This window comes from Astatotilapia calliptera, chromosome 2 (genome assembly GCF_900246225.1).
Source record: "Astatotilapia calliptera chromosome 2, fAstCal1.2, whole genome shotgun sequence".
Taxonomy (NCBI): Eukaryota; Metazoa; Chordata; class Actinopteri; order Cichliformes; family Cichlidae; genus Astatotilapia; species Astatotilapia calliptera.
Genome location: NC_039303.1, coordinates 29,163,662 through 29,307,840, shown reverse-complemented (window position 1 = coordinate 29,307,840; position 144,179 = coordinate 29,163,662). Strand labels below are relative to the sequence as shown.

The 144,179-nt window shown below is 38.8% G+C and overlaps 1 protein-coding gene across 2 annotated transcripts; it reads left to right on the top strand.

Moving 5' to 3' along the window:
* The first annotated feature begins 34,589 nt into the window (after nucleotides 1-34,589).
* On the top strand, nucleotides 34,590-143,918 carry spock1 (SPARC (osteonectin), cwcv and kazal like domains proteoglycan 1). 2 transcript variants are annotated; one of them, XM_026193125.1, is made up of 13 exons: nucleotides 34,590-34,646; nucleotides 35,147-35,281; nucleotides 90,522-90,530; nucleotides 92,616-92,661; nucleotides 102,153-102,233; nucleotides 111,066-111,180; nucleotides 116,753-116,885; nucleotides 120,660-120,780; nucleotides 137,384-137,503; nucleotides 139,164-139,385; nucleotides 139,819-139,881; nucleotides 140,465-140,602; nucleotides 142,479-143,918. In XM_026193125.1, exons 2-13 carry the CDS (start codon nucleotides 35,150-35,152, stop codon nucleotides 142,673-142,675), a joined length of 1,377 nt encoding a protein of 458 aa, XP_026048910.1. In that variant the 5' UTR covers nucleotides 34,590-34,646; nucleotides 35,147-35,149; the 3' UTR covers nucleotides 142,676-143,918. The 2 variants fall into 2 exon arrangements, with proteins under 2 accessions (XP_026048910.1, XP_026048918.1); XM_026193133.1 differs by having other exon boundaries at nucleotides 34,592-34,646; nucleotides 35,150-35,281.
* The last annotated feature ends 261 nt before the right edge of the window (nucleotides 143,919-144,179 follow it).

The window sequence follows — 144,179 nt, the reverse complement described above, 5'->3', positions numbered from 1 at the left end:
CGTCGCATGGAGTCTATCAGATTGTCAATTGTGGCCTGTGGAATGTTGGTCCACTCCACTTCAATGGCTGTGCGAGGTTGTTGGATATTCGTGGGAACTGGTACACGCTGTCGTATACGCCGGTCAAGCACATCCCGAACATGCTCAATGGGTGACATGTCCGGTGAGTGTGCTGGCCATGCAAGAACTGGGACATTCTCAGCTGCCATCTGCCCTGAACAATGTGAACCATGATTCATCCGTGAAGCGCACACCTCTCCAACGTGCCAGACGCCATCGAATGTGAGCATTTGCCCACACAAGTCTGTTACGGCGACGAGCTGGAGTCAGGTCAAGACCCCGATGAGGACGACGGGCATGCAGTTGAGCATCCCTGAGATGGTTTCTGACAGTTTGTGCAGAAATTGTTTGGTTGTGCAAACCAATTGTTCCAGCAGCTGTCTGGGTGGCTGGTCTCAGACGATCTTGGAGGTGAACCTGCTGGATGTGGAGGTCCTGGGCTGGTGTGGTTACACGAGGTCTGCGGTTGTGAGGCCGGTTGGATGTGCTGCCATATTCTCGGAAACGCCTGTGGAGACGGCTTATGGTTGAGAAATGAACATTCAATGCACGGGCGACAGATCTGGTTGACATTCCTGCTGTCAGCATGCCAATTGCACGCTCCCTCATTGCTTGTGGCATCTGTGGCATTTTGCTGTGAGACAAAACTGCACATTCCAGGGTGGCCTTTTGTTGTGGGCAGTCTGAGGTACACCTGTGCACTACTCATGATGTCAGATCAGCATCCTGATGTGGCACACCTGTGAGGTGGGATGGATTATCTCAATATAGCAGATGTGCCCACTACCACACATTTGGACTGATTTGTGACCACTGTTTGGGAGGGATGGTTATATTGTGTATCTGGAATGAATTTTAGGTCTCTACATCCATCCCATGGGGAATGGGAGCAAAAACAAAAGTGTTGCGTTTATATTTTTGTTCAGTGTATATTACATCTTGCTCCAATGATCCAACAACAATTCTAGTTCAAGTGTTTGCCCTCTTACCTCTTACGCGCAGCTTGGTTTTGACATTTAACGTTCACCTAGTACCAATCTATTCCCGTGCAATTCAATGAATTTCATGTATTCAATACATGCAGCTTTTAGCTGTCTTATGCGATACACCCTGTCATATATTTTTTAACCTCTAGCTTTTTTAAACAGGCTAACAGGCAGAGACAGATAATCTTTTACCGCCACACCAACAGCCACTTTAGAACAGCCACCAATTTCCCGACCCCAAGGTGCAGGGAACAAACCCTCTTATCCACTGGTAAAAACCCCAACAGGCAGCAAGCCGAGGGGATAATAAGAAGGGCAACTCCAGCCCCTCGCAAGGAGACTGGTTCCAGAGCCCAAGCCGTGCAGTGAGGTGAGTCAGACTGTATCTAGCCAGTACCGCACACACCAAGGCTCCTTCTCCACCAGACAGGTGACATTCCATGTCCCAATCACTAGTCTCAGTCGCCTGAGATCCCAGCACACATTGCACACAACCCCCATGGCGCCTGAGTGTACCTGCCCGTGGACTCAGGTCCGGCCACCAGATGCCCACCTTTGGGCACCCTGCTCAGGCCTGGCTCCAGGACATGTCCCCAGTAACCCCATCTCAGGCAGGGTGAACTATTCCCTGGATCTTCTGCTCATGGGGATTTTTGAATTGCTCATTGTCTGGTCACTCAACCAGGACAAATTTACCATGGGAGACCCTACCAGGAGACAAAAAGTCCCCAACAACATAGCCTCTGTGGTCCCTGGGACACACAAACCCCGCCACCTGACCAATTATTGACTTTGCCTAAACTTAACTGAATAGCAAGTGAAAATAAACAGTGAGTGAAACATGCACTTAAATACGAGTAATGTAATTTCTTGGTAAAAAGTGATCTTATCACACATGCTTACTTATGCAGACTTTAATTCCTTATGTATGTCTTTTAAGCAGCATGGCAAATCCTCTACATAATGAGGTGTTAACAGCAAATTAAGCCTATTAGATGACACTGATGTACACCCACTTGCACTGTCTATAAGAGTGGGAGATCCTAACATGAGATTTTCAGTCGTGAGCTATGGCTGTCTGTGTTTTGGGATCTTATGTGTTCATAGAAATATGCCAGGAGCTGAAGGAGACCTGAATAGTTATGAATTTCAAAGACAATGAATTCGATTCTTGAATGTCATTTATAAGGTGTCAAATTAAGTTAAATGCTGCAAAAAAAACAAAAAAAAAAAAAAAAAAAAAAAAAAAAAACACCATCCCAGTTATTATTTAAAAAAAATAGAACTGCACTTCTTATGGTAGAAAGATTCAACACCTCTTTTTACCAACAATCCTCTATCTTAGTGCCATCAAGACGGTGAATTAACATCAATTTCTAACTATGTAAATACATGTTTTTTTCTTCAATGTAGCGACATCTTGGCTGGGAAAAATGTTCTTTATTTATTAAATTTTTACTTGATAAAGTGAGAAGCTGACAGATTGACATAAAATATATCTGAGGCATGTGCACATGCGCACGCACGCACACACACACACACACAGCTTTGAATGTTCTATGTCTGACATTTGCTCTCAGAAAGTCAGAAAGAAAAAAAAGAGTGGTGGATTGAACAGAAGCTTTAATGAGCAGATCGGCCAGAAATTGAAAGATTTAAAAAAAAAAAAAAAAAAAAAAAAAAAAAAAAAGGGCAACGTGTCAAGGGAAAGAAGATCTATCTATCGATCTATCTAGTTTTACTAACTTTGGCAGCCAATGATGCAAAATCAGCAGCTCATTTACATTTTAGTCCCAGCATGGGTGCAGACTAGTTCAACTATTTAATTCTTTTTAAAACTCCGCTTGTAAATTGGTTTAAAAACAAACTCAAACAAGGATGATCGTTGTGATACATCACTGCAGTCCACCAATCAGTTAAATCAACTAAATGTGGCTTCATAAAGGGAACTCAGTTAAAATCAATTCAATTCAATTCCATTTTATCTATAGTGCCAAATCACAACAACAGTCACATCAAGGTGCTTTATATTGTAAGGTAGATCCTATAATACCCCAACAATTATATGGCCCCCTATGATCAAGCACTTTCTCGACAATGGGAAGGAAAAACTCCCTTATAACAGGAAGAAACCTTGGACAGAACCAGGCTCAGGGAGTGGCGGCCATCTGCCACCACAAGTTGGGTTGAAGGGGAAAAGACAAAACAAAAGACATGCTGTGGAAGAGAGGCAGAGATTAATAATAAGTAAAGATTCAATCCAGAGAGGTCTATTAACACATAGTGAGTGAAAAAGGTGAGTGAAGAAGAAACACTCAATGCATCATGGGAATCCCCCAACAGCCTACACCTATTGCAGCATAATTAAGGGAGAATTCAGGGTCACCTGATCCAGCCTTAACTATATTCTTTAGCAAAATAGAAAGTTTTAAACCTAATTTTAAAAGTGGAGACAACATCTGTCTGCTGACAGGCCTTAAAACAGAATGCTCTGCCTCCCATTCCTCTTTCAAATACTCTAGGAACAACAAGTAACCAACCACAGGAATCACTCTTCCACAAACTGGATGGCAGTGTTGGAAAGGTTACTTTTAAAATGTATTCCATTACAGAATACATGCCCCAAAATGTATTCTGTAACGTATTCCGTTACTCAATGACAGTAACGTATTCTGAATACTTTGAATTACTTAATATATTATCATGCTTTTTACAACAACGTGAATGTACTATTGCTGTGTGATTTATTACTATTACTGAAGGTCCGCGACTCCGAACTGTAGTAAAGGGACCTCTGACTAATACGGCGGGGTCCCTGTCGGCTCGTAGCCGAAAAATAGCTTTACTTTGTTGTGTGGGTCAACTTTTCTTGCGAGAGACAGAGAGAGCCCCAACGGAACTTATTGTTTTCGGAGGAAAACACGAACACGGTGTACAGTCGAGTCTTAATAACTTACTTACAACTGGGCTCGTCAGGCACTCTTCTTGGCTGAAGTGGTTATTATTATATTTACATGCTTCCAGCTCCCGTTTTTCCTCGATGACAACTCGTACCTTTCCACTCCCCTTTTTCTCCCTCCTTGTCAGGCTCAGGAGGGACTCGGAGGCAGACCGTCACTTAAGTTCGTGATTTATTTACACACACAGACACCAGGTGCGAACATATACGGGTGAGGGGGCACAGGAAGAGGGTCTCCGGGGAACACAGGCACGGGAAGAAGAGGGCTAGGTACAAAATCCACTGAAGCTCAGGTAGCTCAGACTCCGGCTTTAGCTCACCAACGGCGGTCCTCAGGCTGGCGAGAATTCTGGCACAGAGAGGAAAGGCAGGTAAGTAGTGGCACGACAGAAACTCGAAAAACGGCTCAGATAGGTGATGACACTGACGAGTGTTACACAATAATCCAGCGAGGAAGCACTCTCAGCAGCCGCCTTAAGAAGTGGGTGAGATGATTGCTTGCAGGTGTCCGAGCCAGGGGCTGGAGCCGTCACGACTCCGCCCCGGTAGAGCGCAGTGCGCGGGAGGGGAGAGAGAGAGATGCAGCACAACAAAAACACTTGTAGCCATACAGGGTCAGCCGAGAAGGCACAGGGTCATGACACTCCTCGGGCTCACAGACACATAACGTGTATGGCAGTCCATTCTCCCTGCAACACGGACTACACTGCCCATGATGCTACATTCTTTAGAGCAGGGCTGCCCAATCCCAGTCCTCGAGAGCTACTATCCTGCAGCTTTTAGATGCATCCCTAATCCAACACAGCTGAATCAAATGGTTTGATTACCTCTTCAGCATGCCATCATGTTTGGCAAAGGCCTGATAACAAGCCATTCATTTGATTCGGGTGTGTGGGAACAAGGATGCATCTAAAAGCTGCAGGACGGTAGCTCTCGAGGACCGGGATTGGGCACCCCTGCTTTAGAGCTATGCTTGTAGCATTCTGCCTGTTAGCTTAGCACAACAACAACAACAACAACAACAACAACAACGAAAAGGCGCTCTCTCACCCAGGAAACACACAGTCGCAGAGAGAGAGAGAGAGAGAGAGCGTCGCCCTGTAACCATGGCAACCGTAACGCTGCCGCCTGGAACAACAGAACGTAGCTGTCAAACAAAACCCAAACAGTCCTGACCCGCGACAATATGAAACAGGAAAGTACCGCAGTGTAATCCATTTATTTCAACAAAGTGACTGTATTCTGAATACCACCTTTTTAAACGGTAACTGTAACGGAATACAGTTACTCATATTTTGTATTTTAAATACGTAACGGCGGTACATGTATTCCGTTACTCCCCAACACTGCTGGATGGCAACGCATTCATTTATCTCTATATTCTGAAATTTTCATTAGTGCTACCAGGCTAATAAATGCAAATGTATGGATTCAATTACCAGTTCATTTATTATTGGACAGCCCCATCCCACTATTAACACCACAAACCGAATAAGTAATTGCTGTTGAATGACAGCAGAGGTAAAGCCCACCCTGTCAACTTAGCTGTCCATGCTTTCTTTCAGGTGATCAAGGAAAGCAGAGAGTGTAAAAAGCAGAGTTGATGAATATATAAATATGTATATATATATAATTTTATATTTATTCAAGAGTGTGTGAGGGGTTTTTTTTGGGGGGGGGGGGGGGGGGGGGGGTGAATGGAAGATCAAATGTTTAATCTGTTTTTGTTCAAAACTGTATTTCTGCCCTTAAAGAGAGTGGTGCTTTTGGTGATTTCCTGTGTTGCAGCGTATAGCTTGTGATCAGTACTGATGCTCCTTGGAAAAGTGGGCTAAACACATCCAGTTGTTCTGCTATTCCAAACAGTAAGAAATGAGCTACAATGTATCACATGCTGACTGGAAAGAATGACTTCACAAGGCCTGTCCAGCATTTGGAGCTCAGCTTTGCAAGGTGATTAACTACTAAAGACGGTCTACAAGATTACTGATGAAGAAGAACTTTCACTCAAGAAACTTGGTCAGTTGTGCAACTCCAAACTTTTACTGCTTCTGCTTTCAGTCTGTCTTTTTTTTTTTTTTTTTGTTAATCCCTTTTACTGTTCCCCTTGTTTTTTGCTGCCTCCCTCAAAGTTTATAGTCAGCTATTCTGACTGAAGTCAACTTTTTGAGCAGACTAGTACAGATGCTGATTTTCAGATTTTAGTGAAGCATTTTTGAGAAAAAAAAACAGGGCAGAAGCTGAGAAGAGAGGAAGTCAATTAAAAAGAGACAGATACAGTAAAGACGGAGTATAAAAAGGGTGTAAAGGCAGAGCTGTATTGAAAAATGTGAAAACACATCTTAATTTGACTGGCACTATGCAGTTCATAGCCGACTCAAGATTTTAAAGGCTAATGACTTTGAACGAGGAGAGAGATTGAAGTCAGAAAAGTGAAACAAGACAGAATAAGTCAAAGAGAGGGGAAGAAGACAGGAAACGTGATGAATCTCGGGTTGTTTGGCTAAGAACCACATTGTTTGGTATCCAGATTAACTGTGATTTATTCTTCTGTTTAGCTTGATTTGTACCTGCCCAGAAATGTGATTACCTTTCACACCTCGACACCCATAATATGTCCACTTGATAGCAATATGCCCTGTTTGCACATAGATAATGGTTCTGTAATTGCATCTGGCTTAATGCAAACACAGTAGTAAATATTCTTTCAATGTAATCCTGTGCCATTTTCTCATTTTTATGGCTCCAGCTGTGTATTGGCGCCATTGGTTCCGGCATTCCTCAAGTCTATGTTGCAGTCATTTCAATAATAGTACCTACTGTTAAATATTTATTAGCTTCAACTGTAATGTGCTCAGTTTTGGTCCCCACTGTTTAAAGTACACGAAGATGCACATGTACTCTCCCAGCACAGTGGAGTGAAACCCACTATTTGTGTAATTACCAGTATAAATATAGTATAAATGTAGTAGCACTGTATGCAGTACTGAAGTTTTGTTAGGAAAAAACTGGCCAGGTGTCGTTTACAGTTGGTGTTACAGATGGGACTGGTCTTACTTTCACATTCAGGATCTCTTTGTGTTACATGTAAACACATTGTGTTCATCAACTGTCATTTGTGCAAGGTAAAATGATATACTTCTAAAGTAGCACAAAGAGTTTTTGTGTCTAAAACCTGAAGGGAAACTTAAGGAAACCATGAGTAAATGCAACATTAAAAGCATGTTAATGTCATTTATGCAAAAGCTACCCCTCCTGACTCCTAATGCAGTGTTGTTCTTTCTTCCAGCACCTTTACCTCGCAGCATACAATATTGCTTCTCTCGGTTGTATAATCTTTAGCAGAATCAGAAGTGAAAGGCCACAAATAGGCAAGGACTCAGATATTAAAAGATTTAGACTTTAAGGATTTATTTACTTTAGATCTTTGTAGGTGGCAATTTTCTTAATTTATTTAAATTTAGCAGTCAGCACAGAACAGTCACATAAATATTGGGTTATGCTGTGACACATATCGGCTTTGGTAATTCTGTTAGAGCATGTGTACTGGTTTGCAAAGGCAGTAGCTGAGGTTTATCACTTCCTTTTAATGTAACATCCAAGGTCTAACCCTTGGACATTTTTAGAGTTCTGTTTTGAAATTGCATCCTTTCCAGGTTTCTGCACCTGTCACCAACCAAAACTATAAAGGGTTTGTTGGATTTTGGTTTTTTGAATCATATGATTTAATTATAACAAAGATTTTTTTTAAAAATGGATATTGGAAGAGGTATGAACAAATTCTGTACTCAACTTGCATCCTTATTTTGTCTTTTTTTTCTTCATTTTTACTTGCACTTCTACATTTGAAACACAATACACAGTAGAATCATACTTTCTGTGTTGACTTTTACTAATCCTTTTAATTTTTATCCTGATTCTCTATCACTCCATTACCTTTAATTATTTTGCTTTTAATGCTCTGATCTTTTATCAACCACTCAGTTATCATGTATTTTATTTCCTCCACTGAAACTTTTAATATTTTAACAAAGATTGGAGGAAAAGTGTTAAAAAATAAGAAAAGTCACATGATGCAGTGGCTAAGATTATCTTATTGAGCATATATTATCCTGCATCATTTAACTAGTTTGAGAGGGCTTACAATAAAATTATACAGTGCTGAATTCACTTCAATTCAATGCAGTGATATTTATATAGAACCAAATTGCAAGAACAGTCGTCTCAAGGTGCTTTACATTGTAAGGTTGGCTCTATAATAATACAACAGAGAAAACCCCAACAATCACATGACTTCCTTTGAGCAAGTGCTTGGTAACAGTGTCAAAGAAAAACTCCCTTTTAATGGAAGAAACCTCGGGAAGAACCAGGCTCAGGGCGGCTGCTATGACAGGTTGGGGTGCTTAACAAAGGTATTAGACCACAATGTCATTAAAAAAGAAAAAGAAAAAAGATATTTTAAAAATCTACCAAGAGCTTGTTTAAAACTGACACACTGGACTTCTCTGACAAATTAAACATTAATCAAAATTCATTAGCCACTGAAATGATTTTTTCTGTTCAGTAATGCAAGTAAATAACTGTAATCTGGCATCTTAATGAAAAGGTAATAATGTGCTTCACTATTTTTCTGCTTTTTTGTAAAAGAGCAAATTTAAAAATTCATTTAAAACTCAAATTATATTTTAACATTAAAAATCTCACTTTGACTAAAGAGCATAAAAAACATTAGAGAAGCATTACAGAAGTTTAAAAAGGTTGGAAGGCATCAGAGTTAGTACTGAGAATCAGTGGTAATAGAAAGAACAACAAATTTCTGGTATTTAGGCACAACCTGCTCTAGCCAGCCCCTCCAAGTAACTGCTTTTCATTTCTCTCTTTTTAAAAAAAGAAATTAAAAAAATAAGTTGTATGTTGTCCCCAGTTCGTGCCATTACTGTCTGCTACTGCCATTGTGTTAAGGTGAGAAATGAATATCAGTTTGGCTATTAAAAATAAATCCTTTATACACAGATCCAAACACATGACCTCATTCATTCTGTAAAGTGAAAGGAAAGGCAAACCACGGAAGTATTAAGGACCATTATGGTTTTAAAAAAAGCAAGGCGCAGGACTGAATCATGGTGATATTAAACTTCCTCCATAGAGGGATTAGGAAAGAAAAAGGAGAATAAATATCAAGGCAAGGTCAGAAAGTCTTCCAGTGGAATCAGTGATGACAGTCCACATCAATGATTGGCCAAACGAGTCCCCCTGGTCCTAGATAAAATCACTAGTGGGCTCACTAGCGAGCTGTTCTTCATGAAGAAGACACAGACAGATTTAGATTTATTTTGTCAGTTTGATTATGTAGACCTGCAAGCTTGACCCTTCATACCCAGATCCTGTTAATAAGAAAATGCTTTAATCTCAAGAGTGTTCACACACCCAGTCCAATGAATTCCTTCTCCTCGTTACACATCATTCTTCTCCTCTTCTCATGCCTTTTCCCCCCCAATAGTTCTTTTTTATTTCAAGTCATGGCTCTTTTTCCAAACCATTTACCCCCAAGTCTTTCCCTGGCACTGTCCCCTAAACTTCATGCCTCGCTCTCCCCTTTTTGTGGTTGCTATCACTCACATCCTCCCCTCATATTTCATTCTGATTCTGCCACTCATTAGCTCCTATATCTCTCTTATCCCTCCAACTGTCTTTGTTTTCCTTTAGCCTACCTTTCTTACTCTTCCCTGCTCCTCATCCTCTGCTTTTTTCCATTCTTCATCTACCGCTTATCCACAGTGCAATTCTTTTCCTTAATCTTCCCCCACATTCTTTCTCTTCCTTCTCTTTTTTTCCACTCCTATTTTTATGCTACATTAAGTCAGTGAGGAGTGTATTGAAGCCATTTAACCTGATGGTGGGGGAGGCAGGGGATTCTCCTGCATTCTCTGTGTGCTAACAGTGACTGGGGGGATCATCTATCTCCTGGGTTTTTTCTCTCAGCTCCTCTGACTCAAGACAGCGGCGCTGAATGCAGGACAGAGCGTAGTTCCTTTGTCAACATATTTCATTAGGCAACATTAGCAGCACTATCAAAGAACTGACACGGAGGAAATGATGGATTCAAATGAAAATATGGAAAGTGTTGGAAAAGCAAAATGGCTAATGTATGTGTGGGTGAGTGCACAATCTCTTGCTTGCCACACTTGTCCCCTGCTACTTAACAGTCAAAATTTACATAACCCATTTGAATTTTCATTATTTCTCTAGGAAGGATTCTGTAATTGGATTTTTTTCCCCGCAAAATTTCTTGGACCACATTTATCAGAAAATAAAAGGAATCTTTCTGTCTTTTAAAGTAAAGCTGGGTGTGGTTTGCAAATTTTCTGTCCTGATAATGTTATTACTAAAAAAGGGAGACATTTTGGTATTACTTTCCATTCTCACATATTTGTGTGTGTAATTTGCTGTAACATTTGCCAAATTATCACTTGGTGAGATTACAGAGCAATGCTAAAATATAGTTCTTATTCCATTAAATAGACTGTGGCTGAAGGAAAACAGTGGGACAGATAGCATGTTGAACAGTGCTGAAGTCCATTACTATAAACTAACCTGTATTTTATTTTATAAAATGCACCCTAAAATGCATCCACCTCAAGTCACTTTGTAGGCGATTGAAGCTTTTAACCAGGAGAAGATGTCATCAGGTGGTGTCCAACTATCATTGGGCATTTTCAGCGCTGAATCACAACACCCTCATGTTGGCGGGTTGGAAATGATGGCCAGTCACTGCCCATCTTCTCCTCATCCCCAGCTACTCTGCTCCCTCCTACTCCAAAGCTAGATGCATAGCATTGGTCTTCCTCAAACTTGATGTCTTCTCTGCCTCTTCTGCTTCAAAATGTCGGTCAGTACCCTAAGGACCTTATCTTGGCACCTGTAATTTCCCTGGCTGAGAGTAGTCTTGCATCCTGCTAGAATGTGCACCATTGTCCCTGTCTCCCCACATAACCTGTATATCCTCACTCATTCCCCACCTATACAAGTTTGTTTGTGATGGAAGTGTGTCATAACCTGAGCAGAGCAAGAATGAGATGCAGAAAGGCTCCGATCTCCAAAGTAAGGCAAAGTAATCGTTTGCTCCCGCAGGTCCCATTTTGTCCAAGTTCTTTGTGAACCCAGTTCCGTGGCTCTGAACACTCTACCTTCCTCCTCAAACTCCTGGACTTCAGCTTGGACCATTTCTCTCCTCTGTCTTGGATAAGCTTTTTCCAATTGTCAAAAGTGGGTGGATCCATATCCCTGACGCTCCATGCAAGGATTGCCAATAATGTCTCGCAACTTGAGCATGCTTTCTGCTTGCGTCACTGATGCGTCTGCAGCCCATTTGCTTCCAGCTCTTGTGGTGACTCCTGCATCTCTCACCTTTTTGTCATTGGAGCCTCTAAAGAGCATTACAATCCTGCACGTTGAATTTGCCTGGTAGGCCTGAGCCATCGATCTTGGTAAACCTGTATGGGTCGTTGATCAACTGAGTTCGCTGAGCCTCCTCCTTTTTTAGCCTTTGAGACCTCTGAGCCCTCAGTCTGCACAGTTGTCCCCATAGTTTAGTCGTCGGGTCTTTTATCCCCTCCTTCTTATTGGTGCCACCCTGTTTGCACTTCTTGTTGAGGGTCCTGATTTCCATTCTTAGCTGCAAGATCTGTTTTACTCTCCTGTTGGGCAGTTGACAGTTTCTTAACACCCAAGTGGTATGGTTCCACTATAATTGTGTGTGTGTGTGTGTGTGTGTCTGTCCCTCTCTTTCTTGTAGGTTGGGTGTCTGGGGTAGTGCTGTGGGTACCGCATAGCTGAGGGGTGGAGCAATTGCTAGGGGTCTCCGATACTGAGGGGTGCTTCCTGACAAGAATCTTCGAGCATTTTACTGCATGTTTCCACCATGCGCGCCAACTGTTTCTCGCTTCTTTTACAGGTGATCTTGGATTGATGTATCTTATCTTTCCGCAGTGGTGCTTAACATCCAGCAGTCCCCTGGTTAGTGTGGTTTGGGTCAGTGTACTTCCTGTAGCTGTTACTGTTATAATGTTACCATTGTAGTTTTCCCATTGAGTCTCTCACCTCCCCCCAGTCAGGAGACTCGGGGGGCATTGCTCATTGTTCTGTTATGCAACAATGGTCGGTACTGTGAGTGAAGCCTTACCCACCTTTATTTAACAGTGGCTTGGGTTTCAGTCATGGTTCAGTTGTGGGATTTGCATTTTATTTTCCTTTTGTTTTTTTTGTTTTTTTAGTCAATTGGCAAATATAATCAGAAGAGGGAGGAGAAAAGATAACTTTAGAAAACTTAGCTTTTTGCACACTCTCTTCAACACTGATATCATGCTGCAAATTTTTCTGAAAGTGAAAAGAGATAAATAATAAACTTTGTTATGTCTGAAAGAGAAATAGCCCAGACTAAAGTCCCTTTCCATTCCAAAATGTGATTTGGTAACAGTTTACTTATTCACATCCTTGGTCCTTTTATATTTTGCTAGGACAATAGACATAGAAGAAGTAAGTGCAGCAATTTATTGAAACATGCAAACTTCAGTGGAAACACTGTGTAATACAAAAAGTGTCAAGGACAGCTGTCTAGCAGGCAGGGTTGGACTCAAATACAGGACTTAGAAAACCAAACATAAAACTCAAAAGTGGCGTTATTGCTGACAGAATTTAAAATATTTTAAAGATGTTCAGACATGCCAAGTTTTAGGCTAATAGCTCTTTGAGAATCATCTTGTTGGTGCAAACATATTGTTTTATGGCCTTCCTAGATTTAACTAAAGAGATGGAAACAAATGATGTGTTTGCGACAACCTGCCAGTAATAAAATGCCTAAAGACAGAATTATATATTGATTCTTTGCTAAGTAGACATAACACTATTCACCCTTTGAGTGAGCGGCCTTTTTATGCTTGAATGAGTCTTAGATTGGTGCCAAGCAGATTATTAAAAAGAAAAAAAAACGACTTCCTCTGAAAATGGTTAGGTACAAGGCTTGGACTGAAAATAGGGAAAAAAGCAGCCAATGTCCAAAGATCAGCTTTGAAAAACCTCCAAAAAGCCTTAAGAACTAGTTTCCAAGGCCAAACATGGCTCCTTGCAAGCAAAATATGAAGAAATTAGGAGTGACTCAAGACTTTTGCACAGCACTGTACATATAACACCAAATAACACACAAAGCCAAACTTTTCGCTGCGTAATAATTTGACTGAATGCATTATCTTGTCTTGTATTGCGTAATAATCACTACAACAAAGTGGGAGTTTACAAAATAGACTGTATAAACACATTACACTACACATTCACGCAACATCTGATACACTAATAATGATTGGAAGCCCCCAGCTGTTTTTAACACTTCACATCTGTCCACTTGAAGCTCAATGTGTCATTTACAGATACAGGCATAAAAAGACAGAGAGAGTTGATATTGCATGCGAGGACATTCTGGTAACTGTGCCTCATTATTCCTATTGTTCTATCTATGGATAAGCAAAAATAGTGACAACAGTTCCTTTCACATTATTATCAATATTCATCTTTAATGTTTTCATTTGGCCATTTGTAAGTGTAAAGCTATGGACCTGCAAAGATATTGTAACTAGCTATTTTCCTTCCCAAGTACAAGCTGCCATCTTCATTATGCAGTGGATGATCTGTGATCAGGTTTTATTTCTGACTGTTGCAGTTTACTGAAGTGGTTTAGATTCTCTTCATGCAGATGTAATGGGAGTTGGCTGCATAATAGTTAAATGTATCGCCAGGCTTGTTTTTAAAAATAAAAAATCTGAATAGGCCTGGATGAAGGAATTATTAGCACCTTACCTTCTGTACTCTTTTTTAATTGCACCATCAATATCACCCTTTTTCATGACTGTCATTCACTGAACGCTGAGTGGCATGTTCAACACCTATATATTTCATGCCTAAAGACTGGAAAGCAGGATACACAATACCAAACATAATTGCAGATTCTGGTAACCGTTCAAATTCTAATGGTTTCCATCCTTTTTGTCACATCCCCCACCCTGTGCCTTTCTCTTCCTCCCCTCTCCTCCTCCTCCATCTGGCTCTCTGGCACTAGTGATGGAGTGAGTCTGCGTGTCTTATTGTTTGTCATGAAAATCAGGTTTCGGCAGATTAATGGAGAGATTCTGGAAAAGAAATACAATCTCAAAGAAAGTATACACAGAAAGAAAGAATGATTATGGTTATGGTTTCTCAAACATGGTGGGGGGTTAACAGACTTGAATGTTCTTTTGTCAGTCTTTGTCTGCGTGTGTGTATACATGAGTGTATGACCCAGCACTTGTATGGTATCTGTGATATGTGCTGGCATGTATCCTAATATTATTTGAATTCTTGTGTGTGTTTGACATTTGGCTCATGTGGGAGGAAAATGGCGAAAGCAGATATTTTCTACAAAAGAAAGGAACACCCTGTAGATATAGATAGAAAAGGAAATGAGCCTCAACATGATATTTGCAATCACAAGTAAATATTGCTACCTACACACTGACAGGGATAGATTATCTTATTTGGTGGATGCATAACTGATTACTTTTGATAAAGTGGAAAGCAGAGGATGAAAGGATACATATTTCCCAGCGCTGCTCTCCTTTGCCTCCCTCTGAGATGCTGGGTGAGGCAGAGATGATGAGCAAATTTTCCCAAGGGGTTTATAAACTATTCATGTTGTTTGATCCATATTAATATCATTTCATCTTTTTAGATTTTCATCGTATTAGTCCATGAACAGGGATTCTCTTTAGATAGGATGTTCTCTACATTTTAAGAATGACAAAAATGATTTTCCACAAATGTATCAATGTTCACTGGTCCATCTATGTATTGTTTTGTGGTGGTTTTGGTGAGACTTCACTAATTCAAGGAATGGACGTATTTTATTCTATGTATTAAATGATTTGTCATTTGGTCATTTCATTTCAAAAAGTCAATTACAATCTGCTAATGCATCTATCCTCCTTTTTTGTATGGAATAGTCTAGATTTAGTTTTAATTTGATTAATTTTACAATGCAAATATAAAAACAACTCATAGCTTTAATTAGTTATGTCTGCTGTTTTGCTCTCTCAGACCTTCGCTGTTGCTTTTAATCTGGTATAATGCAGGTTAACTGGGACTGGACTAAGATCAGGTCATTGACTCAAGCCACTAATGGTTATATTACATTTTGTTGCAGTAAAGCTCATTGGTAGCTGTTATCTTGCTAAATGATGAAATCTTGCCCAGTGAGTTGTGATGCATTTTGAACACACTGTCTCCTCCTGTGCATTCTCCTGTTTCTGCTTTCAGCACTGCAGCGCTCACTGAATGCCAGGGTGACTATTCTACTGAGAGTCCAGGTCATAACAGCAGCTCCACCATTGTTGGCAGATGAGAAGGTTTCCTTTGGGTCATAAGCTGTTCTGTATTTCTCCACACTGTCCACTTGTCATCATTTTTGATGGATTTTGAGTGGTTTTTCATTACTCTGTTCTTCCCCAACTCAGTTTCTTTTTTTTGGATATGTCTCATGAACCGCATACTCAAGAGAGTTCTTGACTTCCTGTGCAGTTACAAAGGGACTTCTCTTGACCACATAGTCATCCACGAGTCCTGTGCTTCTCAAACACGTGGGGCCAGATGTGTTCATGGTATATATGACTTTTGCCAGACATTAACTAGTACTGGGATCATTTGTTCTGACTATATTTTCACACTTTTTAAACCAAGCCTGTGAGAGAATTTAGCATAAAGCATGCCAGTTTCAAGGTTCTTTATCATTCAAACCTATATTAATAGTTTACAAACTTGTGTATGACGATTTACTAAATTTTCTTGAGTGTCTGGAAATTAATTTGATTGATTCATTAATTCTTTGTTGTCAGTGTGCATTTTTTACAATAAAAACAGCAAAACTCTTTAACAGCAGCCTTTTTCACAAAGGCAAGTATAATAAATAAAAAAGAGAGCATAAAAGCTACTAAATTGGCTATTGCTGAATTACTGAAAACTATTACTTTTATAGAAAACTAGAACTTACTGATTACATGAGCAAACTGGGCGCCCATGCTTGCAAAATGGGTACAGCAATGACAAGACAAAGAATCAGGGGAAAAGACACAGCTGGGGAACATAAGGCACAGGTGAACAGAATCAATTAACAAGCAAGAGGGAAGAAAAACTGAACACAACACACACAGGATGAGAGACTGTCAAAATAAAACTGGAAACTAACACTGAGACTGCTGCTAAAACACATTAACTTGAAAATCCAAAGTAAACAAAAACAAAACTGACTAAACACGGAAGATATAACAGAAACACAGACTAGGTATGGGTAACATAGAACAAAGAAAACAATGAATACAAAATCAGAATGAAAACCTAACGTAAGCAACGGGAATATTTAAACTGAAAACTAAAACAAAGTCAAATAGAAAAGTCTCAAACAGAAAACGCTGGGTACGAAACCCAGGATCATGACATACTGAGCCGTAACATTTTTTTTCTAGTCATTCTCTAATAAGAAAGAATTAATACACACACTTATTACAAAAAAAAAAAAAAATCTGCCAATTAATGATGGCTTTCTCTTTATGCAATCCTCTCGTTCATTAGTTTAGGGCTAAATGATGCACAGAAGTATTTTGGAAACTTGACTGCTGCCTAATTAATTCCACCCCTTATTTGTGCAGTAGAAAAGATAATTATGTGTTTGTTTTGCTGAAACCTTGGCTATGGGAGTTAAGGGAGTGGAAGAGTCTGAATGTAGAGTAACAAAATCTATTGTCATATATTGGACTGCATTTGCGGCATTACACTGATTTACAGTGTTAGCCTTTGTTTCTCTCTTTATTTTTCAGATTCTATTGTATGTAAATCGATTTTTCTTAGCTGAACTGAGTCTGATGAATAAGTCATTGTTTTCCATTCATCCTCCCACTTTTAAAAACTTTTTTTTGCATAAATTATTGGTGCTGCTGATTAGAAGAAGATAAAACTGTTTGTAACATTCTGTGCTACTTTTCAGAGTTGAAGCAGTGCCTACAAAACAGCCTTATCGCTCTTCCTTATTCAGAGAGCTATCTTCTTTTCATCTCTCATCTCATTCACTGCAGGGGAATAATGATATGTTGATAATGAAAAGATGGACAGTGTACAGATGATGATTTATGCTACGGAAATAATTTTGGGATCATGACTTCTTCAGAATTTGACTTTTGAAATGAAACACTGATAGAAAGATGGCAAGTATACAGAAGATGAGGGACAGATTAGGGCGACTGAAAAAAAAAGAATCTCAAAAGACAAAAGATTTTTAAAAAATAGAAGCACTGTTTGGTATGGAAGCCCGTTTCCGCCACTAAAAAAAAAAAAAAGCTAGTATCCATAACTCGAAATTTCGAGTTATTTTCTCGAAATTTCGAGTTACTTTTCTCAAAATTTCGAGTTAGCTCTGCCAATCAAAAATATACGTGAATGAGGTCGCTTTCTTGTTACCCGGAAGCATATGGCGCAGGACCGCGCACTCAAAAACGGATCCCAACAAATTAAAGTATGTTTGCTGATAGTAACACCATGTGATTCAGCTAATAACACAGGGATTTCATCATTTGTGAAGCCAGGCTGAAAACATTCACGACTGGATGTAATACCGGTAGCTTAGCTGTAGCATTTGTAGCTGAGGGCTTCAGCTTCCGGGTAACATGGAAATGACGTCATTCACGTAGATTACTGATTGGCAGCGCTAACTCGAAATTTCGAGTTGCTTTTCTCAAAATTTTGAGTTAATATGTCGAAATTTCGAGATAATAACTCGAAATTTCGAGAAAATAACTCGAAATTTTGAGTTATGGATCCTTTTTTTTTTTTTTAGTGGCGGAAACAGGCTTCCATAGTTTGGTATCCAAAAAATGTACTTTTGTTTTGTATATTTGTTTGGTTGGATGTTTTTATTTGGGGGTTGTTGTTTTTTTTTGGTTGGTTGATTTGTTTGTCACTTGCTTGCTTTCGAATTCTGAGAAAATGTTCAGAATCAGAAAATTTTGAACTCAGTAAAAAAAGATTTTTAAAAAGTTAGAACTCTGAGGTTTTTTTCCTCAGAATTCTGAATTTAATCTCATAATTTTGCCTTTTTCCCCTTAGAAGTCTAAATTCTGACTCCTTTTTCTTTTATCAAGACTGAAGAGAAATAAACAATCAGTGGGGGGAAAAGCCAAATTCCAGAATTTTGAATTCTGTCACTTTTTTTTTTTTTTTTGCAGAACCATAAAAAAGATTCTCAGCTTAAAATCATAATCCTGAGTTTTTTGTCTTAGAATTCAGAATTTATTCTCAAAATTCTGACTTTGTCCCAAAATTCAGAATTTTGACCTTTTTCCTCAGAATTATGGAAAACTTCAGAATTCTGTGATTACTGTCAAAATTCTTCCAGTTTTCTCAGAATTCTAACTTTAAATTACATAGTTCAGACATGTTTTTTCCCCTCTGACTTTTGACTTCTTTTTTTTTAAAGCATATAATTTCTGGCAGACGTCTGGGGACAAATATCACATTTGGGGGGAAACTCAGCTGTAATCCTCTTTTATTGAGTCCAGATTGAAAATGTTATATTTAGGTGACCACAGGATGAAGGATACATACAAGCCAATATGTCTTGCTGGAATGTTATAACCTTGTTTTAATTTCACTTAGAAAATGTATTTTTTTTAATGCTCTTGATGTTGTGGCTATTTATACTTTTATTGAAAATATATATTAAACTTCAGGTTAAAAATCAAAATATTTCGACCAGGCTAATGTCTATAGAACAAGCTTTGCATGCTGCACGAGGTTCTCTCAGGGGAGAGTTGACGCTGTCAAATTGCATGCATATTCTTGCCTCATGCTTGCTGGAAACACCCACTGTGTGTGGACGTGTTAGTCAGTCAAATTTCCCAGACTTGTGTTTCAGACTCCTCTCTCTATCTCATCCTTTCATTTGCTGTCAGCAGCTTCTGCCATTTTTTTCTGCTACCTTTTAATGACCGATCAGGGGAATGTTCCAAAGAAAATACACCAAATGTATGATTTTACATACTTGTAGCACAGTTCTGGTTACATTTCAGCTAGCTTTGTAGTGCAGCAAAGTTTGTTTGTTAACTTGATCCCTGAAGAACCCATCCCTAGCCCCAACTCTAACTCTAAGATTTTTTTTCTCCAGTTATGAGGACTAAGTAAATCCAAAATTGTGAATTTCGTACTGTAAGTTTTAGTTAAGACACATGATACCATGCTAACATTAGACTGTGATATGAGTGCTTTATTTTGAATGAATTATATGCTGTGATGTTTAAGAAATAAAAACAGAAAGGCAAGCACTGCTACTATAGTTTTTAATACTTTTAGTCTTTAGGCAAAACATTAAAGAAATCAAGATAGTAAAATATCTCTGCTCCCTTTATAACAGCAAAAACCACTGGAAAGAAAAAAGGTTACCAGGTCAACAACTCAGTGCTCATAAGCCCTGCTGCTACTTTTTTCTCTACAAACAAGACATTTTGGCTGAATTCCAGTGAAACACTTGTTTAAAATTTTAAATGTAGCATTAAGTAACAGGTAAAACTATAAACATAGATGATTGAATTTGGAACAAATTAAATTCATGTAAGGCAGTATTGACTGTGGTGTCCAAAACATATAAATCCAAATACTGGGAGCCAGAGACTACAGAAGGGGCTCGATAGCACATCCAGGGCACTCTAACAGGCTAATCTAGCATTGGCTGTTGGAACTCCCAGGCACACCAACTCCAGTCCAGAGTGTCTGAGAAAAAAAATGGATTGCTTGTTTGTTTGTATTTCACATTTGATCTGAGTTTAATTTAATCCAGTATTTGAGATTTGACCTTTGGCTCAGATCAATAGATTCTCGTGACCCACTCCTTCTTGCTACACTTGACAAAAGAGAGCAAATACATCAACTCTTAAGATTCAACATTGCCTTTTCATGTGTAGACTACCAGGGGCCGCATTAAGGGAGAGAAAAGTGATGACGATTCTAAGGGAACATGACTGACAGCGGCCCCAGAAAGCAGTAGAACAGTCGTTTTTGTTTTTTTGTTTTTTTATGAAAATTATTAACCTATCACCTTAAAATAATGTTTGCTTTCACATGGTTCTCATAAACGTGTTTGTTTGTTTTTGGCAACAAAGAATAAAATCCACCCAGCCTCTACTCTGCCCCCCTTCCTCCCCCTCCTTATATCGCGATTTGGTTTGGCCCAGTGCGTGCACTCCTAGCTGATGCTGAACGCTAGTGCGGTAAGACAGTTGGATAGCCCCATTAAAAGTCCATGTTTCAAAAGACAGATGAGCAACAGCTGTAAATTAAAGTCATAGCAAAGTCCACATGAAAAAAAGAAACTCCTTGTCTTTCCTAGACTTACCTGTCCCATAACCATCTCCTCATACTGAAACACCTAACACTGGACCAGCCTGGCTGATATCTGAAGAAGTATGGGGGGTGTTTTTGTGTCAAAAATTGGGTCTAAATGAAGGAGAAGGTTATAATGATAATACATTATCATTATAGCTCACATAAACAGAGCATTTGTGAGGAAGTGTGTATTGCTCTGGATACATTTTTCACAATGCCTTTGACTGTTCAGGTGGTGAAAGCTAAAACAGATTAAAGCCTATCTGAGTTCCACTGGGTCTAAGGACAGAGACATATTTTAGTTAGCTATACTTTCTTTTAAAAATGTATATCCAAAGGATTATTTAAGTTATATTTGCCAATGCCAATACTTAATATTAAAAAAATTAAGCAGTAGAAAACACTTTTACACCATTTTATAGATGAGAATTTAATTATTATTATTATTATTTGATGTGTGTGTCTTCTGCACTGCTGCTGTTCCTGTGTTCCATGCTTGTGTACTGGCAGGTATGTGTGGGTGTGTGCGTGTGTGTGTGGATGCAGGTGTATCTGGGAGCACCTGTTTACAGGCATCTTCAGGCCTGGTGGGTGTGCCCTGCCAGGTGGCTGGCCACACCTAAGGAAATGATCACACACCTGCAGCTGATCAAGCATCGTTGGGGAGCTACAAAACAGTGTGGCTAAGAGCTCCTCAACTCTGGATTGTTGAGTGACTTTCTATCAGTTCTCAGTATAAATGTGCGAAGTAAGTGCCAGTCTGCCGTTATGTAAAGGTACTCACGGCTGACTTTGTATGTGTGTTTCCCCAGGAGGATTTGTGGAAACAAGGAAGCAGCAGACAGACTGTACACAAGGAACGGAGACAGAGCACAGAGCACGGGAGAAAGGAGAAGACACGGAACAGGAGTCGGGATCGCATTGGGGATTTATTGTTGTTTGGATTGTTACATCACTGTAAATAAACGCACTGCCTTCATCAATGAGTCCTGCGTTTTGGGTCCTCCATATTCCTCCACATCCCCACAGTCTGCCACGCGGACCGTGACAGAAAATAAAATCTAATAATGTTATCATTAAAAACATCACTCAGGGGGGTTTGTTTTTTTTGGGGGGGGGGGGGTCACGTGGCCCCAAATCCCTGGTGGCACCCCTGCAGACTACCACACGATGGAAGCATGAATTCAGGATTTAATCTCCAAATCTAATTATACAGACTTTTTGTATACCAAACAACAGATTTGTTAAGAGTTTTGCAAAGAACACATTGGTCAGAGATAATTTTTCAAGCTTTAATCCACATCAACGGCCCTGAGTTTCCCACCAGCTGTTATAGACAAACCTGTCAAAAAGTTTCGAGGTTTCTGCAGCACCTTCCCCTGATATTACGGTGGACAGATATAACTTGACCCTCCTCCCCTTACATCCTCATAAGAGTAGCAGCAACCTCCGAGTCTGAAGCTTGGGGGATTTTTTTCTTTGCCCTTCATGCAACTTGCTGTTTATTACTTGCTGTTACAGCCAGTCCCTTTATAGACAGAGTCATTATTTCATTTGAGTCACAGAAGCAATCTTTTCTTCTTTTTTTTTTCAAAAGCAAGAGAGAGGCTGGTAACTGAAGCTGGATTACTGCTTTAGCCTTTATAATTTTCGATGCTTTATTGTAGCTTCATTTGCTTCAGTTAAAGTGTAAATCTCTTAAGAGGTGTGCTGTGGTCTGATTTATACCATCTTGACCTTTATTAAAATCCTTCACTTGAATAAAAGCACCAGTACAGCAATGTGAAAATACTTTGGTTCAACTTAATTCCCCACATTGAAATACCACTTTAGTAAAATAACTTTCAACACATTTAATTGCTATTTTAGTGTTTTAGCTGTTTGTGGAACTTGTTTTAGTTCATTTATACACTTAACGCTTTTGGTTAGTGTAGTATAGAGGTCCTCAGCTTTAGGGTCAGCCTCTATCAAAGGTTCACAAAATAATCTGCCAGATTATTAAATGTTGCAGAGAAGTAGTGTGAAAATAACACAAAAAGGATGTAAAGAACAGTGTGTATAGTATTTGAGTTTCACGTTCTGCTGTGGCCTTATGTGAACTACTGCTACACTGTTAAAAAGTCAGTTGTTTATTGTTGTTTTAACAGTTGCTTTACTGTCCTAGGTATTATCTTGTGTCTTTTTCAGGCCTCGTGCGTTGTTTTGAAGTTACTACATGCTGATAAGCTGCCAACCTGGCACCCCTGGCTGTGTTTCATTTGTTTTCCGTGTTTTTCTCCTTTTCTCTCTTCTACCCTCACCTGGGATTCATTTGTTTTTCTGTAGAAAGCAATGAGGGCAAGAGGAAGCCATCACAGGTGGCTGCTGTGGTAACAGAAGGCTGGGATTAGACTTCACACCCCATGTGTATGTTTGTGCGTGTACAGAAAGTTATTTCTTAGTGTGATAAGAGAATAGAGAACATCCAAGTGAGTGCCTCGGGTAGAGTTTATTGCTTCCCCTAAATCTGAATAAAACATAGGTTATTCATAGTGTATAGTGGAGTCCACTTCTCATCTGGTCATGTCTTTTTTTCCTTCTCTCTCTCCATGGAGCAATTGGCATTGTGTTGTTTAAGAGGAGATATCATGTTTAACGTTCTCATGAGACTAGTCTGTTGCAAATTTCCAAATAATCTTCTAAAGAGTTCAACTTTTTGTCAACAGTGATGCTGTCTCTGCTGAGCAGCTGTAATTTCTGCTGTGACTGTATAATCGCTCCTCTAGCTTGGAAAGGATTTGATGATGCTCACAAGGCCAACAATTGACTCACCCTGCTATGGAGCACAAAAAAGGCTGTGTTGTCTCTCTGACTATTTGTGTGTGTTTCAGTGCATGAATGTTTACAGCTTTCTGAATCATTGCCCAACAAAAGGACCTCTGGCACCAGTAGCCATGTCGTGCCTCTCCAAAACAATTTGGGTCACACCCAGAGAAACAGATACGAGGGAGTTCTGAGAATTATTGGGAGCCATTATCCTCTATTTGATGTCTACAGAGAATTAGGTGGAAGAGATTGAAATGTGGGGATGTAATGTAAAGTTAGAGGGTGGAAAGTACATGAAATAAACTTGAGATATTGTTATGTGTTTACACAGGTGAAAGGGGTGAAAGGCGGACAGGAAAAGGAAAAAAATTAAATACTCTGACAGAGACAAAGAATGGGCCAAAGAGGGTAATTAAAGCAAAAGATGAGTAAGAGGGAAGATGACATGGTTGTGTGATCGCCCACTTGAAAGAAGTGCAGGAATATAACTGAAGTGGGAGAAAAGCTCAAGTGAATCCAAGGCTATCGACAAAAAGTGAGAATATACTGTAAAGTAAAATCACTGCAGTCAAAGGAGGAAGGAAACATAAAAAAGAGAGAGGAAAAAGAAAAAATAAGTTTATTATAACATGATTCATAAAGTGAGAAAGGTAGCTGACTTATTTTAGATACAGTGTTGTCACGGGGCAGCAGCATCACCAAGGGTGTGCTCTAATATACAGTAAGACATGAAGTCATTTAAAATACCCAAAGGGCTGTGTATTTCATTCATTCATTTTTCATTTTCCACAAATGAGATGAGACTGCGCAAAAACAAGACTATAAGCTGATTTTATGTGCCCTGTGGGCCCATTTTCTGATAACACAGATTTACAAGTCAAACCATTATAGAAACGTAAACCAAACGTTAACATGGCTCCACATAAATGCTCCACTTGCACTGGAGTAAAATCTGATTCCTCTTCCATAGTGATTACTGCAAGTTTTAATGCAAGATCCACAGGTTTTTTTTTCTGGATTTCCCATGTAGTTCAGCTGCAAAAAAGCAAAAGACAAACAAAAGATCCACGCCCCTGTGCAACAAGCATCGTCACACAACTAAGGTAGGAGTTACAAGTGCAGCTACTTTAGAAATACTGCAAATATAGCATTAGGATGAGATAAGAGACATGGTTTCTCTACTTACTTTTTCTGTTAAATAGTTTTATTTCAAAAATCGAATGATCTTTTTTTATGCATATCTACAATTTTATCACTTGTCTCGCATAAGTGATCAGTGTGTCAGGCTGCACTTGAACTTTGCCGGTCGGTTCTCAGATGCCTCCTTTTGGAATATTAATACGTTTTCCATCAGGCGTGACAAAATGTTGTCTTTTAGATTGACTGCAAAATGCTAAGAGTGCTCTGCTGGAATTATTTTGACCTGAACAAAAGGAAAATGAAGGGAAATACATGTAGAGATGTACTGAAAGACAGAGAAAGAGAAAAGTCTTTTTAATTGGTAGTCAATCATTGTCAATGTCAAACGTTTGAAGGAATGACTGATTTATTCAGTGGTGAAAGAGACAGCTTAGAGCAAGTTCACACATATTAGACAGATTTGAACGTGTCAGGAGAACTGTTTCTGAAAATTAATTGGATGATAATTAACTAGTTCTCTGCAGGGATGGTGTGTGGACAAAAGACTAAAGATCACGTGGGTCTGAAAAGTAAATCCAGTGTGCAAGTACCTCTAAGCTGCATTGCTTCTACTGGCTGGAAGAGTCCCCTGGATCCCTACCCACCTCCTGATGGATACAAAAAACAAAAAAAGATGGTTAAAATCTTCAACTTTCATTACTATTATACTGGAACCTTGGTAAACCATTTTCCAATAAGTTTATAATCTCAATTTCTAATTTCACATCATGTGTAGAAAAAAAATTACATTCATTTTCAAATTTATGGTCAATTGGGGTTAAATAGATGAAAAAGCGAGCTACACTGTAACTAACAGTTCGCTACCGCGTACGACTTCAGCATCCACATCATGAACGCAAGGTTTCAAAACATTAGTCAGCAATGTATAGATGGCTGCATCCAGATTTTATATACAGTCTCTGGTTCAGATAAACTTTTTGCTCATGTCTTCCTTGTGGACCATCCTTCTTCCCTACAATCTCTATTTCCTTTCTTTTCTTCTTTGTTTTGTTTATCTCTTTTAAATATTGGCAGCAGCCCAGTAGATCCATAATAAGGACGCCAAATCCTGTGCCTGCAGTGAAGATTTGCAGTGAAAGCACACTGCACATGCTATCACACATAAAGTAATGTAACTACATATGAAATATGACCATGAGTAGCACTTTGTGCACATAATCCTGTCAGCAAAGCTTAGAGATAATAAAATGTAGGAAATCAGTAGATCCTGTAGTTGTTCCCTGTGGAGCCACAGTGTAATTAGCTTTCATGGCTGCAACTTTCCTTTGAGAAAACTTTGATAAGGGTAATCTATTTCCTCCCACTCTGAGGCAGCTCTGAGCCCACCACTATAGCCAGCTGCAGAATTTCCTCTATCACTGTAGGTAGAGGAAGCAGTGGCCACTTTCATGAGTAAATCATATAAGCCTTATATGATTCACTATATGAAGTAGGCCACATCTTATGCAAGTCTTTTATAAGTTTTTACTATTTCTTTTCCATATGGGATCCCCCATAACAGAAACTTACAAATTTCCCACGTGTGGGACTAATAAAGATTATCTTATCTTACGCATCTCATGTTGTCTTGTTATAAAAGTTTTAATGCAATAAGCCTGAACACATTAATAACTGAAGTCTGTCATCCTTCATCAGAAGTAGCACCAATTTTATTTTATTTTATTTTTTGAAAGAGTATTTTTGTGAAATGTACTCAAGAACATTTACACATCTAACTTTTTAAGCACAGTTGGAAGAAAGAAAACGAGACATTAAAAGTATCTTGTTAACAGTAAGGATGAATCTTTACCAACATTACCTGGCAAGTCTGACACATAGTTTAGTTTATCTCTTAAGTCTATATCACACCATATTTTATACTTTTGCGAGCGCTCGCAATACTTTTGCGAGATCTCGCAATACTTTTGCGAGCGCTCGCAATACTTTTGCGAGATCTCGCAAAAGTCCGTCTTAATTTTTTTTTTCCTCCCTAATTTTTTTTTTTCCCATGTCCCCTGGGGGGCTCCGTAGCATAGCAATAAACTAAAAGTATAACTTTTCTATTACCTGAACTCAAACTCGTGATGAGAGGAAACTTCTCTAAAAGTTGTGTGAAGAGGGATAGAAAATGCACTGCTTTCATCCAGTGCAGTGAATGGTGTCAAAGATGCCTCTCTAGGGTGCTGCTGTTTCTCTGGAGAGTAACCCCTCCTGAGAAAGACTCTTCTAACTGCCCGAGTCAAGAAACCTTGGTCACCTTGTGTGTTGCCTCTTCACAGCTACCCTGGAGGGAGGCCCAGTAGTTTTCGATGCTGTGCTGCATTGCAGTGCATCTCTCTTTTTGTTGTGTCCGAACAGAGGGCTGCAGTGGGAAGATAACTTCTCTCTTCCATGACTTATTGGTAACACTATACTGTTTTCTCCTTTGTTGTGTCCTCCTCGTGGAATATCAGCTCAACCATTTGGGGATCTTTGAACCCTGAATAGCAGACAGACTGCAGTGCTATTAAAGCTTGTTAAGTATTTTCTGTATTTTTACTGAATGCCATTAAGGTGGCTCTTTACCTATTCACTACTAGCCTTCTTGTCCTTGACCAGCCATGCTGTCTGCCTTACTGTCTGTGGCTCGTCTTGCTTGCTAGTGTTCTATATTATGCCGTACTTAGGTTAAAATTGAGCAAAAGTGTATTTCTGTTTACTTATCAGAATCAGAATCAGAATCAGAATCAGAATCAGAATACTTTATTGATCCCTGGGGGAAATTATTTTTTGTTACAGTGCTCCATTTTAAACCTCCATTTTATCCTTTTTGTTTTGCTTTTCTCTCATACCTGATTTGTTTTCTTATCATCTACATTTGTCACTGCCAGACTTAGTATAATATGTCAAGCTAGAAATGTAAGACAGTAATGATGATGACATGCCTTTTTCAGGAATCCAAGTTTCTTTTTAATAGTAAGCCATCAGTAATCTGGTGTCACGTTGTGAGCTCCTTTGCTGGGCTCCCACACAGGTCTACAATATCTTTTCAGATAGTGTCGCTGGATAAATAGTACCGACAAATTTTGAAATGTAGTTCAATATTTCAGGTCATCATTGTTCTTCCACTGAATGTCAATCAATAGTCCTCTGATTCACTGGCCTGCAGCACCATGGAAAGCAGTCCTCTGCCTGCAGTTCCCTGCTCACTGAGAAAGTTAAACATGCAGCTACCTCTAGCAGCAAATGAACTTAAATTAGCACAAAGTGTGGAAGATCAGAGAGCCAACTTAGCTCTGTGCAAAGGTAAATAAAATCCACCTCCCAGCATCTCTAAAACTGAATGATCAATGTGTAATCCTTGTTTAATTGTTTAGTTTAAGTAGATGATTGGGGAGCTGCCTTACATGCAGCGTTTACCTGTCACACAGTTCTTCTGTGAGGTTGTGATTTAAATATTGTGAAAGTAACATAACAGATGTCTTCATCTAGAAATGTAAAACCAGTTCAATCAAAACCGGTTGGTTAAAATCCAATAACTTGGTTTCTAAAATCCAATAACTTGGTTTTTTTTTTCCACAGTTGCCTTGACAATCCAACATCTGTATTGTTTGCTGGGACCAAACAAAGTTCACAACTCTTTTCCCTTAATTTCTTAAATTTTCCCTTATTATTTCTGAGGCCAAAACTACTTTTCATCTCCACAAAGAAATGTGCTTTTCTAATGTTTGTTTGTCAAGGCGTTTTCAAGCCTTGACAAACCTACTTTTCCACTCAGATTCTGAGGGAAGTGACAACAAGAGACATCCATAATTTTGCTTTGAAAAAGATAACATGCAATTGCAATAGTGCCTGCATGACAGAGAAAAATATGAGAGCTGACTGGAGGTTGTTTCTAAAAGAGTCTATGGTAATTTCATGTACTTACATGCTGAACATTATCTCATTATTATTTGGATGCTAAATTACTTGTGTTCTCATTGGGCATGTCAACAGCATGCACATTGTACTGGCGCTGAAGTCTTGATGAGGAACTGATTAGGATATCTATATAGCATATAAAAATATCTATTGGGATGCTGAGACATTTATACTCTCATCCAATTTGCTGGTATGTTTCATGCTCTGAGTTTTCTCTTTTCATCCTATGTGGAACGTCAGAGGTGTAATTGGATTTATAAATGCCCCCAAGAGCCCCGAGCAGAGATGTGAATTGTTGTGTGATGGAAATGCCATATTTGCTAACATTTTTCACCTCGCACAGTGGGACAACCCAGGCAGGTAGGATCTCAGAAGCTGATAGGGTTTATGATTACGGTCTGTGCTCAGGCAGACTGACAGAGCCTTTCTCTGGAGTCATTCGAGTGAAACTGAGTTTCCCTGCCAATGTTACAGACACGAAGCTCATTAAGAAACACACCACACTGCCTACTTTTAAACATCTTCTGCACGCCTCCCCTTCTCATCTCTTTCCCACTTGCCTCTAACATACCTATGCGCACACACGCACGTACACACAGAAGCTTAATTTTGTTTCATCATTCTTGTTTTCCTTTTCTACACCATCTTTCTTTTTCTTTCACCATCTGCAACTACTGTGTGGGAGCTGCGTGACTATAAACTTACTGCTGGGACACCCTGCTTCCCTTTGCTTTGTTTCATATTTTTTGATCTTTATTATTCAAAATTGGCTCTCCTACTGCCACACTTGTACTTTATCTCCCAGCTGCTCCTGCCTCTCGCACAATGGGGTTTGGGTCAGAATATCTGACTCAAGTGAGCCTGGACTGTATCTTTTAAAAACAGAGAGGGGTGACATGACTAATCTGGTATAACAACTCAATAACAATGAACAACTGTCAAAACAGTGAATATGTCACCATGGCTTTTATTTCCAAGCATGTGTTTGAGCAAAGGGTTGGTAAAAGCCTTTTCACATCTCTTGCCCATTCATCCATTCAACCATGTTTCTTTTGCATCATTCAGATATTCTTTTAGTATTTTTTAACATACCTACAATGTGCAATCATTGACATCAGTATTTTTAATGAAAAATGTTACAATGTATTGCAAAATCCAACCTTAATGTAAACAATTAACTTTGGTGAAAATGTATCTTTATTGGTGTTTATTGTTGTGTACCTTGTAGAGTCTCTCTCAGTGTACGTTACAAGGCTAAAGAAATGGCATTTGGCAGCTGAAGGACAAATGCTTAATCTAATTTCCAAGTCTTGCTCCAACTTTACCCGGTATTACTATAAATGTCAGAGTACCATTTAACACAAGCTACATAACTATTAATTTATATTGCATATAAATGTCTTGTATGAGCTCCTAAATGTCAAACTCAAGTGTTTCATAATCATTTAGCTCATAAGCTGCTTATTGGACTTTTCAATTCAGCTTTCACAGTACACAATACAAGAGTAAGAAATATGTTTTGAAAGAAGATCCTATTATTAATAAAGTTAACTAAAACTTAAGACTTCAAGTTACACCAGAAAAATGAGCCATCGTTTTTTCCATTTTCTAATCTGGGTCTGGGTTGTAAAGCCACTAATCTAAGCAGAGACACCAAGAACCAAGCCAGCTGAGAGACTAAATCTCTCCTGCGTGTCCTGGATCTGTTTCAGGCCCTCATCGCAGTGGGACATCCCCAGAAAATCTCACCTAGAAGATTAGCAGGCATCCTTGTCAGATACCTGAACCGCCTTAATTTGCTCCTTTCAGTGTGGAGGAATAGCAGCTCCACAACGAGCCAATTCAAAACTCTAAGCCAGCCACTCTGTAGAGAAAGCTCATTTTCACCATTTGTATCCCTGGTCACATTCTTTTGGTCACTACTCAGAGTTTGTGACCAAGGTGAAGGCAAGAGATTAAATCAACCAGTAAACTGCCAGCTTTGCTTTGACCTCCTCTCTTCATCGGGGGTAGTAACTCATTCCCAATCTGAAGTGGGCACTAAACCCTTTTGCAACTGAGGACCATGGTGTCAAACTTTGAGGTGCTACTTTCCTCCCAGCCCTTTCACACTTGGCTGAAAGCTGCCCCAGTGTATTGGAGATTATTCTTTAATGAAGCCAGAAAACCACATCATTCTTTAAAAGCAGAGACGAGATCTTAAGACCAATTAACCAGATACCATCTGCCCATCACTGTCACGGTTCTGGGTCATTTTGACCCAGAATTTTCAGTTTCTTGTATTTTGGTATTTTTCTGTATTATGGTTTATTTTCTGATTCTTTAGTTTTCCTGTTTTGAATATTTTAATCCTAAATTTCAGCGTTATTCTGGTTAAAAGTTTGTTCTTAGGTTAGTTCAGTGTCTAGTCTGTGCCTGTCATGTTTCCTGTTTTACTTTGATGGTCCCTGTCTCATGTTAGTGTGTCGAGTGTTACTCGCCCCTGTGTTTCATTATGTTCATTCAACTCAGCTGTGTCCTCATGTGTCGCCAGTTCTCCTGATCACCTCATGTGTGTATTTAAGTCCTCGGTCTTCCTGTGTTCATAGTTCCTCGGTATCGTCTCTGTTGGCGCAGTTATCTTAGTTTTCCCAGTGTAGGTTTTCAGTTAGCTCTCACCCATGTTTGTCTTCGTTTGAGTTGTATTGATGTTTTCAGCCACAATAAAGGCTCGCTTTTGGTTTGCAACTCAAGTTCCGCCTCCTCACTTCTGTCTGCTCCACTTGGTCCACCCCATGCACCGTGGCAATCACTGTGCCTAGAAATCCTGTCTATGAAAATTATGAACAGAATTAGTGACCAATAGCTGCACTGGCAGAGTCCAACACCCACCAAAGAATGAATATCACTTGTGGAGTAATGCAGACCAAGCTCTTTATGTTATTGTACAGGGTTCAGATAGCCATATTGTACAACAGAACAGGACATGGATACAGACATGGCTGTGCCTTCACCAAGTCAACAAAACTGGGTGGGCAAGCTCCCAGACACCTTTGAGTATCCTTGAACAGATAAAGAATTGGTCCAGCTTTCCACAACTGCATTGTTCCTCCAGAATCTGAGGTTGGACCAACAGATATACTCTATTCTCCAGTAAAGAGCAAAGATATTTCCAACAAAGGCTGAAGAGCATGATTCACGTTTTCTGGAAACTACTTAAAGAAATTACCAGCATACCTGTCAAGGAGAGTTCAGGATGTGTTGAAAAATAAAATCGCATAACAAATACTGCTTGTTAGAATTTACAAATTCATTTTTTACTTTAAATATAGTATTTCCATTTTTGTATGTGTTTAAATAAATTGCTGCACCGTATTTCCTTTTTCTTTTCTTTTCTTTTTTTAGCAAACTATAAAGAAATGTGGAGTGGCTTGAGACTTTTGAAAATGCACTATATATAAAAAATGTGAATCCACAAGAGAATGTACTGATGACTATGTTTTTTTTTTCACAAAGTTCTTGTATTGTTTGAACAAGTCTAAAGTTTTATATATCACATCTGACAAAACTAAAATAATATAATAAAGAACCAGTGTTACATATATCTTCACCTTTGTCCTGTCATACACAGAGACAATTTTGAATATTTATAACGTTCCCAAACAAAAAGATCTTAGACACAAGTATTCAAAATGTATGTCTCTTGAACCTCCATAAGAGGTCATATGATGCAGAATGGCATGCTTGGATTTTCGAGAGGGGCTTGCTTTTCATAATAAAGAACAGAAAAACTCAAACTTAAATGTCAGCAGCTTTACATATAAAAAAGCAATATTTTTTGGATTCTAATATGATTCTTCTGCTCCTACTTTTTGCATTCTTTGTTTTGATTGTTTATGCTTTACAATGACTTCATTTTGGAAAATATTTGCAATGATCCCCAAAACATAGCTGGGTCTTCTAAGAAAATATATTTCCTTAGTTTAGTTTAATTATGACTGGATAATAGAGGTGGGCAGTTCAGTCCGAGTACCAGTAGTATCAGTATCAACGCTGATATTGATATTGGATCGATACTAGCATAATAAGATTGATGCTTTGGTTTGTTTGCCTCTTCTAAGTTTAGTCATTCATTACACAGGAGATATGTCTGTGCAAATAAAGCTCCTCTCATGCAAGCACACTTTGCTCCACCCCCTGCTCCCTTCACTACTGTTTAGATGTCCTGCAGTCATGTAACTCAGTAGCACTGAGCAGCAACATGTTGGTTACAGTGACTGAGAAAGTGGAGCATCGTGTAGAGGCACTTTACAACAGTAAATGAAAATCCTTTAAAAAAGTGGTGCGTGTTGGAAGAAAATTCTTTACTGTGGCAACAACCCTGACTTATATAAATAAATGAAAGACCAAAACGAGGGCTTTGTCCTGGAATAAGCAGCAAAAGAAATGAAGAGAGGAGGAAGGAAATCCTTCAGACAGACCCAGACACCCAGCACAGAGACAGAGGTCACTGTCACTGTCCTTTCAGAGAGGCAAAGACTATCCAGGTAGCTCAGACAGTGGTGAAAGTCATGTTTCACTCAGGAGTGTTAAAGTGTCACTGGTCTTCGTAATTGTTACTTTAGCAGACTGATTGCCTATAGACTATATTCAGGTATTCAAATAAAATATTCAGTCTATGAAACTGTGTGAAATAAATGTTTTTATTCATATTTTACTAATTAACACAAATGTGAAAAATGCCTTAATCTAATAAACATGTGTTTTTATCAAGTCTGTTTTATTCATGTAACACACTTAAACAACAGAGCTTGCCCCAAAGTGCTTTCAAGACGGGCACATTTACATTCCAGGTCTAAAAAAAAAGGTTTCAAAATACATGAAAAGCTGAGAGATGTTTTTTTCTGTGTTACTTAATTATTGTACTGTCAGTTATTAAATGGTCCTGAAAATGGATTCAGAATGTGACACAGAATATGATTCTTCCCTACATGATCTGCCTTTAGAGCTTAAAAGTTTCAGTGTTGGTATTGGTATCAGAACTACTGGTTCTGTATTTACTTTACTTATCAGATTGATACCGATATTTACAGTATTAAACACCACTGAGATGGTGAACTAATTTTGGGGTGGGGTGTGCTATAGTAAACCAATGATATCTCCCCTATATAAGCTGCCTTTATTAGTTAAAAGTATCGGTATTGGTATCGTCAATCCTGTCTCTGTATTTACTTGGTAACAGATCATAACAAAATTTACAGCATGGCACATTGCTACTGGATAACTGCCTTTAAAAATATAGCATATGTAACATATGTAATGATATAACATTTCTTCTAAATTCCACATTTTTAACACTAGTAAGTGAAATACAGGAATCTCCGACTTTATTAGCTTTGGGGGGGGAGGGAGCACCTGAAACACCTAACCCAAACAGACTGTTCGAGAAAGAACTGCAAAATAAAGGAACAGTTTCTCTACTGACTACTGCTTGACAACCTTATTAATCCTCGTAGCAGCCTATTTCGTGAAAACGACTGCAGCATCAGCAAGAGTACACGAATTTGCGGAGATAAAAGATATGTTCTAAACCTTTCATTGGTTTTATCTGCGCCAAAACAGAACAGAACACACAGAGAGGAGTGTATTTCTGTTACTCACATCAGCATAGGTACAGAACCCGACAGTAACTTTTCACTGAACCAAACACATTCACACAGACACCAGAGGCCTACAAAGAGAGGCACAACAGAGTAGTCGATTAATAATTTACAGATACACTGTCACATACCCGGGAAAATAAAGCCCTGGTTATGCGCCCTATTTATGAAGTGTACTTTCATTTAAAAAGAGGGCCCTGCGTCTGTCCGTCTGTGCGCATCCTCCATAGGAAATGAAGCCGTTAAACGCTCAGACACACATAGCACTGCTCAGTTGTGGCTTATGTAATATAATTGTATTAACTACGGGGACACGAGTTCGAATTCCACAACAAATGCGCGCGACTGACAAGAAATTTGTGTTTGTAATGTACACCCAAACAGCGCTTTGACGTGCCTCCCAAATCCTGCCTGCGCTCTACTGTGAACACAGAAAAAAATCCCCTGATGAAAATCAATGACACGGTTAGTGGGAGAGAGGGAGAGGGAGAGAGAGAGAGAGGAGGCGGTGTCTCCTGACAGAGGAGGAGGAGAAAGCGCCCGGTCCTCTAGTCCTCGCTGCTCGCTTTTGCCGTCAATCCCACAAGCAGTCGGGTTCTACCGGAGTGTGCCCGGGGCTGTGGACTTATTTTACCCCGGGAATCAGAAGTGGACACCAACGAACTATTCCAGGTGGGCAGTTCACTGCGTCGCGTCGCTGGTGTGAATTTGAAAAGAAATCTAAATTTGAAGTGATATTGAGAGAAAGCAGCTGAAAGCCAAGACAAAGGTCCGTGAGGGCAGCAATTGTGTTGACGCCGATAATTGCTTTTTTTTTTTCCTTTTCTGTTTTTTAATTAGCGGATGGGAAGCTCGCGAGCTAATGTTACGCTGTGCCCAATCTGCCGCGGTAACAACTCTCCAGTGTTTATAATCCGATTAGATGGAGCCTCAGCAGTTTGATGAAATGATCACTCTGCACCCCGTGCAGTCTTTTAGTGGGGGTCCGTTTGTTGCTTCATTGTGACATTCTGACCCATGATGCGTCACAGCGTGAGAGTTGTGTGTTCTCTAAAGTGCTCCATCTCACTTCATCTACACTTTGCAGCATCCTCCGCTCCCCATGTGTTTTCTCACTCTTTTCTTACCCCCGCCTCTCTCCTCTCTCTCTTCTCTTCTGTGTTTCCTTTCAGAAGATGTTCTTCTTTCTGCTACCTGTCGTGGCTCTCTTGCTGAGCAGAGAAACGGTGGTCTCCGCTAACAATAATGAGAAATGGCTGGGAACCGTGGCTCAGTATAAGGACAGATCCTGGAACAGATTCAGAGATGTGAGTTGCTCTGAGAAACACAACATCTAGCCAAAAGCGGCGTTTTAATTAGCTTCAATGCGAATCTTTTCATGTGTTTGTGTTTATCTGTTTGGATTTGTGTGTGTGTGAGAGAGAGAGAGCACACTGCACCCTTGATACACCCTGTGAGTACTTGAGCACTTGCCAGCAGGCATAATCCACCTTGTAGAAACTCAGCAGGTTCAAACCCCGGCTGAAAGCCAATCAGACTTATCGACAGACATTGCACTTCTGTACATGACGGGGAAGAATTCTTGCCAGCTTTTGCTTTGATTGATTGAACGATATTGCTACTGAACTGCCTTTTTTCTTCTTCTGGTAATGCTGTCACAAACTCATAGGGTGTCATTCTGTTATATAGGGCTTTCATTAACAATAATTAATCTCAGTTTTCATTGGGATCAGAAGACATGGGCGTGTGCTATGTGATTTTAACATACAAAACACCTTTGCAGTTAATGTTTATTTATTTATTTTTTATCCATAAGCCTTTTCTGTTTAACCTAAAACAATATTAATGTTTAATGCAAACTTTATGTAGCAGCTATTATATGCAGAGGTATGTGTGTTCTTAAGCTGTGCACATAAACGGTGAACCGAAGGGGCATGTTTCCTGAAGGGTAAGGTGAAAATCCTGGATAGTATTCTCATTTCATGGAAGACAAAGCCATAAAAATGTGCAGTCTTTGGTTCGAATCACATCTTCAACACAGACCTGAAAATAAATGTTTGCAGTGTTTTCTGACAGCATGAATTTACCAGCTTTAAAGCTGCTAAAACAGATATTAAAGTGTATCCAATGCACCTTAACTATAACCTGCCGTGTTCCTACTGTATTGGGACTCTGTCTTGATCTTCTATCAACTCTGCATGATCAAACAGTTCTAAAGCGTCCTATTATTGGAAAATGCTTGGCCTCCATCTCTATGTGTGTAACACAGCTGTCTGCTGGGGGAGCCCTAAATGGGTTAAGATACCTCTCAAGCAATCTTTAATAATTTAAGTGAGAATAAATCTGGATACCCAGACGTCTTGATGCATGACACGTGTTCTTCAAATAATTAGGAAAAGCCTGTGCTCTTCTTTAAGTATTTTGAGATGCAAACTCTTCCACCAATGTTTTAGGTTTGGCCTAATGTGAACTAACACACATCACCAGACCAATAGTAACAGCAGTGTTGCCATACTCTTAACATCATGATGCGCTTTTCTGCAATCCCCAGAGATTTCAGCAGACAGAGGGGTAACTTTGGCCTTATTAGAGCTGGCCTTCCCCACATAGTACTGTTACCGTGATGTGAGAGGTGGTCATTGCAGTATACATTCAGTTTGAGCTCTACTACCTGCAGTGTGTGTGTGTGTGTCCACTTTATTCCACTCTCTGGTCTCCTGTGCAAATGAGAGTCATTAACAGGAAACTGTCAGTGGAGAGCTGAGGACAGGAGACGAAAAGGAGGAAAAGGAGGGGAAATGAGGAGCAAATATATAGGGGGGAAAGGCTGCGACATTTACTGTACGTTTAATATTTCAAGCAGTGCAACTAACCAAATGAGGGAGCTGCTGTAGTGTTTACATGTGTCTTTGTGTCCCTGTGTGTGAGTGTACTGTCACACCTATCATGTTGGGAAACCTGCTGGTTGCGATTTGTCCAACTGTGTCTTCTTTCCTTCACAATTTATTCCTAGTGATTTCTCTCCTCCTGTGTCTGGCACCAAACTCTTTAATATCACAGCCAGTAAGAAGACTGCTCTGTATGAATCAGTTTCAAACTATAAAACAACTGTCTAAATTTGATGACTGCGGAAATTGTGATCTTCAGGGACAGTACTAGGGTTGGGCAATAAATCAGATTTTATTTTCAGCTATATGTTTGAGCTTCAATAGGTCCTAGCAACTATGAAAACAAAATAACATAGATGACATTGTGCCACAATCCATTTTGCTATGATGCTCTAGTTTTGTCTTGTGTTATAAATGAGCACATCACTCTTTTTACAGCAGTGGCTTTTACAGCGCCTTTACAGCATAACGTTCCCAGTCAGGCTCAAATGTTTTATCTAGCTTTTATTTTTCTAGTTATTTTATACTGTTACCAGCAACTTTATTAGGTACACGTGTTTAGCTAATATTTCAAATATCTAATCACCCAATTATATTGCAGCAACTCAGTTCATTTAGGGATGTAAGCATTGTTAAGATAACTTTTTGAAGCTCAAACCAAGCATCAAAATGGGGAAGAAAAGTGATTTAAGTGGCTTTGAATGTGACATGGTTGTTGAAGCCAGATGGGTTGGTCTGAGTATTTCAAAAACTGCTAATCTGCTGGGATTTTCCCATGCAAACATTATTAGGGTTCACAGAGAAAGGTCCAAAAAAGAGAAAATATTGAGTGAGAGGTAGTTCTCTGAGCAAAAATGCCTTGTTGATGTTAGAGGCCAGAAGAGCATGGCCAGATGCTTTTAGGCTCATGGGAAGGCAAGAGTACCTCAAATAACCACTCATTACAACCGAGGCATATGCAGAAGACTATGCAGAGTAGTCTGTAGTATTACTGAGCTACAGCAGCAGTCAGCTAAGAACTGGAAACCCAGGCTGCAATTCTTCCGGCCGTACCACCTGGAGTAGGGCTGCTCAATTAATCGAATTTTAATCACGATTACGATCTGGGCTTTCAACGATCATTAAAAATGACTGAGCCGATTATTAGCCCCTCCCTCATTTATCTGCGACACCTTAAAGGCCGGTCCGTGAAAATATTGTCGGGCATAAACCGGTCCGTTGCGCAAAAAAGGTTGGAGACCGCTGATTAAGAGGACCCGAGGGAAGCTCGGAAAGCTAAGCAGAAGTTATTTGGAGAGGAGAGTGACTGCTGTTGGTTGAAAAGAGAGGTAAAAAAAACTTCAGTGGTGTTGCACACTATTTTATATTATTTTTTAAAGTCATTATTCAATACATTGTTATTGTTAACCCTTTAAAGCCGGTCAGAGCAGCACGCTCCGTTTTGTGTAACTATTTTTAAATCCCTGTAGAACCTGAACCGTGTAAGCTAGCGCAATAATTTATTTTGCATATGAAACCGGAGGAGTTGTACTTACATCTTATGCCATCAGCTTGTCCTCGGTCACGGTTTTCTTCCACATATAGCTTTGCAAAAATTGCATAAAAAGCGCTTGCAGGAACAAAAACATAATATTCCAGAAACACGCTTTGCCGATCCGATCAGCTGTTCGTAACACTTCCCACAGTGAAACAGACGTCAGCGCGAACTATCGCATGTCTGCCGTTTCCTGCCCGAAACCGGAAGTGACGTCATTTTCGCGGAAAATGTAGTTTTTTTTACTTGTAGGCCTTAAAAGCCTATACTGGTCATGTTTGACTTTTCTGAATAGTTTCTGGGATGCTTAGAACTCGAATTGCACAGCTGGAAATAGTTTATTTTGATGCACCAGCTGTTTTCTTTGCAAATTTGCATCATAGGATTGTTTTTTCGTTTTTCCTGCAGTACATAAAAATTGGTGTATCTCCAAAATAAAACTATGAAGACACTCAAAATAAATTTCCTGTTGTTGTAAACTATTTTTTGCAACTTTTTTGTATTTAAAGTTTTGAGGGATAAACCTCTTAAATTTCTCCAAGTAGAAATATATGTAAAAAACAAAACAAAAACGATTTTCAATTTTTTTGTAGTTTATTGCACTTTTTTGCAATTAATGTAGTTACTATGGACTTAATGCATACATATTATTAAAATATGGGCTATAACAGTTGTATAGCAACTTGAAATGCTCCCACAAATGGCACTACAAGATGTAAAAAAATAATATAAGCTCTGGTGGACTTGGTTCTATAGTAGGTCTTAAAGGGTTAAATAAATATCGTCAAATAATCGAGATCTCAATTTCAGTGAAAATAATCGTGATTATCATTTTTGCCATAATCGAGCAGTCCTAACCTGGAGTATGCCTGATCTCATCTGATCTCGGAAGTTTAATAGGGTCAGTCCTAGTTAGTGCTTGAATGAGAGACTGCCTGGGAATACCAGGTGTTCTAAGCTTGTGGTGGCTCAGGAGGCAGAGCAGTTCAAATACTAATCAGAAGGTTGGTAGTTTAACTGAGTATTGTTGCTGACCATGGTCACCCCTTCATGACCACAGTGCACCACCATCTTCTGATGGCTGCTCAAAGCTCAAATCATCTGAAACTTTACCCAAAATGGCCCCGACAGTCACTAGAACTTTGGGATGTGGTGGAGTGGGAGATTCACATCATGGGCGGACATCTGACAAATCTGCAGCAACTGTGTAATGCCAGAAAGTCAATATGGACCAGAATCTCTGATGAATGCTTCCAGCATCTTGTTGAATCAATTCAAAGACATTTTTTTTAAAGTTTGAAAAATTCACATTTTTCCCAAATCAATGAACAATCACGTTGCACAATCTTAATTTCATCAGAGTAATTGTGATTGTGATTAATTTTACCATAACTACTTGGTCCTAGACAACAATTAAGTGATCTAAGGAGACTTAACACTGTGAAAAAATGTTTGGCATAATCATCAGTCTTAAATGATAGTCTTAAATTAAACTGTGTGTCATGTATGTAATTATTTTATTTAAGTCTTTAGTAAGAACAAGGACCCCAGCCATAGCACTGCAATCCCACAGTGTGACTGCTGCTATGAATCATGTTTACAACCCAGGTAATTAAAACACAGATTGATATGATTCCAGTTCACTTCCCCCCCCCCCCCCCCCCCTCCTTTTCTTCTCAACCATGACTCCATGGTTTCTCCATTTTCCCCTCATGGTTTTTTTAATTTGGGGTGGGGTGGACGCAGTATGTCAACAACATGTTGAATGTTAAGCTGATGATCTGGCGCTGTCTTAATCATCTGACATTCCTCAGAGCTGATATAGTGTGGAAGGAAGATGATGTGCAGATTGTAACATGAAAAAAAAACCCTGCCTGTCCTTGTAGTGAGTAATATAACAAATATTTTACATTATTTAAAAACATAATTATTAAAAACAAAAGATGATTATTCTCTACAGGATGGCACTTGGAAAATTATCATATCACAGTGAAAGCAGATGGTAAGCGAAGTATATAAAGAATAATTACTTTATTGTGAACAGTAGAACCCAACAGTACTGGATTTTGGGGAGTTGATGCTCATACTGAAAATATATTGCTATAATGACCAATATTCTTCTACTGTTCGTCTGACATACACTCTGGTACATTTGCTGCAGTCATTAATGACAGTATTGGAGTCGCTCTGCAGGGAAAACTATGATGATGGTGATGGTGACACCGTTTATAATTTAACCCAAGCACCTTTTCTGTAAAACATCTCTACCAGACAGCATAGCTGCCAATACCAATATATCTCTAATAGGCTGATATCAGCTAACAGATGTATTAGCTGCACTCTGAAAATATATCTCAAGGTTTAATAGCCTTGCTGGAAAAAGTTTAGTGTATAACAATGAGTATCAGCTATAAATTATCCCGATCCTTATATTTTCCAATTTAATTTTATCACCACTTATTAATCTTGTGAACAATTTCTTTTTATAGCAGTACGTCAGTCTCTCTATCAGTTCTTTGCTCTTTCATCAATTCTTATTGAGTGATGAAGTCAACATTTTTCTTCCAAGCTTCTCCATTTCTGTCATTTTCTCCCTCTGTCTGCAGAGCAGCGAATGACCCTGTGCTTCCTCAACCATAGCCCTTCCTATCTCCCCCTTTCTCTTCCCCTGGCCTTACCCATGACTCCTCCTCTCTTCTGTTCTCCTCTGCCTGCCATGTTTCACTCTGCATCCCTGTTGATGAGCCACTTGCTCCTTCTGCATAATGCATGAGTGTCCATTTCTTGGCAGAGCTGGTGCAATAGTTAAATAGTCAATGTCCAGGTGGCTTATCTTAAAAAAAAAAAAAAGGAACATGGGATTTGATTTATTCAATTGCTTAGTCACATTACTAACTGAGGTCTAACGTGTAGGGAGATAAGTGTGCTGCAGATTAATCTAGTCCTCCTTTTGTTAAATGACATGCGGTAGAAAAATAATTGTGTTTCTTACCAGCACAGTTTGACATTTTAATAGCATTTTTCTCAATCAATAGTAGCTCCAGTGTCTTTGTTCCTTAGTTGCATTCATGATGCAAACGTTAATTTATGCTGTTTATGCAGACAACAGAACATGTTTGTGGAATAAATGGCATGCAATGTTCAGAATGAAGTCTGTAGAAAGACTTGCTGCCAGAGCTAGTTCAAATACTCACAATATTGTGATTAGCTGTCTTGTGAAAAATTGCTTTAATTTGTTGAAGATGTGGTTCAGCTTGCTAGAGGACACCTAAATGTTCTCGACCAATTAAATTGTTTATTAATCCTTAAATTTGCTAAACCTCCTTTGTTGCACTTTTGCCAAACGACTTGTTGTTGTTGTTTATGCCAACAGTAGCCTTTTTGAGTTGTCCTGAGGTTGCAATCACCATTTTAATTTTCATAAGCTCTTATGCAAATAAACTATAGCTGCAGAGAATATACACACATTTGTATGCAGCACAGGGTTCAACTGTGTTTCTGTTTCAGACAGGGTCAACTTTGTTGTAAGCCTGCAGCTGCCTTCTGTTGTTGGCTACATCAAAGTATTCTGGTCAGGACAAAAGTGAATATGAGAGGTCCAGCTGGAGCAGTGGTAGAATTAGTAGCAGCAAAAACTGCAAACCTTACTAACCAATCCAAACCTAGTGACAGAGATGATGCCACAGAGCATCAAAGAGCAACCCCGCTGATTTCCTGGAGCGGAGGCACCAATATTCACACTTCCATCACACTGGTGGCACATATTCATCCACTCTATCTCTCCTCAGACGCTTATCTCAAGTGTTGTCAATAGACACATTTTTAGCAGATAATTATGGTCCTTCATTTTTTTCTAAATCATTTGGCTAATTACAGCAGCGTTCACCTTGTTGACCACAATCTTAGATGCCCTCTGCAGGGAATAGAGGTAATAATGTAGGATAATCTATTTATAACATTTCATAAAATAGTGCAATTGGAGATATACAATGCAACTGAAAAGATCCTTTTATAATCAAATTTTATAGAATATTGAAAGCTATCAACAAACAGTGTGTACATTGTTGGGCTGGCTGGTTTGGGTCAGTTCTGCTATTCTGGATTAAGACAGTCTATCACAGGTGGATTTTATTGGTTATTGGTTAGTTTATATTGAAATAAATGTACTCTAAGCATTACAGCTGAAGAGCCTTTTTATATTGTGAGCATGAGCTTAGTTGATCTGAAATGAAACATCAGTGCATGAGCGTAGAGATCCCCAGATGGCAGAATGAGAGATTGTTGAAAGAACTGGAAAAAATAAGGCATTCTGCAGCAAAAACTCAACAGCTGCTTAGTTTACTCATATGTCATCTTCTGCTGATGGGTGACTTGCAAGACCTTATGGCTTATTAGCAGAAAGCATTAAGTTGAGTGCAACAAAAAAATGGTTAGATGGCTGTGTTGACGTCACAGTTTACGTGAGCAAAGACTATCATGGCAAGCATACCTGTGGCATTAGTCATCTCTGACAGCACACCACAGACTTTTCTGCACTGTCACTAGCAAACAAAGACACCAACTGCAACTGTGTCCTCCAAGCAGACTAGAAAATAACATCTGAAAGAACACATGTTCAGAGTGCCTATAGTTGCCTGCATTCATGGCCACAAGTCACTATAGACACTTATAGTGGAAAGTAAAAAAGCCCCTTAGCTTTCAATACAACCCCTGCTAGCATGCTATAGGTAATGTACAACAACTGTTTGACTGACAAAAAGTTCTGGTTATAGATTTAAAAATGCCATCTTGTACAGGAAGTATGTTGACATAGACTTCTTAACTTTTAGACTTGTGGGACAAACCTGGGGAATGCATACTGATCTGAAAATTTGGTTCATGCATGAATATACTTGGAGTTACATCTCAACCGTGTCATCTTCGCTCACCATTTCTTCTGGCTTTTTTTCCTGACAGAATAAAAGCTGTCATTTCTATTCTGGAATCTTTTATACTAAAGAGGTAAAAAGAAAAAAGTTTTCAATTTTCTGAGCCTGTTGTTTGTTTCTTTTCTAAAGGAGGCTTTTTTACTAGCTGTCCACTTCCACTATTTTCATTCCTTTCAGAGTGAGATCCTGTCTACCACCCTGCAGGGTGTGCTGTCAGGTTTACAGAAATCCAATAAGTCGAATTTATGAGGGACATTGGATGTCTGCTGTGTATTACCTCATGTATTTGTGTAAATGCATTCCGTCTTCAGACTGTCTATTCATTAGTCGGTGTATGGAGAGACATGATGAACACCTGTGTATGTGCTTGTGTAGGTGCCCTGTAATTTAAACATGAGAGCCACCTGTCTCAGCTCATTCTCACAATGAGAATTAAATGCCATCCATATTCTGTTTTCCAAGATGCCAGCATTTTCGGGACTGTCAGTCAAAGATCCCGCCTGTGGCGTAGTTTTGTCTGCAACAGAAGCACCTGAAGAGTTATTATCATTTATTAAATTCACAAATGGTTTGTTTGGTAGCTTGTTTTACATGTTTTGTCCTTTGGCATTTATGGAGGAAAGGATTTTGCTGAGCATGCATTTTTTTTTTGTTCCACACACTGCTTCACAGTCAACACATTTATACCTGGATGCACCCCTCTGAATCCAAATTAAATGGTATTGGTCGGTGTGTCTGGGTTTGTGCAGGCCTGTATATGCATGTGCTCTGATTGGTCGGTTGCACAGCCAAGGGGGAGGGGTAGGGAGGTTTAGAGAGGTAGCTTAGAAAAGACGAACCCCTGGAGTCACCTTCACCTTCCCCCCCTCTCTCTCTCTCTGACACACACACACACACACACACACACACACACACACACACACACACACACACACACACACACACACACACACACACACACAGACAGACATACATAAATCCTGAGTGTATTCTCCCCAGCAGACATACAGTATTTCTGTCAATTAAGCAAAGACTTGCCTGAACACCTGTCATTCTTTCTTATCTCCCCCTCTGCTCTGCCCTCCATTTCTCTTTCTCCTACTCAGCTGCTTCTATACCTTCTCTTCATGCATTTCATTATCCTCTCTTCTCTCTCTCTCTCCTGGCTCATCCCATTTTCTTTTTTACATTCCACTAATTCCCGATGAAACAGTGCCCTTCAAAATAAACCCCCGCTGTCTCTCATGCTTTCTGCTCCTTTCAACCCATGATTTTTTTTCCATGCTCTACTTCTGTGTGAATATTTTTCACTTTGAGCCATTGATGTCAAATGAGAACATTCTGATTCTAATCTCTGTTCTAAAGGACTGTGGTTGTGTGCATTTCTTTATGTGTTCTAGTACCTCTTCAAACTAAAGTTTCCATGTGTCTGTCTTTCTGATGTTTCTGCCTGTGTGTACTGACACACAAACACATGATCCCATCCACCCCGAGGCTTTTGGTGAGATCAATTATTCAATTCACAGGGCAGGGTAACCTGGATTGGAGCCTTGATCTAATCAATAAGAGTGAAAAATACAGGAACACACAAACACACACACACACACACCATGCATACATAGTCAGCTGAGGGCAGTTCGGTCACAGGAAAGACAAAGGTCACTGTCCCTTATGACCAGGACACACTGATTGTGAAGTGTGGGTGTGTGCACACATGTGTGTACACTCAATACTGGAGTGTACAACAGAGAGATAGACAAAGCAGGGGAGATAAAGGACTGGCCGTAATTTTGGCTACAGACCAGAGAGGGGAAATAGAAAAAAGAGAGAGAGATGCTAGGAGAAGAGAGGAAGAGGAGGAGCTTTAATGTGAAGCCTATGAGCACCGGCAGAACAGATGGACAAACATGGAAGGATAGGAGAAATGTGGAATCGATCATCTATGTGTGTGTGTGTGTGTGTGTGTGTGTGCACGTGTGCGTGTGTTTCAGTCAGCTTTGTTACGGCAGCCCCTCCAAGCTCCATTCTTTCTCTGTGGGGATTGTCTTTCTGTTGGTCTATTTGGTGCAGATATGAAGGTCTCCTGCTAAGCTGTTGATTCTTTTGAAGAGATGCTGTCTGGTTAGTCTGCGTCTCTCTAAAGATTTACCTAGACAGACTACTGCTAGACCATGGAAAAAACACAACAAAAAACTGTAATGCCACCAGATCTACATTTAGATCTATTCCTTTAAGCAATATATTAGAAAACTTGCATTTAGAACCCTTGTCCTTGGTACCATTGTAATAGATGAGGTAATAATGAGTTATTACATTGCCACAACCGTTAAATGTGTCTAGTTATATATGCAAAGAGATTGTAGAACTTTTCCACTAAGTGCCAAAAATGTAATGAAATTTCCTTCACAAGCATTAGCTAGCAATATAATCATTTAAAAAAAATCTCACAGGCTGGAGACTGAAATGTGAATTTACCATTCTCTGAATGTTAGGTAAAAGCATTAGCAGTAATTATATCGCTGCATAAACAAACTAATTGAATGCCATCAAACCCTCCCTTAATGCAACAACGTGATGGAATTTGGGTGGATTCCCTCTTCAGTCCTTTTTTTTTCTGAACATTATTTTGAGTGTTACATCTGAAAAATAAAATTCGGGATCATTATCATTAAAAATGGGTCACAATAGTAATTTTAGCAACCACACAAGCATTATTGCCTATTAAAAGAGATTCTTGTATCAGCAGTGGAGCTTTCTCTGCTTTCATTTGCCGCTTCTTCACATATAGTTTTGATTGGCTATTTGATTCACAGTCTTACCAATTCAATAATGCTTTGGGCTATGGGTATTGAGCAGGATTCCATCTAATTAATAATTCAACTAATCATTTGAGCACTACAACAGATTCAATCTACGTTCTAAATCTCTAGTGTTAACATGTGATTACAATGCATGCAGGACGTATGCATACACCTTTGAGCTGTTCCCTCCCCTCCCTTCATTTTCTTTTACCATATTTCATTTTCATTGATTTATGCCATTGTTGTTTGTTTGTTTGTTTTTATATATTAATGGTCAAGTATAAATGTCACAGTTGTTCTTGCTGAATCTGTTGCCACTGCCATTGATGAAGCTGTCATCCTCACTGTGCACCTGTTTTTAGAGTGTGATCAGATGTCTTTTCCTCTGGGGTTTTTTTTCTCTCTCTGCATCTCTCCATACGGCAGTGTGTAAAGTGTAAAGTAAAAGTAAAGTAAAGTGTAAAGTGTGCGTGTTAGTCCCCATAGGGAAAAAGTTCCTCTGCATTTAACCCGTTCACCTAGTGAAGCAGTGGGCAGCCACCAGTGCAGCGCCCGGGGAGCAGTGTGTAGGGACGGCACCTTGCTCAGGGGTACCTCAGGGTAGCCGTTCAGTGGAGTCGAACCCCCGACCTTCCGATCATGGGGCCACCACTCTACCTACTGAGCTATCCCTGTTAATCTGCTTTATATATCTCTGTATTACTGTAGGGTCCTTACCATACAATTTAAAGCACATTGAGGTGACTGTTGTTGTGATTTGGTGCTATATAAATAAAATTGAATTGAATTTTGGTTATTTAATTGGTTATTTAATAGCCTTGGAATAACACACCTTTTCACCTATTAATTTGGTGTCTCTTACTTTGAGTCTAATGCAATAGTATTGTAAGAATGTATAGCTGTGCGAGGGGTGGTGCTAGACTGTATTGTTCTATTAAATACTTAGCATCTCAACATGTTGACAGTGACTGAGCTGAGCAGGTATAATGTTCATCCTCAGGGGTAGTTCAAATCTGCCCACCATAGTTAATACCCTCACTCAGTAGCTGTTGAGCTTTTTCATTCTTAAACCAAAAGTTGACAGTGTAGAACATTCAGGTAACACATAGTTTGCATGATTCATTCCTCTGGAATATTGAAAACTTCAGAACTTTTTCTGGCAGTCAAGTTGTCAAGATTTGTCTGCCTGGCTCTTGACAGACAGAAAAACTTTGAGCAGTTCTGTAGAAGGCGTCAAAAGAAAACATAATATTATAAAAATTATGCAGCATGAAATCTATGTGACTGAAAAAAAGCTGCTGGACATCTGAAGAAGTAAGGGTTAATTAGAAGAAATGTGAGCATGAGGCAGAGAAAGATAATACTCACTGTTCAACTGTTTCTCCGTTATAATAATCACTTTTTGTATTGTGCAATTTTTTGCTGCCACACAATGGACCAACATTTTCTTCTCTCCACCGTCATGTAGTGAGGTATATCTTGTGATTTATAAGCCAGCTTCTTGCCATGACTGATTATAAGTGTCTTCCTTTGCTTGTTCCCCGTAATCACAGGGGTTGTTACTAAGATGATGAACGCATCGCTTTTCTCATCGTGATAACTGATGCAGATTATCATACAAACAGCACTCAAATTACACATCAGCCTCTGGAATGAATTGTTTGGCTACATATTGTGTTTTGGTAGCAGTATAATCACTTATTGTAATTCATTAGATTTTATATGCAAGTTGGCTTACCACATTTGAAAAACAAAAATAAGCCTTTCCAAACCTGAGAATCAAAATGTTGAATAAATTGTGAGAAGTCTGTTTCCGTTTTTTTTTCCTCACACCTTCGCAGTTTAGTTTTAGATCAGTGTCAGCATCTCTTCCCCACCTCTTTCACTCTTTCTCTTCTTCTCTCACTCTGATGTTTACAGTCTCTAAAACCATGTCAGATTGAATTGGTCATTATCTCGTTTTTCCCCTGAGGAAAGGGATACAGTTACTGTTTGTGTGTTAGAGCGCGTGTGTGAGTTTGAAAGATGTCTTGTCTCCTTCAATAATTCATCAGGTTTCTGCTATTGCGGCTCATGTGATGCTCGAGGGGGAGGGAGTAAAGGGGAGATACCAAGAGAGGCAGAGAGAGGAAGACGCACCGAGATCTGACAGATTTTATTTTGTGTAGCTGTAATTGATTTTCCATATCCCTTACTGTATCACTTTCTACAGCATGTTTTAAAAACTCATCATTTCCACTCAAGGTTTAGAAAACAGTATCAATTTGGTTTTCCTCCAGAAAGCAAATGTTTATTAAATTAACAGACAATATACTAAATAGAGACTTGAGATAGACTGGTGACCTATCCAGATTGTCCATTTGACAGCTTAGATAGACTTGCATCATTTCATGCTGCTTTTCTATTGATTGGCTTGTATTTGTATCAGAATTGTGGTCTCAGGGCGTGTCTGGTCACAAGAAAACAGATAAGTTTTTACTTTTGATTTATGACTGCTCATTTGGAGCCATGATTTAAGATATCACATTTCTTACACAATGGTAATCCTTTGTCTTGGTTAGCCAAAAATTGCTCGATGTGTGGTTTAAAACCAAGACTGCTTATAAACTTATCAAGTAGAAAAAGTTGAGAAATAAAGAATTCCCCCAAAATGGGCCGTAACAGAAATCATAATAAATTTGCAGTAAAACTATTATGTTATCCCAATTTTTAGATTTGGTTTACTGTAAATAGGTTGCATTTTGTGCACGTTTTTACATGTATTTTTTCCTCAAACGTGTTTCCTTGTTGAACATGTGGTTTTACTACTATCCTTGTTATCTAGCCTAAGCTTAGGCTAGACGTGCTTAATTATGTGACAATGTTGGATTCTATTTTATATTCATATACTGATGAAGTTTAAAAAAATAAAATAAGTCCCTGCAACACTTTCATTTATGATATGCAAACTCTGGGTAAATCAAAGCAATAGCGACAATTCTCTGAATTTTGAGAGGGTTATTATAGCAGATTGCTAAGTGTCTGAGAATGTTTTGATGTTACAGTTTGTTTTATTCTTACAATGTTATGCATGCAGTGATGCAGCTGAGTTTGACCCTTTTGACTCGTAGTGGTCATCTTTCATAAAACTGACACTGCATGCACTGATATGCAAGGACCAGCATACAGAGTAGAGTGTTTTAATCCAATACAGGAAAATTAGGCACATTTTCAGCATGTCCCTATCTCTAAAGGTAGTCTATTAAACATTTACAAACTATTGCATAGTTTGTGGTCACAATTTGGAACCAGAAACCATGTACCTTTATGAGTTTATTAACCTTTACCTCAGTAAGTTAAACTTTCTATTTTGTTTTCTGTATTTGTACTTTAATTACACTCTTCCATGAATATGTTTCCTTAACTGTCACTCAAATAGCACAATACCATCAACAGCACACTTTCCCTCAAGATTAGTGATGGCTGTGGTTCAGGACGTAGAGTTGGAAAGTTAGTGGTTCAAACCCTTGCTTTTGTGAAACTTCCTTGGGCAAGAAATTGAAATGCCAGGTCCCCTTGATCATCTGGATGTTAAGCTATAAGCATTTAGGTGTAGAAAAAGGCACCCTGTATGTATTTGTTAATGAGGCTTATGGTGAAAAAGAGCTTTGAGCACTTAAATTGAGTACAAAAGCACATAATAGTTCAGGCTTTTTCTTCAATAAGACTTTGTTATGTTTCCAAACATTTTTGTATTTAGTGAAACCCAGAAGGCTCTGAAAATAAGATCAAGGTTTAGAAAGACTGTAATTTTGCTTTCCGGAGTCACCAAAGTTATTACAACAGACAAAAAACATCCCATTTTGAAGCTGTGGTCATGCTGTTTTATCCAACAGTTGTAGAGATATTTCACACAAAACCACAAGAGTGGACCTCCTGGTGGCATATGGAGAAAAGTCAGCGGGATTTGTCCTCTGGGGACCGCAGGAGTCCGAAACAATTTCCCACAGCTTGTTGAGATATTGCCTGTCTTGACCAAAGCATAGGGCAAACCAATCTAGAGACGGACATGGCCATTGCCATTTCATACTATAAAGGCATATAGTAGGAAAACTGCTCCTGTACAGGATTCATTCAACTGGAATTCAGGTATTACATTTCAGCAACACAGTCTGCACCATACTCCTGCTGCGAAGTCCTAATAGAGAAGAATCCAGTTTATTGTAAGCCCTGTGTGTTGGTGGGAATCTGTGGTGGTGAGTATTTTCTGCTCTGTGTTGAGGGTCAGAAATGGCAGTTGAAATGGATAAAAACCATATTGAGCACAATAATCAAGATCTGTAACAACTCTTAAAGTTATTCCAGACATTGGAGATACTTCTAGTATGTCACTGCCAACTTTAGACCCATTTTCTGAGGCGTTACACAACCACTCTCCAATCAGATGTCACAGTGTTGTCAGAGTAACAGCTGGGCGGATGTCCTGTTTCAGGCTGACTTTCAAACCCAGAGAGACATGAGTAACCAGATTTAAGCCAGATGGTGTTTTTATGCTGTATGTTATTTAAACTTTTAATGTTGAAGATATTGACATGTGTTTGAAGGAGAAACCGCTCATTTAAAAGTCATTTGGTGAAGTTCAGTTTTTATTATTTTAAACAGTGGAGTCCTTTCATTGTTAGTTGTAGAGTTTGTGCTATTTTTTAATCTAAACCATTATTACATTAGACACTATCAGTAAAGCTACTTATGCATCAAACAGTTAATACTAAGTCTATATTTTCACCTTCTTTTGGCTTTTGATGTGTTTATTGCAAAATCTGCAAAGCAAATTTATGCACATGTTTTGTGATGTGGAATCTGATAAGGTTTGTTTTATTCATAGTTATAATCCATATAAATTACATTACACACTAGAGGATAGCATGTGCTCATACAGGGATTTGTATCACTGATTACACATTAAGCACCATTCAAAACGAAGTGTAAAATTGCTTTACAAGAACAAATGGAACACTACAGTTAATCTGACCAAAATAGATAGTGCATTAGTGCAGTTTTTATTTTGATCAGCTCAGATTGTATACATTTATGTTCTCATTTCTGTATAACGGCATTGGATGAGTAGCATTTTGCCCATCTTTAACCATGCTTTTGGATTTTTTTTCCCGGGATCTGGATGTTCCCACTTAATAAACAGTTGTGTGATGGACTTACCTTTATCATTTCCTTCACTTTGTCACCTTTGTGACACCCCTAATTCTGTATGATAGACTGACTCTGTCATGTTGCATGTGCTAACAACGGCAGTCCCAATGATCGAGCAGTTAGCTGGGGAAAGACATAGGAAGAATAGTGAAGCAAAATGGTCATATGCATTGGCTAAATAAAGGGAGATTGATTATGCGTATGTCACACTTTTGATGAGAGAGAGACAGAGTGAGATGGATGTGGGAGTAAAAATGAATACGTTTATGTATATGCGTGTTGGAGGCTGACACAAGAATTGTTTGACAGCTTTAATTAAACTCAGCTGAGTCAGGCGGCTGAGCTGCGACTTCAGTCACAATTTAATGAGCCACACGCGCAGCAGCCCACACGGAATAAGGTGCATTTCTTTAAACCTCCCTCTTTTCTTCTGCCTGTCTTGTGTGTGTTTGTTTACAAAGGGAGTCCCCATTATGTGAAACATTAATTTTTAAGATGAAAACAGGGTTTAGGTTTTGGCAGGTAGTAGTTACGACTAAGGTAAGTCTTAAGAACATGATTGTAAGTCAATAAAGTTCTCTAAAGTCATGAAAAAATGGGAACAGAACTAAGCATGTGTGTGAGTGTGTACATGTATGTGAGCGCACTCCTGTGAAAGCACAAGCCTTTGGCTTATTTCCAGTGACTTCCTCGTGGATTTTCAGTTGGATAGTACGGTGTGCTCAGATGCTGCTGATCAATACGAGGAGCTTCCTTTTTTTCAAACTGACAGAAAAAAAAAATGTTCCTTTCCAGCCAGTTTTGGCAGGCATGGCTTCGCTTTGGATGGGACTTTTTTAATTGCTGCAATTAAGAGATTTGCTTTGCCAAAACCTTTTATTTGCACAGCATTAGAGCCTCACTGACATATTGGTGGTCCAATATTATCAGCTTATGTTGGCTTATCACAGATATGTTGTAACCAGCATGTATGTTAGACCAGCGGTCCCCAACCTTTTTTGCGGCACGGACCGGTTTATGCCCGACAACATTTTCACGGACCGGCCTTTAAGGTGTCGCGGATAAATACAACAAAATAAAACTAGTACCGGTACCGAAAAAAAGAAGATTTATTCATAACACACGTGAAAAGACCCAGGAAAACCGAGTTAACGATAAAAACGATAACAAAATAACGCTGAAAACCGATAAAAACCCTGAAAACCATACATTTCACACCTGAGCCTCAACTCTCGCGGCCCGGTACCAAACGACTCACGGACCGATACCGGTCCGAGGCCCGGGGGTTGGGGACCGCTGTGTTAGACGATTAGAGATGGATCTTATATAGCACTTTTCTACTTTCCCAGTGCCCTCAAACTACTTTATACAACACTATTTCTATGCACAAGTGATTTCTATTTAACATTCAGAGAGAAACTTGGGGTTAGTAGCTTTCCTAAGGACATTTGGCATGCAGAGTGGAGTAACAAGGGATCGAACCGCCAAACTTCTAGCAGATGACCTGCTTTACCACCTGAGCTACAGCCACCCCTTATTGCTGGCATTGCTAAAAAAAAAAAAAAAAAAAAAGCATCAGAGTTTGTCCCTTTTCACGCTGAGATCTGATATCACTAAATGATTCGGCGTAATATTTAAAATGCTGCTCATACTAGATACTACCAGAGCATTCTAGGAGCAATAGTATAGAACAACGTAACTGTAACTGGCACTGTATCAGTTGGTATACTAGGAATTGTTTAAGTTGTTAGCTTGATGTTGTTGTGTATAGCAGCTTCTTGCATGGGATCTTGTTCGCCTATTAATGTATTCTTTTAATTGATATGTTAGAGCCAAGGCAATGTTACATAGAGCTAATAAAGCCTGTTGCAGCTGCCTATTGAAAGGCGTGTTTTTTTTGTTTTTTGTTGTTTTTTTGCCTCTCCCGTTTGGCTCTTTTGCCATCAGAATTGTTGTCTAAAGGCAAAGTAAGATGCCCAACGGATTTACTTTACCAAATTGACCATCCCAGCCTTGCCATAATGGCAAGTATAGAAAGGCGTGTTAATCAAGTGTCACTTAGTGTTACTGGTTAATGCAGGTAGTTGGAAAGAAATTGTTGGACTGTACATAAGTAATTAAGTGCACATACAGACGAACAACCACACACAGAGATATTTGGAACCTAATAGAAGATCCAATCAGGCTGACATGTGGTTTAAGTGCTCTGTTTAATGATCTTAAGTAGATTGTTTTTGAAGTATTCAACAACAGTGTACAATACTTTGATTTGCACTAGTATTAATCTACTCTTGTGTATACATGCAGATACATACACTCAGATGAAAAAGTTTATGACCCTTGCTTTTATGTGTTCTCGCTTTTATTACAGCAACTTTTCATGGTGAGAGCTTTGACATTTAAATGGAAATGGCCAGTATCAACCCACTCTGACTTTCTCTAACTGGCTGCTCAGAAAGAGAGAGTGGGTGAGAATTTCTGTGGCTCACTTCCAGTGAAAGCACTATTTATCATAATGTTTTTACCTGTATTTGTGTGTACTTGTATGTGTGTGGTATGTGTGTGCCATGTGTAGCCAAAGGGCAAGAAGGACACTGCCTGCTTTAGTTGAAATTCTGTCAATCCAACCTCTGTTGTTTCACTTTCTGGATTTCAGAAACTGTATTACTGTTAACTGTTGGATCTCTAGGGAAAAAACTTTAAAGAGTTTTAATACTGATCAAAGCTGATACCCTGATTTAATTCAACCAATTAACTGATTCTATTGCTGATTCCCACTAGACTAGGTGATAACTGATTGTCATAATAATAATATTAACAACGAGTCCAAGAATGTGTCATCTGTTCCAGCCTAAACTGTAACTGTTTCTTTGTAATTGGAAAATAATTACACTGTAATACATGTATGCAGTATTACTATAAATGACACAGGATTGTTGGAAAATATTATTTCTACTGTAAATCCTTTTACATGAATAAATAACCAGTCAGTGGCTGATTCATTGTTGACTCAAATTCAAATGTAGATTCTGCCTCAGTTAACCTGAATCAATATGTATTAAGCATTAGTTAATAAGCATTAGTTAATGCACTGTTAATATGTTTATGTGTAAAAATCTTTTTGAACATTATCTGCATTAGTATTTTATTTTATAATTTTTATGTAAAATGTGAATAAATACAGTGAGGGCCCATTATGTGTATGGCTACAGTAAATTATATTTTCACTCACTGTAGTTTTTTTTGTGTGTGTGTGTGTGTGTGTGTGTGTACATATTTACTTTTTTCAAACTTTTTGTTTAGGTTTAGGCAAAGACATGTATAACATAGTAAATAAATGTATAAAAAATATGTTACATCACTATAATATTATGCTTATTGTCTCTAACCAGCAGTGATACAGTGCATATAATTACATTGACATTTCTTCAAAACTGCACCAGGAGGCAGAAGAAAAAAGATCTGGTTTTAAAGGGCAGAGCTTGTTTATACAAATAAAAACCAATCTGAAAAAAAGAGCTATGGTATATAACACTACCTGACATATCCCTGCATTGCTCTGTATTTAAACCTTTAAAATAACATGTAGAGGTGGGACTTCCCTGCCACTGTGCTGAACTTTACTTCAGACAATACTCACTGAGCTGTGCAGATCATAATGTACTTGGAGCGTTAACTGAAATTACCGCAGTGCAAAAAAAAGAAAGAAAGAAAAGAAAAACAAGATTTCAGAACAACTGAGCCTACACATCTTGGTAGAGCAGCGCAAGTGAGAATACAGCAGATGTTACATAAATGGTAAAAATGGCCTGTATTTATATAGCGCTTTACTAGTCCCTAAGGACCCCAAAGCGCTTTACATATCCAGTCATCCACCCATTCACACACACATTCACACACTGGTGATGGCAAGCTACATTGTAGCCACAGCCACCCTGGGGCGCACTGACAGAGGCGAGGCTGCCTGACACTGGCGCCACCGGGCCCTCTGACCACCACCAGTAGGGAACGGGTGAAGTGTCTTGCCCAAGGACACAACGACCGAGACTGTCCAAGCCGGGGCTCGAACCGGCAACCTTCCGATTACAAGGCGAACGCCCAACTCTTGAGCCACGATCGCCCCATGGTGAGATTACTAGCTATTGCTTTATGGGAGAGCATTGTGGTGTTAGGAAATGATTTCATATTTAAGGTCCAATGTTTTCGAACCACCTGAACCTCGTCATATAGACAGATTTCATCAGAACATCTGGTGAAATCCATTTTTTTTCTTTTTGTTAGAATTATTAACTACTGAACTCCTTATGTTATTGTATCGTTATTCTAAGTCATAGACAGATTTACTTTTTTCATTTAGTTTGTGGTAGAAGTGATGGTGGTAAGGTCTGCCTAGTTTTATTGCCATATATAAAACTATTTGTTGTGGTTGCAATGTTTGCCCTTCTCTCCTAACTTTATTCACTGTGACAGAGAACCGTGGTTGCAGGGAACAGAAGTTTGAAGTGGACGTAACTTAGATGTGTTTTCATTAAAGAGCTTTGTTTTTCAAAAAGTGTGAAAAATGTTCACAGTTATAGAAAAGTAGAAATAAAGTAAAAGTTATAGATAGCTTGACACAATATCGGGATTTTTTTTGCCCGTTTAAGGCAACATCTTTTAGGGGACACAAACACACCGTGATCTCAGCTCACATTAAACTGGAGAGTTTGTGTCGATTTGGATATGAAATTAAAATAAATGTAGCATAATTTCTTTAATCGCAGGGTAATTTTGTTGTTTTTCTGTCATGTCTTACCTGACGGAACAACAGGTAAGTCTGTATTTCTCTTTCTTTATTGTAACACAGAGGCAAATGTTTGCTGAGCTCTAATCTTGGGATCATCAAAACAAATATACGATAGCTGTCAAAGAATAAACATAAGAGGTACAGCATAAAACTTAATGACTATTTATCAGCATGTGCTATTATGTTTATTTTCTGGTTGGCAAGTAATTGGGACTCGAGGGATTGTGGCATTTGTTTTCAGCTGGGTTATATAAACACGTACCTACAGAGATTTGCGCCGCTGGCAAGACGGTTTGTGGCTCTCAGCATGTCAGTGTGTTTGTGGGTTATGTGTCTTAGTAGGTAGAGCTTTGGTGACTGCATTGTAGACCTTGAGGCTCGAGTGTGACAACTGAGATATGTAACCCTGATCATCTCCACAGACACGGTACAGTTTGATTTCACCACAGTTTGATGGGGCTCCAATGCACTACAAAAAAGCAGGGAAAAATCTAATGCCTTTAGTCTCTGACCATGGTTCACTGATAACACTACTGATGTATGTGGAAATGTAGCCCTCTTGTACAATTTTATACCACTGTTGTGGGAATGATTATCCTGATATAGTTTTCACAGCATTTTTTTTCCACTTCTGACTAGAGGGTAAAAACCTGCCAACTGGCAAACAGATGTCTGCACCATTATTTAAGGTACATCTGGACAGGACACAGACTACAATTTAGCATGTTGCACAGTAATAATAAATCAAAGATTCAGTAGGATATTGTACTGATATGCTTAGAGTGATTTAAAAAAAATCAGTTAAACTTACTGGCTGCAGTGTAAAGTATGGTACTTAGAAATTTATAACAAAATCCAGTATAGTATTCAGTATAGTTATTTCAGTTAGGTCAGCTCTTACACAGTTTTAAACAAGTTGGGGAGGTAGTGTTGTAAGTAAAGACATTAAAAAAGAAATATACTGTGTATCAGTTCTGTTATAACAATTCCTTATGAGTGCAGCATTTACCTCTAAAACACTGAGCCAGCAGGCTGTAAAGTTTATTTATCAAGTGGAACCTCTTTAGTTTGCCTTGTATGCAATCCAAGTAATAGAAAGTCGCTATCAAATGCTGTGGTTGCTGATGGTGCATAAAATTACACTTTTCATACAGTCTTACTGTATTATGGCAACACTAGCTGCTTCATTTGCAATAGAAATATGTTTCCCTGTAACAAGTTTCACAATGCCAGAATAAGTGATATTGGTTAGTCTGACCTCGTCAGAAGAAAACCCAGAAATTCTAATATTGAACCATGACTCCTAAGACAATTAACAGTATTATTGTTGGGGTTTAAGATATAAGGATATAAGGAATCAAACTAAATGGTAAATAGAACTATATATAGCAAAATGCATCAACATCGTCTTGAGGTAGATTATATTTTTTTACCTTAACGTCAGGTATCCACTTCACATGGCAATGTCTAATTGTAACTGTCACTTACTGACCTAAACGCACATGGTAATTATGTGTGTGTGTATACAAATTCAAATTCAAAGACGCTTTATTGTAATGACAATATTGTTTATTAATTGTCATTTTTTTTAACAAGTCAAAGCATCAAAATCCAATTTATCATAAAATAAAAGATACACACAGATCAATACATATTAATTATCCAGTTCATTTCAACTTAATTTATTCTGTAAGCAACTATAAATCATGCACGCATGTGTGTGAGTCCAGGTCCTCCAGCATAGTAACCCTACTATTACTACACTACTTAGTTCTTCATTGCGGCGTTTTAGATAGATTTCTTTGCATTTTGTTATCATTTGGTTTATTAAAATTTGTGTTTGGAAAGCTGTGGCTAAGGTGTGTTTGAGTGAGGGCAGTTAGTGTCAGCACCATCTGATGCATATACGCTTTTAGAATTGTAGCTTTTTCCTGTTGTTGAAATTACCTCGTATTATTATTAATTTACTACTTTTTAAAAGCTACTTGTTTATCTTCAAAATAACTGAACCTCGAGCCGCAACCTTTGGTAATTGTTTTTTTTTATATAAGAAATGGAGTAGTTTTCATTTTACTGTCAAGGAAAGTCGTCAGTAACACTGTAAGGTAAACAAATAAAACAGTTTTTAAAAGTTCACTTTCTTTTTATTTTGGATTTTATTTTTTTGAACCCCTGAAGTCAAGTTTGCAGAGGTTCAGCAGTCCCTTACCTTTTCCTGAGTGGAATAAGAAATGCTCATATACCCTGCTATTATTTGTAAATCAATTTCAGACCCGACTCGCCCTGTTAATATTAAACCTAAACCTGTACAATGATTAAGGCTCAGAAGTGCTGTTGGGCAGGATGGCAAATATTGTGAAGGTAAACACACCCTTGGAGTTTATAGTGCATTGAGTTCACTTAAGTTCTGCTGCTTCTTTATTTGTGCGTTCTGCTCAGAAATAGTAGATGGAGGATGACAATCATCCCTTATACAAATTCTTGTATACTTAAAACTTTTCTAGTATAGTGTAGACTCAATAATTACATAGCTCAGCTTGGGTACATTTGTCTTTAATGATGGCCTACTTTGTGCACTTTTCTGAAAAATAACTTATCTTCAAAGGATAAAACTACTGTTTATTTTTTTCTTCTAGACAAATGGTGACATTTTACATTAAGATTCTTTTTTTTATTTAATACATATCAATGTATTTCTGTTAATATGCAGGAGAAGGTAAGAAGCTTTGAGTTTTAATAGATTAACCAGTAGAAGTGTGAGAATTGTTTGCAGCAGCTTTTTCTGCAGTGAAGCACAAGCATAGGAGCCTGTTTATTCTACTTCTGGCAGTATATAGGACGAAGGATATAAATATTTGGGGTGCTCTATATTTTTGCTCTTTTTAGGTTTTTGTTCTCTCTCACCTAAGCTCTTTCCTTCAGTTTTTTTTTTTTTTTTTGCTGTTGCTGCTGCTTTTAAATGGAGATAGAAGGACCTATTGTTTATTACTAAAGCTAACTTTGCCTTCAAATTCAGATTCAGTCTTAGTGTGATTCAGTCTTCTTCTTGGCAGTAAAATTGGTATAGTTTGTCACCATAACTTCTTTGGTGTGCACTAAACATCGAACTGCCTTGAACTTTTGTGGGTGGAAAACCATGTAAAATAATTAACATTGAACACAAGTACCAGATATGTAAATGGTTTTTAAATGACAAAAAATTGTTTGGTTTTAATGTTAAAGACTATACTGCCTTCTAGGCTAGAGGGATGACCCTCAAAAGTGCCTTGCTTAGTTTTCAAGATCACACAGATTCAGAACACAAAATTTATTACGGTGACTCGAATGAGCAGGAGGAAATTAAGCATCATTTGCATTTAGCTGAAGTCAAAGAAGTGGAGTCAGCAAGCCATACTCCTAAAAAACAGCTTGCAGCTAGCCGCTAATGGGAACGGGTCAAATTAGAACTTGAACATGGTTTTAAATAGCTTAAAATTAATTAAATTGACCTCTGCCAATCACACTCAGCAAGTCATGATATAATTTTTAACCTACTTAGTGATTATATCTAGCTTTGTTGAAGACGCTCTGCCAATATGAGTGAAATCTATTCTACAAAACTAATTATAAGTTAAATAAACTTGACATTTTCACCCTATTTACATCTTTTTTATTGTACTTTGACTACACCATACACTTTTTAAATTAGGACAGCGACTATACCTGATGTAGAGAAAGGAGAAATAAAGCGAGAGTGGAGAATTATTGAGAAGCAGAGAGAGAAAGAATGTGGATGTTTAGGTATTATGACTTTGGAGGGGGGCTGAAGCTATAAGAATGTGAGAAACGCTCCCCTCCGGATGGTTTATGCTGAAAAGTGTTGTATGGAATAATGAGAATTGTATGGAATAAAATGATTGTTGATTGAGCATTTATACACCGAGTGTTGTCCTTCCTTCAGCCCAAAGATCAAAGACCACATGCATATATATCGCTGGATTCACCACATTTTAGGTTTTTTTGCAATCCCTTTTTTGTGCTCTTGTACAATCTCAGCAAAAACTGCCTAAAATTTATATTAATACATTAATCTAATTGGCTCATAATTGAAATTTCCACCTGTGATGGCTGCACTTACAGCCACACAGTGGTAATATCACCATGTTAGTGTAGAGGCTTATAAGTAACATTGCATTCACATGTCTTTCTTTAAATATAGGAATTAATTTACAGGATAATAAATAACTGGTTTTGGTTTAGAATTCACTCACATATCCACATAACACTGCATTCTAAAATAAGTGCGCACATTTTAGTTTACACTGTTATGTATGATTAATCTTTTGTTTTCTGAGTTGCCTTCGTTGCAGCTGTTGATTAAGGAGCCAAGAGGTGGGAAAGGGGCGGAGCGAGCTTTAAAGGAAGGCTACAAATTGGTTCATGCCATAACTCAGGACCATGGGGGGGAATTGGAGTTCATTATGTTTGGTTTAGTTAGGTTTTGTGTGTTTTACCCCTTCTCCTGTTTTTGTGGGCTGATCAGCCACTATTTAAGTTTCCCCTTTGTCTCATTAAGTTAGGTCAGTTTGTGTGAGTAATCAGTTGAGTTGTCAACTTTGAGTAGAGTTTTGTTATTTTGACCTCTTTTATGGGCCCAAGATTTTGATTCTTTTTGCATGAGTTAACCAATTATGTTTTTTGGGTTAAATAAAAAATCATTTTTTTGGATTTTAACCTGTGCCTAAGTTTCCTTCACTGCTCGGTCCATCACACCACCTTTGAAGCTTTTTGTAATTGAAACAAAAATGGATGATTGTAATAGTGAAGCAGTACATCTGGATCCATTCCTCTTTTAACTTCAAAAGGTCATGCTGAGTGTATTGTGCTCATATTCTGTTACAACAGCACATATCCCAGTATGTATACCTGGGAATGTACAACTCTCAAATGTAAATGAAGAATAGTGAAATATTTATGTCGCCATATGTACACTAAACAGTGGGAGAGATTGGAGTGTAGAAAATAGTAGAGCGTAGTAGCAGAGTAAGAAGGGAAAGCAACCAAACGGAGGAGTATGAGTTTCGAAAGTGACAGGTCCATTATTTCTTTCATCCATTAATAACCAGCCTGGTCATTAGTTTGAGAAATGAATCCAGGCGCTCACAGAGACAAACAAACACATTGCTAATCTCTGTTCTCAAACAGAGTGTCAATAGCCCGACATAAATGAGAGGAATGGAAAGCAAGCAGAGAGGTCACAGTGGTGAGAAAGAGGAAAGTATACCGAAAAGAAAATATGGTAAGAGATTGTGACAGACAGTTAAAAAGCTGACGGGCATTGTTGGGGTTTTGTAGATGTAATTCACATAAATTGATGCTAAAGATATCAAATGGAGCAATGTAAATGAGGCAAAAGAGAGGAGAGGAAAGGAAAGGAAAGGAAAGGAAAATGAAATGAAGTGGCTGTGATTTCTGCTTGAGTTTGGGCAGTGATGGCTCTGTTATTTCCATCATCTGTGAGGAGCCAGCTAAGTCATTAGTGCTAGAAATGACTCTTTGTGGCACCGAGACAAACAAACATAGCACCGATGTCGACTCTCAAACAGAATGCCAATCAGCAGCTATATGTGTTTGTGATGAACGGTAATTAAACTGTGAGAAGGACAGAAAGGGATAGAAGCGGTCTGTGGTCTGTCCTGCATGCCTTCTTGCAGCATCGATTCCACAGTGAAATCAGCAAATCACATTTCAGAAAGGAATGCCCGTTTGCTCTCTCACCACGTCTTCACACTTCCTAGCCCATCTTTCAGTTGTACCTTTTTTTTTTTCTGTTTTCATCTTGTTCTCAGACTCATACTAAACACACTTCCCACAGGTGTCTATTTGTCTTTTTCTTTGTCTTTGAAAAGGAGATCATACAGTAGTAGTTGATGGAGTACAATAACAGAAATCCTGCAGATGGACAAGGTCAGAACCTTCAAATATACCTTCCGTGCCTGCAGGCAAGCTGCTTGGGTGTGTCTGTGCGAATGCCAATCGATGGCAGTAAATTCAACAAGAGCTCCAAACTAAGGCTGCAGATGTCGCTTTCTTTATAAGATGATAAATGGAAAATATAAAATTTTATCGATCTTCATGTGGACACTGGGTTTTGCAGTATAAACAGTAATATGCTTAGACCTAGAAGTAAAATTTAAAGCAATAAATTCAACAATATAATGCAAAAGGAAAATGGAGGATAAAATTTTATGAAGGCATATAATCATAAAAGGAAATGCAACCAACAGTTTTAAGTCAACTAATCCTAGTTCCTGTTTGAAACCTTAGTTTGACTATAGGCCAAGTCTTCGATTCAGTTCAGTTCAATTTTATTTATAAAGCACCAAATCACAACAGCAGTAGCTGTTACGTTTTATATTGTAAGGTAAAGACCCTACAATAATACAGAGAAAAACCAATTACACAGCAATTAGACTCCCCTATGGGCAATTACTTGGTGACAGTGGGAAGGAAAAACTTCCTTTTAACAGAAAGAAATGTCCGATAGAACCATGTGCAGGGAGGGGCAACCATCTGGTGTTGCTCACGGGAGGTCTTCAGCCTAAAATGTAATCACTGACCTTATTATGGTGATTGGCTTGAATCCACGCAATGTGAGGGTGTAAACAGATTAATATACCCCTTCTTCTGACTTTTCACTCACTGATGATGTCCTGAGACCCAAAGTTAGGATGCTTCTAATTGAGTAAACATTCATGTACAGTTCACACATGCTTAAACGCAACAAAAACACACCCAAATGCACAGCTGCTGTCTTGGCTTCTTCGATTGCACTGCCAAGTCTGTATTGAATTTCTGTTTGGAGGCAGCCACCCGCCCTATTACGGTGTGTTCATCATATAAACTCACACTTAGACGCACATATAAAAAGTCTGATGTGACCAAATAGCTTTTAAAAAATGGGTAACCAGATACAGAAGTGCAGCCTTAGCACTAAGTGCGATGAGCACTTTATGAGTAGGAGGAATGCGGTGTCAGAAGGTGGAGTTGGAGGGAGCTATATAATGGACAATCACGTTGGTTCCTCTTAGCCACTTTAATTGCAGCAGACAGTTTTCTAATGAGCCGGGAGGAGAGGCCAGGCCATGTTCTCATCAGAAAAAAAAATTCTGTGTGGTGGTGAAAGTACAATTATAGTAACTTGTGCCTTATTAAGCCAGTCTGTTTTTTCTTGTTTAATGAAGTATTTCCAACATATAGTAGCAGTGCAGTTGTTTGTAACCGCTATATTTGTCATGTGCCCACTCCTGTAGAAACTCTGAGATTAGCAAGAGTTTTACCTTTTTGAAGACATGTTTATAATAATTCAGTGTGCATCACAGACAAAATATGAGTACTTTAGAGGATGCGTACCACTGTAAGAGGTTTTGTTAATAGTATAAATATTCTGTCTGATGAGGGGACGAGATGCATACCAATACAAATGATCTTTTTCTACAGCTAATTTCAAACTTCAATCTTAAATCTCCTCAAAGTGTTTTACAAAAACAAAAATCTTTTTAGATCTTGATCCTGTATAACTAATTAAAGTACACAGAAGACAGAGAATCACGTTATTACTGCATAATTGCTAAAGTGATCAGTGAGCTGAGAGGAATGTCATGTAGAGGAGATATAAAGATTTCTTGATTACTTAGTTGGTATGAATTTGCCAGTTGTCTCTACTTAATCACATTGAAAAATGCTAATTGATACAGACTTGTTGGAAGATTTGAATATGTATATTTAAACATTAAAGCAAATAAAAGTTAAAGCGACAAAGGCTTGTGTAACATCCATATTTTTTTTTGTCCATTTCTTTGTGTGTGCTCTTGCCAATTACAGCTGCAAAAATGCTATGTGCTTGCATTTGCATTAAGAGGTGATCTGTGCGAGCTGTAACACAAGTGCAATTTCATGGTAAATGGAGAACTGAAAATACACTTTTATGCTGGATTTGCATAAACTTTGTGTCTGTCTGCCTCAGTTTCGTTTAAGGCCACAGTTTGAGAAAACACGCTGAAGCACAAAAAAAATTCCATCCAGTGAAAGCGATCTTTCAGCCGTGTTTGTGTAACTGTAATTTTTGTTCCGGCAGGATCTAGACGTCAAAGCAACTAAGATTTTTTTTCCTCCCCCCCCCCCCCCCCAAAAAAAATCCATGAATGCAGCACAGTGCTTTCTCTTTCTGCATTTTATATTGTACAATATATTTTTTAGACAGGTATCCAAAATTATCTTCATGTAGACCCTCTCTATCATCTATATGTCTGCCTGCTTGCTGTGATGATCCCACATCAGCCTCTGTGTCACTGGGGAGCCTGGGGCCTTGATAAAAAATGATTTAATCGTGGTCTTTCACCGGAGCTTGTGTGCACGTGTGTGTATGTGTGCATGTATATGTGTGTGTGTACACTCGTGTCCTTTGCTGCCCTTCATTTTCAAATGACTTGGGTATTGCTTGAATCATAAATTCTAAAATAAATGAAAATGGATGAATACAGAATGAAACAAAAAATCCCTACTGTGAATAAAGAAACCTTGAAATTACAGTGTTACACAGCAGATTCCTTATTCACCCGCTACATTTATAGTTCCCAGGCTATTTAGTGGCACTTTTATCTAACTGTGCCTTGATCTCTGACCTCATGTGGAATTTGCTGGAAGCCTCACTTTGATTTGCTTATTGCTCATCTGTTGCTGTCTGCAATACATTGCCATAGATCTGAGAATGGAAAAACATGGAGTTAGTGCAACTGCACAGAATTATTTTGATGGGAGGAGAAATAGATCTCTTTGTTGGTAGGTATGGGGGGGGGGGGGGGGGGTTAACTACCATTGAGCTTTAAGTCATAGCAGCTACTAACAGTCAAGAACATTTAATAAGCTGTTGCTCTTTAGGCAGCTCAAATCAGCAACTGGTGACCAATCAAAATGACAAATGATATCATGTGATTTCGACCTTGCAGTGAGTAGCATTGGTTCTCTCTGCGCCTATAGAAACGAGAATCTTTAGCCAAATATATTTTACGCAACCAGTTACATTTTATTGGTGACCAGTTTCACCAATAAACTCTAATACATAAGCCACATGACTCAATTATATTTGAAAATGTTGGCCAAAAATCCAAGCATCCAAAAGACATTGTGTTAGGGTTATTTGTTGAAATAGCACAGCAAGTGCAGCTGTGTTTTTTTCCTGATAAAATCTCCTTGTAATTGCAGTCATTCTTAATCGTCAAGATATTTTTAGTTGGCTGATGTCTGGAACATTTTGTGGCATTGTGAGAGTGAATACAGGAAGTGTAAATAAGAGGAATTTATGTGAGCTTGTGATGCACTGCAACACAAAAGTGCAAAGTTCCTCTTATCATCACATCCGCACTTAATCCAACTGTATAAAGCCAGTGTTCGTATATTATTTCAGATATCTTAAGATGTACATTTCTGTCTGCTTCATCTTCTTTTGAAGTCCGGTTATTCCACTGTCTGTCATGGTACTTAGACACAATATGAGGGAAGTAAAGACACATGCTTTAAAAGCTTATGTGCCTCACTGATGTCCTCCTGCAGTCCTAAAGGCATGAACTGAAAGATTAATTGGTGATTCTGATTTAGTTGTAAGTGTAGATGTGTGTGTTTTTTATGGACTGGCAAACTATCAGTGTATAACATGTTGTATCACTTGTTTGTTGGGTGAATATCTGGATTTGAATCTGTATTTAGAATATGCATCCATAATGCAAAACATGACTGCATGATGTCATCAGCCCGTGGCCATATGGAGCTTAATGTGTTGTCTTCCAAAGAGATAAAAGTGAGCTCAATGACTTATCTACACTTTCAACAAGTGTACTCCAGAGAAATGGCAAACTCTTTCATCTCTTAACAAATCCCTGTCTTGCACAATACATGCTTGGATTTTGGCCAACATTTTCAAATGGTTCTTGACATTTTTTTTGTCTGTGGTGTTGAATTATTCAGTATTTTCAATTTGTACAGCAAACTTAGAGTCACTGTGTGGACTTTAACCTCTGTTGTCAAGTCTTGTTTTCTAAATTGTTGAGGATCTGTTGAGTTATTGTTTTCATCTTAGAAGTGGATTGTGCTTTACACTGGCACACTGGGTTCCACATTTATTGAGACTAAAGCACAGGCATGCTGAACCTTTGACTTATGAATGTGGTTGAAGTGACAGTTTTGGCAGCCCAGCTAGTGGAGGGTTACAGTAGTCAAGATCCAAGATGATAAGAGCTTGGATATGTCAGCTGTGGGTTGGGTAACATCACACTTGGCAGTCTGGCCAGGACTCACTGTCATGTTGTCAGTGCTGATGGAAAGGTCTTCAAGGAGATAAGACTCACATGGGAAAATAGCAGCTCAGTTTTGGCAGCGCAGGCTGAGATTCAGGTGTTGGGAAGCATCCAGCTCAGCTCAAAATGTCACGCAGACGGGCTGACAATCCACCTCATAGGACAGAGAGTTGTCAGCACAAATGGAAAAAATTTATTGGCCCACACTCAGCTGCTCATTGGAAAAATGTGGTGGTAATGTAATCTCATACACATGGTAATCGGCACATTAAAAAACTATGAAGCAGAAGTGTCAGACTCATTTTAGCTCCTGAAATGAAGCCCAATTTAATCTCAACAGGCCTGACCAGAAAAACCTGTGCATAATATGCTTAAACTTTATTTATTTAAAAAAAAAAATCAATAAACTAAAGAAACTTTTCCCCCCCTTTCATTTAAGGTCAATGAGCACAAGAAAACATTCTCATTTAATGAACTATCCATTTGGCCAAATCGATGATCAAAGTACTGATATGACTGTAAAAATGAGTGCAATTCCAACAATAGGTTTCCAGTTTTCTGTCCTCAATGTCTTGTCATTACAAAGGAAACTTAGAGCAAACTAAATCCAAGCAAAAAAATGGTCACAGCAACAAAAGGAAATGGGAAAGTAATGGAAGGAAGTGCTCTGTTCTGGTCTAGTTTATTTTACAGCTAGTTGCTACAGTTTGTGTGCTTTGCACGGCTGTGGTATTATCTGTCCTTAGGGAAGCATTTATCCCAAACTCTAGCATACAGTATACCTGTATAGGCTGAGGAGTGGGCATTGATATCCTCAGATAAGTAGATATTGTAGGTGAAGCATCTGGAGATATTGACTCATATTGGCTCATTTTCTCCAGAGGCAGAATGATTAACTTGACAGCTGGTGAAATCTTTGAGAAACACTGTAAAGATGGCAGAGAGACTGAAGTTAGTTGTCACTGGAATAAACAGGATTTAAACAGCGTTAGGTTAGGCCAAGTTACCATTGTAGCGGACACAGTAATGTGGTGAAGAACTGCAGCCACAGCCACTCTTTAAATACCCGATGACAAGACAGAAGTTCACATGACATGATACATTTGGAACAACTTGCAAGACTATGTTTAACAGTTTAAAATACAGAAAATAGTCTCAAAGCTTCGTGTTATTATTATGTTTACATGTTATTATGTAACTGTTCTCTGCAATTTTTACACATTTTGACACTCTAGCTATAGAACCTTACAGAAATGTTGACTTGCATGTAGATCTATATGCAATTAATTAAATGGGTCATTGTGCTAATCTGAGTTGGTCGGGCTCACTAATAAGAATTCCGTAGAGCTCATGACTTTTCTTTTTTTTTTTATTTGAAAAGTTTTATCAGTGTCAGGTTGTCTTGACTTTCTCTACATTCTCTACAATACTTTTTATGACATGTTGTCCTCAAGATTTCATGCAGTGGCGATACTGAGTGCAAAGTTTGTCCAATGGCACACAATTTATGCTCAATTGTTTTTTTCAATTGTTAACTTCCTGCAGCATCTACATAAAACCATGAGTCAAAATTCCTTTAGTTAGTAAGTAAGTAAGAAAAGTTTATGTACTAAGTAGAGCTGTCAGCGTTGATCTCGTAAAAATGACGTTAACGCCATAACCGCGTTAATGCTGCAAATCTCCGTTAATGAGTTAACGCGGATCGTCCCGTGCGTTGGGCTCCATGGCATCAACGCATCAGCGCGGTTAGCTCGTTAACGCATTGGCGCCTTGCAGCGCCATGGCGTTAACGTCATTTTAACGAGAATAACGCTGACAGGACTAGTATTAAGCACTTTTCACAGACAGCCACAAAGCACTATACACAAAAAGAGCAAAATATATAGAAGAATTAACTGCAATGATAACCAATAAAAAGATAATATGACAGTAAAATAAGCAGGTAGATTAAATAAAGTTTTTAACTGCCTTTTAAAAGAGTCTACAGAGTCAGTGTTTACCTTACCATTTTCTACCCTTCAGCTATACTATATCTCGTTCTAGAATCATTACATATACATATTACACACGCACACACACGCACACGCACACACACACACACACACATACATATATATATATATATATATATATATATATATATATATATATATATATATATATGTTGTAGGAGAACAGATATTGGTTTAGAACTCTTGAAGATGTCGAAGAAGCAAGCTTCTTTAAGCAATTACTTTGGTGTTCCTCCACCACCAGAGAAATGTCAGAAGGAGTCCGAACCGCAAAAAAAGCGCGTATTCTCGGAAAAGTGGTTGCAGAAGGTGAGCTGGCGTCAAACAAATGATGAACGCACAGAGATGTGGTGCAGAATATGCCGTGAAATTGCACATTGCAACTTCTTATCTGGTGCGCGTCTTTTATTTTGACAGCGAATGCGCCCCTACAGACCACTTATGTGGCCTGTTGTATATATATATATATGTATATATATATGTATATATGTATATATATATATATGTATGTATATATGTATGTATATATATATATATATGTGTGTGTATATATATATGTGTACATACGTACATATATGTGTACATACGTACATACATATAAAAACCACACCTGCAGTAGTTATATAGTGTTTTAGTAACAGCTCTACATCTAATTCTAACTACACGCGACCTTTTTTCCCATAATAAAAAATCTTGTATGAAAACACTAATACCCTCACCTTTAACCTCCAACTCTCTACCTGGCTTTCTCTTAGCAATAATTTATTCACCATTCTTTTCAGTATTATATTTCTCCTTTATTCTCTCCCCTCTGCAACCTTTTAATTTCCACAATTTTCTTTCACTGCTGCACAAGCATGCATATTTTTGTCCTTTTTATATTCACAGTATTCACACATGTGGAACACAGGCTCCAGTGATACCGTCACATTTGAAAGTCTTGAAAGTCAAGGGAAAAAAAATCTATCCAGCTTTAAATTGGAGATAAATACCGTCACATTCATTCCAATTACTTTTCCACTCTACTATCAGCTTTTTGATTAGCATCCCTGTCAGCTTTATGATTATGATGCTGACTTTGTTGATCACTACTGTTGTGATGATGATGATTGTGTTTGTGATTACACTCCTTATTGACAGTGGCTGTGTCTCTGGTACATTCATTTATCGCCCGTAGCTCGTTCTGATTGGAATTTGCTGTCTGCAGGAGAAAACCGGGAGTTTTAACTACTACGGGCATGTGGGAGATGTAAATCTGTGTAGGGTTTCAATTTAGTCAGTGATTAGGTGCGGAAAAAAATAACAATAATCATCCTCAACAGCTCACCTGCTTTATTATTAGGTAGAAGAAAAAACATTAACTTGAATTATTGTTGTTTTGCCTTTATTTTTTAATATATGTTTAAAGTGAGACCGCTGTAGCATCTGAAGCCACAAGAGACAATTGCAGGTAAATCATAACAGTAAAAACCGTCATCCGTGTTCAAGCAATGAAACAAGCAGAACTGTTAAATTAATTAAGGGTGCATTTCATTGCTTGCGAATTTAACGTTTGATTTATAGTCTGAAGAATGTCCTATTTCCTTATTCCAAAGTGGCATGGTCTTGCTTATTGTCCTGTGCAGAGGGAGAGATTCAGAAATAGAAAAAGCCAAAGACGGGGCACCTGGGGATGGGTGTTGAGAGAAAAGAGAGAGAGAAATAATCAGAAAACAGCAGCTCCCTTACGGAAAATATTCCTCTTGTTTCACACATGATGCTTTGTGAATTGGGTGTGAATAACTGCAAGCGCACTCCTCTTAGATAGGATTTATATGCTCACGCCAACAAACACATAGGCAGAGGTTAAGGCATGTAATCAGAACAGTAATTTGTGGAGGAAATGAAAGCACAGTCGAGGAAAACAAAGGAGAAATAACAGCAAATGCTGCCTCTGCATGCAGAAGCTCAAATCTCATTTAACAGCAATTAAGAAGGAATTTGAGGAAGAATAGATGAAATGATAAATAGACGCATTTTTTGGTGGGGGGTGGATTTCTCAGTTGGCTTTCCAGAAGGGAAGGGAAAGGAGAATAACTAAATGACAGCAGTGATGAGTAGCTGTGGAAATGTGCCTGTCAGTGTTTTCTTTTTTCTTTAGTGTCAAAAATCATAAAATTGTCCCAATAAAACAGACAAAACAAAGACTAGCTCATCACACATTCTTTGTGGATTTTATTTGACTGAGTATCTGCTGATAGCACACCTGACAGGTCTACACAGCACGTTTCAGTCCTCGTTTTGAATGGCAGAAGGGCCGCCTGTCTAGGTGAATGATGTAGATCTCGTTCATTATTCACAGCGGCTCTCTAAACACATAGGACCTCACAGAACGGCTCCTGCCTCAGAGTGCTTCAACCAAAACAAATCTGCATTTACAGCAGGGCTTCTAGAAATGTTATTAAGCTCCTCCATCACCCTTACTAAATCTGTTTCAACAGCATGGCAGGAAGAGTGTGTGAGGTATGTCGGTGTTCTTTCCACCATTCTCAGCCAGAGCAATTGCAAAGAGCATTAAGCATATGAATGTAAAGATCCGCTCAGGTTTCCTCTGAGGAGTCACTGCTTTAAGCGAGGGGATTTCTTCAAGCCTCGCTATCGTCTCAGTATCTTAAGCATGACTCTCATGTTTTCACTCTAATTATACTGATCTTGTAATTACACAGTGAGAAAGAAGGATTTTAATAGAAGCATTAAGGCTGCCTTGGCCGATCTAAGTGGATATAAAATGGAGAATAAGCCACTGAACTTCTTTGCTGCCGCATGTTGAAATATGAGGTTTTCCAGGGAGCAGCTGGTAAGATTCAAGTTGATAGCGCGTGTAAAAGCACCTCCTCTGGAGCCCGGCTCAAAGACGAGCGACTACACTCATATTGTGGTTCAGAACTGAGAAGAGAGAGAGTGAAATAAGATGTTTGAGTCATGCTAGTAAGTTTGCCATTTTAAAGGGCATGTAAAATTCGGTATAATTAACATTGCAAATGGCTGAAGAATTGCGACATGAATTTTCAGATTAGAGTACTGGGCAGTTATTAACCTGCCAGCTGGAGAGAGCATAGCTACTTCCTTTGGAATACATCAATGACAACACAGTTATTAATTTCTGAAATACAACAGTGCAGTTGCAAACCTTTAGAGCACGACTGTGTTCATTAAAGAGTAAACACAGACACCACATTTCTGTTACTTAAATCTTTCATATGCCATCCGGAAGGAACCAGTCACATGAGAAGGTGCCCTTCAAAGAACCAATCACCAAACTGGTCACTAAGCTTCGATTTGCATAACACAGATTTTAAAAAGAAAAGCCAACATTCAGGGATTTCTGTATCCTCAGTATTTAGCATGGCAAGTGAACAAATCTTGATTTAGCTGGTAGCAAAAGGCTGATTTCCTGTAGTGGTGTTAACAGCAGGTCCAGTGGATTCAGATGACGGCTCAAGGTAAAACTGGGTTTGTAGACTTGTGTTCTAACAACAGTGAGCATCTCTTAAGATTGTGATTAGTTTGCACTAATTAGGCTCCACATAGACTGCAAATGGAGCCTTTAACAATTGTTTCCTTCCGATAGTTGCAAATTGACAAATTCCAAAATCCTCTCCCATGGTCATGCGTGAGTCACATGTGATTTTTCTTTTAATGGCTTAAAAGTACCAAATTAACAGGAGAGAAAAAGATCTCTTTTTGCATGTTGCAACTTGCATGAAACAGGTCCCAGTTGCCCCAAAAGGAAACAACAGCAATAGGACACTGGTGTAAATTTAGCATGTGCCTCAGAGATGGAGTGACATAAACAGCCTGGTGCACAGGAGAAAGGTGATTGATCTCCAAACCTTGGTGAGTGCTTGCAAGCTAGCACTGTTTTCTGCTGACATATGCATCAGCGTCAAGAACGAGATGGTTAATGTGACACATTTTGTAGTGAGTTTAGCAGTATGAGTGCTTTTAAGTTATTTAAGTTAAGTATTTAGAGGGAAATAAAAAGTGTTTTAGGATTTGGTAGGAGCTGATCCTCCTGAACAATTGCAGCTATTAAGGGGACTGGATACACTGAATGTGTCATGTTTGTTTTGCACATGAATTTACAGCTGAAAACCCTTGTCTTACCTATAAAATGAAAATTAGTCTTCCATCAAATGGTGAAAGCTGAAAGAGAACACTTCTCCCAGGAGGGCTCATTAAATCTGATTTTACTTTTGTTACGTCAGAATAAAGAAGAAAGACTTTCCTATATGTCGTCTCAGATGTTCGTCTGATTGGAGTTACAGTAATATGTCCCTACCCAATACAGTTGTGCATCATTTGGGGTCTGACAGAATATCATAATTTTAGGAGGATTATTATATCACTCCTGCAGAGGTGTGAGAACGTCAGTCAGTGCACAGATCGTCCAGGTGGAAGGACCAATCCCCATGTGGTCTTGTTAGGGACGTGTTGTTTGTTCGCAGAGAGAATTCACATAATAGCGTCCTCCTTTCTAAGAAGACAATGGTTAGTCCTGTACACACTGTTCCAATATGCAAAATAACTGTCACAGTAAATCTAGAGAAAGACCAGTCATCTCGTTTTTCTCCAACTAATGGTAGGAACCTGTATTTTTTTAATTAAATAAAAACAAGGGGTAGCATTGTGTTCTGTACAGTGGGTTGGTGCACTTGGCAAAATGTTTTCGCAAGCTTGCTGCTGTTTAAATATAAGAATGTCTGCTAATAATTTTAAAAACATCAAAACTAAATACCGGAATATGGGCGGCACAGTGCCGTAATTGTTAGCACTGTTACAGCAAGTTTGTCTGAACCTCCTGCTCAAATGTGTGGAAGATCACAGTGGCTTCTTCCCAGTGTCCAGAGACATGGCTGTTAGCTGAATCACTCTGTGAAGGACTTGCAGACAGAAGAACTTCACTGATGTAGCTGTACTTCAGTTGGATTAATAATTGTTTATCTTTGATTTCTTTTTTTTTTTTAGTCAAATTAGGAATTTTTGAACAAAAACATTTTTAAATTGCTGAATGTCATTATGTGGTATAGTGTGCCACCATAGTGTGCCCACAGCTGCTGTAGGTACTGCCGTGATCCTGGGTTTTTGACTTTGAGTTTTTTGGGATTTGTTCAGATTTCGCATGTTGGTTCCAAGGTTCAATTTCATTTTTATTTGTGTCTTTGCGCAGTTATAATATTTGTGGTTTAATTTTGAATTAATTGACCTGGTGATGTTGTGGTTCCTTTTGATGTCATTATTATTCCACTCTGCCTCCTTTTCTTTGGTTTTGGTGTTCTTACCCTGTTTCCTTGGCTTCATTTTTTGACCTCAGATGCCCTTCCTCTCCATGCATCCATGTTTTTAAAATCACATCTGACAGTTTACACTGTCTCTTGGATTTTCATTCAGCATTTTGGTCAACACTACAGGTTTGATATCAAAAGTAATCGGTGTGCTGTTCTTGGTGCATCACTAATACATGATATGTATGTGATGTTCAGCCCACACATCATACCTTCCTGTTTGCAAATATGATTTTAGTTGTCCTTCCTGCTTCTATTAAATATGATGTTGGTAAAATTTGAGCCTATCACTGCAGAGGAGTCTTGACTATCCCATTGTTAGCTCCCGTCTTTTCCTGTCTCCATGGGTACTCGTCAGTATAGCAAAAATACAGTGTCACTAGCAGCACCAGGAGCAAATTGGAAGGTATGAAGTGATCATGGGCTGAACATTCATTTAAAGAAAAAACATTAATGTCAAGTAACCGCAGTGGTTAAATATCTCTCTATTGTTAAATGTTTACTCCAGTTGAAATGAAACGAATGACTCCAGAATTGAAATATTCTTCTGCTGCTTTTATGAAAGTGCATCTCACGCCTTTGTTCAGTGTAAAACTGCTGCAGTTTCTAGTATCACTCGCCTAATCGTATGTTATGTTCATTTCAGAGGTAGAATTAACATATACAATGCATAACAAATTTATTACATTACCATATTGGACTACTTAAAAACACATAAAAACAAGAAGATGCAAGACTCTCAAAAACTAAAACTTTCTGACCTCCTTAAACTGAATTCCCATTTTTATACCCACAATTGAGCCGTCACACTAGACTAAGTCAGAAATGGAACCTTAATTAAAAAACTAATGATTTGCTTTTTATTTATTTATTCAGCTTTTTTGTAAAATAAATAAATAAATACAATTCAAGGAAAACAACAATGATAATATATCAGCATTCAAAAAATGATTCTGATTAAAAAGTTTGTACATATTGGTGGCGTAATCATTACAGGAATATAAAAAGTGCTTTTAGTAATTAAAAATACAGTTAATTTAGGGGAGCTGTGACATAAACCTTACAGTGGGTGATGGTCTGATATGTTTTTCAAACAAAGTAACTTTAATTAATTAATCAGTTGTTAGTCCATAAACGTGGCGTAATCATGAAAAATAGTTACTACTATTTATTAGACTCCATCATGATGTATTTGGAAACACTTGTTTTGTCTTACCTGCAGTCACAGGGATAGGGACATTATTGATTATTTGATTATACCAATCAACTAATCAATAATAAATGCTTAAGTTTAATAACAGTTACATTCACTGGTATTTTGTTAGCTTTGGCAGTAAGCTGTAGATTGTGTGTCATTATTTTTGAGGTGCTCTTACTGTATACCAGATTTTAAGCAATGCCCAACACACCGGTATAATCTAAAGAACTAAACTCTGTTTTCACAAACTAAGCAGTACTCTAACAAAAAACATGATGGAAAGGAGCCTTCGAAAGTGTTGACAGAACAATAAGTGATGTATTTATCCTCAAATATGAAAGGATCGAGTGCATTGTTTGTGCAAGCTTTCGTTTTGAAGGAACGCGCTTATTGAGATAAAGACGTCTGTCAGCTCGAGCAAACCTCAAGTTGCCGTTATCTGCAACAACATCTTAAATCTGCTACTGTGTTTGCTTCATCTCTCCCCGCGCCGCTCTTCTCCGCTCAACCTTTTCCGTGGTTTTTATCCTGCATTCCCCTTTCCAATCCGTTCTCCTTCTCATTTTCCTACATCAGCACCTTTTCCTCTTCTCTCTTTGTTTCCCTCACTGATTCTGTTCCTGAGTAAGCCTTTTCAGTTCCCGTGAGACTGTGTGAAATTAGCTCCTGGCTGCTGGGAGTCGTAGAGCTGTGTTGTGTGAGATGGTGGGGGTGTCAGTGAGTAGTCCTGGTATTCTTTACTGCTAACTTTGATCAGACATAAGGCACACTGCTGTTTTTTTCTGTTGTGTTTTAATATAAAAGCAAAGGAGTGCAATAGTTTTCCAAAGTGCTGTCCTGCTTGAACCCCATCTTCCTTACCTCGAGCAGCAGCAGTGCTGTTTTAAAAACATTCTGCACAGATAAGAAATCTATTGGTAAAGAGGAGTGTCCCGTGTTTTGGCTCAGTGCAGTGTTGTTTCCTGTACAGGACGCACTCAGCTGTGATAAATATGATGAATGTGGTATTTAGTAAAAATGTCAGTGGGAACTTTAGTGGGAATGGTATTTACTTGAACAGAACAAACTGTCTGGCAATATTTTAAAATTTAAATGCACAAATGAAGCTTGTTTTATGTTTTGTTTTTATTGTGACCATAGTGATAAAAGGCTTAGTTATAGTAAATTGGTCTTTGAAATTTGAAGAATTAAACAAAATGCATTGTGGCATAGTTTAGGGCTCTGTGAAATGTGTTTTGCAGACCAAAGAGCTCAGTTATATACTGAGAAAAATACTATGTGCCCTTCCACTACTACTTTGTGTACAAAAATCTGCCTTGCATATTTATATTCAGCATTAACAACAAGATTTTTGTTCATGCTGCAAAAGTATCAGACTTTGTGTTCATGAAATCCACATAAGCCCTAAAAAAACCCACAACCCTTGTGCTTTGACTGTTAAAGTGGGGGATGTATAGCATTAATAATTCTTATTTAAAAGTGCCTATGCAGTGTTTACTGTAAAAATAATTTGGCTGGCCCTTAGGAAAACCCAAAGGGTAAATATTGCAGTTTTTATTATTTTAACAAAGTGCTGAACCAACAGATATTTTCTGTTCCCATGCAGCAAACTTCAAAACATTGTGGGAATTTGTCTGGGGCCGTGCGTGGAGGCTTTGTCTGCATGTAGGCTATTTGACTTGCGTTTAGTTTGGCAAAGCCTCAGAGACAGGTGAGTATCTGCACAAAGACGTACACATAAACAGTCGCACGCAGTGAGATGTAAGTGCTCCTTCCCATGAGCTTCCTTTGAACATTCTCCTGCCGTTTACTCTGTGAACACACAGTATAAAACAGTAAAAAAGACAGCAAGTGTCAGAATGAAGGCAAATGAGAAAAAGATGGGGAACGAATGAAAGTAGAAGATGAGCACAGCGATCCTCTGACTGGTTCGGTACTGCTCGAACATCTTAAGGGAGGAGGAAACTCTGCAAACTTACAGAGTAGAACTGAGGAAGAAGAGAAAAGGATTAAACAGAGCAGAGTAATGTACTTGGAGTAAAGAAAGGGCATTTATCTCTCCCTCCTCCTGAACTCTTCCCTTGTTTCCTCAGTGGAGCAGACAGATAAGAGGGTTTGTGTATGATTGGCTTAACACTTGGCCCTATGCCACTGCTGCGCTATCACTGTGGGATACCATCAGGAGCTGAGGGATTCTGTCAGATGGGATGGTGTTTAAAAAAGATTGGATAATTTTGTACATGAAGTTAGCTGACTGAATTTGAATCAGCGTATTTGAATGCTGCGTGTGAACCTGAGCTCGAACATGAAATGCCCAAGACACACAGATGTAAGCCTCCTATCATGGTCCCTTTCACTCTCTATTTTTTCTTTGCATAATTTCCTCGATTTTTTTTTACACATTTTCGCTGTGAGACTGAATAGATCTCCCTTTATGGCACTAGCTCTCTTTGAGAGTGAAAAACAGAGTTGCCATATCACTTCATTATGACAGCTGTAACCTTTTGAATCTTTTACTTTGGAACCTTTTCGAAGCCCATCAGTGCAAATGTATGGCGTCAGTTACTGCCACTATGGCTTTTTATTACAACAGTCTCACGCTAATGTTACAAATTGAAGCTTTCTAGTAGAAACCAAATAAGAGCGAGCATTGCTCTGCTGTCTTCCCTATCAGTCTGTAAAACACTGAGAGATTAAACCGAAACGATCACAGCAAAGTGTTAAGAGAATTTCATCCAGCAGCTGAAGAAAAATACAGCTACTGCTTTGTTTTTTCACACCAAGAAGAGGTTATGGAAGCATGGCAGACCGCGGCAGAGGAAGTAATTCATCATCATCATCTAGCTTATGGCTGTACGCTCACTAGTGGAGCTCACTTCATAGATAAGAAAAATCAAAGAACCACACAAGTTAGGGACCGATTGCAATTCAGTTTTTCAAAAGCCTGACTTGCCAATTGTGTTTTCCTTTCTTTGTAAGCACTAAAGTTAAGAGCTTACACGATCTATGAGGGAAAAATTAAAGATTTTGGTCACCAGCCTATCGATCTGTGCACCTCTGACCTTCACTGAAAACAATCTGTTCTGACATACTCGCTGGCTTGTTGAAACAACAAGTCCCTTAATGCTTCTGTGTTGCCTGCTTCCTCTGAAAATGAAGGACGGCAGATCTGTGGTAGTGTCAGGCTAATTTACTAACATGCTGTCTTATTTATTATTTATTGAACTGTGTCCACTAGCTTGTATCTCCCCTCCACTTAGACCAACCTAGATCTATGTCGACCTCGATGCCTGTGGTTTACATGCTGGCTGCTGTGACATGGAAACAGTTCATGGCATGACACTTAGCTAGGCATGTGGAGAAAATCTCTGAGTCACAGCAAATTCATTTAGACTCCTCTGTCATTGTGTTTAACACAAAACTCATGCTCAGCCTTTTTCCTTTTATCTTTGTCACTTACTGACTGCCAATTTTACAATTTTTTGGGCAGTCACTTGTTTGTCCTCTTACAAACTTAGTGATGGGGACGCACGAATACCCGTTTTTTCTTCACAAAGCTTTCAAAGTTGGCACATGCTGTACCAGACATAAGTAGACACGACTGAAAAAATATAATATCAAACAGCACCGAAATGAAATTAAACGATTATTGCTAAAGAGATTTAGTGGTGAAAAATGTCTTGCTCATTCCTCTTTGTCAAATCTCAGAACAGCTCCTTTATTCCATTTTATATTCTAAACATTGTATACAAACAAATACATCACCACAAGGAAATTATGGCAGTTTTTAAAACTTTTAGATTTTGAAGAGAAACAATACAAAATTGTGGATTCTATCCATCTAACCATTAATTTTTCTGCCACTTATCCAGTTCAGGGTCGTAAAGAGGCTGGAGCCTATCCTAGCTACGAGTATCACAAAATAATCAATAAGGAAAATGAATTGCTGAATTTAACTCATCTTCTCTACAAGATGGGACATTTTTTTGTGTGAAAGACACAAAAATGACAAGAAGGTGGCGTTTGAGCCAAACGAAGCTTATGTTTAAATTAATAAGGATCTGTGCTGCCTGCTGTCTGGGTGCTCGCCTGTTAGCCCGTTCTTTCATCCCTTCCACTTTCCCACGCTGTCAAACTCAATACTGACATCCAATCATCTTCTTGCCTCCCTTCTTTGAGCAAATCAGCCTCTGCCCCATGTGGTTTAAATCTATGCTCTCCACCATTCTCCCTTTTAGACTCTCATTCATGCAACCCACCTCCTCCCCACCCCTGATTCACCCAAGTCATTCGAAGCTCCATCCAAGCCTCAGTATCCATCTTCACTAGCACCAGCGTCTAGACTCCAGGGGGTCCTGTCCTAAATCGTATTACTGCTGGGATTCTGTTCTGCCATGACGGGTCATCAGAGTCTAATCGCCAAATATATTGATTAATTTCGCTATCTGAACAAATCATGTTCAATTCTTCAAAATGATCTCTCCTTATTGAATTGATCTAATTTTGCATGACAATGCTAAATAGCAAGAGATAAAGGCGCTCCAGCTCCAGCTGGACTTATGTTACATTCCTCCCATTATCTTTTTACAGTCATAGCAGGAAAATAGCTCAGTTCTACTATTTAACGCAAGCCTAAGTATTCAAAATACTGAGTCTACCAGAACTACAGTGAGAATATCACATAAATAGAATCTGATACTAGGCGTAAACAGCAATAATAATCACTGCGAGGAAAGACTGTTAGAAAATGTGCAGCTCTATTCCCCATTTATGAACAGCTACTCTCAGATTTTTTTCTCCCTGCCTTCGAGTGAGGCCTTCGGGTGCAGCTAAAACTGTTTCTGCTCTCTGATTAGTTTCAACAACATTTTGTACAAACTCGTTCTGACAGAGAATGCAGTTACAGCCTTTAGCATATCCTCAGATCAAATTTGTTTCAACTTTTTTGGCATCAAATAGGATACATTTTGGATTTATGAATGTGCACGTTTTTAAAGTGAGTGCGAGCGTACATACAGAAGAACATTTTTCAAAGATTTTTTTGTTTTTATGTGTGGTCGTTTTTTGTTTCCTAATAGACAGTTATTTTCCTACATCCAAAGCAACCCTTTTTCTCTCAACAATCATCCTTCCTGCCACTGTGTTCTGTGCTTGTCACTCTGGTCTGGTTGCTGTCAGCAGGTATATGCAAAGAGTGCTCTTCCACAGGGCTCCATCATCCGTCTTTTGCCTTTTTTTTTTCGTTGTTACTTCAAACTAGTTGTCCTCTTATTCTTCTCACTCTACTCAGTGCTCAATGCTTTTTTTGTTAAATTGACTCCTCTCTTTCCATTTTCCACTTCTTCTATCATAATTGAATCCTTTTCATGTTCAATATCCTGAAACTGAAAGAAAATATGGGGAGAAAATGGAATGAAGCTTTTTCTTTGGGGGGGGAACTGTTGGAGGAGGAGATAAATCTGCAGAGAAGATGGCAAGATATTTTGAATAACACACTCCTCAGTGAGGTTTTCCTCTCATTAACGTGAAAAGAAAGGACAGAATGAAGAGGAAGCAGATTTTTGATGTCGGCTTCCAGCCATATTGTTCAGTTTCTGGATCTGAAGGGGATAGTGCTCAGCAGTATAAAAAAATAGCACAAGAGCAGAGAGGAAGAGAGTTGATGAATGAGGGAAGCTGTAAAAATAGAAAGCCAAAGGGAGAAGGGAAGGGAAGCATGCAGAGAGAAAAGAAGTTGTTTGTCTCAGTTTAGAGGAGCTGGACTGGCTGTGAATGCACATGTTATCACTGGTAGGTCAGGTCTTACATAATTTTACAGGCTGGACAGAAATCATTGTTCTAATGATGAAGCCATGTTTATTTTAGATGAGTTGTGTGTGCGCACGTGGGTGCAAAACAGGGAGTGAGAGAGAAAGAGAGGCAGTAAAGGCTGACTACCTTCCAATAATATAAGGGGAGGTGTGTGTGTGCGTCTATGTGTGTGCGTGTGTGTGCATGTGGGGTATCCTCCTCCATCATCTTCTGAGCAGCACATGTAATATTCAGTGTTATCCATGTGTTCATATGAATGAGATGCTGCCTGTCAATCTTAAGGCTAGAGACTCAAATAGTGGATCGACTCCGGTGGACCTTTGCTTCAGGAAAGCAAACCCTCCTCTCTGTTCTTCTTCTGTTCTCCTCTTTCTTTTTTGCCTCTCACTGCGTTGCCTTCTCACTCTGTGCTCCAAACCTTTTCCCTCTTCCCTGTCTGTCCATTTCTCGTCTCGTCGTCTTTCTTCTTTAGTCCTCGTCGACTATTCTGCTTCCTCTCCTGCTCTCCTCCTGCAAAGCATCTCATAATTGCCTTCATATTTTCTCTTCCTGCATGTGCTTTAAATCCTCAATTTTCCCAGTACAGCTTTTTGTTCCTCTTCTCCTGATTATATCTTCATTTTCTCACATCGTCCATTTCATAGCTCCATTACGAAGAAATAAGGGTTGAATGGATATGCAAACAAGGGCTCTCACTTGTGGAGGCTACTATTGCCTGTTAAGAAAAAAACCTATTTAACAAGCTTTGTCAGAAATTTTGAGAAGGTATATAATGTGCTTCATAACGTGCTAAAATCTATTTATCCTTTGATTTTCCTTTGCTCATCCAGTTCGTCATTGCTATAGGGGTCAGGTGGGGGATAGAACCCAACCGAGCTGAAACAGACTATCTGTTGCAGACCTAACACATAGAGACAGACAACATTCACGGTTATGGTCAATTTCATGCAAACACCACACAGAAGGGCCCCAGGCTGGATTTAAAAACCCACGACCTTCTCACTTTGCTGCCCTGCTGAAAATATCGATATGGAGTCTAAAAAAGGTTAAACTGTAGTCAAACTTGTATGATCAAGACAGTCTCTTTTTGATTAATCTCTTTGAATTCTCAAATTTATATTTTGAACAGAGCACTAACAGTGCTCCAGCCAGCACACAGTCTCTTGCTAGCTGTCCCAGCTACAAATAAGTTGCAAAACGTACCTAAATGTGTTCATAATAACCCATCCTGCGGCATAAGTAGTGGTGCATTCAGTTTAGAATTTGCTCATGTCACTAAAATGCTTGTATTGGTTGGGCTCCATTTTAAAAACTTTTAATCCAAGTAGTTTGTTAAGTGTGTTACAGCTAATTAGTTTTCATATTAATTCATCACTGTTGTGATAATGACCCAGAAGGCTTCATAAGCCCTTATAATCATTTTATTTTCAGTTGTATGGCTTTAAATCCACTTGAGGTGATATAAATTGTTAATGGAAGGTCATTTAACATTTTAAATGCAGAGATTAGGGTTTTTTTTAATTTGTTAATATCTTTTGTTGATACATTTGTATAGTTTGGAGAATTGTAAAATGGTTTGACTTGATTGAAATGTTAAATACAGGGAGTGCAGAATTATTAGGCAAGTTGTATTTTTGAGGAATAATTTTATTATTGAACAACCATGTTCTCATTGAACCCAAAAAACTCATTAATATCAAAGCTGAATGTTTTTGGAAGTAGTTTTTAGTTTGTTTTTAGTTTTAGCTATTTTAGGGGGATATCTGTGTGTGCAGGTGACTATTACTGTGCATAATTATTAGGCAACTTGACAAAAAACAAATATATACCCATTTCAATTATTTATTTTTACCAGTGAAACCAATATAAGGCAAGGCAAGGCAAATTTATTTGTATAGCACAATTCAACAACAAGGTGATTCAAAGTGCTTTACAGAGACATTAGAAACAAAAACAAATAAAAAGCATGATTTAAAATTGATTAAAACAAGCAAACAAACAAACTAACTAAACACACACATTTCACACCTGTTCGCGCGATCTGAACCCTTATCGTAAGGGGAGCTACCAGTCCTTCTGTGGACGAGCTACTTTCTATTTTAAATTCCCTGAATTTAAAATACTCTCTAGACCCAGTCTAGACCCAGCTGGGGAGCTACCCAGAGCTCTAATCCCACTTAACAAACAAACAAACAAACAAACAAACAAAACAGTATATAAAATCAAAACAGATAAAATCAGAAATAGATAAGATCAGTAGTTAGTGTAAGTTTTGAAATTTAAGCTTAAAAGTGTGGATTTGGTGCTTTATTCAAATGCAGCTGAGAATAGGTGAGTCTTCAACCTGGATTTAAATAAACTGAGTGTTTCAGCTGATCTGAGGCTTTCTGGGAGTTTGTTCTAGATATAAGGAGCATAAAAGCTGAATGCAGCTTCTCCGTGTCTGGTTCTGACTCTGGGAACTGATAAAAGACTGGATCCAGATGACCTGAGGGATCTGGAAGGTTCATACTGGGTCAGGAGGTCACTGATGTATTTTGGTCCTAAACTATTCAGAGCTTTATAGGCCAGCATCAGAACTTTAAAGTCTATCCTCTGACGGATAGGCAGCCAGTGTAAAGACCTCAGAGCTGGACTGATGTGGTCCACTTTTTTGGTCTTAGTGAGGACTCGAGCAGCAGAGTTCTGAATGAGCTGTAGTTGTCTGACTGATTTTTTAGGTAGACCTGTAAAGATGCTGTTACAGTAATCAAGCCTACTAAAAATGAATGCATGGACTAGTTTTTCCAGGTCCTGTTGAGACATCAGATCTTTTATCCTAGAAATATTCTTGAGGTGATAGTAAGCTGATTTTGTTATTGTCTTAATGTGTTTTTCTAAGTTTAGGTCTGCATCCATCACTACACCCAAATTTCTCGCCTGGTTTGTGGTTTTTAGATGTATAGATTGAAGTTCTCTGGTGACCTGTAATCGTTTTTCTTTGGCGCCAAAGACTATTACCTCAGTTTTGTTTTTGTTTAGTTGGAGAAAATTGTGGCACAACCAGTCATTAATTTCCTCAATGCATTTACCAAGAGCCTGTACAGGGCCTCGGTCTCCTGGTGACATTGTGATATATATTTGTGTGTCATCTGCATAGCTGTGATAGTTTATTTTGTTGTTCTTTATAATCTGTGCCAGTGGGAGCATGTAAATGTTAAACAGAGGGGGTCCCAAGATGGAACCTTGGGACATCTCCACATTCACAAATATACATTTCTGACATTCAAAAACAAAACAAAAACAAATCAGCGACCAATATAGCCACCTTTCTTTGCAAGGACACTCAAAAGCCTGCCATCCATGGATTCTGTCAGTGTTTTGATCTGTTCACCATCAACATTGCGTGCAGCAGCAACCACAGCCTCCCAGACACTGTTCAGAGAGGTGTACTGTTTTCCCTCTTTGTAAATCTCACATTTGATGATGGACCACAGGTTCTCAATGGGGTTCAGATCAGGTGAACAAGGTGGCCATGTCATTAGTTTTTCTTCTTTTATACACTTTCTTGCCAGCCGCGCTGTGGAGTACTTGGACGCGTGTGATGGAGCATTGTCCTGCATGAAAATCATGTTTTTCTTGAAGGATGCAGACTTCTTCCTGTACCACTGCTTGAAGAAGGTGTCTTCCAGAAACTGGCAGTAGGACTGGGAGTTGATCTTGACTCCATCCTCAACCCGAAAAGGCCCCACAAGCTCATCTTTGATGATACCAGCCCAAACCAGTGCTCCACCTCCACCTTGCTGGCGTCTGAGTCGGACTGGAGCTCTCTGCCCTTTACCAATCCAGCCACGGGCCCATCCATCTGGCCCATCAAGACTCACTCTCATTTCATCAGTCCATAAAACCTTAGAAAAATCAGTCTTGAGATATTTCTTGGCCCAGTCTTGACGTTTCAGCTTGTGTGTCTTGTTCAGTGGTGGTCGTCTTTCAGCCTTTCTTACCTTGGCCATGTCTCTGAGTATTGCACACTTTGTGCTTTTGGGCACTCCAGTGATGTTGCAGCTCTGAAATATGGCCAAACTGGTGGCAAGTGGCATCTTGGCAGCTGCACGCTTGACTTTTCTCAGTTCATGGGCAGTTATTTTGCGCCTTGGTTTTTCCACACGCTTCTTGCGACCCTGTTGACTATTTTGAATGAAACGCTTGATTGTTCGATGATCACGCTTCAGAAGCTTTGCAATTTTGAGACTGCTGCATCCCTCTGCAAGATATGTCACTATTTTTGACTTTTCTGAGCCTGTCAAGTCCTTCTTTTGACCCATTTTGCCAAAGGAAAGGACGTTGCCTAATAATTATGCACACCTGATATAGGGTGTTGATGTCATTAGACCACACCCCTTCTCATTACAGAGATGCACATCACCTTATATGCTTAATTGGTAGTAGGCTTTCGAGCCTATACAGCTTGGAGTGAGACAACATGCATGAAGAGGATGATGTGGACAAAATTCTCATTTGCCTAATAATTCTGCACTCCCTGTACTTTTGTTCTAATAACTGCAAGATTTCACTGTGTGAACAGGCTTATCGGTTGCTCAGCTTCTCACTCTAAATCAATGTGTTGCTTTTCCAAATGTGAGCATATAGTATCTAAAATTTATGTAAAGCAAATCTGCTGCCTCTATTGAGCATTCTTCATTCCTGCAGTACAGTAATCTGACGCAGTGTATCCCTGAAATCCACTCGCTGCTCTGTGCTATCTGTTCACAAAGCTCATATATCAGCTTCACAAGGCACTGATCAGATCCCAGATCAGTCCTTGTCTCTAAGTATAATGTTGCCTAAGGAAAAGAGCAGAGACTTGGTGGAGACAGAAAGGAAGATGAGGAGGGGGAGAATTAGAGACTATGGGGAAAAAGATGAGGGTGGGAGGATGGGAATTCGGCAAGGTTCCAGAGCCATGAATAAAATGCATAAAGTACACAGTAAAATTTTAATGCTGTTTAGTTTCCACTGAGAGGCCAGATTTGCATCCTCATCCCCTGATTATGACATCTTCAGTCAGCACTCCAGGCTTGGCATTGCCCATTTTAATGTTAATGTGAGTGTTTGCACAAATTCACTATTACTCACTTGTGAGAATAGGCATATACACACACATACACACTCACACAAAACACACACTTTTCAGAGAAGGTTACTTCTGCTGAGAGAAGCTAATCGGGCTGAAACCATTCCCGCTTTGGTTCCTTCTGTCCCTTTTCTTGTCACAGATTTCCTAAGGAACCTCCTATCAGATAATATCAGGCACATCACATTAAACTGAGAAAAAGAAAATGAGCTGACCTGGTGAAGTCCTACTAGACTGACTGTGAGGTCATCGTAACAGTGAAAGATTATTTCAGATCTTTCTTAGAAGCAGACCAAAAGCACTGTTTTTGTAGCTTTAATAGTTCCCCCCACACTGATAGCCTACAGGGCGCTTTACAACTGGCTCACCAAAGGATTCAGTCTGGCTCACTGGATAATCTGTCAGAGCCTAACAAACGAAAAGACAGCTTTTATTTATTTAGTCAGTTTTTGCACTTTGTGTCTTTGTGTTTTAAGTTGCATCTTCATATACAGTGTTGTGAAAAAGTATTTGCCTCCGACCAGATTTCATCAGTTTTTTCCATATTTGTTGCTCTTACATGTTTCAGGTGATCAGACTAATTTTATTATTACAAAAATATAACCCAAGTAAATACAAAATTGAGTTTTTAAACCGTGATTTTAATTTATTAAGAGGAAAAAAACCCAAACCTAGCAGGCCATCTGTGAAAAAGTAATTGCCCAACGTAAAAAGGTGAAAAAGTAATAAGGAAGGGGGTATATACTTTTTCACAGCACTGTACATATATCGATTCTGTAGACGAAGAGCAAGATTTTTGGTGCTTGAGGCATTCTGTTTTATATCTACTGTCTGCTCGTAGTCCAAGTTCAATTGATTGATAATGTCAGACTGTCTAAAAGTAGTTAAACAGTATATGTCGAGCGTAAAAGACGGATTGCTTTTGCAGCAATGTGGTTTTATTGAATATGAAGACTTTCATAAAGTATACTTAAATAAAAAAAAAGGTTTTCTAGGTTGCTATGCAATGGCTATACTTAGTCAGATTGTATGGATCAAATTGGGGTGCATACAGCCCAATTTGATTGTAAATGAATGTGACATCCTCGTGTAGAATAAACATTGAGGTACCATGGCAATACAAAAGAAGTCAGCAGCCCACAATTACTTCATGATTGTACAATAACTAATAAAATAGAAATGACATTGAGAAAGAATGAGAATAAAAATCTGGTGTCACACTGGTGAAACAATTCTCAGCCTTTAACTTTTATATGAGCATGTTCACAATCCCATTTCTTATTGTTGTTATTATTGTCTTATTGTCTTTGCTTCACTGTGTTTCTCCTGTTGCACCATGTATCATACTGAGCTTGAATATTTTATAGCAGAGTCAGCAGAGCTCAGTACATTTTAGCTGTGACCCCTTCATAATATTATGTTTTTCATTTGAATACCTAACAGTCTCCTCTAAGTCAAGGGTCAGATGGGGTGAACTGCCAGGGGAATTTCTTTTGCCTCCACAATCCTGTTGAGAGACCTGTTAAACTGCAGTTCTGCAGCAATTTACACTGTGGCTAACTGACAAATATCCCACTTTTCATGCATTAAAGTGTTTATATGCCACTTTGATTTCTCAAAGTACTCCTGTTAGTACTGTATATTCAAAATGAGGAACTGGAAACTATGTTTTTTCAGTACGTAATATATGCAAAAAAAAACATATTCCTGACTGAAATCTGACTTAGAGATGAGACCCAGAATAAACAGCACAGTCATACATATAAATGTATTACCTACAATATCCTAATTTGTTGTTTTCACTATATTCATTGCATTTCCTCATTGGCATGGTGCCCCTTGTCCTTCCCTGGGAAGACAGTTAAAACACTGCTGCTACGTTTTAATGTATCCTCTAGCTCCTAAGCTTAATGAAACTACTCACTGCAATTTGAAGGTGTTTGCACAAAAACATGTAGTCAGTTAACCATAATTAAAATAGAGGTTGTAAATAAACTGTAATATGAACAGGTGTATAATAAAAGAATCCAATTTTCAGTGACAGCTGTTATGCTACATTTTTAAATTGATTTTTAATTGAACACCTCAAAAAAGACTTAATTACACAGATATTTTGTGTGAGCGTGTGCGTATATGTGTGTGTCAGAGCTTCTGCAGTGTTCACAAGTTTGGACACAACATGGTTAACAGGTTTTTTCCTGAGACTCGCTCCTGAAAGTTCCACCATCACCTCCAACAAAGACGATATGATAATAACGACACAGTTTTATGTCCTTGTAATCACTTTAAAGGGTTTGAATGACATTGGGGCAGTGTCGCAGAGAGCTAAACAGCCAGTTAATGCTTTTGAGATGAGCACAATAAAATATTAATGGGGGTCTTGGGCAAGGAAAGGTCATCACTGTGACTGAAGCTGAATAATAAGAGAGCTAGTAGCAACACTGTGAACCTTAAGTGACACCAGCTAGAAAACAGTGGAGGCTCTTCTCAGGCAACAGCAGCTCAGCTGCTGTCCTCTGTTGGATACAGTTAACGCTCTTATCTGTTGTGAACTTTTGCTTGTTTTTTGGGTTTTTTTTAGTCACAGGTAAAATTTGTCTCACTAGAAAATACAGAGGAGTTCCAAATTGTAGATGGTACAGAAAACAAATATAGTGATTCTACCAAAGCTGAAGAAAAACAAATGAAAACCGTTAGTGTTACTGACTGCAAATAACCCATTGCAAAGAGGCGCTATAATCCATCATGATGTTTGTGTGATTTTTTTGTACACAGGTGTAAGAAAAGCGAAAATACTGTGACTTTAACAAAAATAAGAAAATGTCTTGAAGTTTAATCAGGTTTTAAATGTTATTTATTACAGATGACAAGTTAGCTTCTGGATTATTTGAAGAAAATTCAAAATAACTACATTTTTTATGTTTTCAGACCACTTTAAGTGATCTTAGGGCAGGGATGTCAAACTCATTTTACATCATGGTCGAGATGCAGCCCACTTCGACCTTAAATGGGCCAGACCAGTGTAAAGATGTTTAACTTATGTTTAACTACACATTTAATCCCTGAGATGTGTAAAAAAAAAAAAGTGCATGATACATGATAAAGAAATGCTCCTATAGTAAATCAAAGAATTATACTGTAACTCTTAAATTGTAAGAAATAAATGTGTGAAGTTACATGTTAAAATTAAGTTTATTAATTAAAAAAAAGTTAAGATGTAAATGATGCAAAGTCCAAAATCTATGCCCTCCCTCCTGGTCCTTATTTTTGGACATCCCTGTCTTAGGAGAAAGAAGGGATTTAAAAATAAACTTTTTCAATCTCTTTTAAAATTTTTGTTCATCTGAACTAAATGTCTATAAGGATTTAATCTAGCTGACCATCTGTTTCAGTGCATTAAGATATGTCCAGCAAGAATGGGCTCTGCTTGTGATAAAACTAGCCCCTCAACAGCATTGTTAACACAGGCAGCCAACAAAACATGAAAGCAATCTTCATTTGATCATAATACATTATTATGCTGCTCAACAACTGCTGTTAGTCAGAGAGCAGCTTGCGTACCGACCCTTAAGTCTACTGACTACCTCTTATGTTTTTCCCCGACCAGAAGTCTCAGTCCACTCAAAAATGTTGTTAGAAGAATCAAAAGTAAAGCAAGCAGCTCGTCGTCTGCTTCTGTGCGTTCGGTTCCCGCCACAGCAGGCCAAATTGAGTTTAGTGAAAGAAAGAAAATACAGGACTACCCATCTAGCCTTTGGCTTAGTTTGTTGACCAGACCACTTACCCCTCTTGTTTCTGTCTTAACGTTGTCATATTCACCAAGAATCATATGTCTATTTTTAAATCCCAGAAGATTGCACCCATTTACCCAAAGGATAGCATCCATAGAGATTACATAAAGCCTATTAAAAGTCAGTGTCCCATGAATATAATTATGAAGCTATTATTGTTACACTGAGATGGTTACATGTTATTTCTTGGACCATCCCTGATTTTTACAGATTTCACTGCATTTCAACGCTGCTGCTGCTGCTGCTGCTGCTGCTGATGTTGTTTTTGCATGTCACTTTAGCTGTTTTTCCTCTCAGTTGGGACTGGATTTAGCTACAGCATCAATTAGTTAATGGACATTTTTCATCTACAGATTAGATCCAGATTAAAACAGTAAACCTTTTGTTTAGTCTCTGTCCCTGAAAATTTTACATGCCCTCCTTTTCTCTTTTTTTTCATATGGCATTTTGGCATTTGTAAAAAGGACCCCCAGTTAAATAATTCTATGCTTTCTTCTGCGCAACTTCCGTCCCTCTCCCTCTCTGTTTCTTCTCTCCTTTCCCTTATGCTGCCCTGTTACGCTGCGTGTACAATTTGGCCTCAATGTGTTTCAAATTACATGCCACATCAAATAAGGCTATCTCATAATGCTGCGAGCGCCGGTGCAAGTGTGCGGGTCCTTGGGTATTCCACCACCTTCAGATTCGTATTAAATGAAACTCTAGAGTTCAACTCAGTATTCAGAATGAGTAATACAGGGTTGTAATACATCTGATAGACATAGCATACTGTGCCATTATCACTGACCTTTCTTTTCTTCTCTCTCCCCTCTATTCCTTTCTGTCCTCTGCAATCATCTAAAGGAAGCAGAGGTAAGTAGAGTCATTGTTTTTGTAACTGTCATTATTTTGAAACACATTGTAATTCTTTAGTAAAGTTTTAGTGCACTTACAAACTGCTGGATAGGTGTTGCTGATTTAATTGCACAGCAGGTTAGGTGGCTAGTCATGCATAGTATGTTATAGTCCAGCATATTAAAATTCTGCTGTTGTGCTTGTAGGTTTCACACTCTCAAGCAAGCTTACTATGCTTAAATGAAGTAAACTGAATTAACCGGACTTCTCTGGCAGTTTGCTTCAGAGCATTACTGAGGCTGGGTTATGTGGGCTGTCTGTGTTCATCCCAAAAATGTTGGCAAAGGTCATAGTTACGTGTTCCATAAATAAAGAAAAACTACTAGTTATTTTGAAAAAAAATAATCATAAAAGTAGCATCCAAAAAGAAAGTTAAATCCAAGTATGCATGTGCATGGTTGTGTACCTATATTTATTTATTGTGTGCAGTGTTTTTTTTTTTTATTTAGAACCTGGACATATCTGTGCATGTCTGACTGAATGACTGGTCTGGTTTAGAGAGGAAAGACAGCATCTGGCAGTGTGGTTGAGGTTGTATCACTATCCAAGGAACGGGAAAGCTGCTCAACGGTGAAGACACTAATAATGCTGAACCAGAGCAGGAGATGTGGACATAAAATAAATGAAAGAAAATGATGTGAGGACATGATTTAAGTAAGCGCCTAAGGGACAGGCTAATTAGGTTTCATCTCCTGATTTCAAACTTCTGCGTTGGCTCAAATTTTGACGGTTGTCATTTATAGAACAAGGACTGTATGAGTGGGTCAACTGTCCATTTTCACTGGACTGTTCCATATCACTGATACTAATTTAGTCTCTCTCACTTTTATACTCTTATATGCTCGCTCTCCCTCGCTCTCCCTATAACTCAATAGCACAGGAGATAGAGTTTTCAGACCCAGCAGGTTCACAAATGTCACTGACTCAGGCTCACTTCCTGCTGACACACATATGGTTCACCCAGGGAAATCATTTAGAAGACACCACCACTACACACCTCTGCGTGCATATATGTGTGTGTATTAGTACGTTATGTAATATTATTATCTTTATTATTAAATATAAACTGAATCTGACAGGAGGGGTCAACTACAGCTCTTCCTTTAGGTACCCACACATGGTGTCTTGGTAATAAAACTGTTATAATAAACTAAAATGTTGGTAAATCTAAATAATTGAAAAATACCTTCAATTATAAAAACAACCCAAAATTTCCTTAAAACCCTAATAACACAATCGTTTTAGTGTGTTGTAAGCCGTTATCGTGTATGTTAAAGCATAAAGTGTTCACGAAAGTTCAATCAAGTACAAATATCAGTTTATGCTTAACAGATCAGATGTTTTAAATGCAAATCTGCTGCTTTTTCTATAAGTAGCTACTCCAAAATGACACCACTTATACCACTTTTTCCTTTCATCTGTATGTCAGACCATTCTTTGTTTATTCTTTACTTACGTAAAACACATTACATGACACTAACAAAGTCATCACTCTACACAGTGGGCTTATTACTTTAATTGCTCTACACAGCAGAAGATGTCTCTAACAAGGCAGGAAGTCTGCTCTTAATTGAACCAATGTATCAAATAGTATTAAAACAGCCAGTTATTTTTTTATTTGAATATGTTCAGTTCATGAAGCTTTCCCTTTAACTCTAAACAAAACTGTGGTGAACAAAGACTTGTTCAAATAGAGTCATGAAAATCATATTTGACCAGTGTTAATTCATAATGGCTGTTAAATGTTATGCTGCTTTCTTTGTTCTTTGGAGCATATAACCTTCTTTACGCTCGAGTGTTTCTGCTGCAAGTTTCTATTTACATTTGTCCCTATTTTATTATCCGAACAAGCTCATACCATACATATTTTCTATTGAAATCAACAAAGAGACGAACAAAAAGAGAGAAGAATGGAAACAGGATTTCTCAGTAGTGACATTTAGTATTTGGTTTGTTTACTTTCTGTTCAATAAAATAATCTGTCCACTCTTCACATGTTTAGTTCTTTCATAACCCAATCGCTTCTGTTGTGTTTCCACTCAGGATGACTACTTCAAAAGCTGGGCACCTGCAAAGTCTCTCGATCAAGGTGAGTTTTGCTTTTTTGTGTTACTATAAATTTTTGTATTACTGTAAGCTGTATGTGAAACTACGGGTAAAAATGGAAAATTCCACTGCTGCTTTGAGTTCTAAGTTGATTTTAAACTAGTAAGTGATGCCTGATGCTATACCTTTTACCGTATACCGTATTATGTGTCTAATAATCTAAGCAAGCCAATCAGAAAGTCTAAGAAACATTAAATACTGGGAGTACTGGGAGAGATTTGTCAGATTTTGTCAAATTCAACAGATATAAAAAGTGCATAGTCCTCAAATTGAAGCTATTGCAAGGAGTATATTTGTGCTAAAATGCAGTATAGTATATTTAACCTTCTTTTAGCACACATACAGTCATGTCCAAAAGGAGTTTATTGTTCTGCTTGGGATCATGGTCCTGCTGCATGACCCAATTTGGACCTGCGTAGGTTTAGCTCCCAGACAGACAGCATCACATCTGACTCTAGAATACTTTGGGATACAGAGTAGTTCATGGTCCACTTAATGGCTGGAAGGTGTCCAGGTCCTTTAGCAGCCAAACAAGCCCAAATCATTACCTCTCCACCACCGTGCTTTGCAGCTGGTATGAGGTGTTTGTGCTGATTTTTTGTGTTTGTTTTTTTTTTATCAAATGTGGCGCTGTGGTCAGACAGCTCCACTTTGCTGTCATCTGATGAGCTTTAAAAGAAACTAAATTAAACACTGTGTTTTGTCAATAGCACCCCAATAAAAGGACCCAAAATCGGGATACTCAGAGGCTGCGTAAAAGACCTAAATCATAATCTTTAATTGAAAGTTAGACATTGATTATGCACAGAAAATGAAACAATGAAGAAAACCAGAGGCAACTATTAAAAATAAAACCATAACACAGTATGTAGACAGTGTAATAAATATATAAATTGTTTGATAAATTAGAAATTAATACTGAAGGTCATCGACAAGTACAACTAGTTCAAAACCAGTAAATGTCAAGTGTTATAAAGAGATAATTTACGTCACTGAAACTTTATTGTGTGACTTGTGTTTGATGTTCACATTGCATTTACATGTTACCTTTGTATTTTAGCATTTTTCAGTAAAGATGCTAGAAGGACTCTGAGTTGCACTGTTGAGTGATTTGCTGCCAACAACCCAATAATCTCCCTTATGTAATACTCTTATTGTGCAGACAAAAATCCCTTTAGTTTATGTGTACTCATCTTTCTTTTGTCTTCTAAAAGCAAGTCTCCATAATGTGATTTGCAGCATTTTAGCAAGAATGCATCGCAAGTGGTGTCTAATTCTTAAAGTTAGGGTAGTTCTGCTGTTTTTTGACTGTGTGCATGTGTCTGGCCAAATGTTCTTTCTTTTGAACTGTACGTGCTGCTTATGGACTAGTATGGCAATAATGCCAAGTCCACTTTATCAGTCACAGTCAAGTGTGTAATGCTCTTAGACCCCCAGTAACTCTTGACTAACCTCAGTTATTACAAACACTAACTCACTTTCATTCACACTCACAGTCTTGCTTTACTTACGTATGCAGACGCACACACGCACTCTCACACCGAGGTAGTTTGTGGGGTTAATTGGACGGCAGCTTTTTGAACAGCGCACCAGAAATCTTGCTACCACTGAGCTTGTTCTGTTCTTTGCTGGCTTGGTTTTGCATATGTAGCACAGTAACTGCAACTCTTCAGGGAAAGACTTGCTGAGCAGGTTTATCTGGGCCAGCTCCTCGTGGATACTGAGCCTAATGAGAACAGCCTTGCCTCAGTGCATCAAATTTTGGTGATACTCTATTTTCTCAGAGATAAGTAAAAACAAAAGGTAAACAGAGCTTCATTCTCTTAACTAGGGACTCAGTGCTTGCTGCATTATGAATATTATTCTTTGTGCCAAAATCCAGGAGGAGTGAGGCCAGATTTAGGTGCTAAAAGAATTATATACTTGGCCAAAAAAAGGTACTGTAGTGCCACAACATCTGTATCACATTTCTTTCTATACCTGGAGGCACTGGTTTGATTTAACCTCTCATAGGATTCAATATTGATGTTGTCAGCTGTATATTATTTGCAACATCTTTCACCAAATTAGGCCGGAGACCAAACACAATAAACACAAGAGTGCTTCATTTCTCATTTCATTGGTGCTGACAGAGTAAACCCGAAGAGAAAGAACACTTACTGCACTGGCAAACTAAAGACATTCAGCATCTGTGTGGTTACTCATGTACACTCAAGCGAGGTGTTACTCTTTACTTGCTAGCATTTAGCTCCTGGTAATTATACCAGGGGTTTTAATTTTTATATGTCCAGCCATTTGTTTAAATTTAACCAACAGGGACATACTAGAACCAAAAGACAGACTGAAAAAAACAAAACAAAAAAACCCCAAGGTGTAGTTTTCCTTTAATTGCAACAAGAGTCAGTAAAGTTCACTGATTACATCATTTGTCTTTTACCATTTGTTACATTTTGTTTCGAAAGTGCTCCTTGATGAGACCACTAACATCAAACTGTCCACTCCATGCATGTGAGTCATTCTGGTTCAACACAGCAATGTGACATCTGTGCATTTATCTGGAGACTCATTGGGTGCAGCTGAAGCGCAGGTCATATTCATGCCAATTAAATACTGCACATACTTTTTTGTGCCGTATAATTTCTCCTGCAGCGCTGCACATCAGCTGCAACATGACTGCTCCCCTGCTGCAGAGCTCGAAACAGCCTGCCCTTTCTGCACTCCTTCAAACTGCACTCTGCAGTTACTCCCACACAAACAGCTCAGCTGGGAGTAATGGATGGCTAAATGATTAGGCACCAAATAAGTATGAGGAATCAATCTAACAATCTGGTCCTCTTTTGGGAATATTTGCTGTTATCACGTGCTTCTTCAGTCGGTCCAGTTTTCACCCAGCTGATACTGCAGGCATTTCATTCCTTACTGTAAACTTCACCTTTGAACCAAATCAGAGTATTGGATGTGAATGACTCATGATCTAAGCAAAACTGACTCCTCAACTATCTACAATTTTTAGTATTCAGAGGATTTTAGTTTTCCTTTAAGTTTTAAAATGAGGAATTAAAGTTGCCTAAACTGAAAGGTAGACAATAAAGATTCTAGGTAACACGGAGTGAATGTGAGGAACCACTGCAAAAAAAAAAAACGTACAAAATGATTAAATCTTATATAATCTAATGTGTGTGGTCAGATCGCTAATGATACTGAAATGACATGTGCGACCACAGCACTTGATTTGAGGTCAGTACAGAAAAAACAATACCGTGCACCTGCAGGTTTCACTTTGACTAATGAATCCCAGGTCGTCCTTGGAGACTAATCAGCAGCAGAAAGGTTGATTGGGGGAAAATCCAGTCCCTGATGAATCACTCTGCAATTAATGTTCACCTTTGTAGCATGGGTAGCATGGATGAAATTAGTGTTATCACAAATGGCTTGTTTGTAATGCTGAGTCATCAAATCCACTGGTGCTAAATCTGTTTTCCATACATGTCGTGCCTACTGAGTTCCCACAGATGAGTAGTTTTAAGGCTAAATGTTGTTAACTTGTTTCCATGGTGACAGTTCATTGATCTGCCTGATTTCTAGTCATGGATTAACTGTTTTGGCTTCTTTACATATCCCCCCAAAAAACTGTGTCCAATTAAGGATACAGTGACACAAGCCTAGAGACCAGTGAGTGACTCATTGACAACCAAAGGCAACAAGAGAAAAATGTGTATTCTCCAACTAACTGCAAAGTGGTTGCTGGCAGTTGATTTGCAGTGAAATTCACTGAAAAGAAATATACAGGGCTGCACTAAAAACCTTTTGAGATTGCTTTGGTCCCTAGCAGGTTGCCGTGGTCACCTATAATTTTCTATAAAAGATGTACGATTGGCTTAAAACACTTCCCCACACATAGAGCAGTACTGGAATAGTTTACAGTTGCACTTTTTCAAGTTTATCTATTATTTAAGCAGTTACAAGGAGATTTTATGCACTTCTTTGCACTGAATTTCAGCAAACAATTTCTTAAATCAAACTCGTTTCAAGCTCCAAATCTGTTGTTTGCATGTGTTTAGTTCCTCACTGGAGGTTCTAACGCTGCAAAATTGGAAATATTTTTTGATTTTTTTTAACCTGTTATGTATTGTATAAACCCATTTGTAAATTGGCTAGATCATATAGATGTTGGTATCCTATAGCTAAAAGTAAACATTCACCTCCTCAGATCTCACAAGTCATTTTTCTAAAAGACTAAAGTAGTCACAAACTTAACTATTTAACTTTAGGTTAAGTTTTAGGCAATTTACTAAAGCAGCTGAATTCTAATTCACTGCCTTTTCTTTAAACATTACCCTCATTTTGTTTTGTCCCTTCAATTTTATTTGTTCTCTTTCATATTTTCAAGATAATTTCCTCTTTCTTCCATCCTTTTCACTTCACAGCCCTGTGTATCTGCTCATTGTTTCTACACAGTTTTCTATTATTTCTGACGTATTGAGTTCATCACATGGAAATTACATAATATTGAACAATGGGTTACTGTTAATCAACATGCCACAGTGCCGTAAATACACGCACACATGCAGTTAAAGCCTGTGAGAGTTCATTGGTTGCTTTATTCATGCACCTTTAATTAATTTTTTAAAGAATTTGGTTGCTATTCTTATATTTTTGTGCATGTGCTCTTGTAGTCATGACTATTCGTGCTCGTTTTGTCAGTTTATTTTATTCTTTAAATTAAATTGTTAAAAAAAAGAATAACTCACCAACAGAACACCCCTCCTGCTTGTTAGTAGTTCATTAATTTTTAATTTTTTTTTTTAACAGATAACTTTGAGTTGCTAACAAGTAAAATAAATAATTATGATAAAAAATTTTATTAAAATAGTGCTTAGAAAAGTAAATGAGAAATGCAAATTTGAATTTGCAAAACAAATAATGTTCTTGATCAAAATGCACGTAGCGTGATACACAAAGAGAGGAATTAAGTTTGCAATTAAATGTGTCTTTAAAAAGCAAAATTTGGGAAAAATCCCACACAGCAATTAAATGCTACAACCCTTCAGTCTCCCTTGTCCATGTGCCCAGATATTTTGCTGTGCATGAACTTGTTTCCATGGTGACAGTTCGTTGACCTGCCTGTTTTCTAGTCATGGATGGTTAAAAACTGTTAAAAACTGCCTCTTTACGTGTTGCACTTAATACAAAATTCTACAGCCCTCTGAGGAGGTAGGGTTGTGTGGGTTACACTGGCCTGAGTCCCAGACAGCTCAGCTCATCCTGTAGGTGGATTACATAGACATCTGCTGTACTCACATCAGGGCTTATGTTTCATAGTGTGCCAGAACGACTCCAAAATGGCCCAGGAACAATCAGGAAGAGGTTACTGAATATGAAACAAGATAAATGTTTTACCACAGAAGCCAAACCTCATGTTATTAAAACTACAAAAATAACTAGTCAAAATATTCTCAACTAAAGTTTCTCTTTCCAGAGTTTTAACAAAGATTATTTAACAAATGATTTTTTTATTGTTATTATTTTTGGTTAATTTGCTTCTTTTGTTAAGAAAAATTGTTTGAATTGATGTTTTATTTTGACAGGTACGAACCCGAAGCATGGGTTTGTAATTACTAGCACAGTTAATCGGTTATCAGAAAGGTAAATAGACTCACGCTTCTATAATGCTTTCATACTGTGTTTGAGCCACTCAGTGTTTTGTCACTACAGGCCTCGTTCACTTATTTACACAAGTGCTTTTTTCTATGCCTCAGTGCTTTTAACTGAATATTTGCACGCACTCATACTGATAAATGCATTTGGGTCAACATGCATACTATAGGTTGAACCACCAGCCTTCAAAGTGATAGGCAACCTGCTCTATCTCCTCAGCCATAGCTGCAGAATATTTGTAGCATTGCATTCAGAAACATTAATTTACAGCTGAGAAAATTCCATCTCAAAAAGAACGTGAGTTTGGTTTAAAAAAAACAAACTACTTTTTATTTTTTTTGCACCAACGGTGACAGTACAGAGGCATATGAAGTCAGAGACAAGCTGGAAGACATAGATACACTTTAATTATTGTTTTTACTTTTCAAGCATGACTGCAGTGACCTGGAAAAAGAGTGACAGCCTACTACAGTGATTAAAATATCAGCCATGTCCTGACATTTACATTTAATTTTGTAGTATAAATTAATAAATTTTGTAGAAAAAATACATTCTGTTAGAGAGTCTCAAATATGGATCACACGTTTTTGTATTTACATTAATTTAGGCATGTGTTTTATTTCTTTTACTGAAACATTGTACTAACCAGTGTCTCAACATTCTCTCGCCTTGTTGTAACACACTGTGTACCATGTTTCAACTTATTACATATTACTGCCTGGTCTTCAGAATCCATCCAGTTAAACCTGAATCCTATATGTCCTCCAGGGCAGCTTAGACTTCTTCCAAAGTCAGACTGAATTATTATTTATAACTTTCTACATGTGCATTAATTTCAGTCCCATCAGTAATGGTTGGAGAGTTGTGCTTAACAGGCTTTTCAGCCCAAGTAGACAGACAGAGAGATGAGAGGAGAGGAGGAAGAGTCCTTGGCAGAAGATAACGGATGTGCTGTCAGCAAGACCAATGGTAGAAACAGTATTCTGGTTATTTGAATCTGGCTTCCTCCGTATGGGCTTGCCCAACAGATTTGTGAGCTTGTTATTGCAATGCATTATCCAGAGAGGGGAGTCAAAGGGAAGATTACAAATGCTAGACAGGGCCTCATTATCACAGCCAGTCCAGAGGAGCACAGGAGAGTCAAACTGGCACCAAGATACAACTAGAGGATGCAATACAAGCGCAGAAAAAAACAATACAATTCAAGTTGTCAATTTTCAGGTGTTTGCTACTTGTCTATTCTTATTAGTTTACATAATGAATTAGTGGTTGCTATGGGGACCGTTTTGGCAGCAGAACCCAAAGTCGTTTGCGAAGCACTCGGGTTTGGCAGTACCAGCGGCAAACAAAGCCTTGAAAATCTGGAGCTTCCAAATTGCCAATCGGCCTGATTAGACATGACACTGCGTTTTCCCAGCAGAGTGTTCGTCGTTGTTATATATTTCATCAGCTCTTTCTCCAATTCACTAAGTCGCAGTCTCTCTGAAGATATTCTGTCTGTCAGTTCCCATTTCTCATTGGTCCATCTTTAATCTTCTGTAACTCTGTCACTGCCTCTTAATACGTTCTCATAAACCCGCCTTTGATCTGCGCCTGGAGGAGCTAAAAGAATTAGAAAGAGGGAAACTGATAAGAGACATATAGGACAACAAACAGTCAGCACCTCAGCTCTGTGTATGAAACAGAGTGTGTGCTGGAGCAAGAACAAATATCTCATTTCGGTGTAATGTGCTAAGGGTTTGTTGCTCGCTCACCAGGCGTTCTTTAAACATTGTTTACCACTCTGATTTTAATGGCTTGTTGGCCACATCATAAAAAATGACTCAATATCCACGACCCTCAGCTCAGCCCTTATCTCGCTCTTTCAGAGGAGTGAGCTCTCGCCGTGTTGAGCCTCGGCACATAAAAGGGATTATCAACAAAAAAGCACAGATACATGCTACACTGATTTGAGGCATACACAGCAAATTAACCAGTCAAATACGCACACAGTGGAGGTAATCAATGATACCTGGAGCCTGCTGAGATGCAGAGGAAGTAAATACACACAGTCACACCGTGGGTATTGTTAATTCAATGAAGAGACAAAGCCAATCATAACAACAAAGCAATTAAATATCTGTGCAGCTGAGATGGAAAGACGTAAAGGTATGGAAGGCGCTAAAGCAGTGATTAAGAAAGGACAAATGTCAGCAGACCACACAGAGTGGAGTGAATTATTACTGCCCCCCGCCACCAAAATCAACAACAAAATAAAGTGAACTGCAGTTATTTGAACGGTGCTGAACAAGCTGTTTTCAAGGAGAGATGCGCTCAGTAGTAGATCACGCAGACAGAGAGTCAAGTGAATGGGTGTGTTGTTGTTTTGATTCTGCCCTTCTTGCCCCGTGGCCACTAGAGACTCTGATGATAATTGTAAATTATAGGATAAATAAACTTCAGAGGATATGAGCAGGCAGTTGTTGCAAGCGATCATAGCAGGAGCCCTCGAGCTAAACGGCAGCACACAAAAGTGACAGTGGCATCGGGGAGTATCGGGAGGGAAGAAGGCAGGGGAGGATACAAAAGATATATAGACATGAGGCCTACAGAGAACACTTGAGAGAGAGTGCCTGCAGAGAGGATAACTCAGAGATAAGAAAGTTTTCCCATAATGAGGAGGAGAGAAAGTCTGGCAAAAGGGAGAGAAGGGAGGAATAATGAACAGAGGGCATATTGACAAAAGTTGGACTAAGTTTTGCACACACACACAAACACCCACACCCTCTTTCCTGATCATTAAATACACTTCGTGGTCAGTCCCCACTCAAAAGTCTTGCTCGCTAATAAATACTGGAGATGGATGAGTTCGGAGAGTTAATCATTTCTGGGTGTTAATGTCACAGCCTACAGACAGACATGACAAACTCCCTGTAACTCAGTGTTTGGCTGCTCTGCTTCCTCCCTGAGGTAGTGCTGCCACTGGCTTCCTTCCATATGGGATGTTGTAGTGCTGTGAGTGTGTAAGAGCGAGAATAGTGTAGCAATTACTCTTTTATAATGAGGAGAATTCTGTCACTTTGCCTCCCTGCCAAATTTGCCAATGGAGTCTATAATGTATTTCTGGTGATTAAGAGGCATTATGTGAGGAAATACTTCTGGTCAGGTTGTAAATTGATTAAGCTAAAACACAAAGTAGGAGTGTAAAATATTGGCACACAGTCGCATTTGCCTTCTTTCTGAGAGTTTGACATGTTTGTCTATTAAGTACAGAACTGGAGATGAAGGGAATTACATTATAGTGGGGAAAATAATTATTTGATCTCCTTCTGAATAATTACGTTTTCTCACTTAAAAAGAAACGAAGTGTCTCTGATTTTATGGTAGTTTAATTTAAATGAAGAGAGACAGAATATCAACCAGTTTGCCAGTAAACATGGGAGAAGGTGCTGTTGAAACCAAAACTGAGATATCTGGCATCAACTCCACAAGGCATCTTTGGGGGAAGAGATAATTTCTCTTCCTGTGTGTGACCTCGAGAACACCATTGTGGGGATGCGGTTCTTTAGGTCATATCACGGAGATGGAAACATTGTGCGTTGAGGCTTTTTTGGTTCAAGGATGGGGCTGTGTACTGTAATATTATGGACGAGAACCTCTTTCCCTTAGCCAGAACACTGAAGATTGGTCATGGATGGATTTTCCAGCACAACAGTGACCCAAAACATACCACCAAGGCAACAAAGAAGTGGCTAAAGAATATGGTAAACTATTACTTTAACCATGAAAAAGCATTCTCTAATGAATTTGTCTTGTGTTTATGATTTTTTCATTCAGAGCGAGTGGCTGAACCTGGCCGATATGGAGACCCAAGAACTAAAGCCCACTCCAGCTCGGCCAAAAAGACAGTACAGGATGGTGAGTTCTTATTTTAGTTTGTTTAGTTTCTATTTAAATCCATGGTAATATATGTTTTTCTATTGCTCCAGGTACTCTGAGCTACTTTTAGCTCATACTTGGTTGATACCATAACGATCCTGTCCTTGTAGATAGAGTTCATTTACCTATTCGGATTTAGCTGACTTGCTGTGTATGTATTATTAGGTTAGAATGATGTTGCTTCTCATATAGCTATACAGACTGATCACAGATTATAAGGTGCTTTGTGGACAGGCACTGATTTAGACAATAGACTGTGGCATTACTTTACATTGAGCTTAAACTGGTCTGATGTGTCTGCTGAAGTTTATGAATAACATCGGATATAATGCAAAAGTGTTTAATTAATTTAGTTCCCCAGCCCTGTTCAGCTTGATTACAAAGATGCCATGGTGGTAAATAAAAGATAAATAAAGCTAATTGCTTCATCAACTAGATGGATCACTGCATATTCACACAGAATGATCAAGCCTAGCCTCTTTCCTAACGAATAGTAATTTCAAGGTTTGTCTTCAGTACTAACATGCAGTTAGATCTTTAATACGTTGGATACAATTTTTGCAGTTTTTCCTCTGTGCACCACCACAGTAGATTGTGAATAAAATAATTGCGCAAAACACAAGGTCAGTTTGTTAAATAACATAAGAAGTGCTCCTATGTCCACTCGCCAGAAGGTATTGACAAGGCATAACCATGAAACTCACAGAATCATTTCAAGAGCATGCACCAGGGGAGCAAGTTGTAATGACCATCCCCTGAGAGTGCTTGTTATGCTGTGTGGAGGATTTGTTGTGCTACCAAAGATGCACAGTGCACCTTAAATGACAGAGTTGTTACCCAGTTACACATATTTTTATCTGTAATTCAGTACAAGATAAATAACACGGGAACACATAGTAATCCGCACTTTCTACGAAAAAGACCTGTGATGTTGCGAAACCCTGGATACATTTTCAGTACATTTTCACAGATGCATCTGGACGTCTGGTTATTTTTAGTTATTTACAGGTTCTTTTGTGTTTGATGTCATCTTGATGATGAAAGCAGTGTCACTGTATAACAATGCAGTGCTGCGTATCCTAAAACATGCTTTTGATTGGCTATACATTAGCTTCAAAACAGAGTGATCATGGCTGTGAGTTGTAGGACCCAAAAAACTCAGTAACAGAGTAAAGTAAAGTGATTCACTGGTGCTGACCCTGTGTGGACTATTGGGAAATAAACTTCACGGATTTCCCATTTAAATGGAGCACAATATTTATTTGATTTACGCACTTTATGCAAAGTTGATATAAAGGACACGTTATTTGGCCATGTTAACTGCTGTTTGTGTAATTTTTTCTAGGAACAATAATAAGATGGTGAGATTAGTTACTGATAACAGGAGAGGAGACGAGATAAAAGCAGGGGGAAAACTGGGCTATATCTGTGTGAGATTATCCATGCTTGTACACACACGTGCACACAAACACACACTTCAGCTTCAGATTAATGAATGCCACAGTCTAGGACAGTGCAGAAACATTTAATTATCTCTGACACTGAAGGGTGGGGCAAGAGGTCAGATCTGTCCTCTGTGCATGTGTGCATGTTTGTGTATTCACGTGTGTGTGTGTGTGTGTGTGTGTGTGTGTGTGTGTGTGTGTGTGTGTGTGTGTGTGTGTGTGTGTGTGTGTGTGTGTGTACAGAAAAAAAAAAGGACGAGATCACAGTGTGTCAATGAGCCAAAAATCACACTGTAAGTCAAGCTTGTGGTCTTTCATTGTGACCTCTCCTGAAATTGACTAAAGGTCAAGCTGACACAAGCTACTTGTCTGGCAGCAACACATGGCCAGTTAAGTGCCTTGGGGATCTTCTTAAAGAAGAAGAAAGGAGACCACTTGACATTGTACAAGCATTAAAAAAAAGGTTTTTCCTTTTTTTAAAAAGAATTCTAGAGTGAATAAAATGGAAAAACTTCCCCTCCTGAATAGCTCCTTGCCATTCAAGCATCTGGTGCCCACAGGTGTAATGTCTATAATATTTCTTTCTTTCTTCCTTGCATTGCTTTGAAGAAAAGGAGCAAGGAAATTACAGACTGCATTTTACAAAACTGTGTAATGATGCAGGGCTTCAAAATAAATGCAAATGCTTGCTCATCACAGGTTTCATACTAAAATATTTAAAAAACAAAATACATTAAAATAAATTTTGACGCTAGATTGGAAAAAGATTGTGACAAACATGATGGTCCTCAGAGGATGAATCCCTTACTATTGTGCCGGAGAAGTTTGTACTTCCTTGAGGTTCACATTTGTGATTTTGAGGGAAATGACTTATCTTTGGAGTCAATGGACATAATTTGCAATTCACAGGTCCCTCAGATTATAATAAGCTATAAATTATAATCCACCAACCTGTCAAAATTCTACTCTGTGTGTTACATTGTTTTTTTTTTAAATACTTGATAAGCTGTACAATAGCCTGCTGTACCTAGATATTACAGGCCTGAACTGCTGAAGTTATCACTGCATAGCTATGTTGCCTAATAACTTGGTTTAACAGCTGTTATCAGCAGCTTGCTTCAGCTGACGTCCTGTTTTTATTTTCTCAGCGAGGATGCAACATGACCCCCCAGCTTCTACATCTAGCATTGTTTGAACACTTTAAAAGTGTGTCTCCATCCCAAACTAGACAATTTCATGCATATTCTATGTTATTTTTGCTCTGTTCTTCACACCAACAGTAAAAACTATAAACATGCTTCAAGCAAGACAGGCTAGGTAGCTTTGGCATTAACTTTGTTTCATCCGTGACTATTAACAACTTCCACCAGAAATTAATGTCCTCTAGTAGGCATGTTGTCCTTAAAAGCATCTTTGTGCCTTTTCTTTGAAGCTGTCTTCAAAGACTCTTTGATTATTTTCTTTCATAGTGTCCTTTTAGAATTGTTTTTCTGCCAGCCACAGCTTCACAAAGCGTCCTCTTTTAGGGATTTTTCACAATAAAGTGTGTATATGTGTGTGTGCATATAATGGTTGTTTGGCAGTGATGAATATTCAGCTTGTAAGTGATAGTCAATAGCCTCTCTCTCTAGATATTTTTCTTCCGTAAGCCAATGTGCTCTCTGACATTCAAACTGTAGCAGCCTGTTTATCTTCTCCATTCCTCAGTTACATCCACAATAATATGATTTGCCCATGTTTTCAATAATTAATTTTCTGGATGGTGATTCTGCTCTTTCCCTGTGCTGTCCCCAAGGCTCTCTGTGCTTGCTTTCATCCCTCTATCACTCCTCTCTGACATCTTTTGCTCTAGAACCTCTTTGAGGCCAAATAGTAAGATCCCGAGGAATGTTCACAAAGCATAGAGGGAAGATTTTAATCTCCTATTGATATGTTTGTCTATCTCCCTCTCTTTTTCCCCGTCTTGTTTTTATTTCTAACCCTCTAAGGAAAAAGAGAAGAAACACCTTTTTAATTAGTGTATCAAAGCCTAAAAGTGGTGCTCATATTTCTAATAAGAGTTGTGAATTTGTCCTTTGGGAATGTTTTTTGGAGCTCTTGTTTATTTAATTTCAAGCTTATGTGTTATTAGAAAAAAAAAGTGGTTAACACGTTTACCTAACAAGTCAAAGATCCCTGGTTCAACCCCAGGTGGAAACACATCACTCGGGGGTTGCGTGAGGATACATCTCATGTAAATATCTGCCATGTCAAATATGCAGAGCTATCTGCTGTGACCTCTAGTGAATAAGGGAGCAGCCGAAAGTAGCTGTTTATCTGAGGAGCACAAACAATGGCGAGCAATTGAGAACAGAATGAATAAAGGAATATACACATCCATACACAAAGGTTACTAAAAATATCTGGCTGACCCATGTAAAGCTCAACAACAATTAAATTGAGGTTACGGTCTGTTCTCTGGCAGGGCTTGCTGGGATTGTGGCCTCTACTATTGGACTCTATCTTTATTACCCAATCACTGCACTTCACCCTGGCATTCATCCAGTATTAGAGGACACAAGAGGAGTGTTTTATCTTCCACCGCTTCTTTTCTAGGAAGTTTTACCTGCCTCTTAAGGAACATTAAAGTTTTAAAAAGAGGGACAAAAAGTCTTGCGAAGACAAAAACGTAAGCAAGTAGGGTCATTTACTGTCAGCTCTAATTGTGATAACATTTTACAGCCACAAGTACAATGTGCTTTTCTGCCAGGAAGGGTTGCAGCAATTAAATAGCTACAATTTATGTATGGGATTGAATCTCCTGGAAAATGAGGAGACTGAGGACATTAAACCTCCATATCTGCAAGTTTCATTTTTAAATAATGACTACAACAATGTCATCACTTTACTACAGTTGCCAGATTTTATCTCTTGAAAAAAAGCAGGGAGTTTAAAATCACTGAAATCCTCTTCCCGTATCCCTCTGGGCATATTCCTCTAAACCAGGGATTTCAAACTTTTGATCTGTGGACCACAAGAACGCTTTGCAAAGTGTGAAAATTGCAGAAAACGAGGGAATAATTTAGAGCAATTATGGCTCGAAAGGTAGAGCAGGTTGTCCACTAATCAGAGGATTGGTCAAAGTGTCTTTGGGAAAGGTACAGGTTCCTAAAATATGTTCATCAAAAGGGTTTGTGCTGAGAAAAGCACTGTATGCATAGTAATAACTGTTTGGTGGATAAAAGTAAAAGAGAACTCTAAAAAAGCAGTCTGTTTACCTTTTTTTTTTTCTTTTTTCTTTTTTACTTCTCCCTGTGTTTTAAAAATGCATAAAGTCATGAGTTTGGTTTTCCAAACTATTGCATCTGAGACAGAGAGGTCTGAATTATTAGCAGCATGCAGGTAGTATTACAATCTTCTTACCAAAAGAGACATCACCCATGGCTTGCCATACAACACCGAAATAATGTGGTTGAGCCAAGAAACAATTCCAAGCATTTGAGTTACATCAGCAGAGAGTAGTATCACAGTGGACTGAACGCTGAAAAACTGAGACGTTTTGTTATAATTGGACACCTTTCTTGAGACATCAGGAAAAGTTAATTATCGCCTGTTTTTATAAGCAAATAAATCATTACGCATCTAATCTATAGTTATTTGAAATAATAATCATATAATAATAATCTTATAGCACTAGAACTTACTAAAATATGACAGATGAGTATGAGACCCACTGTTATCAGAATCAGAATCAGCATACTTTATTAGTCCCTAAGGATTTGGATATACATAGAACACACACGTATGAAAAAAAAATATACTGCATCTTTAAAAGCTTGCCATATAAGCACAAAGTGAATCACTGCAGTCATAATTCAATTCTTTTGTCAGTTATATGAGAGCTGAAAGATGGTATTTGAGATATACTGTAACAGTATGTAACATAGTGAAAAGAGTGATGGAAGTATTGGGTTTTATTATTATGGCTTCTGAAAATTAATGCGTGAGGCATTTATTAAAACTAGAGTGCATAAAAGACGTGCCGCTTAGACAAAACATTAACACAATGATTTATGTGTATGCTGAGAGCTGATTAATCTCTCACCGATAGACATATATGGATATTATTTATACATGATCTTAAAGAGGGTGACTTTGATCCTAATGTTCACTCAGTTGAGCTTATCTTTCCTACTAAGATGCAGCACAACATTTGATTTCAGCAGGTAATGTGTTCTCTTTTATGTGTTTGCTGTGCTCTCTGAGCGTGAGCTACCAACCAGGGAGTATATTGATCCTCACTACACTATATAAAAGCAGATCTGACCAGATGGGAGTGGGGCTGATGTTGGGTTTGCAGTGTTCAAAGCACTACAACAGCCATGCATTGTTTATGTATGTGTAGGCCAAGAGATTCTCAAAGGCAGATTCTTAAAAGTCGTAGAGTTTGTCCATTGAGGAAGCTCAACTTTGCCATTATTGTACACTTTAAAACGCTGAATTCCATGCCACAAGCCCCACAAACTAGTGTTTATATACAAACAATGTTTGTTAATGACAGGAAAAAAATAAATATGCCAATCTTGAATTCAAACGGAGGGCATTTGTTAATGCTCTGCAGGCATCTTGTGCGTTCTTCACCCTCAGCTACAGCTCTGCCAGCTCTTCCATCTGTCTCATCCCAACAGACTGGTAACCCTTCACCCGAGGGGAATCAGTCATCCCTACATATGGCCAAGGACAATGGCTAAACAAATTAGTAGTGGTGTCTGTGAGTAAGACTGTTGCTCTTCTGCAGAAATGGTTAGCGTCACACAAAGAACACACACATGATTTGCTCCATATTTTTCTCCTTTATGAGTTCTCAGTTGTAAAGCAAAGCATGGTTTATCCACTGCGCGTGTCATACAATGAATCATATTTACTTCATGCTCACAGACGAGGACCAGATTTTTTGCACTTTCTGTTTCTTTATGGAAAAAATCATATCCGCAGCAGAGAGTGGGTTTATTTATAGAAATGTGGTAAAAATTGAACATTTTAAAGTAAAATCACTTTTACTAAGTGCAATTTGATTGTTACTTGTGCATTTCGACTTATACTTGAGAAATACTTGAGAAAAGCAGAGGAGAGACTGAAAGAGAGGTGGCAAATGTGCTGCAGTGCTCCTGCATTACAATTGATTGGCCGGTTTAACCACCAGTGCTGCTCACTCAAGCTTTAAATAGATGGATAAAACTCTCTGTCACCCAGCACTCTTTTAGTCGCTTCTTCTCTTCTCTGCCTTCTCTCCATCCTCTTTATCCTGTCATCTTCTCTTCTCTTTTCAATATCTTTTTTCTTTCCTTTCCTTAAACTTTCATCCTTATCTTGGCTCCTCTTTCTTCCACCTTCTCCTGCTTTATTCACCCTTTTTCTCTCTTCCCTTGTTTTTTCTTGTCCTGGTTTCACTTAATTTTTATCTACTGTAATTCTTCACCTATCCAAAATACTCTCAACACCAGCTGAACACAATATTTCATTTGGACTATCATTGTCTCTATAAAGTGACTTCTTACTGTTTACTACATAAAACTTACATATGATAGGATCCTCTGTGATTGGGAGTATTTAGGTGTCCCTTATTTGTATGTGTGTGTGTGTGTGTGTGTGTGTGTGTGTGTGTGTGTGTGTGTGTGTGTGTGTGTGTGTGTGTGTGTGTGTGTGTGTGTTTTCCAATTTATCTAAGAGTGGAGGTCGCCCAATGATCCCAAATTGTCCTCCAATCCTCTGTTAACCAGGTACCTATCCACCCCCTCTTTCCTCCATCCTTCCTCTGTCACTTTCTCCTCGTTTCCTTCATCTCTCATTTCCTTGCAGTGGTAATGCCATCTTTCAGCTAAGTGAAATAAGATGGGTTTCTTCCAGTGCTGATAGATGGAGGTGAGGACAGGCCCCCAAATCAGCAGGCAAAAGAAGCACATTGCACAACAGACAGCTATCAGGAGGGAGGTTGACCTTCCATCTCTCTCTGCATTCTGGAGATTACAAGAGGCCATGCAGGCTTATAAATGTATTTTTGCATCTGTGCATGCGTTTCACGCATTGTAAGGAGGAAGAAAAGTGTGCTGCTCATTTATGACAGATGTCTACAGGGGACTATGAATCTCTTTCCTTGAGACTATCTAAGCTTCACCATCTTTAGTGTTTGGTTTGTACATTTTCCTCAGAGATAAAGAAAGCTCTTCCATAATATCTGACAGCTCCAGATATTCACAGTAGCACATGTTTACAATTTATATACATAGCTGTTTTATATATTTTCCCCAAAGATTGTTGAGATTGCAGCACCGTGTTCGGACTTCTGGACAATTTAATGATGATAAAGTATAATGCAAACCGTAGCGCGGTGTGTGATCAGGTCAGAAACTACTTGATGTTGGCATCAGACACCAGCTGTGGCTCAAACACAACCCATTAGTTTCCTAATGGAGACAAGGCCGCTCTTGTTTTATGATGTTAGCAGCCTCATGGTAATGACTTGTACATAATGCTGGGCTTTGATCTATACACTTTGTACTCACTCTTAATTAACTTAGGATTTGAAATCATTTTTTGTCCACTCACTGCGGGGACAGCATGCAGTCTCCGTATGCGGTTTAAAAACCCGCTCCGTCTTTGATCTCATTTTATTAGCTTTGTCTTGTCACTCGGGTTTGTCCATTTTAAGGGCTTTCATCTTTCTTTTATACATATCTGGTACAGACTGTGTAATTGACAGAATTACTATGACCACTAGTCCAGAGTGCACTGGCTGGTGTTGGCTGGCCTCTCTCACTCCATTTGTGCTAAAAGCTCTTGTCTTTTTCTTTTACTCCCACTGTCGCTTTCACCTCACACGCCTCCTATGGGGTTTTTTGTTTTTTTCCCTTTTCCTCAGTCTGTCAAATGAAAGCGGGTTTGTGCTGTTAGCCTAGTGTGAAATGACACAATGCTCAGAGTCAATGAGCTGCTTTGATCTTTTGTCATCTTGGACACCAGCCAGCTGTGCCTGGCTGCCACGGCAATAATGTCACTCTGGAGATTGATTTGGAGGAAGATGGGGTTGACGCTCGGAGAGAATAGTACTCATTAAGCAGCTCACAACGCGGAAAACTCAACGTTTACTTCATACCTTTTACCATTCTTCTCCTCTGTCGTTTTCTCCAACTCATTATTTTTCTGCCTGCTTCAGTTAGTAGAACATAAGAGCCCGCCAACTGTAAAACCAAAAGAGGAGCTGGATGTTTTGCTGCATCAGTTTTCAACCCCAGCGCTTCATTGTGCTGATCCTCCTGTTCTATATGTTTCTGATAACTTATTCTTTGCAGCTCAGAGATGAAGTTTGTTTCTGCTTTCTCATTTTTAGGACCAGATGCCACCAAGGATCCATGCCTGAAGGTTCGCTGTCCTCCTCACAAGATCTGTGTCAGTCATGACTACCAGACGGCGATCTGCACCAATCACAAGCAGCCAGGCCACAGGTAAGAGTCAGTTACAGTGCTTTGAAAAGTCTTCAGCCACCCCCCATTTCTTCATGTTTTGCAAAGGAAATAACTTGAAAGTTGTATTTGGTACAGCCACCTTTATTCTTCAGCACAGCCTGAACTTTCTCGAGCAAGATTTCTTGTACTTTGAGTAATTGTTGGAAATAGTTCTTCAGGCTTCTTGAAGGACATTCAAAGCTCTTCTTTGGATATTGTCCACCTTCTGTTCTGTTGTCTGTCAAGATGATCCCACATCCCACACTGGCTCTGGGGAGGCCAATCTATGATTCCACTTTGTGTGGAACAGTATGAGGTATGCTTTTTGCTACATTACGAGTGTTTCAGGTCACTGTAGAAAAATCATGCAGTTCCCAATTACTTTTCCAGATGGTATTACATGGTGGATCAAAATTTTGGTTTTTTTTGCTAAGTTGCCTGTTATGTATAGACACAACAGTGGTTTGTTCCTTGACTTAGGTGCCTTTTTAATGTGTGAACACTTTGTTGTTAAGTGTTTTAACAAACCCAGAAACAGATACAAGGACTGGACTGAAAATGAGTGAAAAAGCAGCCAATGTCTAAGAAACGCTTTGAAAGACCTTCAGAAAGGTGAAGACCACTTTAAAAATGATAAGAAAGTCTGGCTCCTAAGGAACAAAGCATGAAAAATGAGAGATTTGTTATAATTTAAGTTTGTCTTTAACAATGGCCAGCATCTAAATTGCACCTAAGAATAATGTAAAGCTAAAAGAAATCTTAAGATCGAGAAAAATACTGGAGTGAGCTTGTACTTTTTGATGAAAGGGACACACTATTATAATGTGAATCTCCAACATACTCTGTTGCAGTCTTTACAACACATCAGAAACAGGTTTGTGAATGTGATTATGATAATGCAACGTTAATTGTGTTTTTGAGCAGTTTTGAAACAGTTTCGAAACACATATTATCTTTGTCATATACCGAAGAGCAGCGGGAGTTTTTTTTCTCACTCTTTAAATCAAATTTGTGCTATTAAGCGAGCTCGAAAAGCTACAACTTATTATATCTTTTAAAGTGCTATGCCAAGTTTAACTTCAATATCCTAACTACCTGCAAGGCAGTTTCAACAAATTACATCAAGCAAAAGCAAACAAGTATCGTTTTGTGTTTTGTGTGTTAGCACTGTGTAATAACTCAGCGTGCTTCATTGACAGACATTGGCTTACGTATTCCCAACACCAATTAATTTTAATCACACTATCTGTTTGCTCTGTCACCACCCAATTTGTTTGTGTTTTCAACCATTGCCAATTTTAAGGGTTTTCAATTTTTCAGTTCAAGAAGCATTTCTTCAAGAAGACATCAGAATATTTCTCTGTCTCTGTCTTGGGTTTAATTGATTTCCTCAAGTCATTAGCTCCTAAGAATCTTGACTATAATCCTTTCTTTCCCTCCATTTGTATTAAATTAATTACAAGTGCTATTTTCGCTCTAATGTGACAAATTATTCACCTGGACTGTGAAATTTCCAAGTATTATCATTCACCCGAGCTTTTGACAATGATATGTATATTATTTTGAATCAATTTAAGATAAACTAGTTGCACCAATTGGCATAAAACCGATTCAGTGTCCTCCTAGAGGCCAAATCCAAACTTTGTTGTTCTCCAGACATTGGCAAACACATATTGTGTAATAATTTACACAGTGATGAAGTATGTCCTGTTTATCTAGATTTTACTCACTGCTTCCCTGTAAACAGCACAAGCAAAAATCCTTATGCAAATTAGTTTCCTTTTCTAAACAGCTGTCGACACAAAAATCCCAAGCACTCTTTGGTCTTCCTCTTCAAACTGAAAGATTTGAGTATAAAACTGACTTTTCTTATTGGGGTGATAATATTTAGCTGCAGGCTTGAACGTCTACATTAGCAACCAAGCTGTAATTCAAAAACCATTATGGAGGCTCGTTTATAATTTTTCGCCCCCTCTGTCCCGCTGTGACGGGGTTGTACTTATGTCAAATCAGAAACTTTACAGACTACAGCATCTTGGAAACTCTCAGCGGGTAGCTGAAATATATTGTTAGATGAGGGAGATAATGATCACTTTCTTTTGTCTGTTTGAGATGGAAATATCGCTACTGTCTTGTCTTCTAATAAAATGATTGGGAGATGGATGAGGGGAAGCGTTGGCCTTTGTGATGAACTTTTGTCTACATTTAGCTGATTGTATGGGTTATTTTTCAGTGATGTGTGCATGCCTGCTGTGCTTTAGCAGCATTAACTAGTTTAGTTAGTTTGTTGCGCTCTTAACATGATTTTATAATGGAATAGACTTAAATGTACATTACTGGGACAAAGTCTTGAACGACCCCTCATTTTGTATATATAATTTGCTTTGTAGGAGCAAGACTGATTTTTTTTTTTTCAATTAATCAGGAGCAATAGTTCAGTTATTCAGGCTTTCTGTAGGTCTGTCTAAGTTTTTCTTTGGACATTGGCTGCTTGTTCACTCGTTTTCAATCCAGTCCTTCTACCTGACAATTTTTTAAAAGATTTTCAGGATTTCTTAAGCCCCTGAACACTGACCTATGAATCATTCAAACATCAAGAATGCACCCGTGTTGTGTTCACACAGATAGTTTAGCAGAGAACCAGTTTTAAATGCTGCAGTTTGATAGGCATGAAATAGTACTTTTTTTAGATTAGGAAACTGGATGTGTAGACAACAAAAGAAGAAGTTACAAGCCTGGAAAAAAAAACTATCTACAAAAGATGAACAATACAGGTTAAGAAACAGTAAAAAATCCAGCAAAGACCTGACACAGGACCTGAGAGATAAATATGGCCTTCAGTCGATTCATCTACTGTTCGCTGAAGCCTCATCAGAACTGATCTCAGTGGAAGGATAGCTGTCAAGAAGCTATTCTTAAGGAAGGAAAATGGGGAGTTTAGGCTGAGGTATTCCAGATTACACAAGAAGTGGACTGAAAATCAGTGGTAACAGGTCTTATACGGTGATGAATCCAAATGTGACATTTTTAGCTCAGATTCCTGTCAGTATGTACGGAGGAGGTCAGGAGAGAGATACCACAGTGAGTGTCTACAGCCATCTGAGAAACACGATGGAGGCTCTGTGGAGGTGAAGACTATTTAAAAAACTCAGAAATTTGAAAAAAAGCTTCTCTCAGAGAGGTCAGGCTTTGTTCAAGAATAAATTTGGTCATAACAAATATTGATTTTCAGGCTTGTTAGAATTGTACAAACTCTGTTTTTTGTTTTATATACTGTATTTACATGTAGGTTTGCACATGTTTAAATAAATGTGGGGTGACTGAAGATTGTAATACCTTAATCCTGTGCTTTTATTATCTTGATCTTATTTGGTGATTTGTTGCATTTTTTGTTTTGTGTTTTATGTATTCTTTTATTTGGTTCATAAATGGTTTCCATGTTTAATCCTTTGACCTTTGGATTATTCACTTCATTTGAAAGCTGCGAGCTGTGTTTATTTAAATTTTAAAATATGGGATAAATAGTTGCAATTTTAAATGGTAAATGGTAAATGGCCTGTATTTATATAGCGCTTTACCAGTCCCTAAGGACCCCAAAGCGCTTTACATATCCAGTCATCCACCCATTCACACACACATTCACACACTGGTGATGGCAAGCTACATTGTAGCCACAGCCACCCTGGGGCGCACTGACAGAGGCGAGGCTGCCGAACACTGGCACCACCGGGCCCTCATTTTAAGGATATTTGCCAACCATTTTTTTATATTTAGTATCTTTTTTGTAATGCTTTGCTGTATATTTGATTAAGGTATTTAATTCACTTAATGAACGAGTCTCAGGACTGGATAATTTAGCCAACAATGATTTATTTGCTGTGTATGCTGTAAAACTTACCAGTTTACATAACTGTACATGAAACTGTTGATCAGAACAAAATATTTGTGAAAACGTTTGTAAGTTACCGTATTTCCCGGACTACAAAGCGCACCTGAATATTAGCCGCACAAGCTAAAATCAGGGGAAAATCCTGTTTTGTACATACATTAGCCGCACCTGACTAAAAGCCGCAGGTGTTTCAATGTTGACTTATCATATGTAAGAGAATATGCACAAAGCGAATTGTCAGGAAAGAGATGGCTGTTTGGAGACACACCCCTTTTATTAATATTTTGAAAAACAAGTTATGGGTACATATTTACATAACTTTTTAGGTATATGTACAAGTAGCGGTAATTACAAGTACAAAACATGTACTGTGCTTCATGAATGAGTAACAAATGTAGTACATAACAATAACCTACAGCACACCAGAAAAATAGATTGGACTACCTTTTAGGCTCAGGTGTAGTGACACGGCTTTAACAAGAAGAAAAGTCACCATCTTTCTCTTCTTCCTGCACACTAAAACCACCAAAGTCCTCTTCTCCAGTGTCGCATAGCGGTACTTTGAAGTTTGTTTTTCGCGCTACTTGTACGGCACTATGTTGCCTGGCGGATGGACATGTGACCAACATACCACTCTTGAACCCGATACTGTGTGTCTGATCACATGCCCTTCCGCCAGGCAACGTAGTGCCGCACAACACCGGAACAAACAAAACAAATCGTCTTACGATATGACAAAAATCATGGAAAATCCATAGAAAAGCCGCACCTGACTAAAAGCCGCAGGGTTCAAAGCTTGTGCAAAAAGTAGCGGCTTATAGCCCGACACTTACGGTAATATTCCAGTGGGAAAGTTTTTTTTGTTTGGTTTGGTTTGGTTTGGGAGGGGGGGGTTTCTGGAATGGATTTTTTTACTATTTTTTGTTCTTGAATATTTTATACATGTCAGACATTCACTTGGTCAGAGGTGTTCTCCAAATTGAGAAATATTACAGAAATTTACAGAATTTTCAAGAGTCTCTTCAGCTTTATTATCTGCTTGATAGATCAGGAGGCAGCCGGGTGTTCAATGAGAGCACTTAGACAGAAATTGCTGCAAGATTTGGATCAAACATAATTACACTGCTTATTGAAAGGGACTTCTCAGAAAATCTGCTTCTTCTGACTCTGACAAAAAAAAAGAATTATGATCATTACAACAATTTCCCTCTGCACACAAATGTTATTATGCCTATACTATATGTACTACTAAAAGTTTGGCTTCTGGCTCTGTGTAATCTTTTACTTTGTATGTCAAAAGTCAAACATATAACTGTCTAAAACAGCAGTCCCCAACCCCCGGGCCTCGGACCGGTACCGGTCCGTGAGTCATTTGGTGCCGGGCCGCGAGAGTTGAGGCTCAGGTGTGGAATGTATGGTTTTCAGGGTTTTTAATCGGTTTTCAGCATTATTTTGTTATCGTTTTGATCGTTAACTCGGTTTTCCTGGGTCTTTTCACGTGTGTTATGAATAAATCTTCTTTTTTTCAGTACCGGTACTAGTTTTATTTTGTTGTATTTATCCGCGACACCTTAAAGGCCGGTCCGTGAAAATATTGTCGGGCATAAAACGGTCCGTGGCTCAAAAAAGGTTGGAGACCGCTGGTCTAAAACATTGTTTGTAATGTTTTTTTCTCTCCACCAGTGTGAAACCCAGGAAAGGCAGTGCAGGCCACAAGCATAGGCTTGAAGCTGGTGCTCATGGGAAATGCAGGCTCTGCTCAGCCCTCCAGTCAACTCCTGTTTGTGGTTCTGATGGGCACACTTACTCCTCCGAGGTGAGACATAACTCTGTTAGCATCATTGGAATATGAGCATCTATAGTTTTGATGCTCTTACTCAATGTGCTCATTCTTCTTCAAATTCATCAGTCGTCACCTTTTCTTCCTACCCAGATGCCTCCACTGCATTGATTCATTTTGAGCTGCAGGTTCCCAATAGTCTGCTGAGCAAATTTCTCAAAACATCACATTGCCTGTGATGTCACTGGGCATTTTGGAAAAACTGTTCACCCATTGTCCCGTGCAATTCTTTCTAGCCACTAACTCCTACCTGTAAGCGCCTCCTGAGCTACATAAAATCGCACATAGACACAAACTCACCATGTAATTAGAAAAGACATTTCACGGTTTAACCTTTGTGATAAGTCAAGAAGAAAGTAAATAGAAGAAGTTAGGGCTGGGGGAGGCGAAGATCGATATCCAGGGGCAGAAAATGCCATAAAGAAGTGAGGCTCCGTCCTTGGTATAACACACTGTAGATTCTTATTGACGTCCATGTTCATCTTAACTTCTTGTCCTTGTATTCAACCCTTTGGTTGTCAGCAGTGAAACACAGTCCAATACACAGAAACCGTAAAACATAATGGACAGCACTTTAGTGTCTTACACAGCTAATTCAAAGTCTTAATGACAGTTATTGGCAAAATGCAGCAATCTGGGAACTGAAGACTTTTTGTCACTTTCGCTGTAATGTATTCCAACATTTCAGTCAGGAACTTACCTTAACAGCGCAATTTTGTCTGATGAGACACAATCAATAAAAGTAGAGCAGTATATGTTTTTGTGTGTTGGAAATTTTTGGGGGGACATCCCAACATTAAGCATGTTAATCTCCTCAGCTCCTTTGGAAGATAACTGCTCAATTGAACTGTCAAATGTACAAATATATATGATTGTGAGATTTAGATAGAATTTTTGTATAAGCTATATAGATGTTGGCACTCACGGTGCCCTAGGCAATTTCAATGCAAAGTTTGTTCAAGATTGGTCCACTCGTCTAGAAGGAGAAGGGAACATACATGCGTACATACACACATACACACATACATTGATCTTTATAGCACGGTGACACTGTGGTTGAAGTGTGCTGTAGATTCAAATAGCCTCCATAAGCTTCCATTTATGTTATAGTTAGAGAACATCCATCCATCTATACATTTTCTTAACCACACTGTTCCAGTTCAGGACTGAGGGAAGAATTCAAATGAACTCAATTTTATTTATATAGCACAAAATCACAACAACAGTCACCTCAAGGTGCTTTATATTGTAAGGTAAAGACCCTATAATAATACAGAGAAAATCACAACAACCACTTGACCCCTATGAGCAAGCACTTGGCAACCTTGGCAAGGAAAAACGTTTAAGAAGAGGAAATCTCTGGCAGCGGTCTGCCACGACCTGCTGGGGGTTAGGGTCATAGGGTAGGAGGTGGAGTACAAAAATAATAGTAAATAGATAATGCTAACTGGCTAATAAACATTTTCATGCGCATCCTTATGTTTTGTTGACCCACGCACCTACCCAGACCTCCATCCTTACTGCACCAGCGAAATCCACAACTGCAACTCCAACCAATCAGTATGACACAAACTGCGATTATCAAGGTCTGTGCCCTGACCCGCAGAAGTCGGGACGTAGGCCTCGCTAATGACCAACACTGCCTGTGAGCTGGGACTGAGCTGAGGAGGAGTCGTGTTAAAGGCGAAAAAAGAGGAAGAACAAAAAGCCGGGGGAGGGCTAGGAAATCCCTCTGCTCTCTGTGGTAAATTAGTTGGAGGGGTTCAGTTAGCTGCTGGAGTGATGGGTCCCTGTGGCCCAACTTAAACTCTGCTCACCAGTGAGCTGCTGGTCTCAAGCTTATTCATGTTTTATTATTACATTACATGCCTCCCTCATCATAACCACACACACACTCTCACACACACTCAATATCCTATTAAGAGGACAGTGCTCTTATCTCCTGAGAGGCTTCGGCCCACTAAGTTAAATCCATTACTTACTTCCTCTTAAATCATCCTTTCTCCTCTCCTCTCCCCTCGGCTTCTCTCCTCACCTCACCTCTATTTTTACTTGACCAAGTCAGGTGTTAAAATACTGTTTCATCAAAACCACATTAACCCCAGGAGAGAGACAAACATAAAGATTCATGGTGCCTCTCTCTCTCTGACAGTGACTGGGGGAGGACATCCATTTCCCCCACCCTCTATCCCCACCCGTCTCTCTCTCTTTCTCTTTCTCCCTCTCCCATCCGCAGACAGCTAATTCAATATGTTGAAAACAGGACAGAGCACTGTTCCTTTGTCAACAGATTTCATTAAGCAACATTAGCGGCGCTATCAAAGAGGTGACAGGGAGGAAATGATGGATTTGAATTAGAACGTGGGAAATTAAAGTGCTGGAAGGATAAGGCTAAGCCTGTGTAAGGCGTGATATGCGTATAGATGTTTATGCACCGTCATGGTCCCACTCTGACAAATCCTGTCGTCATCATCTCGCAAACAGAATTTACATATCTCATTTCAGTTTTCATTATTCCTCTTGGAAGGGTCTGGTAATTGGATTTTTTTTCCTCCAACTAGTCCAAACAATTTCTTATCCCTCACTTACCTGAAATGAGATTTATGCTGTTAAATTACATTCAGAAGTAGTCCGTCTTGCTTTTTGGGTTGCATTAGGTTTGTACTGCAGTGAATAATAGAATGTCAACGGGAATCTCGGTTTCTAATGGCATGTCTACATGACTGCCTAACGGACATATTTGTTCATCCAAGATAAATGACCAATCCTGTATCAGCAAATGTTTCCCATAATCAGCTCAAATAAGAAATATTCACGTTTTTGTTTTGTTGTAATTTCATATATACAATAATAAACCACCATGGTTTAGACATACCAGCTAAGGAGCGCCATTATTTGTTTTCACCTCAGGTAACATCCAGTTCCCACATAACGCAGCTCAGTACAAATTCTATAGTAAACACTCACTTCCTGATGCTTGCCAAATCTTCCAAAGTTCACGCTTGTTTGCATGGTTTGCAGAAAAATGTTTTTGCTCATAGTTACCATCTTTCAGTTCAGTCAGGTCAAAGTTGTAGATTCAGGGCAATATTTTGGACTGAAAGTGCTCGTGAAGTGTTGCCTCCTTAGACTGCAGTATATAATAGGGATCTTTAATACACCCATGCACTCTGGTTTTTATTTTTATTTCTTTCCCGCAAACTTTGTCAATGATTTCGTCAATGACAGCTTGTTGTCTTACACTCATAGCGCTTGCAAGGCCACAGGTGACATTATACAACATGCAGATGAATTTATTTTTATTTATTTAGCTGTGTAGTATCTCAAGTGTAAGGAAAAAATGTTTGAAGGATTTTGTATTGCTCATGTTAGGAATAAAGTGGAAATTTCAAGAATAAGTTGAGAATAAAGTGGAAATGTTGAGCATAAGATCAAGTCCATTGCCAGCTATTTCACTTACAAAATTAACTATTTCATGTTTAGTTTTATTCTGCACCATCTCTTCAAAGCCCTTATACGTATCACCACACTGTATAACAAATTTATCCTCACAATCCCAATTGTTTTCTTTGAAATACTATTTCAGCATTTTTTTAATCAAAATAATGAGTTTATTTTCAAAGTTTTAACATCATTCTCAAAACGCAAAACAACAACAAAAAAACTTGTCAAATTAGTGTTTCCTTTTTGCTCTTGTCATCAGTGATTGTGGGAATTAGACCCTGAAAAGGTCTTTGTGGTTTTTTACAGTGTAAATTGGAGTTCCAGAGCTGCCTGTCTGGGAAGAAAATCTCAGTGAAATGTGATGGGCTATGTCCCTGCTTGCCCAGTCAGGAGCTCAGCAAACCACTGCACAATGGCGAGAAGGCTGGTGAGTACTTAACCTGATAGTCATCTTTTTTCTTTAACCATCAGGTTTAAAGTTGCTTCCTTTTTATTTAGGCGGTTACGTAGTTAGTCGTGTTTGCCTTTATTTGAGCTGAAAAAGATTATCTGCATTTTAGCAATTTTCAGCTTCAGAAGCACTCTACTATGTCTCACCAGACACACACACACAAAAACATCCTTTCACTGGTAATCCCTCAAACTCTCTGGTGATTCAAAGTGTTTCCATCCTTTTCCTGTCACCCCTCTCCTTACTTATGTTATTTTCTTTCCTTACCGTCCCATCACCCCCACCCATTCTCTGACAGCTGCAGGGATCAGTGATGGAGTGAGTGTGTGTGTGTCTTATTGTTTGTCATGGAAATAGGATTTCAGCAGATGGATGGAAAGATTCTGGTAGAGAAATGCAATCTAAAGGAAAGCAGCAAAGGAATAGGATGGATTGTTATCGTTACAGACTTCCTCTCTCACAAATAGGGGATTGGTGGAATGGTTTTACTTTGTGTAGTGTTGATCTATCTATCTATCTATCTATCTATCTATCTATCTATCTATCTATCTATCTATCTATCTATCTATCTATCTATCTATCTATCTATCTATCTATCTATCTATCTATCTATCTATCTATCTCTCTCTCTCTCTCTCTCCCTCTCTATCTATCTCTCTATCTCTCTCTCTCTCTCTCTCTCTCTCTCTCTCTCTATCTCTCTCTCTCTCTCTCTCTCTCTCTATCTCTCTCTCTCTCTCTATCTCTCTCTATATATATATATATATATCTATACTTCATACAGAAATCAAACTGTACTCTCAGAGGTCTTATCTAATTACTATTTGATTGTGAAGCATTTATAAAGCTCCCGAGGTTCAGTGTCTGCTAATTAATGACAACTCTTTCTTTATCTTACAGTCTCGTCCATTAGCTTAAGTCTGAATGAATGGCGGGAACAGAAAGTGATGCGGTTACAGAGAAGTGTTTTAACAACTTGACTGCTGTCTAATTAATTCCCTTCTGTCTTTGCTCAATAAAAACTATAATTATGTGTTTGGTTTGCTAAGAGTCTGGCTCTGAGAGGGAACAGAGTGGATGAGTTTGTGGGAAAAAAGGAAATCTATTTCCAGATCTTGGACACTGTCAGCATGCAGCATTGGGGGGTTTTTTCTGTCTGGCTTCCTGCTTTGACTCTTTTCACTAAGGTCTATTTTTTCTGTCCCTATTTCTCATTTAAATAAGTTCATCTATGGTTTTGTCTTCCTCTTTTTATGACTCTCACTGACCTTTTCAGCACAGTCTGTCCTAAAAACCATCGATCAGATAGCAGGTCCAAATGTTTGTGCATTCAGAGGTGGCAGGGATAAGTGAAATGTTTGTCGTCTCCCAACCTGATAGAATCTCTCATTAGATCAGCAACATAAAATGGTAAACAGATGGGGGTGGCAGTAGGTGAGGAAAACACTCTGCGTATGTGTGAGATTGTGTTCCTGTGGTAACAGTCAATAGATTGCATCAGGTTGATATGTGCAGTCATTCGACTGTGTTTACGGAGTTTGAACATTGGTACCAGACTAGTAAATATCTCACTTCGCACTACACCTGCGTCTGTAACTGCAGGACCATAAGCATCACTTTATCAGTAAACAGTGCTGTTGTGTTACTGCCCCTCTGTGTTTGCTTGTTTCGGGTTTTTTCTCTGCTTAGATTCAGACACAGGAAGAACGACAGATGGTGTGCACTCTAATGTGTACCTGTACAAGTGTTCATGCAGGCTATTGTTTTAATATTCACTTTAATTAGATTTAATAAAAAGGAATAGATGATAGTGGGTTTTTTTCTTTTTTAAATTTTGTTTGTTTTGTCATATGCACAGTTGTAAATATGGGAAAATGCACATTTATTATTAGATATATGATGTATTATAGATAATGGCGCGTGCACACGCAGCGACCAGCAGTGAGAGTTTGGCGTCCTTGTATAAATGTTCTGTGTGTTTTAAGTGTTTTGCTTTTATGGGTACTTTTATGGATTTTTCAGGTTTTAGGCTTCTCTCGTTTTTACTTAAAGAATAAAATGGCTGCAAATAAACCTGATTAAGACTGGTCCAGTATGAAAAAAGACCCAAATCATGCAGTCAGGTCACTCTGGATGGCTTCTGTTCAGACTTTAGGTTAGCTAATATACTTTATCATCTTTAAAATCATTTTCATACTTTTTTTCCGCCATAATGATTCAGGAACTGCTTCAAAGCTTGGAAATAATCAGTATTTTAACATTGCCCTAAGGAGTGATGAAAAGGCTTTCTGCTCCATATGACTAAATATATGTCATGGACCTGACAATTTCTATGGTTGTTTATTTAAATCTTGTGCTTAACAGCTGAGACCTGTATTTCACTGCATTTTTAAAAAGTCTTCACAGGCACAGTGTTGCATGGAAAGAAGCTGTTTTAGTTCCTGCTCCTAAATCCATTTGTCAATTATCTTTACATCAGTTGATAGGAAAATAATTGAAAATCTCAACGAACTAAGTATATCCTTGATCCTATGCAGTTAGCTTATAAACCACACAAAGGAGTAGATGATGCCACAATAACCTTGATGAACATAACTGTTAAACACTTAGAAGGAAATACTTCTCATGGTCTCATGGTCAGCTACTGTTTGTTGAGTTTTCTTTGACCTTCAACACAATTCAGTCTCACATTTTAATCAGAAGGCGACTGGCATCCCACAGGATGTGTGCTTTTACCCTTATTTATTATCTGTTATCTATTATTTATTCCATACACAAATATGTGTGTACAGAGTTGGGTATGAAAGCAGGCTCATTTTAAAGTATCAAGATGACTCTGTTATTGTTAGTCAGCTCCAGGATAATGAGCCCAACCGTGGCACAGTCCTTGATGATTTTGTTAAAAAGTAATATGTGATCACTGGCTTTAGAACATGTACTCATACACAAGAGATCGCATCCATTAAGGGTCAGACGGTGGAATGTGTTCGGTCTTATGAATGTCTTGGAGCAATTATTGATTCAAACTTTGAAACAAACTGTGAAGCTGTGTGGGGACAAAAGGGCATCGGCGGCTGTCATGTTCAAGGAAAATTTCTCATTTCCACTGTGATAAATCCATGCTGATGTTATCTGATTGTGCTTTTAGTGAGACGTTTGTCTTTTTTCTGAGTGTCATGGATTGGTTATTTATCTATAGAGAGCAGAAGTCATATCATAAGTCATAGTTATATCAGAAGTCATAGTTTGCCCCTTGGGGATAAATAAAGTCTGATTCTGATATCGTTGGATGGTTTAATTGACCGTTTGGTGAGCTTCAGCTTGACACGGGCCTGTAGCTGGTTTGATTTTACTTTTTTACTTTTTTGATTGTTACAATCAGTTGCATTTAAAAAGTTCCAAGTGTCTATTTTGAGGGGGTTAAAATTGCTTAAAAGTTTTGTTATTGACTCCATAGTATTCATATGTTATAAGTGTGACTTCAGGATCCGCTTGCATCAGGAAGGGCATCCATACGGTGGCCCCGAGAGGCCAAACGGACTGCAACTTAAGAAAACACCAGCAATGAGAAAAAAGCTGTAAAAGCATACAAAACACGTTGGAAATAGGAAAAAACATCAAGGGAAATGTTTCTGGGGAGACAATAACCCGACGGACCAGTTGCAGGAACCCAAAACATGCTAGGTGTCTTTTATCATGTTATTGTCTCCTGAGAAACACTTCCCTTGTGCTTTTGGAAATCTGTTTTTTCCTATTTCCGTTGTGTTTTGTGTGCTTTTGCAGCGTTTTTCTTTTTGCTGGTGTTTTCTTAAGTTGCTGTCCATTTGGCCTCTCAGGGCCACCATACATAGTATAAAAAAAATGCCGCATCAAACACAAACTACCTGCTGTGGTGTGGAATAAGGGAGCAGCAAGAAGTAGCTTGCCAAACTTCCTTTAGTTGGCTCCAGTCTTAGGAAATCTACTATTTTTAGCATTAACATGTCAGTAATTAATCCAATGGGATTGCTTATTACTTTTGACTGATATAAAATTAGCATGCAGTGCCTTTCTTGACAGACAGCAAAGTTTTACTTCAAAGCTTTTTACTGCAGCAATGACTAAGGAATCACTTTGACCACATCTGTCTGTGCTAAAACTCATGAAACAACAACAACATTTTCCTTACGTGGCTTCACTAATTCCCATTCATGCAACTTATGTATGAATGGGAATTAGTGGTGTTTCCAACATATAAGCACAAACAGCAGAAGAACAGCTTGTTTCTTAAAGAAAGAGCAAACTATTATATTAGAAAAATGCACAGTGGTTAAGTGCCCAAATCCAACCGGGTGCTAAGCAGTACGTAAGTAACAGAAAAAAACCCACTAAGCATGTGTGCCCTAAGGACTTTAAGTCATTCGTAACAAGGTAAAAGCACTGGATCAAGTCCATTTAAAGCCAGGAGGCATATCTGCAAAAAAGAAGCACACCATTTCAATTACACGACTTATCAGTATGTGGCACCATCATTAAGGCTCTGGTATATCCAGCTATAATGACAATAGCATATTCCATTAAACCGATGTTATGCTTGCATGTATTCTTATAGCGTTGTAGTGTGTGCCTGATTGTTTCAGCTGCAACCCCGGAGGTATTAGATGCTCTGAGATCAAGTTTTAAAAACATATAACACATCATTTAAAATCATAAATAGACTTGCTTTTACTTTTATATGATATCAAGTTCAACTGTGTATGATTACATCACTATTTAAAGCTTATAAATTACACAAATTTATTGTAATTGTTAATATCACTGATTTGACCTTGTTATATTTACAAGAAGTGCTTAAATGAGCCAAACATAATATTCTCTTTTTAAATATAATGTGCATGTTTTCATATCTTCCTGTAAACACTGTGGGGCTACACTGAGGCTGGAAAACACATTATGCTCTAATACTTGGGGCTCAAGAGTTGGGAGTTCGCCTTGTAATCGGAAGGTTGCCGGTTCGAGCCCCAGCTCGGACAGTCTCGGTCGTTGTGTCCTTGGGCAAGACACTTCACCTACCGCCTACTGGTGTTGGCCAGAAGGGCCGATGGCGCGATATGGCAGCCTCGCTTCTGTCAGTCTGCCCCAGGGCAGCTGTGGCTACAACTGTAGCTTGCCTCCACCAGTGTGTGACTGGGTGGATGACTGGGTGTGTAAAGTGCTTTGGGGTCCCTAGGGGGGACTAGTAAAAGCGCTATACAAATACAGACCATTTACCATTTTACTTAAATTTACTCCTGTAGTCGTTTTATACCGTTTATTTATAATGAGCACATAGACTGTTAAGGTGAGTCTAATGATTAAAACATTTATATAACTGTCAGTAAACCCAGTAAACAAGACACTTTAAATTCCTTTCCATTACATTAAGTAAACACTGAATATAGATGCCTTAGAATTTGCTGCCAGGGCAACATTTAGCACTTTTTCTGCAACCTGAGATCTAATTAAAAATTTTCTGATTAACCCTGTGTTAAACAGTCACCCACTATTCCTTATGTAACAGAAGAGGTAAACTTATTAGTCATTGGATTTTTGTTTGTTTATTTATTGTTTGTTTGCTTTTTTTGTACGCTAATGTAGGATGTAGTGTAGTAAAGTATTCAAGCTTAAAAGTAACAGAATACAAAGCAGTAGATTTTGCTATATTGTTGGAGTTTTTCAAAGAATTTGAACTCTTAAATTAGGTGTCACTTCATTATTTGCACTGTGCTAGTATCAGGTTGGATCGCTTTTGCTTTCTAAGCTGCTTTTTTGTGGCACTGATTCAGCAAGGTGATGGAAACATTCCTCAGAGATTTTGGCCTATATTGTCATGATAGCGTCACACAGTTGGTGCACATCCATGATGAGAATGTCCTGTTCCACCACATCCCAAAGGTGCTCTATTAGAGTGAGTTCTGGTGGCTGTGCAGGCTTTTTGAGTGCAGTGAACTCATTGTCATGTTCAAGAAACCAATTTGAGATCATTTGAGCTTTGTGAAATGATGCTTTATCCTGCTGGAAGCAGCCATCAGAAGATGGGTACGGTGTGGTCATAAAGGGATGGACGTGGTCAGCAACAATACTGAGTAGCCTGTGGGAGTTAAACAATGCTTAAGTGGTAGTAAGGGGAACCAAGTGTGCCGAGAAAATATCCGCCTCACCATTACACTACCAGCTGCAGCTCAGCCGTTGATACAAAGCTGGATGGATCCATGCTTTCATGTTTGCTAGTGCCAAGTTTTGACCGTGCCATCTGAATGTTGCAGCAGAAATCAAAACTTATCAGACTAGCCAACATTTTTTCCAATCTTCTGTTGCCCTATTTTAGTGAGCCCATGCAAATTGAACCTACAGTTTTGTGTTCTTTACTGACAGGTGTGGTCTCCTGCTTCAGGGTTTGACATGTTGTGCTTTCAAAGATACTCTTCTGCATACTATGGCTTTAATGAATGTTTACCTTCCTATCAGATTGAAGCACTCTGGCCATTGTCCTCTAACTTCCGGCTTCAACGAGTAATTTTCACCTAAAGACCTGCCTCTCACTGGATATTTCTCTTTTCCAGGCCATTTTGTGTAAACCCTGGAGATGGTTAAGTGGGAAAATCCTAGCAGCTCAGCAGTTTCTAAAATACTATCCGGCACAAACAATCAAGCCAGCTTTAAAGTCACTTTAATCAGTTTTCTTCTCCACTTGGACGCTCGGCTTGAATGGCAAAGTGAACACTGAATATATATTTATTATAGCTACATTTTTTTAGTTCATCTTGAACTCTGCACTTCCATAAAAAGGCTTTTACAAGACAGAAAATATATACACAGATGGAATAGGGCACGCAAGGGGCCACATAGTCTGAGGATTGGGAATAAATGAATTTGTTGCCTGTCATATGACTATGCAAAGGCATCGAACACTTTCTGTACATAGATTTCAGTCTTTGTATCTTATGTCTGCTGCACACTACCTTGATTTTGAATGATAGCTGTAGAAGAGTCTACGCTGCAGCATGCAATTTATTTGGAGAGCAGGGTGAATATTGTTGTTTTTCTTTGACAAGGCAGAGTGGTAGTCTTCAGATTCCATGTTTGCGAGTATACTTTTCCCTAAACCACACTAATAACCTTTATTTATCACTGAGTGGTAGCGGGCCTATGGGGAACATGTGTGTTTGTCAGTCACATCACTCCCACTTTTCCCTTTGACTCCTCAGTCTCCTCCTCCCTCTCCCAACTCTATCAGTTTCTCATTTATTTTCTGTCTCAAGCCTCCACTCCATCATTTTGCAGAGTGTTAGGTTAAAGTTCCACCTCCGCTTTTTTGTCTTTCTCGTTGTTGCTGTTGTTTCTTGTTTTTTGGGGATTTTTTTGGATTGTTTAGAAGACTGTGAAACACATGCATCTCTGAACTGCATTTATATGGGGACAAATTAGTGTCTGCTTGGCATAAACGGATGATAGAAAGTCTCTGCAGAATTGTAACTTACAAAAGCTCTGGGAAAATAAATTGTCTACAACAGAGAATTTAGAAAAATCTTAAGAATTAGGCCATAATTGCAGGTTAATTACATGCGTTAACCAGTAATTTCTCTGAGTTTTCCTAATGAACATTTAATCCTGATGTGCTCAGAAATCCATTGCTGCTGTTTGCCTGTTTGTCAGAGAAGGTTAACACATCGACACGGGGGTGCTGAGGTTTCATTTGATCTGCCATCTCCCCTGAGGCAGCACTCTGTGACATTGCACATCATTACTTTCCCCTGTAAAACAATGACTCGACCTGACATGAAGCGATCCAGCAGATGATCTTCTATAACGGCGTAAGTCAGCGCTGGTTATGGTCAATGAGATTTTTAAAGTAATAATAGATCATTTTTATGTCAGCTGTCACTGGGAAAAAAGACACTGACAAAACAAAGAGCACTGTAAGATGCTGAACAGGCTAAATCCCCTCGCTAAATTAAATTTTCCCTGGCATTTCAGTCTCACAGTTCTACTGAGAGCACACAGGAGGACAGATTGTGCTCTCTTTTCTCCTGCCTCCACACTTCCTATGCTCTCCTGACGTGTGCCAATTGCTCAGGGATTTTTTCCAGAGTCTTGACCAGCGTGAAGAGTGTTTTCGAATTTCTTGTTGAGACTGTCTTCACCACTTTCAAACAGTCTTTGTTGGTCTTTCCTGACTATACACCTTGCTCTTACGTTGATACATAATTCCTAAATGATTTTGCATTAGCGTCATGTTGAGAGTCATCTGCAGGGCTTAGTGTACAACTTTGTGGTTACAACTTTAAGCATGTCGCATTTGCATTGTGTAATTGAGGCCTAAATTACAATTAATCTAATTAACTTGTGGCTGCTCCGATATCTCACATTTGGAGATAATAATTACAAGAATGATTAGTTATAATTGGGGAAAATAGTTGCATTTTCTAGAAGTTTAATAAGAATCTCCACTCTTTGTTTTTATTTGTTTTGTGGCACTGCTCTGAATATGTAACACAGCAAAGGGCTGTGCATGCATCACTCCAAACAGAGGAAATAACCTGTTTGGAGTGATGCATGGACAATCCAACATCAGGATAATAGGAACCTCTGCGTTCTGCTGTCTTTGTATAGCTATAGTATCAAACAAGTAGTTTCACATGCCTTATCATATCCAGGCCATGCCGTAAATTTAAATAACCAATAAAATGGTGACTGAAATGGTTACTTTTGGTTTGCTAGTTTATTAATTCCCTAATCCCTACACATTCTCCTCCAGCCTCTCTAGACTGTTTTATATCCAGTGATGTTGGATTACACAGAAAAGTTCCACTTTGAAAAATGAGCTTTAAAAAAGTAGAAGAGATACTGATTTTGCCAAAATAAAATTACTCTTAAGGCTAAACCTGAATTGGTTGTCTGCCTTCCGCTGTTTGTGTATCTGGCCAATTTCTATCTCTACCTGTCTCTCTGCCTGTGTAGACACTGTATTACTGATCATTATCTGGGCGAAACTTAGCTCAGTGCCAGTGAAATCACTCTGGAACGCTGATAGCTCGGGGCAAAGGAAATCAAACATACCTTTGTATCTTTTTAATGAATCTGACCTTCTATCTTCCTTGTATCTCCTTCCTTACTGTCGCACTTCCTTTCTTTCTCTTTCTGTTACCTTGTTAAGAAATGCCATCTCCTTCCACTGCCTCTCACCAATCCTCTCTCGCTTTCCATCTATCTTTAATTTTGATTCAATCAGACGCTACTCTCGATGTCTCAAGGTGATCACCACCTACCTTTTACTTTGTCTGGAGCCAGTGAGACGCTTAGTTAATTATTTACAGGTGATAAAGGGGACCCACAGAGGACCTCAAGGCCTAATTTCTCTTGATATTTGGAGTTGTATCTCAGAACGTCTGGCACACACATTTATCTCATGACCTAAACTGCCCTGGAGGGTTTGACATATGTAATTTGGGAAAGTTCTGCTCAATCTCCTCCTAATGAAAGTAACAACTCTAACATCTGGTGATAGTGCAAAAGTGCACAGATGAGTATGGGAGAATATTTCTAGAAGATTTAGGAGAACTATGCTCTCTTTGTCTTTTCTCTTCTCCTTTTGTGGATGTTTCTTCCCGTTAAAGGGAGTTGTTCCTTCCCACTGTCACAAAGTGCTCGCTCATAGGGGTTTGTTTGATCGTTACGGGTTGTTTTCAGAACCTTACAGTATAAAGCACCTTGAGGTGATTGTTGTGGTTTGTATAAATAAACCTGAATTGAATTAAATTCAATAGCTTTGCCTCGCCTTTGTCTTCACTGTTGTCATTGCATAAGAGACATTTAAGGGCTTGTTTAGCACAGAAAAACGCACACAGTATTTTGCATTTTCATGCATCAGTTTTGTAAGATTAAAGTCTGAAGGCAGTAGATGTTGAAATTTTAAGCACTCATGCAGGGATTTTTCCCCCCCCTTTTTTTTTTTAAATCTAGTTAATTAGTAGGGGTGTGAGAAAAAATCGATACTGTGTAGTATCGTGATATTTTGTTTGCTAATAATGTATCGATACAGGGACAGCAGAAATCGATATTTTGTTACAAAAAAAAGTTTTTGTGGAATGGAACATGCTCTGACTTCAGAGCATGTTGATCCTTTTTCTGAGCAAAAGATTAACTTTTTTTTGGCAGCAATAAACATGACAGTTTACTTATTTTAATTTAAGACATTTTTTATTTTAATTAAGTTTAAAACTTTTTTATTTAATGTAAAATTATATTTTGTTTTAATTTACTTTCAAATTCTTCAGTTGCTGAATGGGCTGCATAGTTTTCATAAATTGCATAGTTCAGAATAGCTATAATTGTACCAGATGGTTGCATTTAATTAAGTTGGACTAGACTGTAATACAAACCGTTCAGTTTGTCAACATTAAAACTGACTGAAATGAGAGAAAGACTGAGTGCGAGACTTTGATATTAGATAAAATGAATATTGATAAAGTTTACCTTTATGTACAGAATCTGAATATCGCAAAATATTTTAAAAAATTGCAATAATATCGTATCGTGCATTAAGTATTGTGATAATATCGTATCGTGGGATGTATGGTGATTCCCACCTCTATTAATTAGCACATTTGTCTTCAAGTGGCTAACATTCAATCATGGGCATTGTGACATTTACCGACTAATTACACAAACTATATATTATTCTTTTATACTGAGAGATCATTGTTTTTTAGTTGTAATGGTTCCTTGAAACTTGGCTACTACCATTTAGCTATGTGAGCTACCAGGACATTGCATTTTTTTGTCAGGCACATAATAAAGTTTTTCAGGGATAATTAGTACGACAAGTCAACAAAACACATCTGTAAACACAAATGAAAATGTTTAAAGTGGCATCACCGAGAATACCCACAAACCAGTCTTCTTTGGAGCTGCCCGTGTTCATCCAGTGTGCACATAAATATATATATATTTATATGTATGTGTGGTGGGAAAATAATAATTAAAGGACACAAACAGTGCTATCGTTGTTGTCATGGTGTTTAGTAGCAGTGTAGTACACTTCAATTTAAAAGATTACAGCTGAAATTTGAGCTTTTAAGGTGTAAAAAGAAAGAAAAGAAAACTGTAATTCCCAGTGAGACAACACATAAACCAAACTTTAACCATAATGAAGCAATTCAGCCTCTTTAAAATGTCCAGCTAGTGTTTGATTTCATTTTCATTTTTTATTTCACTGCCACTATCTAAGATAATGTTGTTCAACACACTTTTTCATTTGTCCATTTCTCTATCTTCTGTGATGGATTTCAGTTTTAACTTTGCTTTTCCACATTCAGCAGGTAGTTTTCCTCTGAATCAGTCTGTGAAGGACTCGTAGACTGTGATATTTTTTTTTAGTTAGGTGCCAGATTTTCATCCAGGTTCGCAGACATGAAAGACAGCAGATGTGAGGATGTGGTGGGTGAGAGGGAAAGCAGAAGGAAGGAAGAAGGATAGATGGTGATTCTAAGCCACGATTCAGTGGTTGATATTTGACCCACAGCTATGATCGATGGCGTCTCATGTGAGAACGCTGCCTCTATATATGTGCGTGTGTCTGTGTGTGTGAGTGTCTGGCTGGCTGACTTGTTGCCTCTGTCTGCTTCATCCGCTGTAAAGGTTCCTCGTCAAACTCTCTTTGATAGGTTAGAGTGGGGCTTTGACAAATCTGACACTGCAGTCTCCACACCACCTAAGAACAGATGGAAAGCAGTTGTCTGGTTTATTATTTAAAGTAGAGTGCACATTTTGCTCTTAGTTGTTGAGATTTGACAAAGTAGCTATTTACCCAAAGGTTTTTATTTATTCTGCCCACTTCTGCCTTTTTTTGTCACTCTGCACTGTGATAAGTAAGAGTTAAATTTGCTGCTAAAATATAAAAGCCACCAAAGAGATCTTCCAGTTTCTTGAAGCTGATAAGGTGCAAAACTTTTCAGCTTTGTTTTTCTCACACCTGTTGCATCAGTTATGATTTCACAAGGAAATCAAGGACTGCATTGCTGCTTAGTCATAGTTCTGCAGTATCACATACAAAACTCTTTGGAAACTACCTGAACTGATGGATGCTGTCAGCAAACTTTCTTTATGAAAATGCACAATGGAAAAATCCTGACAACTTAATGAAAAGAGGGGGGAAAACTGAGAACCTTAGACAGTTATAAAGTATCCAGGGATAGATTTGGCCTACATGGCTTTTGATTTTGTAAGTGAAAAGAAGTAAATACAACGACTACAGGAACAACCCATTAAAATTTAGCTTTTATACAAATGTTAATGTTAATATGATGTGCAGTGCTGTGCAAAAATTTGAGCCACACATCATTTCTTTATACTTTGCTTTCATAGACCCAGACTTTCTTGCCTTTCTTTCTGTTTCATTTTCAGTCCTTATAGCTGACATTTACAGAGGAATGGAAGCTTAAAAATAGACCTACCTCAAGGAATGAATGGGTGTTGTCTCTAAACATAACAGACAAATGTTAAATTGTATCTTTTGGCACAAAACCCTTAATTTGTCCCAATTTTTGTAGTCAAATCTATGAAAAATGTGCACAATCACATAGTTAGACATAAAATAGTATTTTACAGTAACAAGCTGATGTACCTCAGCATGGTGTGTCACGTGCCCTTAAAAAATGTAAGGAAAATCTACAAGTGGATAAAATAAGAGGTGGCAGATTTTGATCCATCATGCAATACCATCTAGAACAGCGTTCCCCAACCCCCGGGCCGAGTCATTTGGTACTGGGCCATGAGAGTTGAGACTTGGGTGTGAAATGTATAGTTTTCAAGGTTTTTATCGGTATTTGTCATTTTTTTAAAATAATTTTTATCATTAACTCGGTTTCCCTGGGTCTTTTCCCATGTGTTTTATGAATAAATGTTCCCTTTTTTGTACTGGTGCTGGTTTTATTTTGTTGTATTTACCTTATTTACCTTAAAGTATGTCCATGAAAATATTGTTGGAGTTAAACTGGTCTGTGGCGCAAAAAAGGTTGGAGACCGCTGATCTAGAAAATATGAGACTGGCAACAGTTTCTTTTTTCATCGTGATAATGACCTCAAACACACCAACAGTGCAGTAAAAACATACCTGGATAGAAAAACTACACAATGGAGTTATAAGTGTCATGGACTGGCCTCACCAGTCCCCGGACTGGTTACCAGTGTGGGATTGATTGAAAGAGTGGCTCAAGACTTTTGCACAGTAATGTATTCTGTTAACATAGAAAAGTGTAAGAACAGGCCTTTATAACTCTCTGCATTGGATGTATATGTGAATATTTTCAGCTTTCTAACTTAACGCCCTCTGAAAAGGCTCCTTATGCACTCAGCAGTGCTGGAATTATCAGACACTATTTCAACAATGCAGACAAAATAAAAAGATAAGAGTCCATCTAGACTCATTCTGAGCCATAGTGCCAAGTCTAGAAACTTTGAGAGGAAAAGATGAGTGTAGTGAAGTCAGAAAAAGTGTACAATAAGATGGAAAGCGATAGAGGGAGTGGATATCAAAGGTAAAAACTGTTAAAGAAACGCTTAAATCTTTAGAGTCTGTAGGGGGATGTACAAGGAGAGAAATGGGAAATGAAGCACTCAAAGCAATTTAGGTGAGAGAAAGAAATAAAGAGAGTCGGACATATCAAAGTGGCCTTCTTCTTCGTCATAAAAAGAAACTGGCTTAGCCACAGCCAGGTGTGATAAGTGGCTTATATTGAATCTTGAAAATCGACAGAGTTAGAGAATTGGAAATGAACGAGCAATCGAGAGAAATCAGCAAGTCTCAAAGGCAACAAAAGAATCAGAAAAGCAAAGAGTGATACAAAAAGCAATGAGAGGGAACAGAGAGCAAGACGATGAAGGGCAGAGACGATGTAGGAATGCAGTGCAGTCACATAAAGGATCAGGCAGGGACAAACCTTCCAGAGGTTTGAGCTTCGAACGGGCGACGTGCTACCGACTGAGAATCGCTGAGGAGAGATGATGTTTAGCTGTTGGTATTTTGTTCTCTCTTTCCAGACTGTGGAAATGAAGAGTGCTGTGAAATGTTATCTGTCTGGTCCTGAAGGCACACACTCACACATACGTAGTTACGCACATGTACACATGAATTCAGTCAGACAAGTATTTTTCATCCTCTTTTACTAAGAACATCTTTTATGGAGGAAGATGTGCACAATTCCAAACTATTACTGTAAAATGCAGTATGTACAGGTGTATCTCCATGTGTGCATGACCTGACAAGAATGCATGAATACAGGATGTTGAGTGTGGCTCAGCTAAAAGCAAGATGCCAGAAATATGTGCTTATAAACTACCACTGACGCTGAGGAGTGTTTACACTTTGCTTGTGTGTGTGATGTGCTCATATCCTTTTGATCCCATGTTTGCTGACATCTTAATCCACTGACAGCAAAGTGTGATTCAGGTCTTCTCTTTATTTAAGTGCAAGTCCTTGTGTGCGTGTGTGGATGAGTGATTTTGGTCCATTTAGGCGTTCACATTTCAAACATTCAGAAGATTTTCTCAGTTTTCTATCTTCAGATGTAAACACTAGAAAAAGAACGATTGTATCAAAGGAAAGCCACGTGCAACAGGATTGTCAACAACCTTCCTCTGTGGATCGTCTGTGCTACACGACAAAGCTGAAGGATTTTGATCGGTAATGATGGTTCGAGATGCCGAATGGCTGTTGTCCTCTAGGCACATTTATCAAACTCTCAGACGAAAGAAAATGAGAAACAAATGTGTCAATCAGGCGCAGAAGATTGACACACAAAGATGCAGAATGAGACAGGCAGAGGCAGAGGTCTGCTTGAATTGCAGTCCAACCATGTCTGTCCCACGGGGCTGAAGCAACGAGAGCTTTCTTTCTTGTTGTTTATGACTCAAATTAGGGAAATTCAGTTGATGCTCTCTGTCATTAAAGCATCAAAATGGGTGACAGTGCTGGGTGAACTTTCTTTGCATTTGCACAGATGCGAGCGATCATGCACAAAGATAGAAACTAGGGCTGCCACGATTAGTCGACTAGTCACGATTACGTCGACTATCAAAATCGTCGATGACTGATTTAATAGTCGATGCGTCGTTTGAAGCTTTGTAAGATCACAAAAGACGCAGGAATGAGTAGTAGGATTTAAGAGTGTAATAACGGACTGAAACAGAAGATGGCAGCACTGCATGTACAAGGATGCCAGCTGCCGTTAAACCCCGAAGAAGAAGAAGTAGCTTTGTCCCAGAATTCATAGCGCAGCCTAGCTCAGTTTCCAACAATGGCAGCAGCTAGTTAGTTTTAATATTACTCTTATTATTCTTTCTGGGTCACAAAATAAACGTTTAACATATTTTCAGACGAGAATGTAACTGTGTAAACCTCAAATATCTGCTCAGTTTATCAAGACACCACATATTTTGAAAAGCGTTACCCACTAGCTCGATAGCTAGCCAGGGGCAAAGCTCACTAGAGCCGGTGAGAATCCCGGACTCCGGGCAAATCGTTTTCAAACCCACCGCCGTCTTTCGCTACTCAGGTTAAACATATATAAGTCACTTAGATAACTTAAAAATGTTATTGTTTGGCTTTTTTCAGTATTTTATTTGTTCCTGAGTAAATCGGTTTGGCTGAGATTAAAGTTATAGTTTTTACACAGCTGAATAAATGTCAAGCAGACAGCTGATTATCAGAAGTGTGAGATGCTCAAGAATATACTCCGGTGTCCTGTTATATTTTAAGTAGCAAGGAGTTTATTAAACTTCACCGAAACAATCTGTAAATTTCATTAAAATTTAATAAACTATCATCTTGCCTTTATTTTGAGTTAGCACATAGCTTAAACACTTAAAGCTGTAAGCTAATGATAGTTATGTAAGAGCAGATGCATGCTGGTGCAATAAGCTGTACGTTTTACGTCCAATGGATGCATTGTCGACTCTGATTAGTCGACTAATCGCAAAAATAATCGGTGACTAGTCGACTATCAAAATAATCGTTTGTGGCAGCCCTAATAGAAACACATGCATTTATCTTAAAATTGCAACAATAAAGTGGCATCTAATGCAGACACAACTATTCTTTTCTTTTTTCTTGTTTTACTATGAAGGCAAAGTGGCATGACAGACCTCCACTGGTATGGTGTATGTGTGTGAGATTGTGTCTTTTCCTGCAAAGATAAAGTCATTCATCTGAACTCTGAACGAATGCTAAATGAAACTGGACAGAAATGCTAAGAGCCATGGAAATAACAATATGTATACTGTACATGTGTGTATGTGCATATGTGCATGTCAGATTGTGTTCCTATGGTAACCAGTATTTGAGTATGCGTTATCACCCCACTGTGTTTGCTCAAGGAGAAAAGTTGGACGAGACAAAAGAAAGGAAAGAATACAAAGGAAAAGTACACAGCAGAAATGGAATGAAAGTTTGATGAGGAGCAAGAAAAAGAGCTGTTTTTTTTTTTACTCAGATGACAGCAGTAGATTGACAGCTTCCCTTTTCCTCATTATTTTGTGTGTCTGTGTGTGTGTGTTTCTGCAGCTTGCACTGATACAGAGCTTCACAGTCTCTCTGCCAGACTGAAGGACTGGTTCGGAGTTCTCCACCTCGATGCCAACAGAGACCTCAAATCCTCTGACAGCTTTGACTCCACCACTGGACGTGAGTACATCCCCATGCCGTGTGCCTGTGTGTGTGTGCGTGTGTGTACCCAGTAGCTGCTGAAAAGTCATGCTTTTTTTCAGTTCTCATGAGGGCTAGCACTGATGTTGACAGTGACCCTGCTCTGTTCTCTGTAATGTCAACATGTCTGAACTAGAGATGGACCGATCCGATATTACGTATCGGTATCTGTCCGATACTGACCTAAATTACTGTATCGGATATCAGAGAGAAATAAAAAATGTAATCCGATCCATTAAATATCAAAAAAGCACCTCACAAAACTTGCGACATGGCATAACTCGGCTCATAACCTTAGCACGTCAGAGCAGTATGCATCACGTGATAGAGCGGCTGTGGCGTGCCAGATCTGTCGGTGGTCTGGTTGAGCATTTCATCTCCGAGAAAGTTATCCCAGAGAGAAGTAAAGCAAGTGTGTAAGTTCATCTCTGAATGTTTGTAAAGCATTCCTGCGTTAAGCTTAACAACCAATATATGGAGCGACTGCCTCTCTCTCTCTCCTGCTGCTACTTCAATCGTGAAACTGATCAATGATCAGCTGATCGGCTTTTCTGTCGTCAGTCCGTCTCTCTTGTTTGTTTATCGCCCACTTCGCGCCAGAAAGAGGAAACCAGCGGCTGAACAACAGCAGCACGTTTAACCTTGATAAGCTGTTGTTAGAATTTATTTAATATTACTTTCTACACCAGGATCTTTTTCTACATAGCTGACGGCTGGTAACTGTGCAGGGGCGGATCTAGCAAAGTTTAGCCAGGGGGGCCGATAGGGCATGAACAGGGAAAAGGGGGCACAAAGACATACTATTCTTTCTTATTCTCATTTAAAATGTCTAGCTTTTAATAATTAATTATCTGAATCTTACACCCAAAGTTTTAATCTGATGTAAAAAGTATAGAAGTCCATTACTGTATATAGTAACTATTAAGTCTAATATACCCTAGTAAGCTATAGTACTTTTTCCTTTGGGAAGATACCATCTGTGCAGTCTGCAATTCTGTTGAAGAAAGATGTTGAATCTCTTTAATTATTCTTGAAAAATAATTGATTTCTGTGCATTTTTTTCACACTGCATCAAATTAAAGTTGATTACGTCGATTAAGCATCATGAGGTGGAGGGTGGTTCCCTATTTTTTATTTTTTTGCATGGGAGTTTGCAACCCTATTAGTTAGGTTGCTTACTCTTTAAAATACCAGAATAGGAAGGATGAAGTAGGTTTAAGTTTATTAGATTGATCAGTATTGCTGAACTATGAAATATTTTGGGTGCAGTGTATTTTTTGCATACAGGTATAACAGAATAGCTTTAGTGGGGGGTTTTTTGAGTTTGAACTTATACAAAATGCAGCAAGATATTTTAAAAAAAGTTTTATTTATTAAAAAACACACTATATCGGTATCGGACGATATCCAAATTTAAGATATCGGTATCGGACATAAAAAGTGGTATCGTGCCATCTCTAGTCTGAACACATCTCAGCTCTCTGCCGCTGAAAACACTCTTGCGCACATACTTGAACTCGAAACTCAGTGTGTTACTTTAAAAAAAGGAAATGTCGGTGACTTGGACATGTTCTGCAGTATCAGATGTGATTTTTTTTTCCTTTTTTTCTTTTTTGCGTCTCCATTTTTTCTTCTCTAGACTTTGATACAAGCATCCTGCCCATTTGTAAGGACTCACTGGGCTGGATGTTCAACAAGCTAGACATGAACTTTGACCTACTCCTGGACCAGTCGGAACTGAGTGCCATCTACCTTGACAAGTATGAACTGTGCATGAAGCCTCTCTTCAACTCCTGTGATTCGTTCAAGGATGGCAAGCTTTCTAATAACGAGTGGTGCTACTGTTTCCAGAAGCCCGATGGTGAGGAAAGGGGGATGAAAGATAAAGGGATAAAAGAAGGAGGGAACATATGAATAAGTAAGGAAGGAAAGAAAGCTTAAGTGACACAGATACGAGTTGCCTGCATTACCTCATTTAAGACCAGTTACAGTAGTTCTGATATAATGTAATGAACTAAATGTTAGTAATGGAGTACTAATAAAAACATGTTTTTAATTAATAATGTATTAAGAAGGATAAATAGTCACGTCATTCAAGGACTGTAAATCAATAGTGAATGTAAGGATAATGGGTATTGAGCCTGATTGCAAAGGAGGATGTCTCCAGTATAATATGTCACTAAGCTGTTAGTGGAGGGAAACAGGTTTGAGTGATTATTAACTATAATCTAAGATACAACTAGAGCTGTTTCAGTTTTCAATTTAATGATACTGACTTTCTTCTGTTGTTGTAGGACTGCCTTGTCAAACTGAGAAGAGCAGGATCCAGAGTCAAAGTCGAAGAAAGAGCCTCATAGGTCAGTCTGAAGTGGCAGCTGTCAGTTGCTCGCTCCTTTAAATGCCCTTGGAGGAAAACTCACGACCACAGAGTGAAATGGCAGTTGGATTTCTTTTAATAAATATTTTCGAGTAGGGGAAAAAAGGAGATATTGCACCAGCACTATAAAGCACATCCAGGCACTTTGTACACATGTCATCTGTACCCATTGAGCAGATCGTGTAGTGTTTCAGCTCACTACAAAACAGCTTGAAAAACGAGCTGGGACAGGGTCAAATGAAGGTAAGAGAAAATAGGTGTGTGCGTTTGTGGATGTGTGTTATCAAGCGACTGCTTTTCCTTAAGCAGAATGTATGGTTCCTGTCTGCAACCTTCACAGCAGTAATTGATTGTTGATCTCCCTCCCTGTGTGAATACACAAGAACTTTTGCTGCAAGTTGAGGACGTGTACATGTAACCTCTGCTGAGCAGAGTTTGCATTATATGCTCAGATTTTATTTTTAATTTTTGTCTGTTTAACCTTTCCAGCAGCTTTCTATAACTTACTGTGAATTTTCGTCATTCCTTCTCATTTCCTCCTGCTTTTCTTTGCTCGTCTCCAGGCACTTATATTCCCCGTTGTACTGACGAGGGCTACTTCAAACCAACTCAGTGTCACGGCAGCACTGGCCAGTGTTGGTGTGTGGACAAATATGGCAACGAGATAGCTGGCTCTAGAAAACAAGGCAATCCCAACTGTGGTAAGACCAAGCCACACATGTAGATATTCTTCAGTTTGCTCTGTTATTCCTCCATTTCTCTGACCTTCTTTCTGTGTTAGTGCTTTGATCCACGTTGTCTGCTTGAACATCTGTCTTTTTTGTTTCATTTGTAATCTTCTACAAATTAGAAAGCCTGCCGATCTCTTCTTTACAACACTGACATACAGAGAGCACTGCAGCTGCAACTTTGTTCTCTTTCTTTGCTCAGTAATTCTCCCCGTGTGTCTCTATCTGTACCGGTATCTACGGATCAGTTATCATTTAGGAAATAGATAACATTAGGCATGCCTCTGGAGCCAATTCAGCTGTTTCTAATATGCCTGATTCTATCTGCCTCTGATATCCTGCTCGTGTACCTCTGATAAAACACCAGCATCTTGCAAGTCAAGACAGAAAATTTGTCACACTTGTCAGCAGGGAGCAATGTCAAAAGATCTGTTATGAATATGAATTTGAAGCAGTGCTGAGGCGTACCTCACAGGGGAGAATAAACAAATAAACTACTGCCTATTGCATTATATTTTGACAAAGAATATACAAGATTAAGTTTTTTGACATGTTATAGTGATACCTAACAAGTCAGCCATGGAAATTCAAATGAAATGGTCAAAAAGCCAATAAAAGCTCTTTGCTACAAATCAATTGCACTGTGGAAAAAAGAACAATAATTAGGAGGAAAGAATCCAGGCAGACATACTAATTACCAATCAAACAGCCAACTCACTGGCAGATTGCACCTCGCACGGATGCCAGTCTAGTCGAAAACCAGTAAATGCAGGTTCCAGTATTGATGTCCGTCCAGCCTCCATGCACACATGCACACATGCACACGCGTAGACAACACCAGTCCTAACAAGCTCATCTAACTCTGGCTGAGTGGCCTGAGGCAGGGGTTGCCTGGAGTTCTCCCATTCTGGCCTGCGTAGAACAAACAGGTAGCAATGCAGCAGCTCTCCACTCAATAGCCTGAACACAAGGACACCAAACTGATTTTAACAGCGTAAGTGCCACTCAACCACAGCGCAGTTGTACCCAGGTGTAAATAGGCTGTTTTGAACACAGACTAATTTGAAGTTCGAGCTTCAAAAAATGCTCGAGGCAGAAGCTGATAATGACTCCTGTTCACACTGTAGCTCCACTGGATTCAGCATTAGCCTCCCATTAACCAAACACCACTAAAACCATCCAGTATAATCAACTCCCTGTAGCCGCATGTTGTTTGTTGGGTAAATCAACAGAAAGCAAAAGTTGTTGTTTTTTCATTTATTTTTTCTAGTAGATTATTTGCTCCCCTGAAAAGAATGTATTGGTTAGGGAAAGAGTTAGCTCATGATGGCCTACTCTGATTCTGTGCCCTATTTCAAGAGTTTACACCCAGGCTAATTGCTAACATTAGCAATTAGTGCAAAACAAAATAAGGCTGGAGCTAATGAGAGTGGAATTAGTTCTGAAGGTCTTTGGGGGTGAAGTGTTACACTGAATGTTTTGTTTTGCATCATGACCTCCTGTGCCCTCTAATGAAAGTCTTGACACCTCTGTATATATCAATAAAGATGTGGTTTGATGACTATTAGCATAGTTTCCGGGTTTTTCCAAAGGTAGCTGCAGAAGCGTAGACCACCCTTGCTAACTGCCGAAGCAAACCCACTAATTTTGTTATGTAAGCAGGCCTTAAATATGACAGAAACCTGTCAGTTCAGAAAAGTGCTGGAAGGGTTACTTCCAGTAGGCTTTCAAGTTTCAGGGAGCCCACTGGCAAAGAATTTATAATCTGGGAAATCATTAATATATCATAATTAATGTTAATCTGGGGATATCTGTGTAATCTCTTTATTATGTTTTTCTCTCTCTACAGATGAGGATCAGGAGACATCGGGGGATTTTGGCAGCGGCGGTGCGGTCATACTCCTCGACGATCAAGAAGAGGAGCCATCACAGACCGGTCGGAGCCGGCAGAAGAAGAGACGGGGCCGCATCCATCCCCGAGGGACCATCGAGGACGACGAGGACGAGGAAGAGGACAAGGATGACGAAATCGGCTACGTTTGGTAGCTCCGCTCCATTTTCCTTTGCCATCAGCTGACCAGGAAACTCCGTTAACTCAGCACAGATCTAAAGCCATTCCAATGTCTCTTCCTCCAGTTACCTTGGCAGCAGTCCATCTCCTGGCCCCTCAACCTGCTACTGCAATCTATGTCTCTCATCCAAATCTCTCTCTTCAGTGAACCTCATCTGACCTCTTCATTTTCAAGCGTTTCACTCTGTCCTCAGACAGAAAATAGAGAGACTATTAGGTTTCAACAACTGTCAAGCCCCTTTTAGAATTCTGCTCGAGCTGTCCACTTTCTGCCTCCACGTTCCCCCAAACCTGTGATCGTAAACACCTTCTAACAGGGACCCTATTATCTCTGTCACTCGTTCCATCTTCTTTCAGTCGTTCTCCCTTTCTCCTATCATTGTATGTCCATGTCAGAATCTCTGGTCAGTCTATGAGCCCAGATATGTTAGCTGATGTATTGGATGTAAATATGTTTCCTTAAGGGAGGCCAGGCTATGGACTACCTTCCCTGTTGCTCCATCAGCAGCTCATTTTCATATTGTGTGTTCCACCGTCGGGCTCCTTCTGGTGTTCAATGATGTTTCTGCAAATTGCTGCCACAGTTTAAGGCTCTGAGATGCTCCTTCTCCCTCTCTCTCTCACTCTCTCTCTGTTGTTTTAAGGAGGATTGTAAAATATTTGTTGATCTTGAATGTTCCAGGAAGCCCAGGAAACAATGAGATTAATGATGTATTGTCGTTGTTGTTGCATGTTTCTCATCGTGTTTCTATAAAAGAGAGATTTACCTGGCCAGGTCTAGCTCTATGCATCTCAAACAGAAAGTGATGCCTATTTGGCTGCTACAATACTTTGTTGCTATGTTGATGCTGTCTAGTGTCTTTTTGGTTCTTCTCCCAATCTCAGGAGGTAGGAAGTTGCATTGCAAAGTGTGATAGCAGTTAAGAAAAGCAAACTGCAAAACCTACAGTCCAAATCGGTTGGTTCTCAGCCAGCTATTCTTCTACTAATTGGTCAATAGGGCTGCTGAGGATTTTTGACTGCGCATGGACACTAAGCTGCTCCTGAGCTGGGAGGACACACGAAGTCATGCAGAAGAAGAGGCTCAGTTGTGCGTCAAAGCGTTGGATATGTTCAGTGATTTGAAATTGAAATCTTCACCATGTCAACTACGTGAACTTTTATTTGTAACTTTGAGAATTTAAGTAAAGTGGCACTTTGGGTGTCTTTTGAACCTTACAGGTCTGCGTCCATGTGTCTCTTGCTCCCCCGTGATGAAACCTTTTAGGCAGGACGTCATGTGTTTCATCTCATTTCACAAAATCGTGATAAAAAAAAAATGATGAATAAAAACACATCTCTTGCCTCTCTTTGAAACCACAAACACATTTGCATAAGATTTTTTATTTTTTTTCCAAAGCCCGGATTTCGCTGCAGTATTACAATCAAAGCCCTCCATCAATACTGACCTTTTCCAACCTTGAGAAAGCGTCGTCCCTG

Coding starts and splice junctions, on each gene's coding strand:
- spock1 (XM_026193125.1), top strand. CDS start 35,150: ATGTTCTTCTTTCTGCTACCTGTCGTGGCTCTCTTGCTGAGCAGAGAA. Junction 111,181..116,752: donor CACAAGCAGCCAGGCCACAG/GTAAGAGTCAGT, acceptor TCTCTCCACCAG/TGTGAAACCCAGGAAAGGCA. Junction 139,882..140,464: donor TCGAAGAAAGAGCCTCATAG/GTCAGTCTGAAG, acceptor GCTCGTCTCCAG/GCACTTATATTCCCCGTTGT.